The 141,759-nt window shown below is 37.0% G+C and overlaps 13 protein-coding genes, 2 long non-coding RNA genes and 1 pseudogene across 21 annotated transcripts; 8 read left to right on the forward strand and 8 right to left on the reverse strand.

The window, feature by feature from the left end:
• The first annotated feature begins 7,349 nt into the window (after nucleotides 1–7,349).
• Nucleotides 7,350–8,815, forward strand: LOC145233341 (uncharacterized). Its single transcript, XM_080098055.1, has one exon. It carries the CDS (start codon nucleotides 7,388–7,390, stop codon nucleotides 8,390–8,392), a length of 1,005 nt encoding a protein of 334 aa, XP_079954181.1. The 5' UTR covers nucleotides 7,350–7,387; the 3' UTR covers nucleotides 8,393–8,815.
• A 1,936-nt stretch (nucleotides 8,816–10,751) lies between these two features.
• On the reverse strand, nucleotides 10,752–14,789 carry LOC145233042 (epidermal retinol dehydrogenase 2-like; annotated as a pseudogene). Its single transcript, XR_013861002.1, has 7 exons — nucleotides 14,540–14,789; nucleotides 13,561–13,693; nucleotides 13,210–13,341; nucleotides 12,825–12,937; nucleotides 12,185–12,316; nucleotides 11,747–11,863; nucleotides 10,752–11,160 (listed from the first exon to the last, which is right to left on the reverse strand). The product of XR_013861002.1 is annotated as an epidermal retinol dehydrogenase 2-like (transcript).
• A 1,137-nt stretch (nucleotides 14,790–15,926) lies between these two features.
• Nucleotides 15,927–22,106, reverse strand: LOC145234082 (epidermal retinol dehydrogenase 2-like). The gene is made up of 7 exons (XM_080098861.1): nucleotides 19,739–22,106; nucleotides 19,177–19,355; nucleotides 18,651–18,782; nucleotides 18,197–18,309; nucleotides 17,073–17,204; nucleotides 16,547–16,663; nucleotides 15,927–16,487 (listed from the first exon to the last, which is right to left on the reverse strand). Exons 1-7 carry the CDS (start codon nucleotides 19,887–19,889, stop codon nucleotides 16,400–16,402), a joined length of 912 nt encoding a protein of 303 aa, XP_079954987.1. The 5' UTR covers nucleotides 19,890–22,106; the 3' UTR covers nucleotides 15,927–16,399.
• A 1,086-nt stretch (nucleotides 22,107–23,192) lies between these two features.
• On the reverse strand, nucleotides 23,193–27,436 carry LOC145233206 (uncharacterized). Its single transcript, XM_080097883.1, has one exon. It carries the CDS (start codon nucleotides 27,196–27,198, stop codon nucleotides 26,464–26,466), a length of 735 nt encoding a protein of 244 aa, XP_079954009.1. The 5' UTR covers nucleotides 27,199–27,436; the 3' UTR covers nucleotides 23,193–26,463.
• A 633-nt stretch (nucleotides 27,437–28,069) lies between these two features.
• LOC145231928 (mRNA-capping enzyme-like) lies at nucleotides 28,070–39,275 on the forward strand. The gene is made up of 15 exons (XM_080096390.1): nucleotides 28,070–28,286; nucleotides 28,937–29,020; nucleotides 29,095–29,157; nucleotides 29,933–30,097; nucleotides 30,543–30,700; nucleotides 31,747–31,802; nucleotides 32,289–32,404; nucleotides 32,754–32,922; nucleotides 33,364–33,504; nucleotides 34,163–34,341; nucleotides 34,829–34,898; nucleotides 36,157–36,324; nucleotides 36,575–36,698; nucleotides 37,265–37,357; nucleotides 37,758–39,275. The coding sequence occupies exons 1-15, from the start codon at nucleotides 28,165–28,167 to the stop codon at nucleotides 37,862–37,864; spliced, it is 1,815 nt and encodes a 604-aa protein (XP_079952516.1). The 5' UTR covers nucleotides 28,070–28,164; the 3' UTR covers nucleotides 37,865–39,275.
• Nucleotides 39,276–39,958: 683 nt separating this feature from the next.
• Nucleotides 39,959–42,004, forward strand: LOC145231931 (large ribosomal subunit protein eL24-like). The gene is made up of 4 exons (XM_080096394.1): nucleotides 39,959–40,061; nucleotides 40,173–40,359; nucleotides 41,325–41,461; nucleotides 41,846–42,004. Exons 1-4 carry the CDS (start codon nucleotides 40,057–40,059, stop codon nucleotides 41,979–41,981), a joined length of 465 nt encoding a protein of 154 aa, XP_079952520.1. The 5' UTR covers nucleotides 39,959–40,056; the 3' UTR covers nucleotides 41,982–42,004.
• A 982-nt stretch (nucleotides 42,005–42,986) lies between these two features.
• On the forward strand, nucleotides 42,987–45,907 carry LOC145231930 (small ribosomal subunit protein uS15m-like). The gene is made up of 6 exons (XM_080096393.1): nucleotides 42,987–43,218; nucleotides 43,287–43,362; nucleotides 43,979–44,103; nucleotides 44,273–44,334; nucleotides 44,397–44,515; nucleotides 45,507–45,907. The coding sequence occupies exons 1-6, from the start codon at nucleotides 43,176–43,178 to the stop codon at nucleotides 45,688–45,690; spliced, it is 609 nt and encodes a 202-aa protein (XP_079952519.1). The 5' UTR covers nucleotides 42,987–43,175; the 3' UTR covers nucleotides 45,691–45,907.
• LOC145231929 (large ribosomal subunit protein bL19m-like) lies at nucleotides 45,476–50,184 on the reverse strand. The gene is made up of 7 exons (XM_080096391.1): nucleotides 50,117–50,184; nucleotides 49,753–49,865; nucleotides 49,189–49,391; nucleotides 48,289–48,418; nucleotides 47,060–47,194; nucleotides 46,303–46,424; nucleotides 45,476–45,839 (listed from the first exon to the last, which is right to left on the reverse strand). The coding sequence occupies exons 1-7, from the start codon at nucleotides 50,172–50,174 to the stop codon at nucleotides 45,692–45,694; spliced, it is 909 nt and encodes a 302-aa protein (XP_079952517.1). The 5' UTR covers nucleotides 50,175–50,184; the 3' UTR covers nucleotides 45,476–45,691.
• Nucleotides 50,185–50,207: 23 nt separating this feature from the next.
• Nucleotides 50,208–53,609, reverse strand: LOC145231925 (acetyl-coenzyme A synthetase 2-like, mitochondrial). The gene has a single exon (XM_080096388.1). It carries the CDS (start codon nucleotides 53,599–53,601, stop codon nucleotides 51,553–51,555), a length of 2,049 nt encoding a protein of 682 aa, XP_079952514.1. The 5' UTR covers nucleotides 53,602–53,609; the 3' UTR covers nucleotides 50,208–51,552.
• A 30-nt stretch (nucleotides 53,610–53,639) lies between these two features.
• Nucleotides 53,640–55,761, reverse strand: LOC145231927 (protein ecdysoneless homolog). Its single transcript, XM_080096389.1, has one exon. The coding sequence runs from the start codon at nucleotides 55,704–55,706 to the stop codon at nucleotides 53,811–53,813; it is 1,896 nt and encodes a 631-aa protein (XP_079952515.1). The 5' UTR covers nucleotides 55,707–55,761; the 3' UTR covers nucleotides 53,640–53,810.
• A 4,358-nt stretch (nucleotides 55,762–60,119) lies between these two features.
• LOC145234731 (uncharacterized) lies at nucleotides 60,120–63,195 on the forward strand. Of its 3 annotated transcripts, none has more exons than XR_013861326.1 (6): nucleotides 60,120–60,283; nucleotides 60,347–60,950; nucleotides 61,122–61,176; nucleotides 61,464–61,539; nucleotides 61,928–62,065; nucleotides 62,265–63,195. It is a non-coding gene; the product is annotated as an uncharacterized LOC145234731 (long non-coding RNA). The 3 variants fall into 3 exon arrangements; XR_013861325.1 differs by having other exon boundaries at nucleotides 60,121–60,283; nucleotides 60,347–60,939; XR_013861324.1 differs by lacking the exons at nucleotides 60,120–60,283; nucleotides 60,347–60,950 and having other exon boundaries at nucleotides 61,048–61,176.
• Nucleotides 63,196–71,708: 8,513 nt separating this feature from the next.
• On the reverse strand, nucleotides 71,709–86,999 carry LOC145233207 (uncharacterized). Its single transcript, XR_013861040.1, has 5 exons — nucleotides 86,937–86,999; nucleotides 85,486–85,587; nucleotides 74,810–74,869; nucleotides 72,630–74,390; nucleotides 71,709–72,359 (listed from the first exon to the last, which is right to left on the reverse strand). It is a non-coding gene; the product is annotated as an uncharacterized LOC145233207 (long non-coding RNA).
• Nucleotides 87,000–88,148: 1,149 nt separating this feature from the next.
• On the reverse strand, nucleotides 88,149–103,994 carry LOC145232477 (frizzled-10-B-like). Of its 4 annotated transcripts, XM_080097105.1 has the most exons (11): nucleotides 103,768–103,994; nucleotides 103,591–103,698; nucleotides 100,170–100,383; nucleotides 99,301–99,464; nucleotides 98,450–98,846; nucleotides 98,059–98,194; nucleotides 97,560–97,727; nucleotides 96,908–97,153; nucleotides 91,771–91,937; nucleotides 89,261–89,918; nucleotides 88,149–88,797 (listed from the first exon to the last, which is right to left on the reverse strand). In XM_080097105.1, the coding sequence occupies exons 3-11, from the start codon at nucleotides 100,306–100,308 to the stop codon at nucleotides 88,362–88,364; spliced, it is 2,511 nt and encodes an 836-aa protein (XP_079953231.1). In that variant the 5' UTR covers nucleotides 100,309–100,383; nucleotides 103,591–103,698; nucleotides 103,768–103,994; the 3' UTR covers nucleotides 88,149–88,361. The 4 variants fall into 4 exon arrangements, with proteins under 4 accessions (XP_079953231.1, XP_079953233.1, XP_079953230.1 ...); XM_080097107.1 differs by lacking the exons at nucleotides 103,591–103,698; nucleotides 103,768–103,994 and adding an exon at nucleotides 101,526–101,844; XM_080097104.1 differs by lacking the exons at nucleotides 103,591–103,698; nucleotides 103,768–103,994 and adding an exon at nucleotides 101,142–101,404.
• Nucleotides 103,995–110,218: 6,224 nt separating this feature from the next.
• On the forward strand, nucleotides 110,219–114,776 carry LOC145232173 (galactosylceramide sulfotransferase-like). The gene is made up of 5 exons (XM_080096705.1): nucleotides 110,219–110,501; nucleotides 111,615–111,812; nucleotides 112,566–112,713; nucleotides 113,563–113,688; nucleotides 114,022–114,776. Exons 1-5 carry the CDS (start codon nucleotides 110,416–110,418, stop codon nucleotides 114,226–114,228), a joined length of 765 nt encoding a protein of 254 aa, XP_079952831.1. The 5' UTR covers nucleotides 110,219–110,415; the 3' UTR covers nucleotides 114,229–114,776.
• Nucleotides 114,777–117,864: 3,088 nt separating this feature from the next.
• Nucleotides 117,865–121,961, forward strand: LOC145232172 (galactosylceramide sulfotransferase-like). Its single transcript, XM_080096704.1, has 7 exons — nucleotides 117,865–118,516; nucleotides 118,835–118,993; nucleotides 119,796–119,950; nucleotides 120,147–120,341; nucleotides 120,752–120,899; nucleotides 121,244–121,369; nucleotides 121,610–121,961. The coding sequence occupies exons 1-7, from the start codon at nucleotides 118,394–118,396 to the stop codon at nucleotides 121,898–121,900; spliced, it is 1,197 nt and encodes a 398-aa protein (XP_079952830.1). The 5' UTR covers nucleotides 117,865–118,393; the 3' UTR covers nucleotides 121,901–121,961.
• A 1,846-nt stretch (nucleotides 121,962–123,807) lies between these two features.
• On the forward strand, nucleotides 123,808–133,488 carry LOC145232174 (dual adapter for phosphotyrosine and 3-phosphotyrosine and 3-phosphoinositide-like). The gene is made up of 7 exons (XM_080096708.1): nucleotides 123,808–123,971; nucleotides 124,443–124,562; nucleotides 125,576–125,709; nucleotides 126,042–126,178; nucleotides 129,350–129,460; nucleotides 130,925–131,098; nucleotides 131,714–133,488. The coding sequence occupies exons 1-7, from the start codon at nucleotides 123,949–123,951 to the stop codon at nucleotides 131,747–131,749; spliced, it is 735 nt and encodes a 244-aa protein (XP_079952834.1). The 5' UTR covers nucleotides 123,808–123,948; the 3' UTR covers nucleotides 131,750–133,488.
• Nucleotides 133,489–141,759: the final 8,271 nt, after the last annotated feature.

Genomic DNA, 141,759 nt, shown 5'->3' on the forward strand with positions numbered 1-141,759 from the left:
AACGTATAACGGAACATACAGAAACAAATGTTATTGATGAAATGATTTACTTTCACAAACAAATATCGCATTGTTGTATCTCCTATTTCGATGCATCGACGTTGGATGAGACGGTTGTGATCTTTACATCTTTCTCCCAAGCATTGATAATAACTCTGGGTCTTTCTGAATTTTCAACTTCCACAGCTTCATCGCCTTTGTAAGCTGATTCAAACAGAACTACCACATTTGTTGTTTGTCTGCTTGACAACAGTTTAAAGGGAAACAACCTTGTTTTGTAATCAGGGAAAGAACAAATTAAAGCGGCTAAGTTCAATACATAGTTTCCGAAAAAGACGTGACCAAACAAGACCTCAGATATGTAAGTTGTAAAAAAGTCCATTAATATAAGACCGACAGTCGTGATCAAATCTGACACAACGCACACGGCAGCGGTGCTGGCACAACGAACGTACACTGTGTTGACATCTGTTAAATGTGAGAAGTATTTGCAAAAAGGTAAAAGCAGAAGCAGCAACAAGATCAGTTGTGAAATTGAGAAACCGATTGTGCTAATCACAACAAGGGTCAATGCTGTGGGATTAATTACACATATGCCTATGTTTACTTGTTTTATTATGTTGATTACAAGAGCCAGGAGTTGCACAAAAGTAAAGATTGAAATTCCGAATAAAGCAACCAGACTCAATTTTTGAGCCATCCTCCTCCATATTCCTGTGGTGTGCACGGTGTTGTAAACTGAATGTTGTCGAACCCACAGAGACAAGTAGACAAAGAAACGGGAAAAAACAGCGAATGTACGAAATAGGTTTATGATCCATCTGCAAATTGCGATGGAATAAAAAATTCGACTTGATTCAACAATCCTTGTCGTCGTGTGCCCAACCAACATGATGCAAGACAATGTGCACAATCTGTTGTTCAGCTTCAATCCTGGTTGATTTGAAGTGAACTGGTAAACTGCCGATGCTACTGTCAGGTACAAAGTGGTCAGAATCAAAAATCCAAGTAAACTCCATTCTGCAGCTAGCATTGCTGGGCTTGGTGCAGTTGCGTTTTCCACAGTTAAAGAAGTGTTGTTTGTCATGTTTTTATGCATCAGGTAAAATTTACCTCCACCAAAACTTTGTAATCTAAGGTAAAGACAAAACCAATTTATGTTTTAATTAAATATTTACAAACTTACTCACACAGGTTTCCGAATGAACTACGATTAAGATGTAAGATATGAAGCTATTGATGTTGTGGAGTAAAACATTTTTACTAAACTTTTAAAAACATGCAAAATTTCAATCTACGTTTTCATCTTTGACACTTGTTTGAAATCTTAAGCAATGCTACATTCTATTTGCTCTTCGCATTATTGTCTAAAAATCACTTTTTGTTCACAATATTTAAACTCAGTCTTCACCTGAAGTTTCCAAACCTACTGCACACACCGTAAACCGTTCGTTGCCTTTAAAAACTGTGCAAAGAGAAATTGGTTTTACCACGTTATAATCAGTTGAAAAACCACATATGGCGCAAATTGATTTTGGTGGATCATGTATCAGTTCGTTTAGGTTTATTGAACAGTTTTATGTGTTCATGTTTGTTTTTAATGATTTAAAGAATGAAATATTTAACAGAATGCGACAAAACAAAGTATTGTTTGACACAGCCGTGGCTATCACGGTCATTTTGTAAGTTCAATCCAGTATAGTTACGTCATATAACAGGTGTGATCGTGTTGGTGAAGGTTTTCGATAGTCATAACTTGTTTTATTATTTAAATATCATCATTACTTATGAAAGTTTGCAATTTTGTTTGATGACGTTTATATCGAGGCAATGACGTATATGATGGTTTTTGAAATAAATTTTAGATTGACAAATCTGCAAAAATTTAACACAAACAAATCACACGAACTATTAAGTTGTAAAGTCATGTAGTTGCAACAATGCTCATCATCAAGATAACTGTCATTTTTCTTTGTCAGTTGAAGAAAAATGAATGACATACAATCTGACAAGTATAAACTGTATGTAGTAGGCGTACCAAAAAAGAGTTTACATTATTTACTAAAAATATTGCTCCGAATTTTTTACAATATTTAACAAATTTCCCCAATGATCAGATATTTTGTCGTTGGTTCAAGTCCCACCGGAACTCGATTTTTCTGGGTTTTACCATAACAAATGTGGGAATGCTTGCGTGACCGGCTGATTCGGTAATCGGTATATTATGATTCATACTATGTGAGTGTGCTGTGATCTCTAATCTGCATAAACGTTGCTAGGCTGATCCAAGTTGTCAGTGTATTGTCATCTTAGCGTAAATAAGTCAGGTTCATTAAAGTTGTCCAAACAATATGTCATATTTTTTCGCTAGGCGTTGAATAATTTACTAAATCATCTACATTACACAAACAACTATACATAGGATTGTCGAGAGAACTTGGTTGAACTGAAAGATGATCGGTAAACCCGATTTGCGCCATATGTGCTTTCTGTACGGTTGTTACGCAGTCAAATGTTTTTTTTTCTTTTTTAAAGATTTTGTAAGAGGCAAATGAATCGTTTACTGCCATATATGCTAGCATGGTTGTTTTGGTAAAAAGATTGTTTCAAAATATGCAAGAGCATAAATCAGACATATAGGAACCTCTTTATGTCTGATTTATGCAATTCTATATTTTGAAACAATCTGGGGCAAAACTATACCACCTGTGCTAGTAAAGTAGGCTGCGGTGCGACAGTATTGGTGAGTCATAGCTGAACGCGGTGCAGATGAACCCTAGATATTTTTCCAAATTACGCCAAACCTCTTATTTCACTTTCAAGAAAGTCGCAAAGACTCATACCAAATCAAGATAACTTATCACATTTTTCTCTGACTTGTTAGTCAGTTTGGTGGTATAAATCAGCTGCTGCCAGGCTTACTACCAAATTGTCCCTTTCATTAGTTTTATTAAAAACGGCCAACGTTTCGAGGTCCAATCCCTGACGTCTGCATCAAGGAAATGACACATTTACACAACGGTCTTATAAATTACATTGACATAGATAGCACATACACTTTTATATCTCCATATTGACAACAACGATAGAAAAAAACTTCAGTTCACTGGTGTAAAAGCCACGGTCACTTTATCGACATTATATTACGTTGTATAAAATACAACATTCTATCTTAAATAAAAGTCTTTCCTAAACACCACGGATTATTAAACTGTTTTTTTTTAGTTTTTAATGTATTATTTATCGTCACATGAATAAACAATACCCGACAAATCCCATCCATGATTGACAATCGTTGGGTATGAAGCCACACAGAATCAATATCCATGGGTAATAACAAAAGTAACACCAAGTAACGAATAAAGAAACATACAGATTACTTTCACAAACAAATATCGCATTGTTGTATCTCCTATTTCGATGCGTCGACATTGGATGAAACGGTGGTGATCTTTACATCTTTCTCCCAAGCATTGATAATAACTCTTGGTCTTTCTGAGTTTTCAACTTCCACGGCTTCATCGCCTTTGTAAGCTGATTCAAACAGAACCACCACCTTTGTTGTTTGTCTGCTAGACAACAGTTTAAAAGGAAACAGCCTTGTTTTGTAATCAGGGAAAGAACGAATTAAAGCGGCCAAGTTCAGGACATAGTTTAAATAGGCAAAATGACTAAGAAAACTTTCCGAGATGGATGTTGTTACATTTAGCAAAAATGCAGCACCGACAGCCAATAATAAATCTGACACAACGCACACGACAGCTGTGCTGGCACAACGAACGTACACTGCGTTGACATCTGTTAAATGTGCGAAGTATTTGCAAAAAGGTAAAAGCAGAAGCAGCAGCAAGATAAGTTGTGAAATTGAAAAACCTATTGTACTGATTACGAAGAATAACACTGATGTAGGATTATTTTCACATACAATGGTGCTTGCAGGTTTCAATGATTTGAATGTAATAGCCAAACCTAGCACAATAGAAAACGTTGAAATTCCGAATATGGCAACCAGACTCAACCTTCGCGCCAACCTTGTCCATATTTCTGTTGTGTGCACGGTGTTGTAAACTGAATGTTGTCGAACCCACAAAGACAAGTAGACAAAGAAACGAGAAAGTACAACACAAAGACGGAATGGGGTTATGATCCATCTGCAAACCGCTATGGAAAAGAAAATTCGACTTGATTCAACAATTCGTGGCATTGCGCAGAACAGCAGCATAATCGAAGCCAGCGTGCACAATCTGTTGTTCTGCTTCAACCCTGGTTGATTTGATGTAAACTGGTAAACTGCCGATGCTACTGTCAAATACAGAGTGGTCAGAATCAAAAATCCAAGTAAACTCCATTCTGCAGCTAACATTGCTGGACTTGGTGCAGTTGCATTTTGCAGAGAATAAAGAATTTTGTCATATTTGTAAGTAAAGACCGACAGTTCAACGAACTCCTCTCCAAGAAAACTTACTAAAATCTGAGGCAATAGAAGAAAAATAAACTAGTATTAAATTTTCTAAAAAGATAATGTACTCTGGTTACGATTTTTAGTGCAGTTGAAGCAATTTCAACCACTGACTTTTTTAAATCCTTTTAAATTGCACAGACGCGCAAAATCTGCACTTGTGTAAATCTGCATTTTTGTCTTGAACTTCAAACCTGTACAAAATCTGCGGTAACTACGTCTTTTATATTGAATCTTTAAGGTAAAGTGTCTACAAATGCTCATTTTCGTTCACTGTTATTAAAACGCAGTGTTTACCCAAAATTGCCAAACCTTCTGAATTTCAAGCCATCTGCTCACGCGGCATTTAAAACATAACTAAAGTCCGCTAAAAGAGAACAGACTTTACTATGTGTTAATCCAGGGGTGGGCAACATAAGGCCCGCGGGCCGGATCCGGCCCGCGACGGGATTTTGAGCGGCCCGCGGACAGTTTCCGGTCTTACATGATAATGTGACCCGCGGCCACAGTCTGCCGCAATCCCCCATTACTTGCTTACTACGTCAAATTACAGTTGTAACGGACAGTAACGCACCCAATAGCAAAAAAAATTTCCCGCCGTTGTTACCATTGCACCATACGTCCATTGTTACGACATAACTACCAACCTTGTGTGTGTCCTACTTTAACGGTTTCCTTTGTTTCCACACGTATAGCCTAGTTCAGGGGTGGGGAACCTGCGGCCTAAAGGCCACATGCGGCCTTTTAGGGCACTAAGTGCGGCCTTCGATGGCAAAATACATTTTTAAGATGTTGATATAACCGACTGCACCAGGCGCTGAAAAACATAGACAGAAACGTATTTTTGATTTTATTGCAGATTATTTTTTGATTAGTTCCAGGGCAGCGGTTTTCAAACAAGACCCATGGTCCCATAGTGGTACATAAAGCGATTTCCATAGGACTACCAAAAACTCCAGGTTCAGCAATTTCTAGGTTAAATAAATCCTGAATGTTGTAGTGAAGATGAAAATGTAGTGAGGAATTTTAATTAGCTTGGACCGTAAGTCCTACAAACTACGAGGAAATAGCAAAACGACTATTCTGTAAGTCAAAAAGTTTGAACATCACTGTCCTTGGCCTGGGAAATAGTCTATGCGGCCTACACGAGTGTCGATAAATCGTTTGGTAGCCTTTATAAACAAAAAGGTTCCCAACCCTGGTTAGGTGGTCAAAAATCCGTTTTAAATCACTGGATAAATACGCGATTAATGTATCGATTCAGGAATCCGGCCCGCCAAGTACTTCATTTTCCCATATCAGGCCCGCCGAATCGAGAAGTTGCCCGCCCCTGTGTTAATCAGTCGGAAAACCACATATGTCGCATTGGTTTTGTTGGATCTTGTTGCAGTTCATTCAAGTTTATTGAACAGTGTGATACACGCATGTTTGCGGTCAAAAAAATTAGAGAATGAAATATTTAACAGAAAGCGACGAAACCCAACATATTGTTTGACAGCGTGATGAGCATTATACCCTTTTTATGGTTGAATCCAGTATAACTGCCGACCAATGCTGTTTCTCTCCTAAGAGGTAAATTAATTCGGCCCAATGTAATAGTTTTTCAACAACTAACAATTTTATTGCCACTTATAGCTAAATCAGGTCACAATATTTAAACGCTGCATGTTTTTAACTGTATTTTTATAATTTGGTCGGTGAAATGATTTTGCAAGAACATTCAAAACCCATTAAAAGCGTCATACCGAATCAGCCAGTCACCAAGCACTCCCTCATTTGGTAAGGTTTAGGTCACAAAATTACCCTTGGATGGGATTCGAACCCACGACAAAATATCTGTCAATTAAGGAAATTCGTCTGATATTGTCAAGAAGTCGTAACAATAATCTCAGTAAATAATGTAAACGCTGTTTGGTACGCCTACTACATACAGTGTATACTTGTCAGATTGTATGTTATTCGTTTTTTCTTTGTTTGGCAACGTAAAATGGCAGTAATATTAATAAGTAATATTAAAAATAGTTTTGTTACAACTCTTTTGATTGTTGTGTCAAATTTGTCAAAACGACTTTATCACTCAATAGTTCGTAAGATTTGTTTGTGATAAATTTGTGCAGATTTGTCAACCCAGAACTTATTTCAGAAAAATATTATATACGTCATTGCCTGGATATAAACGTCATCAAACAATAGTGCAAACTTTATTACGTAATGATGGGATTTAAATAGTAAAACGAGTTACAGCTATTCAAAACCTTCACCAACAAAGTCACATCTGTTATATGGCGTAATTATACAGGATTGAACTTACTAAAATGGTCCTAATGGTGATGACTGTGTCAAACAATACGTTGTTTTGTCGTTTTCTGTTAAATATTTTATTCTTTAATTTAATGAAAACAAACATGAACGCATAAAACCGTTCAATAAACCTGGATGAACTAAAACATGACCCACCAAAATCAATTTGCGCCATATGTAGTTTTTCAACTGATTATTACGTGGTAAAACCAGTTTCTCTTTACACAGCTTTCAAATGTAACGAACGGTTTACGGTGTGTGCAGTAGATTTAAAACTTCAGGTGAAGACAGGTAACTGTGAACGAGAATAGACATTTGTAGACATAGACAATAAGCGCAAATAGAAAAGATCATTGCCAAAGATTTCAAACAAGTGTTAAACTTTAAGATAAAATCGCAGATGTTAACTTGTTGTAGTTTTTGTGAACAATATTTAGTGCAAAATATTTTACTTTGCAATATCAATCGTTTAAATTGCTTGCATTAAACGGAAAACGTAGTCCAATTGCAAATTTGCGTAAAATTATTTTTAAATATTTAATTAAAACACAAATTAGTTTTGCTTTTGTCTCAGATTTTTAAAGTTTTGTTGGAGGTAATTTGTAAAACTATTTGTTACCGAAAAACATGACAAACAACACTTCTTTAACTGTGGAAAACGCAACTGAACCAAGTCCAGCAATGTTAGCTGCAGAATGGAGTTTACTTGGATTTTTGATTCTGACCATTTTGTACTTGACAGTGGCATCGGCAGTTTACCAGTTTACATCAAATCAACAAGGATTAAAGCTAAACAACAGATTGTGCACATTGTCTTCTACTCTGCTGCTGTCTTGCATAGTGCCACGAATTATTGAATCAACTCGAATTCATATTTCCATCGCAGTTTGCAGATGGATTTTCAACCTATTTGCTTTGATTGCTGTTCTTTCTCGTTTCTTTGTCTACTTGTCTTTGTGGGTTCGACAACATTCAGTTTACAACTCTGTACATACAACAGCAGTATGGACAAGGTTGGCGCGAAGGTTGAGTCTGGTTGCCATGTTCGGAATTTCAATCTTTACTTTTTTGCAACTCCTGGCTGTTGTAATCAACATAATAGAACCAGTAAACGTAGTCGTTTGTGCAATAAATCCCACTACACTGATCCTTATTGTGATCAGCACAGTGGGTTTCTCAATTTCACAACTGATCTTGTTGCTGCTTTTGCTTTTGCCTTTTTGCAAATACTTCTCACATTTAACAGATGTCAACACAGTGTACGTTCGTTGTGCAAGCACTGCTGCCGTGTGCGTTGTGTCAGATTTGATCATAACTGTCGGTCTTCTATTCATGGACTTTTTTGCAGCTTACAAATTTGATATCTTTTTTGGTCACGTTGTTTTCGGAAACTTTGTACTGAACTTGGTCGCTTTAGTTTTTTCTTTCCCTGATTACAAAACAAGGTTGTTTCCTTTCAAACTGTTGTCAAGGAGACAAACAACAAAGGTGGTGGTTCTGTTTGAATCAGCTTACAAAGGCGATGAAGCTGTGGAAGTTGGAAATTCAGAAAGACCCAGAGTTATTATCAATGCTTGGGAGAAAGATGTAAAGATCACAACCGTCTCATCCAATGTCGATGCATCGAAATAGAAGATATAACAATGCGATACTTATTTGTGAAAGTAAATCATCTATTGCTAACCGTTTTCGGATGTTACATGGCTTGTTTTGCATCACATCTGTAAGGTTTTGTCTCAAAGCCGTAAAGTTAACAAGTTTTCTTGTTTTCTTGCTTTTTTAATGTATAGAAAAAATATTAACCTTTTTCTGCATTGTTTAGCTTACGTCTATCAATCCTATTAGTACCCTCCGTTTTGTTGACATGTCGTGTTAAAAATATATCAATGACGAAAAAACAAAACAAAAGTTTTTACACCAGTATAAAGGTGTCTGTGCTTTCGTTTGTGCCAGCATGTACATGTATAAGCGTGTTGTCTCGTTTTTGTAAGTTTCTGTATCATAAAGATGTGTCTGTTATTGTGTCATAAACATGATGGAAAAGTCTTGTATAGAAGGCCGTACATTTGATTGCTTTACAATAAAGCTGCAGGACTAGCAATGACTTGATTGTTACAATACGCGTGGCAGCAACAACTTATACATATACCACTAACATATTTAAACAACAGAAAATTTGTGTGTGATCTAATTAACCTTTATTTCCTCTAGGGCAGTAGTTCTTAAACGTTTCGTTTTTGCGGTCCACTTTCGAGATTTTTTAACACAACGCATGTCGCTATTTTGTTTCCCGACATAAAATCCTCTCACAGAAAAGTGAAATTATTATGGAGATTATAATGATATTTGTGTCAAACTTTAAACCAATGAATCTGTCCCTAATAATTTCACATCATGTATGATTTAGGCTCTTGCATATTTTGAAACAAAGCTTTTACCCAAACAACCATAGTAGCAAATATGGCACTAAACCATTTTGTTGCTTCATACAAAACCTTGGAACAGAAGAAAAGTATTTTACTTTACGCAACAACCGCACGGAAAGCACATATGGCGCAAAGTGATTCTACAGATCATATTTCAGTTCAACTAAGTTCTCTCGACAATTGGTTGTGTAGTTGTTTGTATTTACATTATACAAATGTGTAAATGACAGAATAGATTATTCAACACCAAGCGACAAAACATAACATATTGTTGGGAAAAGCTTTAATGAACCTAACTCCATTTACGCTAAGATGGTCATACATTGACAACTGGGATCAGCCCTGTAGCGTTCATGCAGTTTAGCGTACCAGCACACTCACATAATATAAATCATAATACGCCAGACCTATTAAAGGCGTCTTGCCGAATCAGCTTGCATTTATATTGCATTATAATAGCATGTCGATATTATTTCCACACCACTGCGTTTTGTTTTATTTTGCGTTTAAAATCAATTTTAAAATGTTAGGTGCAAGTAAGTTTCGTCGCAACACTACCTTTCACAACAAAGCAACTGTTTACTAGACAAAGAGCTATATTACGTCACATTCGGTATAGATACGCAACACGCACCTAGTGCGAATAAAAGACCATAGGTCAGGGTGAATTAAGTTCCATGCGCTGGTTTGACTTTTTCTTGTTACGTATAGCAACTTAGGAGATTTACCGAAAACTAGCGGGGATTTTTTGCTAAAATGTCCATTTGCTCTGAATCAGAGTGTTGTTGAAGGCCACACTAAACGGGTTGAAGGCCACACTAAATTTTTGGTACGGCTACTAAAGACAGTTTTTACTCGTTAGATTATCTGTTTTATTTATTTCACAAAGTAAATGAAAGTTATGTAGATAATGGGTTTTGTTACCACTCTTTTGATTGTTGTGTACAATTTGTCAAAACGACTTCATCACTTAACAGTTCCATACTGCTGTTGTGTGTACGGTGTTGTAATCTGAATGTTGTCGAACCCACAAAGACAAGTAGACAAACTTTTTATTTTAAATGAAAATACAAAACTGCATTATTTAAAGTCGCAATTGTGTCTTAAAGTTTAAACCTGATTTGTTTAAAATCTTCTTTAGTCATACACTCTGCATGCGCTTATTGTCAAAACACTTCTCGACAATCATTTAAAGTTGCCAAATCAACTGCACTCACCGTAAACCGTTTGTTGTATTTAAAAACTGTGAAAGAAGAAACAGACTTCACTACGTACTATCAGTTATAAAACCACATATGGTGCAAATTTGTTTTAACGGATCATGTTTCAGTTCATTCAGGTTTAACATTTTTATGTGTTTTGTTTGTTTATGTTGGATTAAACAATAATATATTTAACAGCAAGCGTTAAAACAACGTATTATTTGTCGCAGCCATTTTTTGTGAGTTCAATCCAGTCAAATTATGCAATATAGCAGATGTGAACATGTTGTTGGTTGCTAATTATGTTAGAACATTTTCCGACTGAAATGCAATTACTGCTTCATCAGTAAAGTTGCATGTTTTTGTACTTTATTATTAAGGTTGTCAAATTATTTCCCACAGAATATAACGTGGATATGTTTAAAATATTGAAACAAAACTGGTTGACTCATGACGCTGACGTCCTATGCGTACAAATAAATGATAATCACTCATTTATAACAGTTTACATGCATATAAACGGTAAAACTGTTGCTGCAGAAACAACACATCTTTATTTAAAATCTATATCATGAAAAACACTTTTGCCATTCCAACTTTATTTGATCTGTTTGTTAAGCTCCAAACTGGGCCAATGTTCTTCAATTAATCGCAACTCTCAGATTAGCCTTCGTTCCATAGAACTTAATCGTTTTTTCCTTGAAAGGAGTCCATACTATCAAGAATCCCAAAGGCTGATCCCGAGTACAATGTGGATATAGCCGGTACGAGCCTAAAACAAGAATCTTTATTAGTGTATTTAAACATTTCATAAAATCAATTCGTGAACAATGTAGCGTATTAATATAACTTTGCAACCTCTCATAATATCTCCTTAATAGATTCACGAAGCAAAGTTTCGGACTCGTTGAAGTTAAAGGTTTCTCGACTTTTTTAACCCACTGTCCAACGTTATACTACTTTTTTAGAGGTATTTATGCATAAAGTAGTTATCTGTATTGCACGAACTAGTTCCTATCTTCAACATACGAAACATCAAAAAAAAATTTAGGAGATGCCAGATTAAGAAATTGCAAAAAAGTTTTAATAGGATCCTATCTAAAAAATTGCAAACTTTCTATCCATGGATACTCTTACAAGTTTGGTAGCATTTATTTTCAGGCTAACTTCTGTTAGCTATCGTATATAGAGCAAATTTATTTTGCTGATGCAAACATCTTTAATGTCCGAAATACTGTATATTATTACTTTGTATTGCTGTTGCAGAGAAACATACGTGAACTGTGGATTATCAAATAAAGTGTGTAACTTTTAACAAATGCTTAAGAAACGTTTAAGAATTACTGCTCTTAACCTACCCTCTCATATAATGCAGAAAATATATAAAGCGAGGCATGTAGACAACATCTTGATTTCTTAACACTGCATCAACAATCTGTTCAACAGCCTCGTCAGTTTTCACCATTGGAACGAAACTGACAGAAAACACATTGCGTTAAAATATTCTTATTTTTGATATTTAAGCAATGCGACACATGAAACTGCTTCTTATGATATAGTAAATCTAAAACCCGTTGTTGTGTACTAAACAGCCGTTCAAAAGTCATACAGTTTTGTTTTCAAAGTGAATCATAATTATATGCGACGTACTTGCAAGTACAATGTACCGTTTACAAACTAAATTAGGTGTAACGGTTGCCTTAAACAACAACTGTATTATAAACTGTGACTTCATTAAGACCTTTGTGACGTCACTGTTGAGAGTTTTCAATTAAAAACAAGTTTATTCTACTTACGGGGTTCCTACGCCTTTGAACATTCCAGTGTCTATGTAATAGGGACAGACCAGGGTGGTTTTAATCCCTGTTTTGTTGCTGTGTTTTAGTTCCATGTACAGGGCATCAGTTAATCCAACGGCTGCAAATTTGCTGCGAAATATAATGTTTTTTTTGTGGCCTTCTTGGGTTATCATTTTCATGCTTTGTGAAGGTGATTTTTCGTGCACAAGCCTACATTGTAGTTAATTTGAATCGGTTGCATGTTTTCAATTTACACTTTAGTACCAAATCTTGACCTTACAATGTAAATTTGGCTTTTGTTTGGACATTTCCACCATGGACTGAAAATAAATGAATAAAGTTTGTATCCGAAATCTTTAAATGTTAAACAATCGTTTTTTGATCGTATACAACGTAACATGGTTTAACATCAGGCTTGTTTTTTTCAACCGGAAGACATTCATAAAAAAGGAGTTCGATTTTTTTATCAGGTGTTATATTTTACAGTTTGAAAAATTATCATAACTGTTACAAATATTTTACAAGCTTAGGCTATTTTATGGTTAAACGGTTTTTCATTATTATGCAGGTTTTAATAAACCCCATTGCTTAGTCATGGAATAGCAAGCTTTCTATCTCAATGACGAAAGTGACAAACCTTGCTGAGTAATCACATTGTCCAGGTAACCCGAAAATACCGGCCCCACTGGCTATTGTGACCACGTGTCCATAATTTCTTTCAATCATTCCCGGAAGAAACGCCTTTAAAGTCTGAAGCAAAGTTTTGTGGGTACATCTAATTAGCTTTTCGATAAATACGTTCAACTTAGACTTGAAACAGGCAATGGTAAGATACAACTTCCCAACTGCTACCAAATTGTGCAAGAATTCGATTCACTCTACTAATATAGGAACAAAGTTTACAGTAGGTAGCATTTCAAATGAAAATCATAAGGCAAAAGCATTAGATCAAAACAGGAAAGGGATAACTATTCACTTGCATAAATCGCAAATATATTAAGGTGTTGTTTGCATAATCTTACCCAAAAATGAGAGATCGCGTTTACTTCCATTGTTTTCAAAATGAGTTCGTCGCGACATTCGAGAAGTTTCTTTCCAGTAACAATTCCCGCGTTGTTAATAAGAATATCAACACGCCCAACCTCATCTTGTACCTTCAAACAAACTAATTTATTTTTACAAACCCAAAATTCCAATTAAATTAGTATTTTTATTATATTTGTTGCGGAGATAAGATCACTTAAATCGAAAAATACCATCACTAATTTTATCGTTAGCCTCATTTCGCACCCTGTAATGTAATTACCACCACATTTCGAACTTTGTGTAGGAGAAGTTATTGACAAAAAAGTTGTTTTTTCTCTTTTACAAACCTTTTCGGCTAGTTCGTAAACCCTGTGACGATCTGTGATGTCACACTTGTACGGGTGCCACTGCCGTCAGTCGAAACGTCCCAACCCACAACTGAACAACCAAGCTTGGCAAACTCGATACTTAGCTTTTGACCTGCGTTTGAAAAGGTAAATTTGAGGCTCGTGAAACAAAAACTGTTCGTTGTAAAGCAGTGGTTCTTAACCGTTTTTCCTTGCTGCACCCCTTTCAAATCACCAACCAATTTTCGCACCCCCTTTCAAATCACTAACTAATTTTCGCTCCCGCTTCTATAATTGCTTAAATAGAATAGACCTAACCAACCTTAAGGATTCAGCATCCCCGCACCCCCTAGGAACAGTTCTCGCACCCCTTGGGGGTGCGTGCACCCCAGGTTAAGAACCCCTGTTGTAAAGCAACCGGTTTGACAACGGAATAAACAATGGGCAAAGGCGAATTTTTCGGGCCAAAGAGCAATTTGAACAACGTTTATGATATTTTGAATTTCAGTTAAAACAAAACTGCCCGAGACCTTTTGTAAAGTGAATTTATTTTATTGCAGATTTTACAATAATCGCAGTTGTCATCCGAAGCCTAAAGTGTCCCACTTCTTTCTGCAAGCATGTCATAATAAAAGTAGATCCCCCACGCAAGTCATAAACTAACCAAGTTACGTTTTAAAAAATGTTAGTGTTCAATCTTTTTTATGTTTGATAGTGACAGTCTTTCCGGGACTCCTGTCGTGGGTTCGAATCCCACCGCAGGCTAGATTTTTCTAGCCTACGCCTTGCCATATGGTGGTGAATGCTTGGTGACCGGCTGATTCGGTATAGCGCCTTCAATGGGCCTGGCGTACTGTGATTTACATATGAGTGTGCCGTGATCGCTGGTCTGCATAGACGCTTCAGGGCTGATCCCAGTTATGAATTTATGTTCATCTTTATTGGTTGGTAAAACAATTTTTGGAAACACTGCTCTTACCCAATCCGCTTCCAGCCCCAGTAATAAGAACAATTTTCCCGCTAACATCTTTTTTTGGTGGTGGAACAAAAAAGCGAAAGATGGACACCATCCAGTAATACAAAGCCCAGAATAATCCCGAAAACAATCGCATCACTGTCCATTCTGCCATTATGTTTCGCCTTCAAGTCAAATCTGTCCGTTTTGTATTTTGAAACAAGTTTAAATATAGTCGTTATCAACCGATAGTACAAATTCTCTAATGGCAAAGGTCTACCCTAAAAAACAACAAAACCTGTCAATAGCGAAATAGGAAACGCCCAAAAGTAGGGCTTCACTCAAATAGCACCATTTGTATAGGTGCGGTACTGCATTTCTAACTCCAAAGGCCTTCTATGACTGCACTGTGTTTATGTACTCAATACGGCACTATAGCGTAAGGGCTTATCTTCGTTTTGACTAATTACTTCCTACCATACAAGTATTCATTCATGAGTGTTTGCTAAATGCGCTATAAAGTTACACTGTTTTCTGTTGCCCGTGGGTCTTATTATACTTAAATGGGCGGGTTTAGTGCGCACAGGGTCTGAATAAGTGCCGTTACCAGCTGGCTACTATAACTGGGTCCATAATGCTAGTTAAAGTTACACAATTTTCTGTAAAATACAAATAGTAACCTAGCCTCCAGCACGGCCGTCAACGTGTACTGTCCACTATTAGCCTATAAACAAGCGTCTGTAGCAGCTGTACAACTAAGTTTGCTAAGTCTGTAATTTGAAACCATTTTGAAACAAAACGTCTTTTCCGATCAGTTTCAGTACCGTTTACAACAGAGTAGGCATCGTTATACAACTGTCAGGATATAGAAGCAAAAGCTTGAATCCTCTGGCCTTACGACTGCATGTATAGGTTGTGCATCTTTACGCTAGGTAGATTATAGCACTTTTTCTGTCATATTCTGTGTGAAGGATTGTGTGTGATTGTGATAGTTAATGATTAAAACGCTGTATTGATTTTTGCTCAGTGTGTCCACTGTAAGTTATGCCAGCATACAAGGCCTTGCTAGGAACTTTACCGGTCTTTTGACTTTGTTCTTAAGTTCTTGAAAAGGTTTGCAGACACTTGTTTGTTCTACGCAATTTGACATTAGGATGCTGATTGAAACCATAAAATTATGTTTCTAAAGTTAAGCCTGTTTTCCTGTCACGATGTTCAATCTATTGGATACGAAATGGTTTCAAGGTCAAAACATCTTTCTCAAGGTCAAAATTCGACCATTTTTACATGTTGACAAAGGTATAACATTTGATCCATGACAAAGGATAGACGCTATTTTTTTTCAAAATTTTCTAATATCGAGTTATGATGCTGAAAATTGTATGCTGCTTTTCCATAAACTGTGCCTTGCTTTGCTTGACTGATTCGATTGTATTTGCATTTGTGGCCTCAGATTAGCAGAGTGCCAGACGAAATTCAATTTGTTTAAGTGAACAACTGTTGCTGTAATACAGGTCCTACCAAGGCCCCATAGAACATCACGATAAAAAGAAAAAAAGGAATCAAGAAAGTCACGTTTCTGGAAGTGTAAACATGATTGAAATAGTTTTACTCAGGCAAACATTACACCGCTTTAACTTAGTTGATCACATTAAAAAACAAAAAAGGCAAAGTACCTTAAAACGCCGAAACATGCATGCATAAAAATCTGGAACGAAGCATACACTTCACAACATCATGTACATAACATTGAAACAACAAAAAAAGAAAATGGAACAACTTTGCCAAAAACGATTTGCCACAATAGTCTTGCCTTCTGAAATTGGCCCTTTACAATTACGCTTTTATTTGTTAACAGTGACGCTGCAATGCGAAATAGAATGCTTAGTCGACTCTTCCGCGGAAAGTGTCCATACTTGCCATAGTACCACTGGCGTTCCCCGTTAGAAAGGCGGTTTTTGCAGGCATCAATCTGATAAAAGATTTTTAATTTAATAAAATGAGTTTTAGCCTTGGTTGTTTTGTACCCACCCTTTCAGGTAGTAAAGAAAGTATACGATTCTTGGCATCAATAACATTGTTTTGTTTCTTAACACGGCGTCGACAATCTGGTTAACTGCGTCATCAGATTTAATCATTGGAAGCAACCTAAAAACGTTTGTAAAAATACAATTTAGATGTAAAAGCGTCAAGCAGATAAATGATAAGCTGCAGACAGTGCACTGTTTCGACCTATAACGTCACATTTGAAAAACATGTGTTTTGCATTTGCAAAAAAAAGTTCAATTTATATTATATTTAGGTATTTTGAAACAGTTTTCGACAAAAGTAAATGAAACTGATAAACTAGGGCTGATGGCAAATATGACGTCACGGACATGTATGTGACGTCATCCTCTGACGTCAAACAGACCAAAGTTGTAAGGCACTTAACTATTGGTCCAAAAGTTTAGTAACGCACATGATTTCACTAAACACAACGTTGGTTACGTCACGGCTATGACGTCAATAAACATTAATTTTGTGACGCCACGCATATGACGTCACTAAAACTTACGGTGTTTCGACGCCCTTGAACATTCCAGTGTCGATGTAGTAGGGGCAAACTACAGTGGTCTTCACTCCTGTGCTTTTGCTGTATTCCAGTTCGCAATACAAAGCTTCAGTCAGACCCACTGCCGCGAATTTGCTGCAACATTTAATATAAACCTGAACAACTTGTTTAACAGGAAAGTGTAATGTATTACATTGCGAGGGTTTGTAAGTCTCATGTTTAGGAAAGGCATTTCAGAGAGTAATCTCGGTTACACGCTTCGTGTATTGTATTAAAAAAACATATGAACAGTTCCTAAAAACAACCTTTAAATTTGCTTTGTTGAATTTAAAAATTGCACAATTTTAGTCAAGTCAAAGTCAAAATTTTATTGGCATTTTCACTTTATCCTCACAGTTCTATTGTTGAACGGTTAAGTAAACAGCAAGGACGTCGAAAAAACGAAAGGTTATCGAGTCAAGTGTCCTTTTTTATTTCCTTTACCACACATCCTAGAATAAGGATTATTATTGGCAGGGCTCATAAATGCACAGAGCTATGGTCATTGGACAAACACGCCACCCCATCGCGAATGTTTGACCAGGAGAAGTCTATAAAGGTTAATGTTTAACCCTGAAAGATAACAACCTATTACTGCGCGGTTAGGGGAAATAGATACAGCATTCCAGGCAAAGATACACAATTCTTAGCATTGGCATGCATGTAACGTTTAATTTAATATTTTTAAAATATTGCAATATTTTACAAGCGATTACAGGAAATACCCTGTTTATACAATGTTTGGTTGTGATGTAGCCTCAGCTGTTTGGTCGTGGTTGTTAAAAAATATGACTTTTGTTGGATAAGACTGGCCTTTAAAACTCGATTTTTATGGGTAAAACAATATTTTTCGGAGGATTGGCAAACCGGGTGCTAGTAGAAGAACTTCTTTTAGACCACACAAAAATAAGTAGAAGCGTTGTTTTTAGCAAAACACCCTATGCCTCTCGTGAAAACAGCTTCAAGGTGACTTATAAGTTGTTGGCTGTTTAATGTTGGGCCCCCTAAAGCATGTTTGGCTAAACGCCAACGTGCGAATCAGCTAAGTCCTAAACATCAGCTAAGACCACGATTCACCAAACACATACCTTGCAGCATAGTCACATTGTCCTGGCATCCCGAACAATCCAGCACCACTGGCTACTGTAACGACGTGACCGCTATCCCTGTCAATCATCCCGGGAAGAAATGCTTTAAGGGTCTGCATTGTGAAGAAAACAATCGTGCATTAATGTATGGAGCACGATTTGGGTCATGCCTGGTGAATGTACAAAACCTAACTTATTATATTACTTTAAAAGGATGGAAATTATACGGTGTATCAGTGGAAGTGTGGAAGTCAAACCTATAATGTCACACTAACAAAATGGTACAACGGTATTGATTAGCATAAACAGTAGTTTCCAAAAAGAAATCAAAATATTCCTTCGTCTTATAAGAGCGTTGATGCATTTATTGAAAAGTATATGTTTAACAATCAAAAAAAATATGTGTTTAAAGCGACTTTCAAGAATTGTAAACAAATATTGCAAAATTTGTTACCCAGAAATGTGCTATCGTATTAACTTCCATCGTTTTAATTATCATCTCATCACGGCAATCCAAAAACTTTTTGCCAGTGACGATTCCTGCGTTGTTAATCAAAATATCCACACATCCAACGTCTTCTTGGACCTACACACATTTTTTCATTGTGAAAGTCAATCTCAAATCAACACTGTGTAAGGTTGGTAAAAGGCATTGTATCAAATCAAGTCAGTCAGTCAAGATATTTTCGTTTGGCAAGGTGTGAGATTAGAAGTCTTGCCCGCGATGGGACTCGAACCCACGGCAGGAAGCTACCCGTGACAAGCGATGCTCTTTCTTCAAATCAAACTGCGGTATACTTTGTCTACAATCGCGTCCATGGATACAAACTTTAATTTATTGCTTTTCAATGTTGTTTCTGTTTTTGCCGCTTGTCAAAGTAAAATTTAATCCGATTTGGACAATAAAATGTAAAATAAGTTTTAGAACCACTACCCTAAAAATTTACAGTAAGCTCAAAAACTATTGTTTTCAATCTTACCTTTTCGGCTACTTCGTACACCCGATGACGATCTGTGATGTCACACTTGTACGGGTGCCATTGTGAGGTCATTCTTTCGTCACTCATGAGTGAGCCCGTCTTTGATAGGCCATCTGTAGAAATGTCCCAACCCACCACTGAACAACCAAGCTTGGCGAATTCGATACTTAACTTCTGGCCTGTGAATAAAACAGCAAGCACTCTTCAAGGACTTCAGAAGCTATTGCATGAACAGGTCTTGTTATTTTGGTTTCAGGTATTTGTAAGGGTTTATGTATGTAACCAATCGACCAAACAGGACCAGTAGCCGATTGGGAAAGTTTGAAAAAAGTTGTTGACAGTTTTTGACATGAAACATTTTTAAACGTAATACTTATATATATATACTTGTAACTTTTGCGCAAAATTAAAATGAAATGTTTAAAAATAAATAATACGCGACCAAAAATATCCACAGCGAGGAATAACATAAAATCCTTCATAAGTTTTCAATCTAGTTTAAATGATTTAAGACAGGCTTTAAATAAAAGTCTATGTTAAAATGTTAAAAATCCAGTTTTACCTATGCCACTTCCAGCGCCGGTAATAAGCACAATCTTTCCGCTGACATCTTTTCTCGGCGGTGGTACAAAAAATTGAAAGATCGCAACAACCCAGTAAACCATTGCCCAAAACATTCCCGTGAAAAAACTGACAACAGTGAATTCACCCATTTTTACAGCTTAACCGGCAAAACACGAAAGCACTGTAAAATGAATTGCCAGATTATGAAGCAATATAACATGTAAGATATAGACGGTGTTGGACAAATACTTGTTGAAAACAAATTCACAATCCCTCTATTCTAAGTGGAAAATGGCCATTATGACAACAGCGATTGTTAAAGCCGTCTGCCATGAAAGTTATGCACAAAAAGACCATAGTTAAAGGCGGGGCCGAAATTAATACTCGAACCAGGCCCGAACCGGAATCGTTTTTGAGAAGCCCATTTAGACCCGAAAGTTGGATTGACACGTCTATAATCAGGGTTGCCATCGACATGAAACCAAAAATAAGGACAACCGAAAAATTAACTTTTCATACAAAACGAAACAAACGTTTTTGAACAAATATTTGCATGTATACGAGCCATGACATATCATATGCAATATTTGGACCAGAAACAATCTGTTCCAGCAACTACTTGTTTATAAAGAATACTTCGTGCATCTCATGACAGCTCAGGTCTAGGTTTACTTTTACTTATAGCAGGGATTTGACTGTCATTTCACTAAGTTTGTTCCTTGTAATTGTTGAAAATAAGACAAAATAAGGACGCAAGTCAAAAAGAAGGACATTTCTTAGAAATAAGGACAATAAACGTTTCTAAGACATAACCCTTCAAAATAAGGACAAATCTTAAAAATAAGGACGGTATGGCAACCCTGCCTATAATGAAGAAGATATAGGTCTGCGGCGTACATAATTGACAATAGCTTACACAAGACATTTAGGGTCTTGGCTATTAGGTTTAGTCTAGCAATTAGCTATTGTACAAGGAAAATTATGTTTAAAAACAAATACGAACACAAATTGTGAAGTCAGACCCGAATTACGCCCGTCTGTTACAGAAACCTAAGCCCGAACCCGGCCCGACTTGCAACTCTGCTACATACAAGCTCTAGTTTTTTACACACTAAACTGTTTCAGCTCGGTGCAACTATCTGGCAGAATTTCGACATCATTCAGATTTACTTATTCAGCGAAAACCAAGGAGCAAAGAGCACTTCGCAGAACGAGACTTCTAAAGTTTGCTTTTCCACGTGGCTTATTTGTTTAGGTCGGGTCCTGACGTCAGACGCCGGTAAAATTCTACAAAACAGCAATGTTTGTAATACAGGCTTCACATTTTCATCGTTAAATCGATTTTCGTGGCTTTTCCGAGAACGTTTTTGTTTTCGATGAAATAGTAAATCTACTTGTAAATAAAACCACTAAAAATGCAGTTAATTTGTGCCTGTGCCACATGCAACACAATTAAAACAGAAAAAAGGCCAAAAATGCTTTCTTTAGTTTTTAAGTGATGCACTAAAAATTGATAATATTTCACCAGTGTCCATAAACTGACATTACAACACGGCTTAGTTGCAAATCTTATTAAATTTCAGCTAACTTAGCACGTAGCAAGGTTACGACAGCAAGCAGTTGCGCAGGCTTACATCATATACGTAGCATGCCGCTTTCAACCATGACTCATCAAAAAACTTTTTTGCAATTCACGCATTCGTCAGAAACAAACCGACTACAGCACTTTTGCTGCACTAATATAAAATCACTGGCTATGCTCTGCTGTACTTTACTTTCACAAACTTAATAAAGCTTTTGCCTGTTGAAAGTAGCTATACGCGCCGCATTTCTGCATACTGAGGTGGTGATGTGAAACTGAACGATAGCCCACTGTTTCGTTTTGTCTGGCTACGTCAATGCATCGAAAACAAAGCGGAAATAAGTGACACGACATTAAGAAAAAAGTAATTCGCTACCAGCAGGCCTAAGAGCTGATTATAAAATGCGGCATTTGACTACTGCAACCGACAGACGCCAATTAATAGTTGCTTTCAATACAAAAGTTTTCACCACCAGGCTGTCAATACCACAAGAACCGAAAACAGCGTTCCCCTAAAGTTGTTTTCAACAGTAAACATCACAATACGACACTTAAAACCAAGCGGACTGAGCCAGGCGCAAGAGGTTACGTTGTGCCAGCTCTACGATGCTCGTACGATGGCCTGTGGCTGGGCAGCGAGCCGCAGTGTGTGTGTAAGCGTATGTGCGTGTATGTGTGAGCGGTGAAGACAAGAACGTCTCGATTGAAGCGAAACCGGCAGCAAAACACCGCAAAAATTTTCTTCGAAAGTGTTTAACGCTAAATATATCACCACGCATATATGATAATATCTTTATGATACAATCTGCAAATAACAGTTAAATCTAAATCTCTAACATTAAAATAGGCATTTTTGCCATTCAATCAATCAAAAATTCAACCTGTTATGTAGATCAGTGGTCGTCAACCTATGGGTCGCGACCCCAAGTGGGGTCGCCTAAACTTTTTCTGGGGTCGCAATAAGTCGCTTGATTTATTGCATTTCAAAATTGATTACAGAAAATAAAACTAATATTATGTTCCTTTAGATCGCAACTTTTGCTCTTGAATTGTGGTACAGCTTGCTACCTCATGTTGCAATTAAGTCGTGGTAGTGAAAAAACACAAAATGCCTTTATCGCGGAACAATGGGTTTGGACAACGTGTATTATGACTTAACACTTCAAGTTTGTATTATTTAAGGTGACACCAGAACGAGTGAATAGTTACTTATGTAACGTACCCAACTATGTCAAATTTTTCAAATCCCGTTTTCAACCACGTGGCTGTGTTATAAGCAGGATTTAGTGCAACGAGTGTATTATAAACGAAACATCGTAATCGATTGGAAGTGGAGCATGACATGCGGTTAAGCAAAACTTGTGGGCAGTATACAGGCGCAACCATCTCCCTAACAGTGCAAACTAAGTTAAATGTTGAACAATTTGGCAAGTTTGTGTTCCGAAAATTGGGTTTAAGTCTGAAATGAAACGCCCTAAAAACTTTTTTCATAACACTTTTGTATAGCCATTTTTTCGGAATACTTTTGTATCGCCAGATTTGTTTGTAATTATGTACAGTTAGTGTAGCCTACTTGTTCTTTCGGTTCAGCATTACTTAAAACATTTTTCTCGTTGTTGATAAAAATGGGGTCGCATGCAAATTCTGATTTCATTTTCCCTTAAATTGGGGTCGCCTATAAAAAAGGTTGAAGACCACTGATGTAGATTAACATCTTAAGACAAGCATTATATAATTTCACATGTTACCTTTTTCTTGTTTTTTTTTTATTATTATTATTTTACGACAATCAGACGACAGTCCGAAAACTGAAAACTGTCCTTTGTCGTGTCACCATACGAGAAATAAACGTATTTTCAGATAAAAGGTAGTCGATAATAATAGTAAACAAAAGAGGAAAAGCGAACGAAAGAGGTTAAAATGTCAATAAATCGGCAGCAGAAATCAAAATCTATTACACGCATGCAGATATTTGTGAACGGCATGGAATAATGACAGTGTGTGGGCGTCTGTTAAATCAGGATGACCAAATAGCATGAAACGAATAATTGCACCAGGAGAAAGATTGGAAAGAAATGAAGCGTTAAACTTAGCGTTTTCTGTCAGAATATTCGAAACAGTAGAAAACAAAATTGTGCGATGACGAATCAATAGTGGACAATTGAGAAACAAATGTTGCGTGGTTTCTACGGCCTGACATGCACAAGGGCGAAAGTGCCTGGGATTGATATTGAGTGGGTTATGGTTAAGTCGAAGCATGCAATGAAGGGCAGTTGTCTTAGGACAAGAGCCATGCAGATGTAAGGTTCTGACTGGATACGTAAAGAAAAGTTTTTTAACTTTATTTTTAAAAACTGAAACAGATTTTATCAATCGGATTTCTTTTGGAAGTTCATTCCATAAGCGGATAGTTTTGGGAAAAAATGAGTTATATTTGGTATTTCTGCGGCACGCAATGGGATGTATTTTGAGGGGGTTACGCAAGTCATATTTAATTAAGTTTTTAACGTATTCAGGAATGCAGCTTTGTGAATATGAAGGTCCTATGCGATTTAGAACTTTGTGAAATTGAACGAGAGAGTGAACGTTGCGACGAACACGGAGGGGTGTCAATCCAAGGTCCTGTAATATTTTATCATACGAAGTGGTCCTCATACACCCTAAAATTAGTTTAGCCGATTGGTGTTGCACATTTTCTAGTGCTTCACAGTCAGAGAGGTTACAGTTATCGAATAAAATGTCGCCATATTCAAGCGTAGGAAGAACGCAAGACCTATAAAGGGTAAGGATGATATGCCGAGAGACTGTGTTAGATATTTTGCGCAATCGGTTAACTTTGATTTGTGCTTTGTGGCAAATGTAACGAATGTGGTCATGCCAAGAAAGTGTTGGTGTAAATATGAGGCCGAGATATGTATGTGCACGGGTTTCAGGCAAAGCTACACCTTTGAAAAATATTTGAGGAAGATTGGAACTTTTACAGAGCGATAGTACTTTAGATTTGGAGGGATTAAAGTTAATTGCCCAAGTGGAAGCCCATTTGTCGAGGTGGTTGAGATCTCACTGTAAAATTTTTTGAAGTTGATTTGGAGATTTATCCGAATAATAAAGGGCAGTGTCGTCAGCAAAAAGTGAAATGTTAGAGGTTAAGTTATTGGAGATGTCATTAACATAAATCAAAAAAAGCAATGGTCCTAAAATTGAACCTTGTGGGACTCCGGCATTTGTAGGTAGTAAGGTTGAAAGGTTGTTGTTCAGGCGAACTTGTTGTACACGACCAGTTAAGTACGATTTTAGTAGAGGAAGCAAATTGCCATTTATCCCAATTTGTTGTAATTTATGAAATAAACCGTGGTGCAAAACACGATCAAAAGCTTTGGAAATATCAAGAAAAACGATTCGACAATCAATGCCTTCGTCACGATCGGCGTAAATATTGTGGGTTGTGTGAAGCAGATTGGTGATGGTTGAATGATTTTTTCGAAATCCGGAATTGTTGGGTTCAGAAGTTTATTTGATTCCAAATAAGTAATCATGTGTTTGTGGAGAATTTTTTCAAAAACTTTTGATAGGGAGGGTAGGAGCGAAATTGGTCGATAATTTTTTACATCATGTTTTGGCCCGGATTTATGCAGTGGGATTATTGTAGCTGTTTTCCACTCTGATGGGAAGATACCCACTGATATAATATAATTAAATAAATAGCTTAATGGCGTTGCTAGGGATTCTGCACATTGTTTTAGAATTTGATTAGGAAGATTTAGCGGATCAGAAGATTTGCTAGGGTCAAGTTTACGTAATACGTGGTACACATCAAACGGGGTAATGTCAATGGAAGGTATGGATAGGTTAAGTTGGCAGGAAGAAGGAGGAAAAGACAGTGAAAGCAGATTTGAAGGGAGTGTGGAAATGGAGGCGAAATGTTCATTTAGGAGATTTGCTTTCTCGATGTCATTAACATAAGTTACTCCGTTGGAAACAAAGCTTGGCGTACTTTTGCTGTTATAGGAAACTTCGTTGGTATTCAGGATTTTACGTGTGAGTGACCAAAACCTCTTAGAAGAAGGTTGAGAAAGGCAGGCTTCGTTAACAATATGCGCATGGTATTTAGCTTTTGCGGTCTTAATTTTGCGTTGAATTTCGTTTCTAAGTTTGTTGTATTGTAATTTGTGATGCAATTCACCAGAATTTCTCCATCTGGTAAACCAGCGATGTCGCTTTCGAAACAGGTGTTTAATTTCGTGATTCATCCATGGCTTACATTTCGCTGTTAGCTTATAAGATCGGAGTGGAATATACGTTTTGCACGTCTGGTTAACAACATCAGTAATGTTGTTTAGGGCCATGTCCACAGAGGATGAGCTTGCAACCAAATCATCCCATGGATACGCGATTAAAATATTGTTTAGAGATTCAAAATCACTATTGGCGAAAATCCATTTGTAAAACACGTGTTTGGGGAGAGCGCCACGAGATACGTTAAGTATAACATAAATGGCACAGTGATCCAAATTTGCAAGTGGTGGTAGTACCCCAGATGACAATACGCACTCGGGTGTGTTTACTAAAATCCAGTGTAGAATGTTACTAAATCTGGTTGGTTGGTCTATTAGTTGCGTAAAACCGCGTTGAGTGACAGAAAAATACAATGCAGAATTGAAGATAGTTGCGTGGGGCTCATTAAAATCGCCTACTATAATAACGCATTTGGATGTCTGCTGTAACAAATCAATTGTAGAACATAGTTTTGCGGAAAAAAGATCTTTAGAGGTTTTGTTATAACTGGGAGGTTGGTATCCAACGCAAATTATTATTGGTCGACAATCGGGAACCATGGTAATTTTCAGCCACATCAACTCGCAATCGTCAGACTCGTGAGCATACAAGCGTACGCAGTGAATATCATTGCGTACATACGCCAACACCCCGCCACCGTGCCTATTTCTGTCCTTTCTAAAAGGAAACTGAAAACCGTCAATGATGAGGCGTTCATTAGAAACACTTGAATCTAGCCATGTTTCAGTCACGCAGACAATGTCGAAACCACGATTTAATGCTGTTATGAGCGAAAATGCTCCGAGCATTGATATGAAAAAGCGCTAGACCATCACCACATCGATCCATTTAAACAACATAAAAGACTAAAAATCGGTAAACTTCTCACCATTAACGAACAGACAGTAATCTGCTTCAATAATTTTCCATTTGATAGTTTTTCCCTGATTGTAGAATTTGTTTGCATGTCGAATTAATTCCTTTCTTTGAGCCTGCATAGAAGCAGGTAGATGCCTTGTTATGTTTGCATCGAAGGACCGAGCGCGACCAGAAAGAGAAAACAATTTTCTTTTGTCCGACATCTTGACAAACTTGATAACTATTGGGGCTGGTTTAGACAAATCTTTGTTTCCACTGATTGCTGACGTACGCCGCGGCAGGCGGTGAATATTGCTAAACTGTATTTTATCAAGTTCAGAGGAAGAATACTGCAGTTTTTCCGTTATGAACGTTCTTAAGACATGTTCAGTTTGGTCAGGTGACTCGAGAGATAGCAGTTGGGGTATGCCATGAAACAGCAGGTTAAATTCTTTTGAACGCATTTCGTCCATAACGCGCTTTTGATTCAATTCAGTCTTAGTTTCCTTCAGGTGAGTTTCAAGCGAAGCTACTTTGTCCTCGAGCTCGTCAATTCGATGGTGTGCAACCTCGAGGCTTGTTTCTGCTTCACCGACGCGTTCCCTCAGGTCGTTTTCAATTGATGTCAAGCGCTTGTCCATTGACTGCATGAGGTTGAAAACGTCTCGTAATGTTGGCTCACCTACTTCACTTGCTTTAGTATTAGACATTCTATGGCTGCCCCTGATAGTAATATTTTCCATTTTTGAGAAAGATATATTGATATGACCGCTACAGGAGATCTGACTTGTTATAACAGCTATAAACTCATCGAAGTAGCCAGTTAAAACAGAAATTTAAAGCAACAACAGCAGCTCCAAAAAACACGTCCGTCCAGCACGGTGACAACTGCAGAGATTTTTCTTGTTCTTGTAAGCAATGCAGGCAAAATCACTCTAGGCCAGTGGTTCCCAACCAGGGCCCATGGCCCCCCAGGGGGGCCACGAGCTGTGTTCCGGGGGGCCACGGGCGTAGCTTCACAATAAACACCCGCAAAAAAACATTTTCACTTTAATTTTATTCCCGAGTTTAATCGACTATTTCACATACTATTTGTTGATAGTGAGGTTTATCACGCTCGTTTACTCTATTAGACCTGTTTAAGACCAAAATAATACCGCATTCCAACACGAGATGGCTATCACTACATTTTAAGGGGGCCACGGTTCCTACATGGTTACTTGAAGGGGGCCACGAGGCCAAAAAGTTACTTTAAGGGGGCCACGGTCCACGAAAGGTTGGGAACCACTGCTCTAGGCCCTAAAACGCATGTGCAATACCGATGAAAAAAGTATTTTATTGAAGCTCTCAATAGGTTCCTTTAAAGTACCAATAGCAGACGCACTTTAACGTACCGTTATAAAGTTTGCAAAATGCTCGACACTGGACAGTAAGTTTTGGAAATGTTGTGTAAAAACTTTTTACGTATTTTCTACTAAGTCTGAACTGCAGTCTAATAAATCAGTTTGTGTATGAAATGCTGTTGCTAGTTGCTGTATCTTTCAGAAAGAGAAGGGTTAAAACTGGAGATTAAACTATGTCAAGTTACTATATATTTAATGAATAAAACATATAACACGTATTTATCGAAATAGCTGCATAGTTTATTGCATACTTGCATTACAAAATAATGTCGTTTCCAAATTACACCTGATTTGTGTGTATGTGCAATGGCAGTCCCCCCAAGATGGCTTAACTGTCCTCGCAAAGGAACTCTTGTTGCAGAGAAGTTTCTCCCATTTAAAACACCATTGGATGCAAAATATGATGCAGATGTACCAGAAGAATGCAGGTTGGTTTTGAACAACTTTTTTGTTTGCATTTTCCATAAGCCAGTCTGCAGAACATGGCAGTTCCAGACAAGATCTCAGGCGTGCAGGACCTACATGTCCCACGGGCGCGCATGCAAGACCAATTTCAGCAGGCGCAAAGCAAATAAAACAGGTCAAGACAGGCCAACTAAATGCCTTTGGTGCAAAATTTCCGTATGCAAACCCAAAAAATTGGCAAGCTAAAAAAATTTGTTTAAAAAAATTGCGCTTGCACCTGCCACATTCTGCAGACTGGTCCATAAGTAAATCCCCATTTTATAACCATATATGTTTGTTATCATTGGTGATACAGTTGAATCTGGTTAATCTCAGAAACCAATTAATTGCATAAACATTATTAATCCCAATTGCAGCCTTTTGTTAAGAGATCCATTTAATTGCATAATCCATTTAACAAAATCTTGGCTAACAGATTATGCAATTAACTGAAATCATCTGTACAAAGATGCTAAGATTTGCTCTAAATGATTTGGAGGAAATATTTCATCAAGTAATATATACAAATAAGACACTGTGAGAGGCATTGATGCAACTAATCCAATAATCTTGGTATTAAGTGCCGAATTTACACTATAAAATAATATATTTACTTGTGTGTTTTGATCATTAGGTTCAATCCAGAAATGCTGTTTATGTATTTGGCTGGATTAAAAGTGCAATTGTCACTGGTGATTGACCTCACCAACACTACAAGGTAAAACTTCTAGACCCTTTCAAATATGTAATGTATGTAAGTCAAAGCATACAATTTGAAAACTCCTTTTTTAGGTTCTATGACAAAAGAAAGTTTACCGACAAAGGTATCCTGCATCAGAAAATTTCATGCAGAGGGTAAGCACAGCTCTGATACATAGCATTTCAGTAACATAGCATTTATCAACAAATTTGGTTATCAGTATACCTAATCTGTAAAGTTTTTATGCAATTAACTGGAATATGTAATTATCAGGAATCAGTGCACATTAGTGGTGGGACGATACCAGGTTTGAAGCGAGTACCGTTACCGATACCGAGTACCACATGTATATACCTTCGATACAGAGTACGATTACCGAGTACTCTAGTACTATAAGTGTAGTGTTGTACTTAGTTGTATATCACTGGCTAATTTATGTGCCATGGTCGGGGTACAGGCGTGCACACACACATGCCGAAAAATGTAATCTTCACGTGATAGCGAAAAACATATATGTAAACTGGCGGAACTTTTTTCCAATTTTGTGCTGTCCGAAACAAATATTGGCATAAAGTTGCCCGTATTCTTATGGTGCAAATCGGCCTTCGGTACTCGCACGTTGGTATCGAAAACTGAGACAAAATATTTTGATACCAAGTACGAGTATTGATACCACTGAAATCGTTCGATAACGAGTACCGGGTACTTGTCCCATCACTAGTGCACATACTTAATAAGTAACAACTATATACTTATCATTTATTGTCTTGATGCATTTTAAGTGTACATATTGTTTGAGATTTGTAAAGCCTTCATTGTTGAACACATTTTACGAATAAATGGGAATAAATGGGATCATTTATATTGAGTTAAGTGTAAAAAAACTAATTTCTTGTTTTATTGAAATCACCATAATCTTGTTGTACACAGACACGGAGAATGTCCAGATGAACACTCAACAAAATTGTTTGTTGATTTGTGTGATCGCATCATAAGAAAACATCCTTTGTCGATTATTGGCATTCACTGCACTCATGGTTATAACAGGACTGGTTTTCTTGTGTGTGCATATCTTGTTGAAAAGCTTGATTGGAGGTAAGTTTTTGAATGAAACAAACCTTGAATACAACCACATTATTTTATTAGATTGCTCCTAAAATAAAATAAAAATCAATTTAAAAGTGAGACCATTTTACTGTATACAGTAAATACGTGTGTGCATATACATTTGGTATATCTTGGCATAATGCACACAAAACAAAAAGGTGTGACAATAAGCATAAATAGCAGTGTTGTAATAAAATCACTTGACCAAGTGGCTCCAAATCTTTTTGCAAACAACCTAACTGTTTGTAAAATTGAACTTTTGAAAGTAAAAAATCAGAGGTTTCCACAAACATTAGGAATTTAGAAAAAAATTACAACAAAATTGAAACTGCAACACTTAAAGCAGCAATAAGTGATTTTAATTCGTATTATGAGTTCCATAGCATTTCTTTCATTCCTGGCTTGCTGATACTAATAGTACACATTTCCATAGTGTTGAAGCAGCTTTTTCTGCTTTTGCCCAAGCCCGCCCACCTGGAATTATCAAGGGACATTACATCGAGGAGTTATTTGCACGATATGGTGTGCGTGAAGATGCACCACCTGCTCCACCATTACCCACTTGGCACACAGAATCTGATGATTCAACAGGTAACTACTGATACTTACGTTTACTTTCAACTGCAAGTTTACAAATGTGATCTAAGTTTGGGTTGATACTTTCTACTTATTTGCACTACGGAATCTGAAAATAGTCACTTCATATGCATACTGATAATAATCTATCCTTGTGTGTTGGGACCCATTCTTTTTTGCTTGCAGAAACAATCAAGTTAGTAGGTCATATTATGGTTAATATGCTATAGCAGTGGTTCCCAACCGGGGACGAATTCCTCCCTAGGGAGGAATTTTATGAGTTCAGGGAAGGAATTTCAAAAAAACTGTAAAAAAAAATTTGCATTACAAATGTTTCAGAATGTTTTTGTATATACATTGATGTCCATTATAATTTGTATGCAGTTCACATTTGGAACCGGTTGTAAAGGATTCAGAAATAGACACCCCTAATTATAAGGCCTACTTGTATATACGGCCGCATGCTACGTTTCATGCGCTTAAATTATTCGATTATTGTAGTAACAAAGTCCATTGTTTTAGCATTTTGTTTCTTGACAGTCTGGCTGTTGCATAGTTCCTTAACAACTGAACAGTTTACAGTTAGTAAACAGTATATGTAATGAAACTAGATTCTTAGTTACGTATCATTGTCTTGTGTAGATTTTAGCTGTAGCCTAAGTGCACTGTCACAAACTGCTACTTTCAGAGCGCAAACAAGAGCAAATTTCGCATTGAGTTGTAATGTGAAATAAATTGCTGTAATTTTTTATGTTGTATTTTTTCGTCTTATGGGGAGGAATGAATAGTTCGAAAATGGGCGAAGGGAGGAATGTAACAAAAAAGGTTGGGAACCACTGTGCTATAGTAAATCAGTAAATAGGATAAAGAATATATAAATTGACAACATACAAGAAGGCTACCTTTCGAGTTAAAGAAAGACTGTCAATTGCATTTATGTGTAAATATTATGACTGTTTACTGTCTGGTCTATGTTACATCCTTTTGTTACATCGTTAAGTGAACATATCGTAATACTGTAACAATACTTGTAACACTAAACCATGTTGTCACCTTAACAGGTGTTGACGACGATGGAAACCAAATATCCCAACAACCTCATGAAGTCCAAGTTAATGTAAGTTTGAATAAGAAATGGTTTGTACTTCTGTGCATACTTGTATGACATGTTACAAGGTCAACAAATCAATTTTGAATATGGTATGCTAAGTGGTGGAATTCAAATTTTTTGTCAGCTGATACAATCACAAAAGTCATATTTTTCAGCTGGTTATGTTACAAAAAGTCCATTGCTAGTAACCAGTAATGCTATCCGGTTCGCTGATCTCATAAAATTTGTGAGGCAGTTGTTTAGAACCGGTGCGAACCAGCTAGATATACTATATTAACTAAAAACTGTCAAAACCTTGTAGGTAGAAAGTGTATACTTAAAGTCATCTTCCATACACTGCCAAGTAGTGATGTGTTGCCCAACTTAAATGAAACCCTCTTATATATACTTGGATTGTACAAAAAAGGGCATGAAACCATTTGCAGAATGTTGTGTAACCTGACATAGTTGTTTATAACCTCTGAAGCTTGGTTTTGAATAATTTTGCTATAGGTGAAAAGAAAGCAGTTTCTAGAGGGCCTCGATATCCCAGGAGTGGAACAGGTTTCTACTCAGCCCACACTCAGACAAGTGCAGCAACTTGTTCAGAACATGTGTGGATGGAGAAAGTATGTTGTTTTATTTCATATTTCAGTTACGATTTTCGACTAAAGATTGGCTACAGCAGTGGTTTCCCAACCTTTTTTATAAGAACTCCTCCCCTAACAATTAGAACATTTCCATTTCTCCATAATATACTACATGGTAGATGGTAAACCATACAAAGATCATTTAAATTTGTTGCTTTTAATAATTTTACAGACCTGTATATTTGAAAGCTAAAGTGTCTTATTTACAAACCACATGAAAAAAATAACGCAAATTCTTTCCCCCAATTTTTAAAATTACTCCCCAGTTTGGAACCACTGAGAATTTCAACAAAGACACAATATTTTTTAGTTTAACTTATCTTTGCAGGAAAGGGTTTCCTGGAGCACAACCTGTTTCCATGACGATGACCAATCTTCAATTTGTGGCAGAGAAATCATACATGGTGAGCTGGAAAGCAGATGGAGCAAGATATCTGATGCTGATCAATGGAAAGGATCAGGTGTACATGCTGGACAGAGACAATGCGGTCTTTAAAGTAAGTTGAATCTTTTTGCTAAGATTTGAGCCAGTGGAACCTTTCAAATCATGCTTCATATACGTATTTGTGGGTCCTAGACTGCAGGATTTTAATTTCACTGTGTTGGAGCTGGTGGAAATGCGGACTTAAAACATGTTCCACTAGAGATTTTATGATATTTAAGGTGTAACATACTGGATATGAAAAAACACACTATAATTGTGTCAGATAATTAACATTTACTCTGAACAGCAGCCTGTAGGGGATTTTCGCTCACTGTGCTGTAATAATATCCTTGTTTTGCAAAGTGCAGCTACAATTTCTTGCTGGTATGCATGACCACACTAATATTCCATTCAAAGCTTTTTTGTTACCCAAAGTAGAGTTGCAAATTTGCAAAAAAGCGTCTTAGCTAGCAAGTTTGCTATAAACAAAAATTCGTTCGTTTGTGTGCTGTAGATTTCAAATCTTGAATTTCCAAAACGCAAAAACCTGAACGACGCAGTTACAGAAACGCTGGTTGATGGTGAAATGATCATTGACCAAGTAAATGGAGAAAAAGTTCCAAGATATCTCATCTACGACATCATCAAGTTTGTGGTAAAATATTTAAACCTTCCACAATAATGCAGTTATGTTGTGACACTGTTTGCAAGAGGAATAATTCGTTCCTTTGTTGGACGAATTGTTTTTTTTGCTCTTTCTTGAACGATGCATTAATCTGATTGCACATATGTATGAAAAACATTGTCTTTGTGCAGTCCATCTATAATTATGATGATACCCGATAATTTTATAGTCTCGCGAAAATCTTCTACGCACTTATATGATTTCGACACGGGGGAAAAATATTTTTACGTTTCGTGAAGTGATACCGGACTCAGAAACCCTTTCACGGACTCATATGATTCCGTGGACCGTGGGTGAAAAAGTACATTTATGTGTCGTGAGGTGATAGCGGACTCACTAAAACCGTTCACGAACTTGTCCGTGGCTTCGATGTCACATTTTTTTCGTGAGGTACTAACGAACTCACGAAGCCCTTTCACGGACTCGTGTGATTCCGTGGAGTCGGGGTTAAGAACCATAGCTCTTAGTTTAATGTTCCACAAGTTTGGGAAATGTTTATTTCCAAGTTAAAATCAGTTGACAATCTTATAAGAACAAAATTCTTTGCGAAAAAAGCGTGTATGTCCATAAGGAGCAACAAAAGGGATTAAAATTAGAAAAAGCCAATAAACTGCTTCATTTTTCACAGGGCCAACCGGTCGGGGATTGCCACTTTCAGCGTCGACTTGAATGCATCGACAAGGAAATAATCGGACCTAGACACGAGAAAATGAAACAAGGCATGCTAGATAAGAGGAGGGAAGCGTTCAGTATCCGGAAGAAGGAATTCTGGGATATTTATACGTCACGGGAATTATTGGATGGCAAGTAGGTATGGTGTGAGATTATGGTAAGGTTAAATCTGCCTGTTAGTGTTTGGCCTGGACTTGGGTTTTCAAATCCTTTTTACTTCAACACTACTGTCAGATCGTATTTTTATTAAGTAGATTTCGCCTGCAAACCCAATCTGATGTGCTTTTATAAAGCCGTTCAGAAATTGTGGCCCAAACCCGAAAGTACAAGCCCAAAACCCCACCCGAACCAGTTTTAAAATATCAAAAAAGCCCGTATTAGGCCCGAAAGTTGGTAAAATGGCGGCACAAATGATGCCAAGTATAAAGTCAGGCAAGTCCGTTTTTTACTCAAAATCGAAATTAACCCGAAGAACCCTGTCCGACTTACAACTTTGCCCCGCAGATTAATTTTTCTGGTTCAATTTGCACTGTTACATTTTTGCTAAACTTACTTTTTGTGTCAAAATCGTTTTCTTTGAATAACTTCATTTTCTGAAGTTTCACTGTATTCTATGCAACAGATTTCAAAGCATGGTGTCACATGAAGTCGACGGTCTGATCTTTCAACCTGCGTCAGCCCATCCTATTGATGTTAGTACAATTTAACATTGGTTTATCTTATGTTAGCTTTTTCTAAGAACGAAACGTTGCATAAATACAATATCAACCTGTTGTTTAAGGTTTTGTTATGCTAATGCTTTTCGAACCGTTTTTGCAGCTACCCAAATATTAGGCGTAAATTAATAACAAAGCGATGGCAAACCATTTAAAAAAAACCTTTTTGGGGTTGTGTTAAATGAAATGGGGATACAGGGGTTAAGATGTAGTACCTCAAATAGATATTAGTTCCCTAAATGAACATATTTATACTGGGACCAGCCCGGAAGCGCCGATGCAGACCTGCAATGACGGCATACATATCGATAAATCAGAGTACGCCAGACCCATTTAAGGCGTTATACCGAATCAGCTGGGAATCCCACCTCACGCTAGATTTTTCTAGCCTGTTTGCCATATATAGGAATGCTTGGGAGACCAGCTGATTCGGTACAACGCCTGTAAAAGGCCTGGCGTACTATGATTTAGTTTTATAAATGGTATAAATAGCACTTTTGTACTATTTCAAAAGTTTCAGCAAATCTAGCTCTGTAGTTTGGTTACAGTCCTGTACACTTATGTACCTCGCTCATGAAAAACACAGGCAATTTGTCCCTACATTGCCAAAAATAGATATTTCGCCTTATCAACATGATCAGTATTATAGTAAGCAAGGAAAAGTTCTATCGATAATTGGAGTGATGTATATAAGACGAATGACCATTTTTTATGAATTCTAGGTTCATTACAGTTTTCATACACGAAGCACCAATTTGCGTTATTCTCCTTTTAAGTTAAAGGTACTAGGGATGTGCCAAAACTGCAAATGTTCTGTTTGGTCGAGCACTGAGCATCTCACTTTAATGCTCGGTACTCGGCCGAGCACGCTCGGTGCATTATGACGTCACAAAAAATCCCCTTTCTGCGTTTTTGCTCTACAAGGTCTCGTACGTCACCGGCGGTGTTTTATTGAGCTGTACATGCCCATAAAGAACGCGTTTTCCACCATCTAATACATTAGAAAAAGCATTCGTTTTTTTTCTTCTTGGATACCCTTTACAACAGTAGTTACGTATGTTATAGCAGGGCATGAATATGCAAATTTAACGCTCGGGTCAGTTTGTGCAACTGCTCGGCCGAGCACCGAGCTTCAAAAACAGCGATGCTCGGTACCGAGTACTCGGATTCAGGTTCGGCTCGGCCCATCCCTAAAAGGTACCAGTATTTTATAGTAATGTTGCATTATGTTTAGACATACAAACCGGGTAGAAATGATGAAATCTTGAAATGGAAACCGGCATCACATAACAGCGTCGATTTTCGTTTAAAACTTCAGTCAGAAAGGGGAGTTGGATTGGTGCCAACTACTGTGGGATATCTTTATGTGGGACAACTCGATACGCCTTTTGCACAAATGAAAGTAAGCCAAGAATTTTTATGGACATGCACCAATAATGTTACACTCTAATTTAAATGCATGTTAATTTTCGATATGTACTGCATTATAATTATGTACAGTAAACCTCGTTAAACCGGATTCAGTTAATCCGGATATTCGCCTAATTCGGACAAAACTTGAGGTACAAATGATTTGTAATGTTGTAAGACTTTAACTAATCGACATCAGTCAATTAACCTAAGGTTTTAATTTGTTGTTTATTTTTTTGTAGGTTACTAAGGAATTGAAGGAATACAACAATAAAATAATCGAGTGCACATTTGACAAAGGATCGTGGAAGTTTATGAGGGAACGAACGGATAAAAGCTTTCCAAATTCCTACACAACGGCAGTGGGTACGAAATATTGTTTCCATGTAATTGTGCTTATAAGGCCTACACAAGGAGTTCTTTAGTAACCTGTGGGCTATTCATTAAAGGCTGTGCGACCTGCGGAGGCTTTCGAATTTAAATAAAGTCTGACCCGCCTAACTATTTGGTGCAGCGCTAGCGAGCGAATCCAATTTGTTTTTTGATTCTGAACAGATCAGTGCGTCCGACTCATTTTGTAATACTTAACGTGCAGCTGGAATCACTTGTTAATTTTACTAGTAGCTGAGAACGCCATATATGCATGATTGATATACAACAAAATTTAGTTAATAGTGATATATAAGAATGCGTCTCATCGTCTATTGTACCAAGCCCTTTAGTGATAAAGGCCTAATTTTAAAAAGTTTTAAAAATAAACTGGTTATGAACAGTTTTTGAAAACACTCGTTAAAAATTGATTTTTTTGCTTTACAAGTGGACGTTGGTGGAACCAGTCAAGTGGGCATCTAATCTAACCAACCGTGTTAATTCAAATACCGACATTAAAAATTGTCAAAAAAGATTGAACTAACGTATGCAAACTTTTTCAGCTGTTTGTGAGAGCATTAAACACCCGGTTACCAAAGAAATACTTCTACGTGTGATTGACCAGAAAGCGCGTGCTTCAAAATCACAGCAATCAGGTAAAGCATAGTTTTGTTACGACCACATTCTTGAAAATGGCTATTTCCATAACTGCTCAAAATGTGTTTTAAATGTTGGGCCATTTGGGTGTGAACTACAGTTAACCTCGGTTTATCCAGACCCGTTTGGCTCACAAAATTTGTCCGAATTAAGTGAAGATCCGGATTACCCGATATCGATTAGTTAAAGTTTTACCACATTACAAATCATTTGTACCTCGAGTTTTGTCCGAATCAGGCGAAGATCCGGATTAACCGAATCCGGTTTAACCGGTTTTCAAAACACAAACATTCTTGTAAAAGACGATCAAATCTGTCGTTTTTAAACCTGGAATATAGGTCGTGCTCAAAATTGTAATTTGATGAAGGTTTGTACTTTTTAAAATGGTTTTCTGTTTAGGTCACCATTTCCCAGCCAATCCATCCTCCGCCCCGCCGCGAAAGCGACAAAGAAACGGGGAATTTCTGATGCCCCCTCCTGTTACGACCCCACCGAAAAAGCACTGACCCTTGGGGGAGTCCCCATACACCCTCTTTTTACCTGCCAGCTCGCCCCACAATAAACTCATCGCAAAGTGATCTTACATACTATACACCTTTCAAACAGCTGTGCTACACATCTCCAGCGCTGTCCTTGACATTTTTGTACAAACGTAGCATGGCGACACTGCAGGTCAATCCCAGAGTTTAGGGAATTAACTCCAAACAGTCAATTTGGAGCTTTGTGTCAAACAACGTACGTCCAAGGAGTAAAGAACAAGCTGTAAAAATAATAGAAATGTAAACAAGCATGATATTGCCACTAAGAAAATCAGTGGTTTTCGAAACTACCTTTTTCAGTTCAAAGTGTTTAAAAAGGCAACACTGACGGATTTGACTAAAGTCGACGTCAGGCGTCTGCAGACCTTTTCGTGCTTCGGACCGACAGATACCTGAAATTATTAGGGTACAGACGCCTAAAACTCTATAAAACGTATTAAGAAGTTTTGCTTTCTCGGATCTACCGGAATCCCACGTAGGTACACAAACCCTTTGGCCCTAAATCAGGGGTGGGCAAACTGCGGCCCTTCATTAAAGGTTGTGCGGCCCGCAGAGATGCTTGGATTTCAAAAGTAGCCTACTGGCAAACGAGTCCAATTATTACATATATTTGCGCTGATTAATGCGCCTGGTGCTAGTTTTCTGCAATCTGTCAAAATGTGGCTAGAATCAAATACGAATTATACTTGTAGTTAAGCATATTTGGTAAGAAACAAAGCAAAATCACTTTGTGTTATGCACATGTGCGGCCCGCGATGCAATTATGACATTTCTAATTGACCCTACAGTAACAAAGGTTGCCCACCTCTGCCCTAAATATTATATCTAATGTTATCTAAATTTACTACAACAACACGTCATTCATCATTGAGGTAGATTTTTGTGTGATACATTTGGACTCGTTCACTGCAAAGCGGTGCTTACAACTTGTGATGGTAGAAATTAACTCTAGCTATATGTGGTTTCCATTTCCAGTCAAAACGTGCTTTCTGTCTATTGTATGATCGTTGTTGTACAAATTTGTAATGTCGCACTGTACCCGGTTTTCATACGACAACATGGATTTATGGAGCAACACCCACCCACCTTCTTTCTACTCACTTATTGCTTTAATTGAGTTTTCAAGAACCTTGTAACTCCCCTTAAGTCAGTAGTACTCAGCTGGTGGTCCATGATGTCTTTCTCGGTGGTCCGCAGTACGTCCACTAAAATTTGGTGATAAACTGAAGATGATTGTATATTATACATTGAAGAAGAGTCAAAATTGTTAATAATTTTGGCATACTTCTTGAAAATCGGTTTTAAAGAAGTATGTTTCAAATCAAAATGCTGGTTTAAAATTGGAATGGTCCACAATATTATTTTTACAGCGATCGTGGTCCATGGCCTGAAACGAGTTGAGAACCACTGCCTTAAGGACTTATGATGAGCAAATGCGCATTCTATTCACCGAGTATAACAAACCAGAAATTGGTGTGAAGGTTACGGAAATTGATTTTGGTCTGGTAAAAACGGTTTGTGAACTGGGTTAAATTTCCATCTTCTACCTTCAGAATTCATAGCTCAAAGATTTACCAGTTTTGTTTTGTGGACCACATAAACAAGGTGTATCATATATTGGTTTGGCTGAAGCCTATGGGACATGTGTAGAAGGTTGTTTGATTAGTTTGCTTAGAACTGAATTGATCTCGTTTAAATCAGTTCTAACTCATTATGTGAAAAAAGCGGAAAGGACATATTCCCGCACCCAAAGGTAATGGTAGTTTTAAGTTATGTTTCTTTTAGTCAAAACGTTTTTTAATTTTAGCGCAATCTTACCAAATTTATGTTAATTAGCTGGCAAGAGTCTCTGCAGATACTTTGTTTTTAGAAAACAATATTTCATGCTATGTGTCGTTAGGAAAAAAAAAGAGTGCAATTTCCTAACTTCTATTGGACTTTAAAAAACGTCAAAAATAATTGTTGAAAGTTCTGTATTGTCGTCAAAAGCACTTTAAACTTGTGGACCAAGTTTCAGCAAGTATATAGCAAAATACAATGTATCTGTTGTTTTTAGCGGCACGTGGAAAACAGAGAAATCATATTTCGTACCGCTTGAAATACGGAAATTAGGGCTAGACCCTAATCAGCCTTTCTCTTTTCGGCATTGGACCTTCAAGATGAGGTAGATTTTACTAAATATCTGTTTTAATCTTCCGTTTTTGAGCAATATTTGTTTCTGAATGATAGTATATACGAGTGCAAACAAGTTTCTTAAATCTAAAATACTTTGTAGGACCGAATTGTGCCAGTTCAGTGGCCTAAAGATATACCCAGGTCACGGAAAACGTTATGCCAGGATAGACGGTAAAACCTTCTTTTTGCTGAACGGAAAATGCCAAGCTCTCTTTCTCGCTAAGAAAAACCCAAGAAAGATTGCATGGACCGTTTTGTACAGAAGAAAGCACAAAAAAGGAACACAGGTAAGCATTTTAAACTGAAATACTACGTTTGTTGCAGAAAAGTTTAATAATATGCTGTGTGCTTGCCTGTTATAAATATTAATAGTGAAAAACTACGCTTATTTAGGCTTTATGTCCAAACGTTTCTGTTTGTTCAGAAACAATAAATTTAAAATAGAATTTTCAAGAATTTTTTAATTTACCTGGCATACTATCTTCATGTAGGCAAAAATTTTAAAAATATTAAAGGTACTGAAGGTTAGAAATTAATGGTAGCAACACCATTGAGACTGGCAGTTTTGTAATGGGACTAGAGTTGTTCCTGGAAATGTTGCAATGGAATTTGGCAATTACTTGTTTCAGAATCAAAGTAATTTAAGGCTCTGTGTGCAGGTCACTTTATGCCTGTGTATAAAATACAACTCAAATATAGTGATTGGGCACTAATTTTTTTTCTCCTGGTGTGTTACAGGATTTCTCCTCAGTTTTACTTTTTTTTTCGAACATAAAAAAAATCATTTTTGGGCTCTGTTTTAGATATAGATAGTTGGACAATGTATTTTTGTTGTTCCTTTTGTTGATTTAGTTTGAAGTTGTCACCAGCCAGAACAGCATTCTTATGAATACAGTCAGAACAGCATTCTCATAAAATTAATACTTAATTGGTGTACTACTGTTAAGAACAGGATAGTTAAAATTGTGTGTTAGCAGATTTGCTCTCAGTTTAGGCTACCAGTACTTTTAACCCAATTATTTAGATGATTCATACATTGAACAGCCACTTGCATAAAGATAAATGTGACAAGGAAAATGTTACTGATTGTTACAGTCAGAATCTTTTGAAGAGTAACAGTGATCACTTGTAGTAGTAACAAGTATGTTTTTTTGCGTTTGGGATTTGCAAATTATATATGTGATATATTGCACACACAAAATATACCCAGTGAAATGTTAAGTTACAGTTTTTCTATTATATTACTTTACAGGAAGAAGTTGTGAAGAAGCGTTCACGTAAAACTGTTAAACACCAGCGTGCTGTGCAAGGAGCCTCATGGGGTGAAATTCTTGCTAAACGAAACCAGAAGCCTGAAGTACGAAAAGCCCAACGGGAACAGGCAATAAAGTATGTAAATTAAGACTTGGGTTTAAGTTGTTGATAAACACAGTGCAGAAAATATGTTCTGTACATATTATTGGTGATGCTGTTTGTCAAAATATTGTGTGTTCTTGACTGGTGGTTACCATTTGTTTATGGACACAATCTTTGGCATGTTTTTATTCCTTTGTCAAATGCAGCCCCAAAGGCATTTCATGCAGTTAGTATTGTCAAAGAAAAGGGAAACAAGCATAAATGAACAAAATATTAAGCTAGGATTGTGTATCCCAAAGCATTAATTCTACTCCATAAGTTGGATTTATTGAGCTTTCGTTTCTGAAACAAGAAAAGAAAAAAATATCATTGCACTACTACCTTTGTTTTAGGACATAACAAATCCCCTTTTTGCAGAGCTGCAAAGGAAAAGAAGAGAAGCGCTGAGCAGGCAAAGAAAGTACAAAAGGCAAGCTTGAAAACTGCACCAGCGAAGGGCAAAGCTGCAAAACATGTTCGCAGTCAGGCACCAAGGGTCGGCGGAAAGCGATGAATAAAATAATCCTACTCATAAAATGTTTGCTGTTTTGACTTCTTAACAGGCAGTTTCCGAAAATTGTGTTTCAGTTTTCATGTTGTATTTTGAGAAATGCTGCTAAAGTGTACTTCAGGGTCACGTACCAGCGGAGCTCTTATCGAAAATTTGCGAAATGTGCAGAGACCAAAATGTTCAGGCCAAATACCGATTTGAAACGGTTTATCTAAAAATGACAGATATGGAGTGGTGGGATTCAGCCGGTTCGCGCCTGTTCTATAGAACCGTCTCACGAAATTTAATGAGATCAGCGAACCGGTTAGCATTACTGGTTACTGTCCATGGACTTTTTGTAACAAAACCGGCTGAAATAATACTTTTGTGATAAAGCCGGCTGAAATAATACTTTTGTGATAAAGCCGGCTGACAAAAAATTCAAATCCCACCACTGCGGATCTGTAATCTGGGTCTGCCGTAGGGTTTGGTGTCGGTAGCTCTACTATTACATTTTTTAAGGGGATTTAGTTAAGAATAAAATTATACTCTTTACGGCTTACGCCCTAATCATACACATTTTGACATAAACATTAACGCTTGACCATTGTACAAAAAAGCTCGCATCCCTGTCCCCTACGTACGGCGAAAAGTATAATTCATCGTACGAATTTGTGCTTGATCGACCTCTGAGGAATTATGTGGCCGTGAGTAATAGATTTTGTTACAGTATATAGACGTAAATCGACTTTAAATCAAATGAATGTAGTTCCAGTTCAGAATTGCGTTCGGCCGCCAAAGCCGGATTTCTTGGGGATGAGCACACGCAACCATAGCTTGCTCATCTGTCAGCAACAATATTTTTGAAGATTATGGGATTGAAATGATATATAAATTACTACAAATGATTATTAATAGATGTAATACTCCAGAACATATAAATTAAAAATGTATGGTAACAAGTAGTTTCTGTGCTCCCCCTTTTCTTTTTTGCTTGGGAATGGGAACTGACTTGATTTCTATGAATTAAATTTCCCCTCATTCGAGACTGTTGAAAAAAATCGTGCTGCGAAAAGTTTATTTTACAAAACCATAAAAGAATAAATTGGCTTCTTTGGGAACTGTGGTTTTTGCAGATTTTGTGTGCACATTGCTTTTATGTTCCCATTAAATACTTCGATGTGTCGACGCAAATAAAACAACCACTTTATCTTTGAGATGATGTTGGGTCGTTTTTTTACACATCTTCGATTGCTCCCAGGTAAAGTTATAGTAGAGTTGTTTGTTGCTACATCGTACGAAGCAGGGATAAACAAATACACTTTACAGGTGGACCAAAGTACGTTCCTTGTGTGCAGAAGTTTTATACTACAGAGTCAACTTCGCCGGAACAAACAAATACCTCGTAAATTTTGTTTTACCTCGCTTGTTTTTTTGCGTTTTATTTTATCTTTGTTTGGAGGATCATTGACAGACTTCGTTCTGCTCACAATAAGCCCTGCCAACCTGCTGTTTACGGCATGTCTGTCCAATCAGTTTTAATTTGAAATTCAATCAAATTGGTGACCTCAAAACTAGGTTTCTCTGTGTTGGAGAAATGTGTTTTAAGCTTCTTGGCTGGGAAAGTGCAAGTGATTGAGACAGGATTATAACCAACAACCTTGTGAACACTAAAGCAGTGGTTCTCAACCTGTGGTACCCTTACCATGTCAGAGCTTAGAAATGATACATGGGTAGCTATGCTATATATACCTAATTAAAGTCAAATCATGAAATGCAATTTAACTGACCCAACTGAATAGTTCTGGTCTGTGGCCAAAACTTGTGTCTTGGACATTCGTTTAGAATTGCTAACCTGGCTATGTCCCAGTCAAGAAGAATAGACCTAGCTCTTGTTTTACCATTTATAACAAGGCTAAAGTGGATGCGGCGATAGGAAAAGTCCTCAGGTGGTACCTATCAGTATAAGGTTGAAAACCATGGCTAGTGTGTGACACTTATATCTATCCTATTTGTTGCAGAAAAGCTGAAGAGGTTTTGTCAACTAAGTATGGAAGGCACGGTGTTCATTTAGAAGAGGAAGCAAAGGATTTAATTAGGAGAGTCCAGCGCCATGAAAAAGATTTCGAATCGGAGGAAGTGCAAAGTAATAAACATTAATTATACATTTAAATAAAAAGCCAATCGGTTTGATAAATTCTTGTACAAATTGATGTTGTGGCAAAGGTTGTTGCACTTTTTGTTGCTCAGGGGATTTTGTTTATTTACGAGTATACAGACAGTTTTCAAACTTTCAATTACAATTTACATTTTAGTTGTGAAATTGACAGTAAAGCTTCGCTACTTTCAAAGAATGTCAAGAAAAAATGACAAAATGGTTGGTTATGCAAAGTGTGCACATGTGAACTCTGTTTGTAATTCCATCACTTTTTTCAACAGAAAAAAACTTTTCGCGGAAAACTTTTGCGTACTTTTGAACGACGGTGGCAACTTCTAAATGAACTTCGCAGATTTCGTTATGAATCTTATGAAAAAGTATTGAAGGAACTAAGCACTCAGTAAGTTTGCAGTGTGAAGTAACAAAATTTGAATGGAAATTAACTAAAGCACCTCTACCTAAGCTTTTCCATGCGATTGACAGAAATGGTAACTTATTGGACTCTAAATATTCAAAACAGTACCGAGGTGCCACTACTTAGCAATTTGTAACATCTGGCTCAAGCTTAAGTATATCAAAAACACAATGTATGATCATGCTACGGATTCCAATTATCCTAAATCACCTGTATACAGATGTAGGATCAGTTTTTGTATGACCATTTGCACAATAACAAAGCTAAAAGCAGATTTTGTGCTTTACTATATATATATTTAAAATAGTTGTTGTTGTGCCATTTAAGGCAAACTTTGTGGATTTCTCTTTATTGCTAAACAACTGTAAAGTAGGTCTGGCACTTTTGTTGCATTAAAAATTCGTTAAACTGTTTGTAACACTGTTCTACTCTTGACCTTGAATATATTAGTGGTCAGATATCCCAGCTAGACTTCCTGTGTGACCTTTTCCTGGTTTACTAGAAAAACAGTTAAATGTTAAGTGTATGGTAGTTTAAAATCAAAGTTATTGTGCCATTGTGCAATGCCATGAAAACTTCATTTTATGAAGTACAAACAGCACTTCATTTTATTGTAACTTTAACTGCCTTTGTTGATTGAATTTATAGTGATCGTTTTCACCAACGTCCCACCCCCAGCCGTGTTTACCCACAACGCACTCAACCTCACTTTATTGTGAGCCCCAGTTGCATAATGATGGTATAGCTGAAGCGCATTTAGCTCTCATCCACCGATTGTGCTATTTCTTTCAGTGCAATTGTGTAGCTATGTTTTCTTTCACCATGCTGTCAAAAATTGTTTTAATGCTTTCCGTCCGAACATTTTCAGTTTTTCATTTTCAGTTTTTTTTTTAAATATTTGGTAGTCATTTTCACTTTTTTAGACTTTAAAAAGAACTGTCACAATTAAAGCAATGTTTGTTTTATTTATTGACAGACATATTTTGGAACCGGAGCTTTGGGTAAGTAAAACAGACTTAGCAGCAGATGTTGAAGATATGAGAATTCGTGCCTTTGCTGAAAAGCAAAAACAAATGGCCGAAGATGCAAAAATCAATGAGGAGTTTGAGACAACGAAAAATCAAATAAAAAAAGAGTTGCTACAAAAATTAGAACAATGAACTAGGAGGTTTCTTGTTTTAATGTGGAATCTGCTTTTTCAATCCTTGATTTATTCGCTTTCATTTCGGCAACAATTTCTTCTTTCATCTCTGTGACATCATAGTGGCGGCAAATGTCATATTTTCTCCAAGATTCCATTGCAGAAAATCTGTTCAAAACAAGTTTATCATTTTACATGCTGCACCATCAATACCAATAAACTAACAATGGTTTACATATATAAGCTATTACTGCCTGGCAGATTATTAAGTTCATAGAGCCCTTCTAGCAAATGTATTTTTATTTCAACGTTTCGGCAGCCTATACAGGTTGCCTTTATTAGGGTAAATAACACTGAATGCAAGTAGCACAGGCATAATACACAAAGGAGAAAAGAATTAAACGCAAGCATGTCACGATGCAACAATAAATCTGCATGATAACGAATAATTGGGCCCCTAATCTTTGAGCAGGTGCCTGTAGCATGCTGAAAGCATTATGTCCGGTTTGATGTTCATTATGTTGTACTATGCGCATTCAGTGTTATTTACCCTGATAAAGGTGACCTGTATAGGACAGCGCAACTAAAATACATTTGGCGGAAGAGCTCTATGAACTTAATAATTGTTTACCTTTCACTTTCAATTAATTCGTCCTCCAAAAAGTGGGATTGGAAATCTGCATTATACGGTGGTGGCCAGTGCTTTTGGTATTGAAATTGCCATCTCGGAGATTTATTTAGTTTCACTCTTTCCTAAAACAAAAGTTGCAATCTCTCTCAGTAACTACCACCAAAGTAATTCATAGGTTAAATCTTTGGGGTTAAAGGTAACATTAGACAATTTAACTAGATTCGGCAAACATTTTGCCAGAAGGGTCTCTCCAACAGACCAAATAGTATAAATCAATTTTTTTAAACCAACAGAAAAGTAGTTTTATGCACAGATCTAAAAAAAGATCATTTCTGTTCACTGTAGAGCAGGCATTGGGAACAGTTTATAGCTAAGAAACAAAGACAATTTTTTAAACATAGTTGTGTAAGAGAAAAAAAACATTTTTTATATTATTTTGAGATCATGTCAATATTTATTCCAATGCAACACCTAAACCGCCTAACTGTGCTGAAAAATGTATGGATTTCATTTTTTAGACACGAATTGATATCAGCAGATATATTTACTATTTATTCTGTTATTTATTTCTTACCATGCGGTCATGAAAAGTGCCATAGGTCATGATCCTTACTTTCGAGGAACAATTTGCTAAATACCATAATTCATATTTAACAATATTGTAAGAAGGGCAGTCATTATTTGTTATGTTTGTACAAGAAATGTGCACATAGAGTCTTTAGTTGTCTTTTTTGATGAAATGATTATCCTGACCTACCCGAAATAGTTCTAATTCAACAGATGTGGGCGGAAGGGCTTTAGGTTGCATATCTGGATCTATTGTGCAATACGATGGGTCTGCATCTCGCAAATATCTTAAATCAGTGTCCACCCATTTTTCGAGATGCAACACCTGGACGAAAAAAGAGGTTGTTTATATCTGGATTAGCTGTTGTAATGCAACCATAAACGAAACAGCAAAAAATGCCATAGATTTCGTTTTTTGGAACACACAATTGCACAAAGAAAGTGTATTGATCCTCTTATGTTGTAGTATGCGAGAAGGTTTTTGTAGTGGGTTCAAGTCCCACCAGAGGTTAGATTTTTCTGGCCTATGCCTTGCCATTTGATGACTGAATGATTTGATATTATGCCTTCTTTAATAGGCCTGGCATACTATGACTATTATGTTGTAGTTATAAATGAACAGCTGATTTTGCTTAAGCAACTGTTGGTATGAAAATGATAATAATGTCCCCAAGTACCATAGTAACAACTATATTTGATTGTTTAAAGCAGTGTTTCTCAAACTTGTACGGATCGCGTACCACTTGACAATTTTTTTTATTGTTGCGTACCACCTAAACCTGGGTTCTTAACCTTTTCGTAGTCACGACCCCTTTTGTAAGTCTGCGGACCACCAACGTAATTTACCGTCTTTACATGTGACTCGCATTATACGTTATTGAAGCATTCAAATTCACTTCTAAGTCCTTTCTTTCAACGAAGTTTCTGTACAGTAGCGGTCAACACAACAAACAGATAAATTTTCTGGTATATATAACTTGACTCAAACCTTGTCCTATGAAGTCTATTGTCCATGTGTGTTATGATGTCACAATAGGGTAAATAATGATAAAAAAGTAATTGTTCTTGACCTAATTAAGGTTTGTTATACTGTATGCACTTGTATGTAGGATTGTAAACACTGCTGAGAAGCCTAAAATAAATTTCTGTTAGTTAAGATACTCAACATATTTGCCTCCATGGGATCTCACGGACCCCACGTTGGGAACCATTGACCAAAACCCTTTTTTCAAACCAGAGCTGATCAATTGGGTCATTTGTGTTCGAATTTTAGAACGGACTTGAAATAGGTACCACAGAAAGCTACTCGCGTACCACCTGAAAAGCTTCGGCGTATCACTAGTGGTACGCGTACCACAGTTTGAGAACCACTGGTTTAAAGCAACACATCAAAGAGACATCTATGAAAAGTGCTCGTACTTCCATCTTTTGAATGTAGGGTCCATAGAGATGATACACAACTTCAATACCCTCTCCGTCAATGACATTTCTCAGTGCAAACTTGCAACCCAAACCGAATCCATCTTTGTACAGCACACGTCCATTAAATCTGACATCAACATTTTTGGAAAGTCATGTTTTTGTTTTAAAATTGTTAAAAATCTTTTTTAAGAAAGAAATACAGTTTTAAGTACAGTTTTGCCATTAATACTAATGTAACGATTTGGAAGACTGATATTTTGCATTAGTGATGGGACAAGTACCTGGTATTGAACGATTTCAGTGGTAACGATACTCATTACTCAGCCTCGGTATTGAAATATTTTGCCTTAGTTTTGAAAGCCATATACTTCGCTACCAAAGGCCAGTTTACACTATAAGAATTTGGGCAACTTTTTGCCAATATTTGCTTCGCACTACACAAATCGGGAAAAACTTCTGCCAGGTTACGTATATTTTTTCGCTATCATGTGGAAATCACATTTTTGCTTCTGCATGTGTGTGTGCACGCACGTACCCCAACCATGGCAGGTAAACTAGCCAGTGATATACAACTGAGTACGACACTATATTTAAGTAATCGGTATCAAAGGTATATACAAGTGGTACTTGGTATCGGCACTTGCTTCAAAATCTGTTATCGTCCCATCACTATTTTGCATTGACAAATTCACTTTCATGATATCATTAAAAGTGTAGACATTTTCTACATTTTGTTATTTTAAGCCTGGTGCATTTGATTTACACCAGTTTTAGGTAAAATGTTTCACAAAGTGCGCAGCATTAACATGATTTTTTAACCTTGGTCAGTAAATACCACACAACCAAAAAAAACACCATTAATAATTTTGTACATTCTGCCATAACTTCTGTGGGTACCTTATTGATTTCCCTGGTGCATGTTTGTCAGCAACTGTAACAGCTACAATACTACCAGGATAAAATTCTGGGATGTTAAATGCTTTGCGACGGCGTAAACAATCCATTCTTTCAAGGCGATATTTTAGTTTGTTTCTATGCCAATCTGGCTGCACTTGTGGTGGTATATATTCCTCACAGAAAAGCATTGGGTTCTCTCTACCCTAAAATAAAAAAAAGTGTAGTCATGATATTTGGTTATATATTCAATAAAAAATCTTTGCAATCATAGATGTTTGATAGCATTATTGCAATATAACTGTTGGTAATATAATTTTTTTCTCACAAAGTTAACTTAAGAAAAATAGTGAAGTTTCGTTAAAAAAAGAAATTGTTTAGTTAAAAAACCACAAGATGGCCACTCTGGTTTAATTTGTGTTGCTAAAATATTTCTTTATGCATTTTTTAATATACTAGCCTAAAATTGATTAGGTCAGAAATACAAAACATAGCAAGAGAATCTCAATGACCACCCAAATTTTGGCTGTTATTTGGCATTCTTGGCCCAATTGTGGTAAACCTTACTTTAGCATAAGTTGTTTCAGATTCAGTTGTTTTAAGGTCAGGACGCGTTGGAGCCTTGAAAGTGCTTGACCTCTTTGACAAATGAAGAATAGGTGCTCTTGCACATTTTGCCTCTAAAGGTAAAAAAATATATTCTCATAAAGTTCGTAGTTTCCTTTCCAGAATGTTGCTTTTAATATACACTGCAACAAATCATTTTTACTCATAACTATTTTTATTTTCTGCCCCATTGTATGTTTTATGATCTACATTAAGTTAGGGTATTAAAACATAAAGGTGCCACATATAGCTAGATTTGACTCTATGTTGCTTTAGCTACAGGCAAATTGAATGTACAAGCAAAAGTATGATATTTACTAAATACCTTTGGAAAGTGACTGTGTCCATCTTGAAAGTGAGAACAGCCAAGATTTATTCATCATGCTTTCATTTAAATCTAGTTTTGTTTCACTGGACTAAGATGAAGTAAAATCATTAATGCATTATTTGTATGACAGTAGAATCAAAATAATTGGGGATGTGTAATACCAAACCGTAAACCAACATAATTTCACACAATGACACCAAAACCTTCCTGACGCAGCAAAACAATTCAATAGAGATAATACATACATGTAAAAAGCAGTTGTAAACTGACTGATGATATTGGCTTTTAAGACACATACACATGAATCCGAAAAATCACATAATCTGTTTATTGCATAGCAATTTGTTAACAAAACCATTTTGCTAATCTCCTAGTCCAGTTATTGTAGAAAAAAGCTCGGCAAATTGGTATTTGTCATGGACTAGGTACACTTGTATAATAAAAAGCATGAGAAATGACAATGGTAAAAGTACACTAACACTACATGGTTTTTTACAAGTGAATGAATATTGCAAAATGGAAATTAAACATATTTTTATGCCATGCACAACTTAACAATTTTGATCAATATAACTACACTATCAGACATTTTATTTTATAATGTAAGAGACATTTTGAGCAAGTTGTCATATTTAAAATACACTTCTTACATTGCACACATCAATTACTGCAATGCATAATTATAGATTCCATATTTCTGTGTCAATATTGGCAATAAATTAAAAAATACACTTTTTATTTGAGGTATTTCAATAAATTGTTGACAGGTTGCGTATGATTTTCTAATTTTAAATGATTTCAAAATTATAAGACTGTATCACTTATTTGAATTTTGGCAGCGAATTCCACACAGGAAAGAGTTATATTTACATATTGTAAAAATTGAAAGATCTAGAGCCACAAAAAGTTTGAGCAAAAAAGAAACTGCACAATTGCTTTGCTAAAAGTGATGGGACCTTAACAGCACACAGTCTAGTACTATCATTAGGAGGTTAAAATCTAGTAAAATGTGATTATTTTGTGTAATCTGTCTAACTGTTTAATTTTGTCCTGAAAGAGGTATAATAAGTTTCAAAGACAAAAAAAATTCATTATATTTTGCAACACCAGTTTGTGACAGAAAAAATACAGTAAAATACATTGATCAGCAATTCAAAAATCAAAACACTTCGCATGAAAATGTTGTATGTAGTTAAAGCGGTATATATTTTGTCCTTTAATTCAATTGAATATATAACCCTGAATAGTTTCAAGCATTTAAACCATTTGTTGGGCACAAAATAGCACAATTTCACCCCTGCAAAATCTACAAACCCACATAGATCTATATTTGTTCAAACAAACTGAAAAGCAAATATTCATAAATTTCTTTTCATCAATTTTGATTCTTTTATCTTTCCTTGCATAAGCAAAATACAGACCAGTTATTGTGTTCAGTTCTTTTTATCTTCAATTTTTTGTTTCATTAAAATTCGTCCCTGAATTAGTTTTTCCACTACAGCAGGTTCTGCCAAAGTACTTGTATCACCAAGTTCTTCAAACTCATCCACAGCAATTTTTCTTAAAATTCGGCGCATAATTTTTCCCGATCTTGTTTTCGGTAGAATGTCCTCATCGGCGAAAAACATTTGTCGTGGGACAGCAAATCCTGCAATTCTTTCCCTTACCTTATGCTGCAAGTCAGTTTTAAGTTGTTCTATATCCCCGGTAACACCTTGTTTTGTAATAACATATGCAAAAGGCTCTTCCCCTTTGATTTCATGAGGAATACCGACTACTGCGGACTCAGAAACATCAGGATGTTCATCAATAACATCCTCTACTTCAGCGGATCCCTGTCGAATCCCACTTATGCTCATAACATCATCCATTCGACCTGTCAGTTGATAATAGCCCTCTTGGTTCAGTCTCACTCCATCACCAGAAAAGTAATAACCAGGATATTTATTAAAATATGTCTCAAGAAACCGCTCATGGTCCCCATAGATAGTCCTAGCAATACTTGGCCATGGGTATTTGATGCAACAGGCACCATTAGCACCCAAACTAGTGTCTTCCTTGCCATCTCGACCAAGAATGGCAGGTTGAATGCCAAAAAATGGTCGCATGGCAATAGCTGGTACAATTTTGTCGCCCGCACCGGAGGGTCGTGGAGCGATGGCTATTCCACCAGTTTCTGTCTGCCACCATGAATCCACAACATCACATTTTCCACCCCCTACTACAGTGTGGTACCATTCCCAGGCCTCATGGTCAATCGGTTCTCCTACACTTGCAAGCACCCGCAATGAAGACAAATCATATTTCTGGACGAATGAATTGTCAGAACGGAGTAAGCTTCGAATACCAGTTGGTGCGCAGTAAAACTGATTGATTTTCAGCCTTTCAACCATATCCCAATATCGGCCTGGATCTGGGTATCTTGGTTTGCTTTCAAAGAGGACTGTAGTGGCCCCATTAGACAATGGCCCATAAACAACATAACTGTGACCTGTAATCCAACCAATGTCAGCGACACATCCGAAAATATCTCCCTCCTGATAATCAAACACAAATTTCTGTGTTAGATTTGTGTAAAGAAGATACCCAGCTTGAGAATGAACAATGCCCTTTGGTTTTCCAGTACTTCCAGATGTGTAGAGCATAAACAACATGTCCTCACTGTTCATAACCTCTGGTTCACACCACTTTGAGGCTTTCGCAACTGCCTCATCGAAGTCAATATCCAATGGTGTTTTGCCTACCTCAGCGCCAGTACGTTTACTAACCAGTACACGTTTAACAGTGGATGATTTTGCAACAGCTTCATCTACATTCTTTTTGAGCTCAATCACTTCACCACCCCTGACACATTGATCCGTGGTCAAAACCGTTTCAACACCAGCATCTTCTATTCTTTCAGCTAAGGAATCAGGCTTAAAACCTGCATAAACCACACTATGTATTGCCCCGATCCTTGCACAACCCAACATAGCTGCCACCGCCATCGGTGACACTGGCATATATATTGCCACTCTATCACCCTTCTTGACACCATTGTCACGCAGGCAGTTTGCCACTTGGCACACTAGATCCAGTAACTCCTTGTATGTGACCTTTTCTGTTTCATTTGGTTCATCTTTTTCCCAAATTAGAGCAACCTTGTCCGGTGTTTTTGCAGCATGCCGATCCACACAGTTTACAGATACATTGAGTTGACCACCTAAAAACCATTTGAAACTCCCTTTATGCATGTCACATTCAGAGACCTTGTCAAATGGCTTCATCCAATCAATTCTTGATCTTCCTAAGGTACCCCAAAATTCATCAGGATTTGTTATCGAGAATTTGTGCAGGTCTTTGTATGAGTTTACCCCTTTAAAGTTTTCTATCTCAGGGATGTCTGTAGACAGTGAAAATCCACTTGTCAAGCGGCTTCCAGTTGAAATCCATCTGCTTTTTATTTGACGAACAACTGGTAAAATACTCCGACACCAAATCATTGTCCTAAACAACCAAAATTTTTTAAGCCTATCCCAACCTACAACAAAATAAAATACAAACTGTCATCAGTTTGAAGACACATTTAAAAAAAAGGTTCGTGATCATGTTTTTTCAGAACAAATTAAATACAAAAAAAGTCCTAAATAACAAATAATGATTCAAACTGAAATTACAATTGAAAGGCACACGTACGAAAATACTAAACAGCCTAACTGACAAGGTCAAGATTTTCCAATTTCACACCCAAACTTCCTAAGACATTTGAGACAGGGCCAGATAAGGCAGCTTCATGTTTTATTCCTTGCAGGAAATTTTCAGCCAAGTTCAAATCAATATTTACAGGTGCATTTGTGGAGTTATCTTTCTGTTGATCTGCGTTTTTGCTTGATTCGGGAACATTTTGCTTGAAACTTTTTCCCATTTCAGTTTGGGCGAGTTCGCTGTCCATTTGTTGCATGTAGTGCCTCATATCTCGTGATGTTTGGTATCCAGAATCTTGAAGTGCTTCGTCATCATTGTCACTAAGTGATGACTCAGCACTGCATAAAAATTCATCAGAATCGGATTCAGCGTTGGCTGTTGTTGAGTTAAGGTCCATGCATAAGTCGAGCATTTTACTTAAAGAATCCATAAATGAGCTTGTTTCCAATTTAACAGAGTTGTCTTTTACTTCAACACCTTCCAGACCAGATTCACTTTCAACAAATTTTTCCACTTTTTTGACAGAATTTAGTAATTCAGTTTCGCCATCTAAATCCGTTTTACTATTGTTTTTGGACTTCTTTGATTTGCGCAGCTTTTCAAAGCCTTCATTCATATCTTTAACAAGTTTATTTACATCATTGTCATCTAAATACATCCAGTCATCAGCTTCCTGATTGGGAATATTATCAACTGCATGAATTTTAAGGTTAACAAGTTCAGGTTGTTTCAATTCTATTTGTTTTAGCATTTTTACAGTTTGACATGAAGAGCTATCTTGCACATTTGGATTTTCTTTTGCACTACTGATATACCTAGTAGCATCTGCCAACAGTTTTTGGTACAGTTTTGAGCCTTCTACCTCATTCTGAAAATATCCAATTCTTTTCAATGCTGCAATGTACCTTTCATGCTGTCGTTTGTCAACCATATTGGAATCAGAATCAACATCTAATTGACTCTTCACTTTGGAGCACAGAATCTCAAAACCATGGCAAATTTTCATTCCCAAATCATAGCCTTTTCTTTGTGTTGATGGCAATGTCCCAGATAATCTGTAACCACTGCGTTGATCTGGAATAAAATGTTGTTGCTCGAGTTGGGCATATTGACATCTTGTCATAGGAATTGTTGTCCAAACACGATCTTCAGGTGGAAAGTGATGAAACTGTCTGCAGACCCTAAGGTCAATTGGGTCTCTTAAGTAAAATGCCTGTACACAAGCTGCTATCAGTTCAGGATGTGCATCTAGGATGTAAAGCACTTTTTTGTTTACATACACATTGGCATGAAATATATTTTGTAATGCTTTTCCTGGAAAACCATCTATTCGGTTTTGAACAGCTGCAAGAATTTTTGAAGAAGCCTGAGTTATCCATGGTGAATTACTCACTGCAAACAAAGAGTGTTGTATGCTTGGTGGAGTAACAGGGATAACAGCAATTTCTGCAGGTGTCTGAGGCTTTAAAACAAGGTGCAACATTCCACGATTGATAAAGACACGATTGAAACTTGTGTCCGGAGAAATCCATTTTGGTAAATTTTCAGCTGCTTCTATTAAAAGAAATTGTCCATCATTGTCATGAACAGAAGCAACAAGTTCTGGAAATGTCTCCGTTAGTTTGAATATCAAATATACAACAAACCATTCGTCATCAATAAAATCACCAAAATTAGTGGATCCCCATAAGCATGGCACTGAATCTTTTGTGGTGTAGATAAGACAAAAAGGTTGATTCTGCCAAATGTAACCATGAGTTTCCTTAGCTACAAAAGCTTGACACTCAATGAGAAGTCGTTTAAGCTCATGTTTTGCAATATCTGGTTGGGAAATTGATTCTTTGTGATAAATACAATATTCCACAGTATCTTCATTTGCTTGTTTTTTACAGAACTCTTCCATTTCCACTTTTTATCTTATTAGTTATGTACTATTTCTTACTGCAAAGATACATATACCTAATACAAAAACAAAAGAAAAGTTTTGAATCTTGGTGTCTGAGACCTGAGCATTGGGTATTTGAGTTGAGTTTATTTTATTAGTAAAACATCACCAATTAGCAACAAAGCAAATGTATTATAAATTTACAAATGCATTAAAAATACTTTGAGATTTAAACATGATAGATTTAAAACTTTTCCCACATCGCTCATTACAAATCTGTTTTTAATGCATTATTTTTTGTACCAATATTTTTGCCCAAATAAGCCCATAAAATAGTTATAAATCCCGAAAAAGGTCCTTAGTTTGTTTTTGTTTTCTTTCTCTTATTTCCCTCACCAAATTTTGGAGACAAAATTAAGTACTGATTTCGGGGCCGTCAAGGCGTCAACGTCAACGTCAACGCTTTTGCGCATTGTTTTACTATGAGGCACCCTTTTGGCAAGTGCTTTCAAATTGAACCCATAATAAATCAGTCATTGAACCGATATTAAATCAGTAACCAGTCGGAATAGTTAACTCCCTAAATGCGATTAAACGTCAACTCTGTTTTGCAGCAATCAAAAACAACACAACACGTGACAGCTTCGCATGCATGACTGGCGCCTAGGACGATTTCAATCGAATTAAAACAACAAGAACAATCGTACTCTGCCACCACTGTTTGTATTCTGTTTTTCTGAGGTTAAAAAACAAACATTCCAAAATTCAAACCCAGACTTGATGTCAAAACGGCTATTGCGCATAATCTTTATCAAGTGATAAGTTTATTAGCACACCAGTTAAATAATAACCAAAGCATATATGCCTACCTAGAAACCGATCTAGATTCTAGCCTACTGTAGGACAAAGAGAGGGTTGTTTAGCTAACTTACTGTTTGCCAACCCCACCCTTGATGTTGAACTTAACAACCATAAATTTTACTACAAGATTGCCAAAGTGACAAGTCCTCGTATTTCTATTGAAGTCCGCTGAGCTGTAGCTTGAAAACAAATTTTGTATCCTAAATGAGTTCTGTTATGGCGAATTCACTATACGACCCTTTTCAGAAACGCTTTCTCTTTGAAAACAATAATCTACATAACATTCTTTATGCTCATATTGCTGCATTTATGACTTATAACAGACTTTCAAAACACGACCACGTTGAGGCAAAACACGTTTTCACTGATTATTGATTTAGTGAAGATATCACGTTTTGGTCGCCCCAAAGTTTTTAAGTAACTAATGTTCGGGAAATGGTGCACAAAGTTTTGGCATCTAGTTGTTTCCCGGTGAAAACGCACTAAAAATAATATTTTTCTTTATTTTGAATGGTTCCCAAAACTAAAATGCTCCTCTAAAATACGCAATCTACGCAATCTACGCAATCTGTACCAAATCTACTTATTAAAAATGTTGACGGTTAGGGCTTTTAGGGTCTGGGTGAGGGTTTATAATAAAAATACCACTATAATTTAGTTTTAGATGTCCAGTTTGGGCTTAATATGTGTTGATAGTGATACTAAACACTGTATGGTACCGCATGTTAACACTTGTGAGAAAATTAGACATGAATGGCATCTGAAATTAAATTATAAAGTTATTTGCATTACAAACCCTCACCCTGACCCTAATAGCCCTACCGTCAACATTTTTAGTTTTTGTTAGTAGATTGCGTATAGATTGCGTAGATTGCGTATTTTAGAGTAGCCCCTGCCGATAAGCTTGAATAAGATCGTTGACATCACGACCAATCAGAGTCAAGTTCCAATGCGCACCATAGTCGAACCCAGGGTTGCCAGATACTAAAAATCGGTCAAAAAACGATAAATTGGCCTAATTTTACATGGCGTGTCCAACGCGAAAAAATCATTAGGACATTTTGTTTTAAAACGTTAAAAACAAGCACTTCCAAACATTTGACCTGACGTTACCTTCTTGACCTAAAGTCAACCAGACTCCAGTGCCGCTCGTTTTTGGCGTCAAAACAATTATCATGTCACAATAACACTATTGTTTGCCTGGCAGCAAATTTTATTTGAACAGAGTGCTACACAAAAGTACTGGTTGTTTTAAATAAATTTGCCACCAAGAGGATAGGAAACGTATGTGAACATATCAAAAGCGTGTCTGATTCAGTTGATTACATCTATTCGATAAAACTTCTAATTAGTATGTTTCAGTCCTAACCTAATACATCGCAGATCTGAATGTCTTTAATACTTAAAGTTTTTTTTCTGCCTAAGCTTACATAAATAAGACGGTGCTTAAATTCTGGTGGTTTTTGGTTAATTGGTATCGTCTAGGACAGGACTTCAGACATGGCGAACTGCTGAAATATCAAGTTCTCCCTTGTCCTTATTGGCTATTGCCGTGTCCTGTGCTCACTGTTTTTATATGAACCATAAACACATTACCTCTAACGTGCTAAAAATGGCAATGTTTACAAAAATCTGTACATTTTTTTTTGCAAACAATGTGTTTTCGAATGTAACCATTTGCTAAACGCGCCACGTTTTCAGTTGATTGACACGCTTGACAAGGTTCAACAACGTCACGACCAATCAGAGTCGAGTTCCAATGCACTTCCAGGTCGTTCCGTCCATTGTAAGGTCATTTGGTTTGCAGGGATCATGGCTGAAATGTCTCTCTGTTACAAGGTAAGTTGCAATTATTTCCAAACTTTACGATGTTTTAATCTTATGTAAACCAAAGCTAGGTTCATCTTGTTGAGTTATAAACTAAACCGGACTGATGTTGTAAAGATGTAAACTAAAGCACCCAATGCCTAAACCATCTTTATACGCAAGGCGTGTTCGGGGTCCGCCTAAAGCAAAACACGGGGAATTTAATCATCGCCCGTGCAGAAGTAACGCTTCGCACAACCTTAGCATTTTGCCTGTAGAAATTTGTGCTTTAATGGCAGCATTCTAGCTTGCTGCACTGTTTCATTTTAACTTTTTTGCAGGTTCACCATTTCACATCTTATCGACGTCCATATCTTCGCCATTCAACCAACGTTTTTCAACTTCAAATATTTACTTGTATGTAAACATAGGAGTCTGTCGTGGGTCAACCGGGTTTGCGTAACTGATAGGTCTAACTTAGGTTAACTGGCGCTAGGGTGAGTGACCTATTCTTTGCCGAGGTTGACTCGTAAAGGACGTCTTCCTCGGTGGTCAAAGAATGGCCCAAGTCTATAGGAGTGCTACTATGTCAGCAAGTTGGCGCTAGGGCTATAACTAGAGTGGCACTCTTTAACTAAGGGTAGGCTAGATAACATAGGTGGGGTACGTTTGGGATTCGCGCGCCACGTAGGGACTTTAGCTTAGATCGTTTTTTTAGCTAGGTGTGGCGCGTTGTTAAATGGCTTTAGTTAAAATAAGGTGCGCTTAGAAGCACGGCCTGGGCATGGCCTCTACCGCATTGCGCCGGCCGCGGTACAGGCGGGACAGAGTACCGGACAACGCTATTTCCAATGAAGGTCCAGGCTCGTGGACCAGAGGAGACCGGCTTTGCATTTCGCCAGAAAAGTCCCGTGAGCCACCCTGATAGGGCGCAAACTGTTGTTAATTTTTTTCCCAGCCCTGCGTTTGCGTAAAACAAATGGGTCCTTGCGGGGGGACCCTGAGGGCAAGGGGCAGTGACACGCTGTTGTCGACTTATACGCTGTAAACGTCACTGTTCCCTTTTAAACAAACGGTTGCGCCTGTATTAACTGTAAAATTAGGGCTTGTGGTTTTCGGGTTTTGACCAGTTTGTTATGCATGCTTGAACATCCGGTTCAAAGTTTTCTTCAATAAGAAGAGACTGCGAATTGGGTATCAAGCATGTAATGTTAAAACTCCTGATAATCGTGATAAATCTGTAAAATAAATTATTATAAGCTATAGTTAACCAGATGCGCTGATGCCCCTAATTCCCATTTCACTGGTCAAGCTCTTTTTACTTTATTCGTGGATTTAGGCTAACTTATTAATTCAGTTTCGTATTCCTGCTTGACCCGGCCACTCTGTCATAACGGGGCAGTGACAATTTGGGTGGTTGTAAAACACGACAGACTCACTTTCTACTTTTCTAGGCTAATTTGCAACGGTTGTATGCAGAGCAGTTAGTTGAGGCAAGCTTGTGTACTTTTACGTCGGCCGCGCAGGGACGATGGCGGTTCCAACGTTTTTTCAGAAACTTTTCACGATTGCATGCCGAAGCATTCTAACACCGGTTACGTGCGAGAGATCCACGAAGATTTATCCACCGATTGCTTGCGCTTATATTTTTTCAGCTGTCGTTTTCCCTTTTTCATCAACCAAAATGTGTGCGAGTTCACTTTTTCTATCCTTTCGTTTCCCGTTAGTAAGACCAGTTCTTGGGGGGTGTTGTGCCTTTTTACATCAGCCGTCAGGTTCTTCTAATTGTTGTATGTTTGTTTATTTTTCGTCGCTCTAACCATGCGAACCGCCATCGTCTAGTTTTACAATGCGGAGAAATAACGGTTATGGAGCAGAAGTCAGGTTTTGCTGTTTTCAATTTCCATTTGACATGTCTTGACTTTTAGGTAAGCAAAATGTAATTTATCTCAAAAAGCATTTAAAATAACACCAAATGTTTTTTTTTTCAGGATTGGATTTCAAATATTGTTGACTATATGGTTTGAAATATAAAAAATATGGTTCCACAAAAAGCTTGAGGTATTTTAAAATACATAACAAGTTATTATTTTTTGCAGGCTTAATCAATTTGTTTCTATTTTACAGAAGTATTTTTGCAGGTTTAACAAATGTTTTTATCTTTTACAGAAGTGAAGTATTTTTTGCAGGTTTAAACAATGGTTTCTATTTTACAGAAGTATTTTTGCAGGTTTAACAGTGTATTTTCTGTTTTGCAGGCCTTTTAAACGGTTCTACTTGTTTTGTAAAACTGATTAAACTTTTGCTTTGTTTTGCAGGTTTTTAAGAAATATTAGGAAGTTTGTTTGTCTTTACAGGTTTTATAGGAATAATGTTATTTTGTGTTTTGCAGGTTTTTTAGGGAATAACAGAAATAATGTCATTTTGTGTTTTGCAGGTTTTATAGGGTCCATTAGGAAATTTAACGTTGTTGTTTTTTGACAGGATGACGTCTTTTTTCAGGTTTTAGGATCATACTGTTTTAGGGTCTGGTTATATTTTGTTAAACAGGGTAATTGCTCTATTTTAAATCTGTAATTTACAGGTTTGTGATAGGTAACCGTTATTATTAATATTAAATTAATGAGCGTTTTGTAACAACTTAAAATCTTTTACGTAGCAAAGTTAAACATGTTACTAACCTCTTCTTTTCAGGTTTAACAAAAGTATGTTTCTTTTTTAGGATTGTTCATCTTTTATCAGTAAAAAATAAACGTATTTTAACAGATTGAGTTAATTTTGGCCCAAGCTTTCTTTTACCATTGACAGAAAACAAACTTCGGTAAGTGACGTTACTATTGCCATTGTTTTAAAAAGGCATTGTTTGTTGACTTTTAAACACAGTCTATTTTAAACGCATTTACTAAGTATGTAAAAATACATTGAACATAGTTATCGCTGATTAAAACACCCATTTTATCCGGTCTTAATTGGTTCACACGCATGTTGTAACAACCTGAAATGCGAATAACACATCGTAATAAACGAGTGCCCATTCGCCATAATTAACTTCAACAGAACCCATCTCACATATTCCCTATAAGTTGTAAACAACCGTTTTTGTTTCAGATATCCTGGTCGACCTATTTGTCCATTCAGCAACAATCAACAGCATCGAAGACAATCTCCTACACGAAGTTTAAAGGTAAATTATATTTCAGTCATTATTAATTTTAAATATTGTGAAGGAACATAAATATAACTTGCACTTTTCACCGTAGTATAGTAACACTTGTGACGATAGGCGTGTTTGCCGATTTATTCATATCTTTTAGAGCTTATTATTCACTTAGCTGTTAACGTTTAGCCTGTTTTAAGAACATATTTTACTACAGGTTAATAACCTATGTGGTAGCGCCCCCTCTGGGCGTTTTGTGAAATTGAGTGAGCGTTAGTTGTTTTCGATGTGTTTTAAAACCTTTATCGGGACGCCCATTTTTTAACGAAAAGCTAAGTTGAAGTAACTGCCCACGCAGCGTATGGGATCTGTACCATAGAGAAGTAGAGAATTTAAAATTTAAACATATTTTCAGGCACACCCACACACAGTGTCCACGCCGAACCACTTTGCAACGCCAACGAGAACGTTCCATCCAACAACACTATCAACATGGAGACCTACGACCGTGTTTAACACCACTGTTGTATTTACAAGAGCCCAGATACAGCAGGTATAGTTGTATTCTGATTTAGGTGTCATACGTACATGTATTGGTACGCCCCCTTACGCCCCACAACTACTACTCTTGTGCGAAAACGTAAACAAATGTTAAAAGTTCAAAGCCAAGTTAAATTCCTACCCAGGCAGCGTATGAAGATCTGTAAAATACAGGATTAGTTATTCTAACATATATTTTAATTATTTTCTAGGCACCAACACACACAATGCATTCACCGAGCCACCGATCGTATGGTGACGTCATCTGTGACGTCATTCGGTGACCTCTCACTGTCGTCATAATCTTTCCATCCAACGTTGACGTCATCAAACTTTTGGAAACGCACAATCTACACAAGCATACCAACAGTAGTGTTATAACTGTTTGACGTTTACGTCACTGTGACGTAGGAAGCATCACATCTCATACCTATCTTCTTGCCCAAGCACGTAAACTGTTTTTTGACAATGACCAACGGTGCTACTCTTTTGCCGACGCGTTCGCTAAACGCAAAATTTGTGTAAAGTCGCGACAACTGAAGTTATTAAGTTATTCTTGATTTTTTTAACTGAGTTTCTGTATGCTGTCTTTGTTTATTGTTGTGACATTGTTTGCAAGATTAACTTTAAACAGTTTTGACGTAAGTAACCCGCTCATTTTGTTTTTCTAATGTTTTTATTGTTGTTGCCATTGCTGTTACCAACATCTCTCTCAACAATGTTTATGACATTGATTCTTAACGTTTTTGGTGTACTTTTTCACTCGGTTACCAAGTTCGAATTTCCATTGTGATGTTTTTGTGCCTTATTAATAACCAATACTAGTTATTTGTCCTGTCGTACAGTCAGATTTATCAACTGTCACGAACCACTTGGTTCAGAAAATACCTTTTGCTTTACCGTCTATTGTATATATTGGTTACGCAACAGCCTTTTTATTCTTTGTTTTCCTTGGCGTTTTACGGTTGGATTTAGGTAATTGTGGCAAATGTTATGTTAGTTTTCTTGCTTTGCCAAATGTGCAGCGTATAGTATTTGCTACCTTCGCCAGTATTTGTAATATAACGCATTTTTGTCTATTTGGTATCGGTGTTCACGAACTGTTTTATTCCTTTGAATTAAATAAATGTAAAAAGACAAGGACTCGACTTTGGTTTTTACTTTACGCTAAGCTGTAGTTTTATTCATCATTGATAAAAGTTTGAACCATTGGTTGAATGGTGGATCTACATGGAAATATGAATACATTGTTTATTGTTTAAAAAGATCACTTCTAGGACAAGTATAGTTCGGTGGAACTACAATAACATCTTAATTCACTTCGGACGTGATTTGAATTTAACGATAGTTACACAACGAGCTTGGTTATCAAATAAATTGGGGGTAAGGGGTCTGTTATAACTTTTATATTGGTAGTTTTAGAATAACCACTGGGTCAAACATGATTTAGTGCAGCAAATAACATAGTTACTTAGTTGTAAGACACGATTTAAACATAGCGGTAGGAGAGGTAACAAGCACAGTTATTAAATAAGCGCAGTGGTTCTTGAGCTGGGCTGGAAAAGGGTCCGTTGCTACCAAAAGGTTGGATATTCCACCCTTATACAGTGCTTTTCTCTATACAGCATAGGATTAGAAACCGGTTTAAACCGGTTTGGAGGTTCGATAGGAGGCAGAAACCGGTCATGACCGGTTTGAAACTGGAATATTCCCACGAAAACCCACCCAAAACCGGATTTTTCTTCGATTTTTTAACTCCCAAAAATCGAAAAAACGGAAAGGCTCTTAGGGTTTTATCAAAAATCGGGTCAAAATTTTCGAGATTAGAAACCGGTTTGGAGGTTCGGTAGGAGGCAGAAACCGGTCATGACCGGTTTGAAACTTGGATATTCCCACGAAAACCCACCCAAAACCAGATTTTTCTTCGATTTTTTGACCCCCAAAATCGAAAAAACGGAAAGGCTATATAGCCTTAGGGTTTTTTCAAAAATCGGGTCAAAATTTTCGATTTTAGAAACCGGTTTAAACCGGTTTGGAGGTTCGGTAGGAGGCAGAAACCGGTCATGACCGGTTTGAAACTGGAATATTCCCACGAAAACCCACCCAAAACCGGATTTTTCTTCGATTTTTTGACCCCGAAAAAACGGAAAGGCTATAGCCTTTGGGTTTTTTCAAAAATCGGGTCAAAATTTTCGAGATTAGAAACCGGTTTAAACCGGTTTGGAGGATCGGTAGGAGGCAGAAACCGGTCATGACCGGTTTGAAACTGGAATATTCCCACGAAAACCCACCTAAAACCGGATTTTTCTTCGATTTTTTAACTCCCAAAAATCGAAAAAACGGAAAGGCTATAGCCTTTGGGTTTTTTCAAAAATCGGGTCAAAATTTTCGATTTTAGAAACCGGTTTAAACCGGTTTGGAGGTTCGGTAGGAGGCAGAAACCGGTCATGACCGGTTTGAAACTGGAATATTCCCACGAAAACCCACCCAAAACCGGATTTTTCTTCGATTTTTTGACCCCCAAAGTCGAAAAAACGGAAAGGCTATATAGCCTTTGGGTTTTTTCAAAAATCGGATCAAAATTTTCGAGATTAAACACCGGTTTAAACCGGTTTGGAGGTTCGGTAGGAGGCAGAAACCGGTCATGACCGGTTTGAAACTGGAATATTCCCACGAAAACCCACCCAAAACCGGATTTTTCTTCGATTTTTTGACCCCCAAAAATCGAAAAAACGGAAAGGCTATAGCCTTTGGGTTTTTTCAAAAATCGGGTCAAAATTTTCGATTTTAGAAACCGGTTTAAACCGGTTTGGAGGTTCGGTAGGAGGCGGAAACCGGTCATGACCGGTTTGAAACTGGAATATTCCCACGAAAACCCACCCAAAACCGGATTTTTCTTCGATTTTTTGACCCCCAAAAATCGAAAAAACGGAAAGGCTATAGCCTTTGGGTTTTTTCAAAAATCGGATCAAAATTTTCGAGATTAAACACCGGTTTAAACCGGTTTGGAGGTTCGGTAGGAGGCAGAAACCGGTCATGACCGGTTTGAAACTGGAATATACCCACGAAAACCTACCCAAAACCAGATTTTTCTTCGATTTTTTGACCCCCAAAAATCGAAAAAACGGAAAGGCCTTTGGGTTTCGGGTCAAAATTTTCGAGATTAGAAACCGGTTTAAACCGGTTTGGAGGATCGGTAGGAGGCAGAAACCGGTCATGACCGGTTTGAAACTGGAATATTCCCACGAAAACCCACCCAAAACCGGATTTTTCTTCGATTTTTTAACTCCCAAAAATCGAAAAAACGGAAAGGCTATAGCATTAGGTTTTTTCAAAAATCGGGTCAAAATTTTCGAGATTAGAAACCGGTTTGGAGGTTCGGTAGGAGGCAGAAACCGGTCATGACCGGTTTGAAACTTGGATATTCCCACGAAAACCCACCCAAAACCAGATTTTTCTTCGATTTTTTGACCCCCAAAAATCGAAAAAACGGAAAGGCTATAGCCTTTGGGTTTTTTCCAAAATCGGGTCAAAATTTTCGAGATTAAACACCGGTTTAAACCGGTTTGGAGGTTCGGTAGGAGGCAGAAACCGGTCATGACCGGTTTGAAACTGGAATATTCCCACGAAAACCCACCCAAAACCGGATTTTTCTTCGATTTTTTGACCCCCAAAGTCGAAAAAACGGAAAGGCTATAGCCTTAGGGTTTTTTCAAAAATCGGGTCAAAATTTTCGAGATTAGAAACCGGTTTAAACCGGTTTGGAGGATCGGTAGGAGGCAGAAACCGGTCATGACCGGTTTGAAACTGGAATATTCCCACGAAAACCCACCCAAAACCGGATTTTTCTTCGATTTTTTAACCCCCAAAAATCGAAAAAACGGAAAGGCTATAGCCTTAGGGTTTTTTCAAAAATTGGGTCAAAATTTTCGAGATTAGAAACCGGTTTGGAGGTTCGGTAGGAGGCAGAAACCGGTCATGACCGGTTTGAAACTTGGATATTCCAACGAAAACCCACCCAAAACCAGATTTTTCTTCGATTTTTTGATCCCCAAAATCGAAAAAACGGAAAGGCTACAGCCTTTGGGTTTTTTCAAAAATCGGGTCAAAATTTTCGATTTTAGAAACCGGTTTAAACCGGTTTGGAGGTTCGGTAGGAGGCAGAAACCGGTCATGACCGGTTTGAAACTGGAATATTCCCACGAAAACCCACCCAAAACCGGATTTTTCTTCGATTTTTTGACCCCCAAAATCGAAAAAACGGAAAGACTATAGCCTTTGGGTTTTTTCAAAAATCGGGTCAAAATTTTCGAGATTAGAAACCGGTTTAAACCGGTTTGGAGGTTCGGTAGGAGGCAGAAACCGGTCATGACCGGTTTGAAACTTGGATATTCCCACGAAAACCCACCCAAAACCGGATTTTTCTTCGATTTTTTGACCCCCAAAATCGAAAAAACGGAAAGGCTATAGCCTTAGGGTTTTTTCAAAAATCGGGTCAAAATTTTCGATTTTAGAAACCGGTTTAAACCGGTTTCGAGGTTCGGTAGGAGGCAGAAACCGGTCATGACCGGTTTGAAACTGGAATATTCCCACGAAAACCCACCCAAAACCGGATTTTTCTTCGATTTTTTGACCCCCAAAAATCGAAAAAACGGAAAGGCTATAGCCTTAGGGTTTTTTCAAAAATCGGGTCAAAATTTTCGAGATTAGAAACCGGTTTAAACCGGTTTGGAGGATCGGTAGGAGGCAGAAACCGGTCATGACCGGTTTGAAACTGGAATATTCCCACGAAAACCCACCCAAAACCGGATTTTTCTTCGATTTTTTGACCCCCAAAGTCGAAAAAACGGAAAGGCTATAGCCTTAGGGTTTTTTCAAAAATCGGGTCAAAATTTTCGAGATTAGAAACCGGTTTAAACCGGTTTGGAGGATCGGTAGGAGGCAGAAACCGGTCATGACCGGTTTGAAACTGGAATATTCCCACGAAAACCCACCCAAAACCGGATTTTTCTTCGATTTTTTAACCCCCAAAAATCGAAAAAACGGAAAGGCTATAGCCTTAGGGTTTTTTCAAAAATCGGGTCAAAATTTTCGAGATTAGAAACCGGTTTGGAGGTTCGGTAGGAGGCAGAAACCGGTCATGACCGGTTTGAAACTTGGATATTCCAACGAAAACCCACCCAAAACCAGATTTTTCTTCGATTTTTTGATCCCCAAAATCGAAAAAACGGAAAGGCTACAGCCTTTGGGTTTTTTCAAAAATCGGGTCAAAATTTTCGATTTTAGAAACCGGTTTAAACCGGTTTGGAGGTTCGGTAGGAGGCAGAAACCGGTCATGACCGGTTTGAAACTGGAATATTCCCACGAAAACCCACCCAAAACCGGATTTTTCTTCGATTTTTTGACCCCCAAAATCGAAAAAACGGAAAGACTATAGCCTTTGGGTTTTTTCAAAAATCGGGTCAAAATTTTCGAGATTAGAAACCGGTTTAAACCGGTTTGGAGGTTCGGTAGGAGGCAGAAACCGGTCATGACCGGTTTGAAACTTGGATATTCCCACGAAAACCCACCCAAAACCGGATTTTTCTTCGATTTTTTGACCCCCAAAATCGAAAAAACGGAAAGGCTATAGCCTTAGGGTTTTTTCAAAAATCGGGTCAAAATTTTCGATTTTAGAAACCGGTTTAAACCGGTTTCGAGGTTCGGTAGGAGGCAGAAACCGGTCATGACCGGTTTGAAACTGGAATATTCCCACGAAAACCCACCCAAAACCGGATTTTTCTTCGATTTTTTGACCCCCAAAAATCGAAAAAACGGAAAGGCTATAGCCTTAGGGTTTTTTCAAAAATCGGGTCAAAATTTTCGAGATTAGAAACCGGTTTAAACCGGTTTGGAGGATCGGTAGGAGGCAGAAACCGGTCATGACCGGTTTGAAACTGGAATATTCCCACGAAAACCCACCCAAAACCGGATTTTTCTTCGATTTTTTGACCCCCAAAGTCGAAAAAACGGAAAGGCTATAGCCTTAGGGTTTTTTCAAAAATCGGGTCAAAATTTTCGAGATTAGAAACCGGTTTAAACCGGTTTGGAGGATCGGTAGGAGGCAGAAACCGGTCATGACCGGTTTGAAACTGGAATATTCCCACGAAAACCCACCCAAAACCGGATTTTTCTTCGATTTTTTAACCCCCAAAAATCGAAAAAACGGAAAGGCTATAGCCTTAGGGTTTTTTCAAAAATCGGGTCAAAATTTTCGAGATTAGAAACCGGTTTGGAGGTTCGGTAGGAGGCAGAAACCGGTCATGACCGGTTTGAAACTTGGATATTCCAACGAAAACCCACCCAAAACCAGATTTTTCTTCGATTTTTTGACCCCCAAAATCGAAAAAACGGAAAGGCTACAGCCTTTGGGTTTTTTCAAAAATCGGGTCAAAATTTTCGATTTTAGAAACCGGTTTAAACCGGTTTGGAGGTTCGGTAGGAGGCAGAAACCGGTCATGACCGGTTTGAAACTGGAATATTCCCACGAAAACCCACCCAAAACCGGATTTTTCTTCGATTTTTTGACCCCCAAAATCGAAAAAACGGAAAGACTATAGCCTTTGGGTTTTTTCAAAAATCGGGTCAAAATTTTCGAGATTAGAAACCGGTTTAAACCGGTTTGGAGGTTCGGTAGGAGGCAGAAACCGGTCATGACCGGTTTGAAACTTGGATATTCCCAAGAAAACCCACCCAAAACCGGATTTTTCTTCGATTTTTTGACCCCCAAAGTCGAAAAAACGGAAAGGGGTTTTTCAAAAATCGGGTCAAAATTTTCGATTTTAGAAACCGGTTTAAACCGGTTTGGAGGTTCGGTAGGAGGCAGAAACCGGTCATGACCGGTTTGAAACTGGAATATTCCCACGAAAACCCACCCAAAACCGGATTTTTCTTCGATTTTTTGACCCCCAAAAATCGAAAAAACGGAAAGGCTATAGCCTTAGGGTTTTTTCAAAAAGCGGGTCAAAATTTTCGATTTTAGAAACCGGTTTAAACCGGTTTGGAGGTTCGGTAGGAGGCAGAAACCGGTCATGACCGGTTTGAAACTTGGATATTCCCACGAAAACCCACCCAAAACCAGATTTTTCTTCGATTTTTTGACCCCCAAAAATCGAAAAAACGGAAAGGCTATAACCTTTGGGTTTTTTCAAAAATCGGGTCAAAATTTTCGAGATTAAACACCGGTTTAAACCGGTTTGGAGGTTCGGTAGGAGGCAGAAACCGGTCATGACCGGTTTAAAACTGGAATATTCCCACGAAAACCCACCCAAAACCGGATTTTTCTTCGATTTTTTGACCCCCAAAGTCGAAAAAACGGAAAGGCTATAGCCTTAGGGTTTTTTCAAAAATCGGGTCAAAATTTTCGATTTTAGAAACCGGTTTAAACCGGTTTGGAGGATCGGTAGGAGGCAGAAACCGGTCATGACCGGTTTGAAACTGGAATATTCCCACGAAAACCCACCCAAAACCAGATTTTTCTTCGATTTTTTGACCCCCAAAGTCGAAAAAACGGAAAGGCTATAGCCTTAGGGTTTTTTCAAAAATCGGGTCAAAATATTCGATTTTAGAAACCGGTTTAAACCGGTTTGGAGGTTCGGTAGGAGGCAGAAACCGGTCATGACCGGTTTGAAACTGGAATATTCCCACGAAAACCCACCCAAAACCGGATTTTTCTTCGATTTTTTGACCCCCAAAGTCGAAAAAACGGAAAGGCTATAGCCTTAGGGTTTTTTCAAAAATCGGGTCAAAATTTTCGATTTTAGAAACCGGTTTAAACCGGTTTCGAGGTTCGGTAGGAGGCAGAAACCGGTCATGACCGGTTTGAAACTGGAATATTCCCACGAAAACCCACCCAAAACCGGATTTTTCTTCGATTTTTTGACCCCAAAAATCGAAAAAACGGAAAGGCTATAGCCTTTGGGTTTTTTCAAAAATCGGGTCAAAATTTTCGATTTTAGAAACCGGTTTAAACCGGTTTGGAGGTTCGGTAGGAGGCAGAAACCGGTCATGACCGGTTTGAAACTTGGATATTCCCACGAAAACCCACCCAAAACCAGATTTTTCTTCGATTTTTTGACCCCCAAAAATCGAAAAAACGGAAAGGCTATAGCCTTTGGGTTTTTTCAAAAATCGGGTCAAAATTTTCGAGATTAAACACCGGTTTAAACCGGTTTGGAGGTTCGGTAGGAGGCAGAAACCGGTCATGACCGGTTTGAAACTGGAATATTCCCACGAAAACCCACCCAAAACCGGATTTTTCTTTGATTTTTTGACCCCCAAAAATCGAAAAAACGGAAAGGCTATAGCCTTAGGGTTTTTTCAAAAATCGGGTCAAAATTTTCGAGATTAGAAACCGGTTTGGAGGATCGGTAGGAGGCAGACACCGGTCATGACCGGTTTGAAACTGGAATATTCCCACGAAAACCCACCCAAAACCGGATTTTTCTTCGATTTTTTGACCCCCAAAGTCGAAAAAACGGAAAGGCTATAGCCTTTGGGTTTTTTCAAAAATCGGGTCAAAATTTTCGATTTTAGAAACCGGTTTAAACCGGTTTGGAGGTTCGGTAGGAGGCAGAAACCGGTCATGACCGGTTTGAAACTGGAATATTCCCACGAAAACCCACCCAAAACCGGATTTTTCTTCGATTTTTTGACCCCCAAAAATCGAAAAAACGGAAAGGCTATAGCCTTTGGGTTTTTTCAAAAATCGGGTCAAAATTTTCGATTTTAGAAACCGGTTTGGAGGTTCGGTAGGAGGCAGAAACCGGTCATGACCGGTTTGAAACTGGAATATTCCCACGAAAACCCACCCAAAACCGGATTTTTCTTCGATTTTTTGACCCCCAAAAATCGAAAAAACGGAAAGGCTATAGCCTTTGGGTTTTTTCAAAAATCGGGTCAAAATTTTCGAGATTAGAAACCGGTTTAAACCGGTTTGGAGGATCGGTAGGAGGCAGAAACCGGTCATGACCGGTTTGAAACTGGAATATTCCCACGAAAACCCACCCAAAACCGGATTTTTCTTCGATTTTTTGACCCCCAAAGTCGAAAAAACGGAAAGGCTATAGCATTAGGTTTTTTCAAAAATCGGGTCAAAATTTTCGATTTTAGAAACCGGTTTGGAGGTTCGGTCGGAGACAGAAACCGGTCAGAACCGATTTGATACTGGAATACCTAGTGTATATTTGCTTGGACGACCCCCTTAACTAGTGTAACAGGCCCTCTTTTGGCTACTCCCTTATACTTAACCAGTGTATTGTATTCTTTAATAAAACAAAATATACTCGCCAGACGTGTATTTGATAGCAGCCTGCACCTACAGGATTCCCACAATTTGCTGCAAAACAATGTCTTTCACCAAAAATTTGGGCGAGCCATCGCCTTACATGCGTTTTGGAGTGAATCGTTATGGATGCGAGAGGTTTTTATGGGGTGGACAGTGTAGAGAACACCCAGAAGCTGGGTAAGGAATACCCGGAAAGTTGGGTGAAACACTGCCTAGTCTAAGTTAAAGTAGGTATAGGATGCAGAGGACACCCAGAAAGGTGAGTGAAGCACTGCTTAATCTAAGTAACGTAGGTATAGGATGCAGAGGACACCCAGAAAGGTGAGTGAAAGACCGCTTAATCTAAGTAAAGTAGGTATAGGATGCAGAGGACACCCAGAAAGGTGAGTGAAGCACTGCTTAATCTAAGTAACGTAGGCATAGGACACCCAGAAAGGTGAGTGAAGCACTGCTTAATCTAAGTAACGTCGGTTTAGGATGCAGAGGACACCCAGAAAGGTGAGTGAAGCACTGCATAATCTAAGTAAAGTAGGTATAGGATGCAGAGGACACCCGGAAAGGTGAGTGAAGCACTGCCTAGTCTAAGTAAAGTAGGTATAGGATGCAGAGGACACCCGGAAAGTTGGATGAAGCACTGCCTAGTCTATGTTAAAGTAGGTATAGGATGCAGAGGACACCCGGAAAGGTGAGTGAAGCACTGCCTAGTCTAAGTAAAGTAGGTATAGGATGCAGAGGACACCCGGAAAGTTGGATGAAGCACTGCCTAGTCTATGTTAAAGTAGGTATAGGATGCAGAGGACACCGGACAATGTGGGTGAAACACTGCTTAATCTATATGGGGAGGGGGACTTCTGATTGCAAACCTGCCTGATTCTGAATTTAAGTCAGCTACCTAATGACACCAAGCATCACGAAACGAAAAACAATAAACACAACACAATAATAAAATTGGAAGGAGTAGGTTGTTCACCACGCAATGAGTCTGCAAAACAATAATTACAACTGATTAGTATTGTAGGTGTAGTTAATTTTATAAGTATTTGAAGCAAAAAATTATTGACTATTCATATCATGTATTTCAAAATATCTTTTGTAATTTAAATGCTTATGGAAAAATGATATATAGATGGAAAATGTTATTCCTAAAATAGAACAGAAAACATATAGGTTATGGGTTTGTTTACCAAACCTTTCAATGACACATACAGTCCAGTTGCAAGGAAAAAATATGTAACATATTTCTATAACTTACTTGTTACAGGTGATGCTTTGGCATGGAAGACTTCATTCAAACACCAGTCCCACCCAACAGTGTAATGTCTACAGCAGACAGCCCAGCTTCAGTTGGTTGCTTGATCCAGCCAACATCGGCCAAAGCACCAAGCACACAGACTCGATATTAACAACAATTCAATGCCTACTTTAAGCAAAGGCAACCTGGTCTCAGTCTGCTGAAATTGCATTCAAACAACATTGACCAAGATGTCCCAAGCTTGAATTAGACATATCAAATCCAATCTCAACAATACAACACAGGCTCTAGACAGGCATGCAGTCAGGTCTCAGGCGGCATACGACATGTCACTTAAATATTTGTTATAATGTAGCTTTAATATATAATGTAAACATATAAACCACATATAAACCAACACCACAGGCACATATACCAACGTAGTCATACAACACCACCATATCAACAAATTCACAAAACAAACTTTGGCAGAATAAACACACCTGAAATGCAACACCGTATCTAGATTAGAATTAAAGAAAGTTTTATCTTAATCTGCCTAAGCTGAATCCACATATACAGTTAGCCTAATAGAGGACAGCAAAGACACATGATATAGCCAGTTCAATGCCATCCAAGAACCAGATGACAGCCCCGCTTCAGTTGGCCGAACGTGGACCCACACCTTACGGTTGAACATGGATCCAGTCTTTCAGCTTCCACCAGGCTGCCCCTAGCCAATATCCGGCATACCTGACCGAAAATAACATGACATGCAACAGGCAGACAGTCCTTTGCAACCAGCATCAGCCATCTTAAAAAGTAACCGGGTTAGGGTCTCAGACAACATCTGCCAAGAAGCTCCAGACAAAAAAAGCCTAATTGATTCTTACAACAGTCAGCTAGCAAGGATATAACCCAGTTCCAGCTCCAACTGTGGCAAAGCCACATATTTGGGTAACCTTCCCTGAGCCGCTCCAGACTAGCACCATACCAACAGACTTGGCGAACCATGCAATCATCACTAAATGCTGCAGGGTCATCGCTCTAGCCTAAAATATTCAGCCAAGCTCTGCCCTACAACACTAATGACAGCAGGCAACACAGACCGCAACAAAACAAACATCCTCCAGTCAGCCAGTAAAGAAGTGCCACAGACCAGCGCCAGCCGAGAAAGAGAAGCCCGCAGACAAACATCTTTGACAAGGCCTTAACTGAGAAGCATCAATACTGACATCAAACCCGAATCACAACAATACTGTGCCGTCAATTAGAGGGGGAGATGTCTAGCGGCGGTGCACAGCCCACAGGCAGCTGCCCACCTATACCAGTAAACAGGGTCCGAACAGTAAATACATGTACTAGCGAGGTAAGCACTCCTACTAGCTAAGTACCCCTACCGATGAGCAGGAGCAAAGAACTGCAGTGTACATGCCGCGCGAGCAGCCCATACACACACCGGTTTAAAACGGGAACAGCCCAATCCCCGTTGCGAACCAGTTGCTATCCCACCACCCAGTCACCTATCTGGCATCGAAACACAAACTCCAACAATTCAGACAGCCATACTCGATGCATGATTGAGGCAAACCAGCCACAACCATCAACATCAGCCAAGCAAATCCCAACCACCATTACACAAACAGGCGGAAGAGCAGACATTCTCAGCCTCACTATACAATTATTGGAGACTACTACATAGAGATTACAAAAAAAACCGGAATCGCTCGACAAGACACTGTTGAAATGAAACTGAGTGTCAGAAGGTCTTCTCTGTGAGTTCTGTAAGAAAAGATGAAGCAAGTTAAAGCTTAAAACAAGTTGTAGATTTATAAATAAAGCTTAGGTACACAAGACACTGACTTAAATAGTAGCTTTAGTATAAAACAAATTGCCAGCGAAGTTGAACAAAACGTATTCATTTTATTAAACAGGCATTTCGACAAAAAACTTTTGTCAGCATCAGTGAAATTTCACTAAATAAATACGCTTTATTGAACTTCGCTGGCAATTTGTTTGATACTAAAGCAAAATAAAGCTTAATCTGACAAAGCATAAAAAAAATTTAACTAATTTTAGTTTTTTTAAACTCTGAAAAAAAAATCCTGTTTAATGTAGTTTTTACCCGAATCAAAAAACAACTTTTTTGTAATACGAATCTATTATGCTGTATATAAACACAGTAACAAAATCTTGCAAACCTTGCCATGTAGTCTGGTGGTCAAATTAGGAACAGAAGGTGAATCGTTATGTGATGAAATCTAAAAGTAACATTCGTAAACAGTTAAATCTTCAACATATATTTAATAGATCTACCACAAAATGATCAGAACACCGAAAAAATGTCACTTTCCTAGTCATTTAAGGTATGCACTGTTTTTAAATGAGCCTTTTCTGCTCCAAAATTATTATAATCATATTTAAAAACAAACAACAAATCAAGCAAGTTCATAAAATAGTACATTAGGAAAATAAACCAAATTATTGTCACTCAAAATGATTGGTGCAAAAAAAACAAATTTTTTTGTGTCTGTTGAGATTTAACTGGTTGGGGGAGGTTGATTATCAACATGAACAGGGTAATGTTTTCTCAAGTGACATTTTTTTTAATATTCTAAAGGTTTCATCAAATAAGCTGGTATTTTTTTGCCCAAACATTTATTGTCAATTAAGTATTTGCAACAATGATATACATATCAATCAGTATAGAAAATGTAGCCACATAGGCAAATACAATTAATGAGTTTCGTTAGGCAATAAATTAAACACAGGGTCTGCTAAGTTTAACTTAATTACTAACACAGCTTCACATATTTGGGTCATGTTACAGTTCCAAAGAACATTATTGTCTAAAGATCCACACTTTTCCAAACCAAAGTATGCACGTTGTGCAATGCTACAGCTAAAATATAGGCATCTTTAACATTAAACTAGAATGGTGGCTTTCTGATATACTTCCATTTTGTATATTCTATATGCTATTTACCAATTTACTATACATATCATTTGATCTACACATATGATTGTTTTTGTAAACAAAAACGAATGGGTCCCCACCTGCGTGTTTGTGCGGATTTACGGTAAACAAATGTTGCGGTGACTTTTAGATTTTTAAGGACAGATTTTTAGAAAGCATTAACCCAACAATAAAAAAAAATTTTCGTATTCTTTTTGCACTATTATTGTCATATAATTACACAAACATTAAAAAAGAACGAAAAAATAATTTCAATTGATTCTCTTGCTTTGACCCAGATATTGTCGTCCAAGGTCAGGTTTCAAACACACTCTTTTTCTAGAAAGCTGTAATAGTTGTGTTACAGACACTTTAAATTAAAAACAATTTGCTACAAGTGTATACATAACAAATTGTTTTTCATTTAACTTTGTTTCGCAAAATGAGTACCATTGACCTATAGTAACCTCTCAGGGTGCACACGCCAAATGACTGTTTGACCTATTGACACCATTTTCAATAGCATGCCGTCCTTAATGTTCAACAACACCGTTTAAACTAATTTATACATGCCTTAAATATTGATTCCTAAATTGATTGCAAAAAATGCTACGTTATGACGAAAGAAAGTTCAGAACTGTGTTAGTAATACCTACTAGTTGACCTTAAGTAACTCGTGGTCATGCGGCGGCCAACCTGACAATGAGCATTTAAAAAAAACATTTATCTTGCAAAAATGTCAAGTTTATTTTTTCATCTTTATTTTGATTAACAAAGTTTTCCTTGACATATACGAAACCGAAGCACGCTTATTAGGTTTAAATCACGTCATATGTGTGAAACCTTTGCCAAAATCGAAAAATGTGAGTGGCAACTTAATAAAACGAAATAGCATAGCTGCACAAAAAAACAGCTGAGTTCTAATCACCCAAACAACTGTCTCGTCTGTCCGGACATCAAGCTGAGCACTCCCGCTCCGCCGCCTTAATCGTAAAACAGTGAATTACTCCCTTGGGACTTATATCTGACTGATAGTGTACACATAATATGGGCTGTAAAGGTAACTGGCAAAATTTTAAAGAAGCACTCTTTCTTGACCAAAGGCGTTTAACAAACCAGGGTAAGACAGAAACGAATATTGTGGGGTTTAGGGGTGAAAATGGGTAAATCATTTATTAAGGTACAAAATTCTTTAAAATACCTTACATTGCACCATACAGCAAAGCATGAAACTCCTAGCTCATGCAGTTTAGTCATAACTAGGGCGATTATTTTTTGACTTGTCAAAAAGTCAAAATTTTGTCAAAATTTTTGGAATAGGTCAAAAATTGTCAAAATTTTTTACCAAGTTAAAATTGTTTACAAACTGCATTGCCGTGGTGTTGTAGAGGTTGCACTGCCAGCAAACTATTCGTTTTACACCTTGTAGCCTACTTTATGCTGTTGTAATTAGCCCATTGCCTACTTATTTTGAAACATAAACAACAAGTGAGTGAAATAATTAGGTTGAAATGGCGTGATGCTCAACACATCTCAAAACATGCAAAATTTTGGTACGTGCCAAGTCATTTTACAGCAGCTGCAGGTTAGGTGCAGCTCTTGCTTCGGTTTTGCTTTAGGTACTTCATGTATCTTTCGTTTAGACAAATGTATTGAATAATTTTCGTTGTGTCTTAGCTGCAGTTTTTTGGTAATGATTATGGGTCCCCTTCCCTGAAGGGGACACATATTGATTTTACTCAATTTGTTTTTGTTTTCTATTTTTTCTTCTGCCAAAAGTTTGTCCACCTCGTTTTGCCATGAAATGTTTCATGGATTTGCATGAAATTTTCACAGATAGTAGATATAGTTATGTAGATGTGCCATTTGTTTTGTTTGGGTCGATAGCCCCAGTATTTACCGCACTAGCCCCCTAAAATGGGTAAATTTTAAACAATGTCTGATTTGGATGAAATTTGGACAGTTTGTTCATTGTGCCATTTTAGGGCATCGATTGTTGTGTTTTACCCTGTAGCCCCAATATTTACCCCACTAGCCCCCAAAGTGTAAAACGTTTTTGTATGTTGCTGCCACCACAAACGAAAGATTTCTGTGGTGTAAGGTGTAATAAAGTCAACAGGACGTATGGTACCTGTGTTTGTGCATTACTTGGTGGGCATTTTTACACATGCCAGTCAGAGGGGTGGTAACAGCCTTATGACGTCAGAAGCGTTGACGAATATTGCTTACAGCACCTCCAGTGGTCAGAAATTTAAACAATGTCAGAATTGAATGAAATTTAGATAGCTTGTAGAGTGTGCCATTTATAGGTGTAGAATGTTGTGTTTTACCCTGTTGCCCCAACATTTACCCCACTAGTTTTTTCTTTGTTTTTTTCTTTTTTCTCCGGTGAAGTTTGTCCATGCACTTTTGGCACAAAATCTTTGATGAATTGGGATGAAACTTTTACAGATGGTAGATATAGTTATGCAGATGTGCACCCTGCTTTGTTTGACTTGTTAACCCCAGTATGTACCCCGCTAGACCCCAAAGTGTAAAACGTTTTTGTATGTTGCTGCGCACCACAAATGAAAGATTTCTGTGGTGTAATAGTGTAATAAAGGCACCAGTACATATGGTACTTGTGTTTGTGCGTTACTTGCTGGAGGTTTTTGCACATGCCAGTTAGAGGGGTGTTAACAGCTTTATGGCGTCAGAAGCGTTAAGGAATGTTGTTCATTACACCTCTAGTGGTCAGAATTTTAAACATTGTTTGATTTGGATGAAATTTTACATGACTGTCAATTGGGTCATTGTGGTTTCATATTTTATGCTGTTGGGTGTTGAACCCTATCAGTTACCCCACTAACCCCTGAAATGGGTGAGTTTTTTAAACAGTGTCGAAATTAGATGAAATTTTGACAGCTTGTATAATTTGTCATTTTTAGGTGTCAATTGTTGTGTTTAACCCTGTAGCTCCAATATTTACCCCTCTAGCCCCGTAAAAGGGTGAATTTAAACATTGTCCGAATTGGATGAAATTTGGACAGCTTATAGTGTGCTACTTATAGTTGTTGTTTGTTATGTTCAACTTTGTCGCCCCAACATTTACCTCACTAGCCCCCAAAAATGGGTCAATGGTTTAAACAATGTCAGAATTAAGTGAAATTTGGACAGCTTGTACAGTGCACCATTTATAGGTGTTGATTCTTGTGTTCAACCCTGTAGCTCTATCATTTACTCCACTAGCCCCCAACAGTCATGTGCAATTCGCGCTGATTTGTGTTATAGGAGCTGATTGTTGTGTTTTAGCTTCTTTTCTCACTTTTTAACACATTTTTCTCAGATAGACCATGAAATAGAAAAACCTTCAAAAATATACAAATTGACTCAATTTGAATAGTTTGTACTTCATACAGCATATTTATATATGCACAGTACTGAAACACCACTACACATAAGGTGGCTTTCAGTCTGCAAACTGTTTAGTGTGTGTGTGGTGCAATCAGCATTAAAAATATGCTTGCACATACATTTGCTACATAGTTTTTGTAGAGCATACCCTTTTCCCACCATTCTATCCTGACTTTTAATTTGATTTGTCCCTTTTTGTAGGCTATTTTTTTGAAAGCGTTACCTTGAGTTACATAGTAGGACATCTGACAAAGCAATGTTCCATGTTAAAACACAGTCTTCAACAACGGGCACAGTCTTCAACAACGTTTTATCACTCAACATTAAAAAAGCAGTGGATCGTGTGACTTTCACATAAAAGTCAATAGATGAAAATAACCATTTAAATTAGTCCTGTTTATCTGACATTTCTTTTCTTTTAAAAAACATTCTGATTAAGCAGCTTTGCTGATAAAATGCATTTAAACTTGCATTTAACTGACTTGGAGTGTGCAACAGGGCCACAACCTAACTCACCAAACTATATGGTGTGGCCCTCACCAACACTATGAATCAGAGCAAGAAAAAATAAAAATTCAGCACAAATTTCCCGCCAGTTTTCGGTAAGTGTTTTAAATAAGCTAAACCAGCACTTTGGAACCGGTGAGCCACTTTACTGAATGTTACATAATAATCCCCATTGCCCAGTAAACAATTATTTTGTTGTGAAAGCCAGTGTTGCGGCTAAACTCTGTACATGTTAGAAAATATATGGATTGCTGCTTTTGAAGAATTTTTAAATTTATTGTGTATTGAAAGGGGGGGGATTTGGGGATTTTGTAATTTGTAGGGGGAAACTTGTGTCACAATATTAATCTATTACTGGTTGTCTGTGCTATGTGTTGCTGCTGCATTTGCCATATATAAGCTGGGAAAAAGTAAAGTTCCTAATATTTTTCAGTAAAGTTCATAATATATAGTACAAATAGGTGCAAATTGAAATATTAGAGGCTATAGAGCTTATAATCGAAAGTTTACTAAGAATTACAATAAAATGTTAATGTAAACGGTATTTTAGCAATCTAAATTTGCAGGGGGAAATTAGATTTGAATATCAACTAAAAGGGTGCACAGGACAAAAAAGGTTGGGAACCACTGGGCTACAGGAAAGACAAAACATAGCAATCTACATCACAACAACATATTCAAAACTGTCTGGATTTTATCCAATGCATTTATTGTTTAATATTTTGGACCATTTTATGGGGCTGGTCTATGGAGTGAAAAACAACAATTAACAACCTAAGCGTAGTTTTTTTTCCTACAAACTGTCCAAATTCGAAAATTTTTGACACAATTTTAGGATTAGCAATAATGAGAGCAGAGAGTTCCACAGTTTAAATCAAGTACCAAACACAAATGACCTCACCTTTTGTACATAAATTAAGTCTATGTAATATTGTAATATTTTAATACATTTAAAACAAAAACTATAATCTTTGAAATCTTAAATACAGGTTATGTATAATAAGGAAAACAAGCACATAAATTGTGTCTGGCTGATGAGAAAAAAATACAGTTTTTAATGTAGTCATGGGCTGTAAATGATCCTGTAAATTTGGCATTAGGTATATATATGAAAGGTTGCTGCCCACTACTTTTAAGCAATTAGTCTTCTGCAACTTGGGAGACCCACTAAATAAGTTGGAAAATGTGCTTGGTATTCTGCAAATTCAATTCTGATTTTTCCCCCTTCACATGCATCACCACTGTATACTAGTGCTACGGAGCTATGCACAAGATACATTCACAATATTTTCCAGTTAACACAAATAACGCAAGGGGTCCGGACCCCCTCCTTTTCAAAAAGTTGTGCGTAAATTAAATAGGCCAAAATCGTTCTGTTTACCACTGTGTGATAACAGGGAGTCGTTATCTCAAAGATGCGAGCCTTCAATCTCTTGTATTCGCTTGTTATCTAATCGCCAATTGTGACGTAACAAGGGTTTAATGAGGAGGTTCATGCGCTAACAATCGGAAAGTTACGTTCCGGCTAGGACGCTGGTAGCAGTTTCTTGCTAAGTGGTAACTGCACTAAGTGCACCATATCAAACTGTTTTTGCATTTGAACAATGTAAAAGTGTTAAAAACGTGTAATGTTGTGTTGCTTTGATCCGCCAAACACGTAATAGTTTGGCAAAAACATTAGATCGATGTAAATCGAGTTATGTTATTAGGGTAATTTGTTACTTGCCAGGCACAATTTATGCCTTCTGCAGTTACCACCTTTAGTGCATGCGTGACTTTGCGCAACTTAACAGTAGGATTACCTCTTCAGCAAGAGGTTTAGTTCTTTAGAAATTGGACCCTGTTTTTTTAAGCAACGATTTTGATTACCTGACAGTCACGCTTATTTTGCAGCTGCAGTTTAGGTGAGTAAGCTAGATAGCAGCGGCGAAATCAGAAAACTACAAAGTTTTCGCTAAAATTACCTGTTCTTCCTGTCAATTAGATGGGTAAAGAAACTGCCAATTTTGGAAAAAGTGCTTTGCCGCATAACGCGTCGTTTTGAACGACGTGTGACATCACTAGCCCCCCAAAATTGTTGGACCCCCCCGCCCCTTTAAAAATTTCTGGATGCACACAGGATATTCAAATTACCAGCATAAACTAAAAAAATAGCTAACAATAGCAGACAAGCCAGAGTTGACATGCAAGTCAAATATTTATGGAACCAAGTGATTAAGAAGTTCAGATTTAAATATATACCTTTGAAAATAAATTGAACTGTTAAATATGCTTGTTCTGCATTTGTTTTGATGTGGAATTTCAGCCTACACATACAAATCTGCCTACTTTCTGACAACTTTTTAAATCAAACCACAGCTACAAACAAAATGTTGGCATGGAAAGCAATTACTACAGAAAATCGGCTCTTCCATTAAAAATTTGCTGCTATTATGAATCAATTTGTTTTTAGCAAAATTTTACAGAAACCCATTAATTGAGTTGGAAACTATGCACAGTGTTCTGCAAAATACTATCCAAAAATTTTCTCTTTAAATGCATCACACATGTAGAGCTACAAAGCTATGCACATGTTACATTCCTAATATTTCCGTTCTACACCAATATCACAAGTTTTAGGCTCATAAAAATTACACCCAAGCTAACAAATTTGAAAACAAACAATTTATCTACATCATTTCAAATTTTAGCATTAGAAGGATAAATTGAAAAAGTTAAAATTATCCAAAATACTTTGCAATGCACCAACAAAAAATCTATGAAACCAAGTCAAGTATATATATACTTGTTGTTTTTTAAAAATTTTACCCTTTAGCAGCAAGTGGGTAAACTAATTGGTCATCAGGGGCCAAACTTTCACTACATATTTATCATGTGGTAAATGTCAGTTTTTACTAACCATATGTGAAACAAACCCACTAAAAGACAAAAAAAATACAGACAGAATACTATAATATAAACCAGTGGCGCAACTAGCGGAAAATTGGGGGGGCAGGCAACGAACTACCAATACGACTTTCCCAAAAACGATTGTATTGCTAAGTGCATATCATAGATTGGTCGAATGGTCCGACGCGCTTTTCCACTAATAATAAAAAAAACTGGGATTCGTCCTTGGATTGTACGGCTTCAAATGCCGCGAAAAAGTAACACTTGTAAGTAACAAAGCCCATTGTGATAGTATATTAACGTTTTAAACTAAGGCATTGTTTCGTAACAAATAAATTCGTTCGACTGGGTGTTTACACGTTAATCTTTCAATCTGTCTACTAGTGTTGTGCCATAAGTTTCTCATGATCATTCCTTGTGCATATTTACGTCAGAGGCATCAAGTTGACCAAGTAGAGTGGAAACCAAGTAAATTTGTTAATAATGTCTTGTCCATCTAAGAAAATGAGGAAAATTACGTCGTTTTTTCAAAAATCTATTTCGGTTACCGGCTTAGGAACTGACACGTAACTTACAAACAAGTTGTTGAACGATTTTTGGCTGAAGCTCCGTGCCGATAAACATTTTATTTTTGTGTGTTTATGTCAGGGGTTCCCAGCCTTTTTTCGATCTCGTACCACTTGGACGCTTTGTATTGCAACGCGTACCACTTCTTGCAGAACAACTTATTTAATCGAATCATATTTTATTAAGAATAATAATATTGACCTACTAAAATAACACTAAAGCACGACCACTAAATTTAATGATATTTTTGTTTACTGTCCACCAATTGGCCGAGCAATCATTTGCCGTCATCAACGCCCACTGTCCCACATCCCACGTTGTACGGCTTTTCAAAGCAACTGTGCTTCTTGTTGACAATTGACATAACCTGTAGTTTGTAGATCGTAACGATACGAAACAACAGAAATAGTTACGTAACAATAAGAAGAGGCTCGGGGAATTTTTTTGTAAACAAAACCAGATTAACAAAATATAAAGTTGTGAATCCAAATTTTTGTGAAAAAAAAACGAAAGCTACTCGCGTACCACCTAAACAACCTTCGCGTACCAGCGTACCACAGGTTGGGAACCCCTGGTTTATGTAAATACGTTTTCAAGTTCCAAAAAGATCGTTGTTGTGGTTATTTAGGTTGTTGTATAAATTAGTGATGCACCGAACCCGCCTAAAAAGGTTCGGGCCGAAAGCGCATATTCGGCCACGAGGCCGAATAATTTCGGCCGAATCAGGCCGAAACTAAAATCCCCGTTTCTATTAATGTTTTCAACTGAACCTTGTGGCGTTGATGCAAGTGAAGTAAGTTATGATAACTTAAAATCACTTTCACAATGCAGAAGCTTTACTAAACTTGTAATATTTTGTAGACAACGTGGGTCATATTTTATAGATACAACAACTATTAAATTTATGACGTTTCGTATTGGTAAATACAATAGTTAAGGCATTAATTCCATGCAATCAATAAGTTGGGTTTCGGCCGAATTAAAAAAAAAAGTTCGGGACGAAACCGAAACTTCAAAAAACAGCGTATTCGGCCGAAATGTTTCAGCCAACCGAAACTTCGGTGCATCACTAGTATAAATACATCGCAGAAACTTCGTTTTTACCATCGCAATACATGCCGATGAAGCGATTTACTGCTGTACCGGCGCCTGGTCCTGTAATTTGAAAGTTATTTTTAGCTTTGATGCGAACGAACGTGTTTTCGGCGCTGTACGAGAGCCGTTATACGCAATAACGCCGGTAGAAAAGGGACCTGGCATGCCGACGAACCTGCTCCCCTAGTTGCGCCCATGATATAAACTATGTAAAATGTAAACTAGAAAGATGGGTTTCTGATATATGTCCATTTTGTATATTCTATGTACCATATTTACTAATTTACTATACACATCATTTGATCTATATCAGAGGTCACCAAACTACGGCCCGCGGGCCGGATCCGGCCCGCGAGGTCATTTCATCCGGCCCGCGATCACATTTTTTGGTTTGCCAAATCGTATTGACTTTGTAACATTCAAAAATTAATCTTCTCCTTAAGAAAGTTTTCCTGTCGGGATATATAGAATTGATATTACCTAGTTACATAGGATTACAACGCCCAGAATTGATCCAAAACCAGTTTGTTACGTCACAAAGTGTTAATTGTGCGCAAACAATTGCCTTCTTTGGTTACTTGTGACGTAATATACAAGCTTTGCTCTGAAGATAAGACTAACTATACAGTTTAACAGTCGCAATACCAGATTTTATGGGTTTGTAAAAATACCTTATCTTGGTGCCCCTGCCCTGTATAAATCGCCTCGCGGGTTATGTTTCGAAAGACGGCGCTAGGGCATGTAAACTATGCGGCCCGCGCGAATCATTATTAAACTTATCCGGCCCGCAGTGAAAAAAGTTTGGTGACCCCTGATCTATATGATTGTTTTCGCAAACAGAAACGAATGGGTCCCAATACGCGTGTTTGTGTGGATTTACGGAAAATAAATGTGGTTATTTTTAGATTATTGATGACAAATTATTAGAAAGCATTACCCCAACAAACCAGTCGTTTTTTAAAAATACGTTTTGGGGGCCTGTGGGTAAACCGCTGGGTCAGTTGGGGTCAAATTTAAGGAGGATCAACTTTGGATCAAATAGCTAACATCAATGTAAATTTGAATAAATTTATAGCACTCTTTCTTGACCAAACCAGCGTTTGAAAAATTACGTTTTAAGGGCTTGTGGGTGAACTTCAGGAGGATCAAATTCCGATTAATAACTAACATCTGTCCAAATTTTAAGCAATCTTTCTTCACCACACAAGCGTTACAAACCAGCATTAGACAGATAAAGGGAAAAAAATACAGACAAAAACAGTATGTGTCCCCTTCAGGGAAGGTGACCAATGTTTAAACAGTTAAAACACCAGCACAAATAACTAAACTAAAACATAACATAACTTTTCAACCACAATAAAAATCAGAGATATTAACTATTACATTTTTAGCATACAAACTAACAATGTGGTTTACATGCAGTATATACTCGAAAGTTAATTTTTTTAGTGGACAAACAATTAGACTCACCAGTGCAGTGATGAAGTCTCTTTATTCTTGACAGCTTAACATGGTGTCATGTTTGAGTTGATGTGGGGTGAGTGACTTGCTCCTTCTTTGCTCAACAACAAACTGAAACAAAAAAGCATTAATTAGGTTTAGAACAGAAAGCAGGTTTTTAGTAATGGGACAGATTAGGAAAAGAACAGTTTTGTAAAAAGCATATTATGACAGCTCCACAATTTTTTTTACAACCTGTGTTTGTGACCACCTTATAAATAACACACAAAACAATTTGTAACTGTTTTCATTACTCTAATGCCGGGGTCACCAAGCTTTTTTCACTGCGGGTCAGACATGTTTAATAATGATATTTATATGTCCCAGTGCTGTCTTTACAAAATTAGCCAGCAAGTCATGAGCAAAGGTTGCAAACTAGAATAAAAACGTATCTTTTTTAAGGAATTAATTGAAACGCCAATAAATTAAACTTACAGCGACCCCAGAAAAAGTTTAAGTGACCCAATTTAGGGTCGCGACCCACAGGTTGAAGACCACTGGTCTAGTCTGTGATGTAACGAACTGCCTGTGGATCAAATCCTGGGTGTTGTAATCCTATGAAACTAGGTAATATTTATTATACACATCGTAACAAGAAAACTTTTCATAAGGTTATCAATACGATTCAGCAAATCAAAAAATGTGGTCACAGGCCGGATCCTGCCTGCGGCCGTAGTTTAGTGACCCCTGCTCTAATGTTTCATCATGCAAATGTTTTTACTATTTAAGCAAATCGTATGAGGACTTATATGAGGTATAAAGTATTAGTAACACTGGCCTGGACAATTAAACTTAAATAAATATTATCCAACCAACCATGTTGAAATTAAAAAAGGTCATTTAAAAACACTAGAAGGGTGGCTTAGCACATTTTGCTGTTGCACATACACTACAACCTATTTTGGAATGTTAATATATTTAATACACTCAGAATAATCATGTTATTAAAAGTATAAACTAAACAATCTGATTCAATTTAAGATGATATTTGAGGTTTGTCCTATTTGATTTTATATTTTTGAAAAGTAGGGCTAAATAGTGGCAAAACACAGTAATACACAACAATTTACTCCTATAAATAGCAAATTCTGCAACTGCTAATTTTAATTTAATCTTATATCTACCATCTGTATAAGTTCATGGCAAAACTGCTAAAATATATAAACTAAAATATATAATGGATGTCAAAACTTTGGTGAGCTTGCAAACATAAATATAACAGGGAATATTTCAGTGTGTTTCCAGTCTTGTTGTGGGTTTAAATATTGTCAGACCTTGTGTTGTGATATTTCTCGAAGAGTCTATTTTTTTTCACCACGTTAAACGCGCATTTAAGTTGCAGTAATGTGTATAAATCATCTGGTGGATATTTTTGACGTTTTTCTTTGTTAATTTATAGAATATTAAGCAATAAAACCAACCTCAATTTATCTTCGACCTTTGTCTTCGCAGACTCAAACTAGAATGATCAAATTTGATCTTGCCAAAAAGTTGCTATTTTCACAGAGGTTCAAAACTTATTCTGTTTCATCGATTTTTGGTTTTAAAACTTTTTATCGCCAAACAGAGACACAGCATTGCTTAATATTTGTGACTTTAATCGGAAAATATAACCTATTTATATTTCATTTTTTAAATGTTTCCATTGAATGAAACACTTTTTCTTAACTTTTACACACGGATTACGATCTCCCCTGTGCCTTTTTGAAAAATATGTTCTCATCATTTCAAAAAATATTGCCATATTTTTTTGTCAATTTTGTTGCAATCAATCAATACTGGTTTGTTTTGTCTACAGCACCCATCATAAAAAAATTTCAGGGAAAACGAAATATAACAAGGAAAGTACTGCAAACAAACAATATTAGGCCCGAACCACGCTTGGCCATGGGCGCCGGCACGTAGGGGCAAGAGGGGTTTTCGCCATAATATTCCAGTTTCAAACTGGTTTTGACCGGTTTCTGTCTTCCGCTTTTCCCTTTTGTGTAAATATCCCGTTTCTACCTCCGATTTCCTATCCGAGACATAAAAATGGGCGTCATAGAATATTCGTAACGTTGTGTAACACTAGCAGTTCATTTGGGGAAGACCAAACATTTCTCCTAAATAAAGGTTTTCCTAATAAAGATGTGGTTGTGTGAAAACAAACTAGGCGTGTCTAATCATGCCGTCGCCGCTTTTGGGCAGTGCTGTTTTTCTGCTTCACTACAAACACCTAATTTTAAACATAAAATCTTGCGAGCTGTCACTAGCAGCACCAACCGTTGTCAATATATCATCATTTGCGTCTTTTACGAAAGATATTTACAACTCGAATTAGCCAAACTGCTGTACGCATTTCATTCTAGTGCACTTCCTTCCACATACAACTCCCTGTTGCTACCTATTACGCCAGTCTAGAATTACTTTGCAACTCTCACAGGCACTGCAATTAGCTCAAGGTTAATTAATTGCTATACAAATCTAAAACAATGGAAAGAAATACTACACATACCGCTTACCGCTGTCATATATTGAGGCATTTTACAATCCTTATACATTCTAAACAGCTCGAGATATGTGCCTTTCACACCAGATTACTTAAAGATCCATAAAACTCTGATCGGGGTTTTACATTTTGACGGAAACTGAACTTCAGTTGTTTTTGTTATTCGAATGTATTAAGGTGAAAAACACGTACAAAATATAACAGAAAACTAAACTTCGGAACATAAATTCCACATAAATAGAAAAGTACTGAAAAAATACATCTCCGGATTTTAAAGGCAAATAGTGCGTTGAAAAGTGGAAAAGGGTACGGTTGACTTCATCAAATATAAACAATAAAACACAAAAAGGTAAAAAAATTACACCGAGTTTTCCCTATGTGGGGATATCCTGTAGTTCGTGTCTATAGGTTTGTCTCTTATTACATGAAAACCGCATTCAATTTGCTGTGGTGCTTGATGTCCACAGCGCAACCTCTCACAGTTGTAACCACAACTTAGAGGTCGCGTTATGTAAACCGCATGGGGTTTGTGTACCCGGGGGGTCGTTGTGCACCCCCTGTAAAATTCCCGGTTTTCGGGGGCAGCTTTCCACCTTGTAGCTGCAAGATGTTGGTTGGTCGCATCCACTGGTAGGATGAGTTGGCGGTGTTCGGTATCTAGTGGTACGGAATAAGCCACGTCGTGCCGCGAGCTTTGCTGATGAGGAGAGTTCGTACAATTACTGTTTCGCTCCTCCGCTACACTGTATTTCAGCGTTTCGTTGGATGACTGGTTGGCGTTTCCCCGGCATTTGCTGAAACAATAAAAGCTGCATTTACTTAATGCAATACTGGCCCTATTTCAAAACATAATAGTTTTTATAGAAGTGCTTCATGTCAAAATCTACAAAATGGCCGACGAGGTAAAATATGCAAGTGAAACAAATCCAATCATTTAAACACAAAAATAATAAACTTAAAAATAGAATCACCCAGCTCGTTGCTTGGCTGATGAAGACTATAATGAACCTTAAGTCTATAGATTTAAGTTCATTAAAAACATTTAGTCGTTCGTCCTTCACGATTTTGAGATATAGTGCATGTATATTTCGCTTTAATAGAAAGTATCTTATTCAAATAAAATCTCTATAATAGTGAATTTTAATCAAAAGCAAACATATTTCTAAATTTTTAAGCTTGCTTATGTTAGTTGTAAATACTGTGTTGTTTTCCAAACGTTCACAACCTAAACCCAAAAATCTGTAAAAATTTCCTCACCAGCATGATGTAAATAGGTTTCTCCACGAATCCAGGGTCTTTGCATTCCACACCCACATTCCACTTGTAATACCGGCGACAAGGGACATAAAAATCTTGATAGCGAAGATCGGTAAGGACGGAATCGACTTTTCCAAGGTACAATACACCTCATGATTTCCATGAACCTTCTGTGGTCCGCCATCTTGAATTAAATCAACCCTTGGGTCCACTTCATAATCATTGTACGTTTCATAATGGTCTGTATCTTCTGTTTCATCATAATCCCATGCGGATGGTTGTGACAGTTCATTTTGACCGCCAGGTAGCGCATAAGAGTTATGTGGAGTATAGAGTTGATCGTAAACGCTTCGACAGTGTTCTCTTTCGGCACGTTTTACCCAGACCGAGAAGTTTTGGTATTGGTAAAAGTTGACAGCCACGACACATGCAACGGGGACAATGTACAAGACCGAAAAGACGCCGATTTTCACCATCAGCTTTTCAAGGTTTATAGCTGCTTTGTTGTTGCTTTGATGCTTGATGACTCGACGTATTTTAAACAGGTTTCCAAACCCGAATATCACAGCCGCTGTGCCCATCAGCAAGTAAAATGTGAGAGGTATTATGACGAAGTACATCAGCGAATCAGGTTCTAGATTCCCAACGTAGCACAAACCTAAAAAACAATTTGTTCAAGTACATCCTTTGTAGCATACAGCTCAATAATACGCACCTTTTACTTAATAACCCGTTAAAGCAATAGTTTTCAAATTGCAGTAGCAACCTTGCAATTTGTAATTTAACCAATTCTGCATTTGACCAGAATATTGTTTTTTTTGCGGAATAAACTAAATTATACTTTATTACTTTACGCAGATTTCTAAGTCATTTGAACTTCAATTTCGCCTTATTAAAGTAACTATTTCGGTTCGTGTTTTGTGTACCACAGTTTATAATCAAATTCGAAAGATGTATGCATTGTTTATGCAACACAACTACGACTTTTTCAAACGTTAGTAAACTGGATGAACTTTGAAAATGACACAACTTAATCTCTTCTTCACACCACAATTGATGCATTTCCGCACGGCTTGCAGAATTAACATGAGATTAACAACGTGTGATTCACATCTTGGTATTTCAATCAACAGGAATTACAACCTTACGCTGGGTTCAGTAATGTTAAGGCTTGTTTTGTACATGTTTGGTTCAAAGAATTTCTTTAATTTACAAGGTCATAGATGTTAGTAGTGCCCAAGGACATTTGGTGACGTCATCCAGGTCATCATTTACGTCACGAAAATACAAAGGTGAAGCTACGTCAGCTCCTTAGAATTTAGTGTATTGTTTTTGGCAAATGGCTTTGGCATGGATTATAATTATATAATCATATTTAAAATTATAAGAAGTAGTTAAGGACATTTACCACAATTTGTATGACTTAAAACTGTCTTTAGTGCCCTAGAGAGATGATTCATTAACCGATCCTCAGTTCAAATCGGTTTGGGCTCACAGCGCAAAATTGCTGAGCCAACAGAATTATCAGAAGTAGGAGAATTGGGTCAAGCCACTATTAAAACGGGAAACTATAAAAGTGGCAAAGTACCAGAATTTGTTAATTCAATAAAATCGCGTCGATTTTAAGTGGTTCGACCTACAAAGGAACGACGGATCGCTCTTGCGAATTCAAGCACTATAAAATGATGCCTTTGTTTTTTTACGGGCTTCGAGAGGAAATTACAATCACAGGTTTTGAGCGCTGATAGCGATTCGGTTGTTACTGTGCCTTGTGACCACAATTTAAAAAACATTTCATGATATCCTTCATGGAAAGTGGAAACATATTCTTATCTTTCATGAAAATATTCTTCATGAAAAATGGAAAGATATATTTCACAATTATGTGTATTCCTCATAATACGCCAGGCCCACCGTAGCCGTGATAGCTGATCTATATCAACGCTAAACGCTTAAAATGTATGTTCATCTTATGTTTTAGTTTTATTATTTCGTGTTGTAAGCCGAAATACACCGACATGGCATCAAAACTTGTTGGACTAAACGAGTAAAGCTGAGTGTGTAAAGAAAAATTAGCTTTGTGTCTACATCATTTTAGTACAAAATGCCCAACACATTTTTGCGAGTGCAAATTTTATACTTGGCCTACATTTATGGCAATTTTGTTGTTAGTTAAGTTACGCATTAAGTCAATGTCCCGTGAACCCACATTTTATCATTTTCGCAGCAGCATTTTTTGACTATTTCTATCGTGCTGTCCAAGAGTGTATGGTTAAGGTTTTGTGGAAGTTTCGAGGGTTTGACTTCGAACCAAGTGGTGGAACCCCGAAAAAAGATTTCAATGTATGTGGGTTACCCGATAGCTAACCTAGCACTTTATGCGTTGAACCTAACGTCAGGATAACCAGCCACAGATTTCAAAAGTAGCTCAAGAAAAAACAAAACAGTCACAGAGCTTGCATACAGTCAGTAATACAATACATCAAAGCACCCTATGAATCAAGTCTTACCTGTCAGTTCGTCGCCGTCCACCTTTGCCAGCACAAGCGCTACGATAGTTTGAGCTGCCGGGAGCGACCACGCCACCATGTGGAAGTAGAAACTGTAAGCTTCGATCGCTTCGTGACCCCATTTGAACCCGGCCGAGAGAAGCCACGTAAAGGTGAGAATCACCCACCTAAAACATAAACATCATAAACTTAATAATATGATTTCTATGCTCAAAGCTACTCTGTAAATTAACCTTAATTAAGAAATCTTTCTTGGTCGGTTTAAATATTGCTTATGTTTTATATAGACCTAGAAGCAATTAGGCCAAATTTTACGACCCAAAATTGTGTTTGTCAGTGTTTAAAATATACCTTGGCGTACACAAGAAAAAAAAAGTCTCACTAAAAATCGACTATAAACAAAGGGACAACTTTCAGACGCCTGCAGAATTGCAACTTAGCAAAATACCGCTTAAAACCATGCAAGGTGTTTAACTTTCATTTGACCTTGGGGTAGGGATCAATATGAAACCTTTTTAACATCTCCGATTTTTCAATGTCTCTGAACGATACAAAGTGAATTCTCTAGCGTTAAGTGCTCTGCGAATGAATAAGTTTGTATTGTAATGTTACGGCAGAATTAACGTTTGTTGTAAGTCGGGGGTTATGCGAGACTTACAGCGTGAAGTCAACATAGCGGAGACGCTAAAAAGTTTGATAAATAACCTGGGCTATTACAGGGACGACGAAAGATGCTCGTTTTTAGTGAACTCCAGTGTCAAATGTAACAGTGCAGCAAATGAGTAAAAATTTGTATGGAGAAAACGGCGGAGTATTATATTATGACCAAGCAAAAATCTCGACCAAGGCAAAAAAGTTTTTTGCTGTTTTTTTTTGGAGAATAGTCGTTACGAACAAACTGTTGTACATTTGTAAGCCTGAATCCATTTTATTCTTAAGTTAATTTTTTTTTTCTTAAACTTTTCGAGTAGAAATAGGCCGCTAAATTTTTGACCTAATTGAGTTTTCAAACGATCTTTGTTGTTGTTTTGTAAAGGCGCTGACTGCACTACTTTCACCAGAAAACACTTTGCTTCTCACACTTAACTGTGACAAAAAACACGAAAAAAAGTCACTTAAATCGCAACAACAAAACGTTTCCACTTGACCTTGAATTTCACCATTTCCCGAGCGCGTCATTACATCCGCAATGACGTAACAGCGCGTGACGTAAGATCAAACTAACAAAATCACGTGCCTCGTGTGGGACCGGCGATACGGCATGCAAATCAAAACCCCGTTTGGCGGACGGGGGCTCGTGGGGCAAAATCGCCCCAGTGTTGTCACGTCCCAATAGGTATCTTGTTTCCTAGTGATTGTCAACTGAGCGCGACGGCGTCTACACCGCTCTAAGCACCCGAAGTGCTAGAAACTGGGTCCATAGCTTAATTGATATGAAAGGGGAAGCTTTGAATGGGCTGAAACTAGACCAACCGCTTTCAACGAGTTTTACATGAAATCCTATTACCCGATGACCGCTTTGTTAGTTCCAAGCCGTTTTGACAGCGGGCGGCGCAAAGTTTCTGCGTCGGGGCTCGAGAAAAACAACACAAACGTGTCGATCTTTGTATCGGAACATTCGACTTCTATTGTTACTCGAGCGCGATATTTTTCAGTCTCCTGTATCGTTTCGTATGTTGTCGGCGGGTCTGTTTGATGTTTAACATTAGCGCGTGTCGGAAAGTTTTGCCGACTGACTCATTTACAACCTAAGAATGCGACTTGAGAAACGGTTTGTAGTATACAAGAATTGAAAATCAAACTGTTTGAGAAACAAGTAGACCTGGTACCAAAATGTCAACAAATTTTACAATGATGGGTTAAGTCAAATTTGCTCTGGTTCGAAGGAAAGAAACATGTTTGGAAATTTGAAAACAAACTGATTGAAATACAAATCAACCAACGCCGTTGCTGGCTGAAAAATTTCAACAAATTTGAAAACGAAGGGTAAAGCCACTTAGCACTAGTTCGAAAGAAAGAACCAGTTTTGGAAATTTGAAAACAAAGGGATTGAAATGTAAATAAAATTTTCTGCTTTAATTTTAAAAAAAAACTTTGTTATAATCGCTGTCTCTTCTTCATAATGTGCAAACAATATAGTGGCTTTATCGAGGATTTTTTACAGTTTTAAGAAAAACTTACAGCAAAAAATGTGCTTCTATTTACACTTTTAGCATCTCTATGTGAATAAAGTCATAAAAAATGTACAAACATATTCTGTGTCCACACGTATGTGCTTTAAAATCTGTTAAACTGAACCATCCCTATGTCAACAAAAGCCGCAAAGCGCTTTAACATCAAATGACTCAATCTATTTGCTCAACGCTTAAACCCTAGCTGTGCTACGTGAAAATGTTAAAACTCAACGGATGATACAAGACAACAGAGAAAAATTTCACATTTTTACTGTTAAAGCTTCTCGCTTCGACGCACGGACTTGAAATCGGCGTGGATCATATATTTATTAAAGAAACCAAAAAATCAGAGACCAAAGAAAACGTAGCCTAGTTTAAGTTTGAATTTCGAATGTAAGAACAAAAAACAAGTTTTGTTTTTGTAACTGATACCTAGGTCAATATCTGTCATAATTTTTTAGGCTTAAACATATCCGCACATTTTGTGATGAAAATTGTGTGAACGGAGGCATCCAATGCGCCTAACACGCCTATGGAGAGTTTTTCACACCAAAATCGAAGTTTTGTGTGACCACATTTTGTCATACTTCATGTGTCAAAATAAAACAAAATATGTGAAAACAAAATAAATAAAAACCAAAAAAAGATAAAAATCTTTTTATCTTACTGTACACTAAAAAACGAGTTTTGCAAAATTTGTGATCCTGCAATAAGACATACAAACTTTGTTGCAAATAATTTATTTGCAGCCCTTCTATGGTAAACAATGGAGTTTCACCGTTGTTCTCAGACTTAACACTTAAACTTGCAGGTGTGTTTAGATACTCGACAGAAGTTGTATTTAGTTTCACGTGGGCGCATAAGAGCGCACTTGTTTACACGACCTGCATCCGATAGTTAAGTGTCTATTCATAGCTCTCATCTTGTTTGGCGATTAGTGACGAAATGACCGGTTGTGTCTAGCAATTAGAAGTTAAGAGGGTGAGAAAGTTTTTGTTTGTTAACAAATTGACGAAATAATGATGAAATTAATTAGTCGCGTTTTCCATTCATGTAAGTTACAATAGAAAACCGTCTGTCGAATAATAGAAAACAGTCTTTTGTTCAAATCTGGTATTGTTTTGGTGTAAGAAAGTTATTTTGTTCCTTTTATTGATGTATGGCACGAGTCGTAAAGTTTAAAAACATATTTTAAACTAATAATATTGCTTTACCCCTCTTTGTTTGCGATATAATTTCATATATTTTTTGTAGGGAATTGTATGTCGCGTATACATGGATAATAACTTATAATTTTTTCGACAATATCTTCAACAAATATCCAAATTCAACTTCTCCAAACTACGATAAGATAAGAAATAATGCTTTTATGGTTTTCGCTAAAAACGTGACGAGACCAAAAATTGAAATTCTAATAAAAGTGACTGACAAAAAATCTTCAATTATCGGGTAGTCTCCTTTTTGTGGTGGACAATTGAAATATCAAGATCTCACCCGTAAGGGCTCGTCACAACAATTGCTGTCGCGGTGACCACAAATTGCAGCAGTTTATTGTGTTTTGATGCTCTCAGCCCCGGCGAAATCGATTTCGGGCGAATTGACTGCATTAGACGTTTGAAAGTTATTCTATAATATGACACTAGCAAGGCCCGCGGGGCGAATGAAGCCATTTGAGTTGAAGATAAAGTTACGGCAAGGCGGCTTACGTCATTTAACTCGCAAAATCGTCAGGTAGCTAAAAAATTGCTCGCTTAAAAGTGACCTTGTGGGTAGGAAAAAATGATGTGTTTTTTAAAGTATTTTTTGATAAAACATACTTGCAACTTTGCGTAATGGTTAAAAATCCGCATAGTATCCACGAAAATGATTCGTAAAGCGCTTATTTCAAATGATATGTCAACTTACTGATAAAGAGGCAAATACTGATCTAAAATATAACAACTAAAGTATATAGATGCATAAAACTAAATGCCTTTAAGATGTCAAAACAAATTGTTTCATTTTGAAAATCTTTACAACAACAAAAAACATAACCTTCCTCTAACCTTTGTCTTTTTATCCACACAATAAATCACAAGATAGTTCTTTGATATTTTATCACTTATCGCGTGGGCATTGTGACATCACGTGTGTTGAAATAGGGAGCGTAAACCGGACGACCTTCGATCCAAACATCAAAGCAACGAAGATATAAAATAGCCTCGTAACTTTAAGCGCCGCAGTATAACCAACGATTTCAATACGCAAGATTTAACATACCTTGTAACTTTGTAAAACGCTGTAATGGGTTTTCATATAAAAGTAGATTTCTTTGCCAAAACCTATAGACAGATCTTTAGCTAGGTATCACGTAGGCAATAACCTTTTATTTTTAAAATCACCTTTGAATTCCTGTTTAATTTGAAATCTTGTAAAGATGTTTGAGCAATAAAATTTGCGTTTTTGTACCTTAATAAGACATCTTTGATGATGAAAATAACGGCCCAAATAGATGTAAAAAGCGACATGCTTTTTTATTTAGACTTTGCGGCAAATACCACAGCCATCATCAGTGATAATGAATGGCCACATCAGTTACACCTGTCTGAGCCATAAAGCGTGTCGCTTTTTACGACGATTAGGGCCGTTATTTTCATCGTTAAACTCATGAATAGATCCGTATATGTGTCCCAAAGACATATTTGTACGCCTAGAAGATAGGTTTCTAGGTATTTATTAACACAGCCATTGCACTTTAACCGTACGAAAAAAATAGAACCTACCGGTTTTAAACCGTTGGTCGAAGGAACAGCCAACTCAAACACAAATAAAAATATCTGACAAGGTTTAGACAACAGAGAGTCATTGGTTCAAATCCCATAGAAAGTGAAAACATTTTGCTAAAACTTTCCACAACGCAAAACCGTTTTATAGTTTTAATCTTGCATTTAAACCAACCGACATCACTGGAGTACACAACCTACCATGCTGCTGCTGCCATTCCGAAGTAGTAAAGAAGAAAGAACACGGCTGTACAGGCTGATCCCTCAAGACCGGATTTCACAAGATGATAGACTTGCTCTTTAGCTGGTTCCGCATCCGTTTCTGCTTCCACTTGTGCCTGCATACATGCTAGGGAGGACTCAGGACCTCCCAATGCACGGGCCAAGTATGCGGACGAATAGACGAGGTAACAGAAGGATAGGAAAATGATTGGGCGTTCCGGGTACCTAAATACAACAAGCAAAGGAACCTTTAAGTAAAATCTTTGCTGGCCATTTGACTGTAAATGAAATTCATTACATGAACATTAGATAAATCAATTGAAGGTACCAGAAAGTATTGGGCACATCGCATATATTGTATGAGAAAAAAGGTTTCTGGTCTCATCCGATTCCAAATTATTACTGAGGGTTAACAATTTTATGACTTTTTCGTTCCGTTTAATTTTAATTGCAGAGGACACCATATAGTAGATGGGCCTTCAATGCAGGTTTTACATACAATATTTCATAAACAAAGCTTTAAATCAAATCGGACTTATTTTACAGTTTGGAAATAAAAAAATAAAAAGTTGGATGTGCTTTTAAAGGCAAAAACTCACGGGTACTGTCGAAAACAAGAACAAATACTCACTTAAAACGCTTGGAATCAATGGTAAAGGTGAAAACACTCCCGGCAGTGGAGATAAAGCAAAAAAAGGCGAAAACTGTCAGCAAGCAATATGCTAAAGCTTTGTCCTCCGAACTGAAGAAGACATCAGTGTTTTCATCACACCTTGGTAAACATTCGCCTCCGCTGACTCTGCTCATGAAACGAAACAATTTAAGAGGCCTAAAGAAATTGATAAGTTGGGGTGTTCCCACCAAAAAAAAACAAAGATTCTTCGATAATATATTTGTCAAAAGACCGAAATATTTCACGCAATTAGTTTAAAGCTTCTTATATTTGAGATCGAATTTAAGATGAAAATTGTTCAACTTCAGAAAAACTTATTTCGTTAAAAGGGATAGTTGGTATTTTTCTTTGATACTTTCCGTCACGGATACGGATAAATAACATTGCTTTTAGGTATTTGTCACAAACTACTTTAAAACGTAACAGGCCATCGTGCAAAATTCAATAGACTTCCTACGTTTTAGCAAAATGAAATTTCATCGGATTTTTGCATTTCGGTGGAGGTTTGGTCGGTTTGACGTCATGTCCGTCTGGTTCGAGACTATTTTCTGTTTCCACGTGATCCACCTCGTGCTCTGAGTCTTGGTTGTCAACTAGAAAGTAAAATTTAAAATGTTACTTCTATTTTTATTTCGCACCCTTTGCGCTTGAAAAGCAATTTACTAAAAAAGTTTGGCAACAAATTGTTTTTCGTTTGGTGTTGTTAAAAAAACGACGAATTCTTGTGCCTTAAATTGCAATTAACATCAACAAAAGACAGATTAATTTTTTTTCACAAAAAAATACGACAGATGAATAGATGATACCTTTGCCCGAAACTGGAAATGCAAATTCAATATTACACCCACCTCGATGATAATCATCAATTTCAACAGGATAGACAGTATCTGGATGATCAACTGAAATATCGGTGATCTCAACATTAATCGGATTCTCAGGATACAAGTCCACTCTAACTGGAGTACCAAGATTCGGACTTAAGATCCCATCATCACCTTCCTCATCACTTCCTGGATGTTTGGGATCCAGAGAGATCACAGGATCAATGACTTCTTCTTCTTCTTCTTCTTCTTCTCGATCTGCGGCCATTCCCGGAGGTTGCATGCAAAGCCGATCAGTGTCGCTCTTATAAGGAAGACGAGAACAATCGATGCTCCATTCTTTATCAACGGCCAACATCACGTGCGAACATTGGTCTCGGACTTCTTCACACATTGCCCGACAAGCTGGAATCCCAACGCTTACCTGCACAAAAGGCAAGAAAAAGTTTAAATCGGCTACTTCATTTTTATATTTTTTGCATGCAAATAAAGGTAAATCTTTTAACCATATTTCTGTTAAAAGTGTATTAGAATGTTTTTGTGTGTCAGATATGCTGATTTACGGAAAACTGGATTCTTTTATTACAAGCTAATTGGGGAACCTATTCCTAAAACAATTCAACCGGTATGCAGGTGGATGAAACTTTACTATTACATTTAAAAACTTTAGATCTTATTTTCACAACAAATCCACCCAAAAAGTTCATTTGTGAAAAAATGCTAAATTTTATTGCGTTTTCGACCAATATTTAGTCATTGTTTGCTGGGTGAAATAAGAGTAGGCTACCGAACTGTTCTTTTTCTTGTTGTTGGACAAATATTATCATTTAATTGGGTCAAATTTGCTGTTAAAACGCAGTTATCATGTTTGGTTTTACCTGTGCAGCGCAGAGCGGAAAATGAAGTGTACAGAGGAAAAAACGTAAATGAGGAGAGCACTTAGTTTGCAGAAGCAAATCGAATTCCATGAAGCGGGCAGATGCCTCTGTCTGACTTTCATGACCAAAAGTGTTTGGCATAATCGTGAGATTGTAGTTAAAACCTGAAAAACAAAGTTGTAATAGCATATTGAACAACAAAAAACAAGATACAGAAATTTAAACAACATTTTGCTTAATCCTTTTAAAAAAGTTTTTTTTCATGATGAATTATTTCTTTTGCTTGGGATAGGAGCAGTAGTTCTTGATTTTTGTACACTTCAATTCAAAGGTTTTACTCAAGCTTGCTTGAAACCATTTAATAATCTCAAGACATTACAAAATTTCCATCAAAGCCCTTAAAGCGGCTTACGAACCACTTGGTAAAGTCATTTTTCAGGTGTAATAAAGGGTGCGTTGCTATACAATTTAAAACGCTGGTCCTATAGGCAAGCACATGTAGCAAACATGTAACGTTTTGGACATAGCACATATAAAGGAATCTTGTTGTGTGGTTTTGATCAAGCGCAATAGCATGTCGAATACCGGACAACAAATTAACTCAAGTGCGCATTTGGCCTCGGGTTCACAAGGCGGTGAAATGCGCCTTGATCTTAGTTTTACCTGGACAGGCAGACCTTTTCAGTTGCACCACATAAAAGGTTGTTCATGTGGCCCGAATAAGTGACGTTGCACTTTACATATATTACGTCAGTTCAATATGACATCACGCATTTTATTCCTAGTTCTACCTGAATAGGCAGACCTTTTCAGTTGCACCTCATAAAACTTTTTCATCTATTACGTCATTTCAACATGACGTCACTCACCTTTACATGCGTCCTGTTGTATTGGTTCGCAAATGTGCCCCCGCCTTCGGTAGTAGCTCAGTTCGTAAGATCCCGACATAGTAGGGCTTGGACCATACAAAATCGCAAAACTCAAGGCAATCAACAGTTTTGCCAACATTTTTTGCAATCTTTCTTCCTCTAACGTTCAGGATTTAATACCAAGTTGTTTGCATATCAGTAGTTCTCGCTGAATCTGCGATAAAAACGAGACGATGAAAACTGCAAACCACAGACAAGTCGTGCTGTAACCAACCTAAGTTGACTCGAACCGTTACGTTTGAATTGAAATGCGGACAAGTTAAATGGCAGATGCGAAAACAAGTTCTACAAAGTCGCATTGCAAAATACTTGTGTGCAAGAATGTAAACTTTATTCTTTATATATAACTCAGAAATAAAATGAGGTGACCCAAAACTAACATTTAAGCCCCGTTACACGACATCTTTTAGGACAAGAAATATACAACTGAGGTTAAAAGTGCCTTACAACTTGTTCGTCTACACGTATAAACTGCTATCTCAATTTTACAACTTACTTTATATGAAAACCCAATCTAGGCAACAAATTTTATGATAAATTATCGCTGATCAAGAAATACATTCGGATTTTGAAACCGATTCTGTACAAACTTTTATGTTAAACTTAACTCAATCTGATACACTCAAATCATATTTGCTAACAAAACGTCCCCATTGAACACAAAAATGCATACACTGGACCAGTTGTCTTCATTCTATGAGCTTACACGGCCACTAGACCTGAATGCGGTCCTATCGCCTGCTACACACATAAGAACAAAGAGAAGCCGCCACCATGCACGTACTGCGCAATACCGGATTATCACAACTTGTAAAGGAACCGCTTTTAGATCTTGTGCTAATTGCTGCATTTTACCGTTTCATCTTAGAAATAATCGACTCTATTACACAAAATGCGTAAAATGCGATTTACCGGGGACTATAGGGATTGGAAAACCGACATCAAATCGAGCCGACGGGTCAGCTAATAACTAAATCGGCTTAGGATACAAATACCCCACTGCTGATTAGACAAAAGCAGACGGCCAAAGAATCAAGGCTGTTTGCGGGTGTCGGAATATAGCACTTCAAATTTGTAATACTAAATCAATTGTTTTGTTAAGCCAAAGTTACATTTTGCTAAAAATAACCACCGAAGTACAGATCTGTCAAGATACCAACAACATTAAACATAATAATCTGCTTTCAAAACAGGTTTATGAAAACAAAATTAAATGAACAATATCAACAAAATGCTTTATACTTCAAAAAATCTGATTTTTGCAGGCTAACATTAAATCAAACACAAACAAAATACCTAAATATATTTTTGATTGCATGCAGCTCGAAGTCGGTTTCTAATCAAAGGTGCTCGATACATGTTCATTCTGCGCTAAAACTCATTACACCTCGCTTTAATCTCCCGCAGCGGCATACAAAAGTTGCCAAGTTCTAATCCTGTGTGATTGACGCATTTGTATCTCTCCAGGCAAACTGCGACACACCGTCTAAGCATCAGTTTTCACGATGCAGAAACAACCGGTATAAATTAAATGCTCTAATATTAAGGTTTTTACAGCGTTTGTTTGTTTTCACTCAAGTAGATAGAAAAATTGAGATATTTTCTCTCCACTTATGCCACAGACTTGAAAAACTAAAAATATAATTTCAAGTTTCAAAATGCTATTTGTTGAAATGAAATAATTGTTTAACGATTAGACGAATAATTTGTCTTTCTGTAAAAAAACAGCGAAATGGGCCTGTTTAAAAGTATTCCGTTTTACTTAAATACAAAGAGACCAAAAATTTATCGTAAAAGCAAGATTTATGTTATTACCGATGCAAAATTTGCAAAACACGATATATTAAGTAGGAAAATCGAGCTAAAACGTGTTCTAAACTAAGAGACTGTCTGTTATATTTGATAAAAAAGTCTCCCTAAAAATACAATTAACAACACTTGTAAAATTCGCTGTTAGCATGTTGCTTTCAGGCCGCTGGCTTGCAACTGATTTCACGAAATTAGTGTGTCTGCGATTTTATAATCGGCATTAAACCCATTGCAAGTTGGCGAATGTTTGTACAAGAGTTCGAGACGCAAACCAAACTAATTGGTCGAGTCATTAGCTAATGTGAGAACAAAAGCCAGGTCGGTGCGCTTCGCAAACGAAAGACACAGGTGCGATAAGGTAAGTAGTCTCGCAAATGGTTTTAATTTGTAACGCTCGTGAATTAAGGAATCGAAATTTGGAGGGGTTTTAGTTTCAGATGTCGTTGGCTTTTATGTCGCAAAAATCGAACAGGGAAAAGCACGTAAAGTGTCCTCGACTTCTACGAAGGACAGGTGAGTCGAATTCCGTACCAACATGTCGGTAACATAAGTGTTTTCATAATCACATAAGATTGGATACTTCAAACCTGAAAACCCAAACCATGTCGTTATTTCGCTTCTTCAAAACGAGAGGTGTTGATATTACGTCGATTAAGAACGCAGTGCTCAATTTTGCTCAATAGTTTCTTCGGAGGCACTACGAGTTTTTAAAATTTTACAAGTTTGCGAGACCAAGTTGTCATAAAACTTCGTCACCTTTAAAACTATGGTAACAATGACGTCATCGCTTGCGTAGGCGTAGTTTATAGAGCAATGATCTGTTCGTTAAGTGTTCACCCTATTTGGCGTTTACCGATGTTTCTACTGTGTAACATTACATTACAACATACCAACTATTTCAATACTTGACACAGTTAGTACCCATGTTGATGGTTTACAAGTATAGCATAATAGAATGGAACTTTTCCATTTACGCAAATTCACATCAACAGTTAAAAAACACCGTGTACAGCCTCTGTAGTAAACTGACTTGACGTCTTCAAATAGGCGGTCATGCTATTGACTATAGTCAAACAACATAGTCAGCCAGTCACTTACTGCTCGAGTTACAGTTACCTGTCTTGTTCTACACTCTGTCCTTGAACACGTTAAACTGTCGCGTTTCTAACTTTGGTGTAAAATGCTTCACGTCTGGTACTGAATCTGACAGCTCATTCAAATGCGGCCACCTTTAACAGTTGTAGTAGCCTTTGCCTTGCCGCCAGCGAGACCATTGCTTCAGGGTAGGTATGTGTTTTTGTTGTACTTCAAAGCCCGATGCCTTTTCTGGCGGTGTTGCTTTTACCGCTTCATAGGCGCAATTTTTATCCCCCATTCGGCTGTCAATCAACGCACTAAAAGTGTTTTCTGGTTTATCAGGCGTTCCTAATCATTTTAAACCGGTTTAATAAGAAGAATTTGTATCTTGAATACATAAAACCTTATACTTTAGAACACATAGAACCGCATACAGCATTTTCAAAGAGCAATAAATTAAAAACGTTTAACTAACTGCTGTTATGTTTTCCAATAGAGCGTTGCTGAGATCATCGGTAAGTTTGACATTTCCATTATTGGTCAATACGTTGCCTAGCGACAATACCACGTGTTTGGTAACCACCTTGATTGATAAGATGGAAACATACATAGTTAAACATAGAATAGGAGAAGTGTAAAACATTCAAAATACCTTTTTGGGAGCTTAGTATTAACTACATAACGTTGCACTATAAATCATGCTTTTCTAGTCTGTCCACTATAAACTTCTACTTAGAGTGTTTTTAAATCACAAAGTACACTAAAGTGTTTTCAAATCACCAAATACGCTACCAAAACTAGCCTACCCGAACTCAATCTATTTGTCGTGTGCCCACATTCCCTAATAGAGTCTGATGCACATCATAACACCTCAATTAACAAGTTCCATTCCATGCGCGATTCAACAACCGAACGCGCCGCCACCTTTGAATGGAAGAAAACTTTTTCCCCCGCACAAATGAACGTTCTACCTGTGGACATACGACTTGCCGTATCGCTTACTGAAATAGAATCCAGTTGCCTAAACCGGACACCTCGTTTTCGTCGCAAACAAGCCCAGTCGGGCCTTTGATTTTGCGACAAGTTATAGAAGTACAAAATTGTTTTCAACCCTGAGGCAAGCGTTGTTTTGCCTCGTTTCAATACAACAGTCATTTTTTATACCAACTATAACGATTTATATTTTTCTTTGTACTTTGACTGTCCAAATTCTTTGTGTAATTGTATTGGCTTCAACTGAGATTTTTGTCTCCGTCGTATACTTTATTGTGGTCTTTTTGACGCGATTGTATAAATCTTGCATTTAAGCATCAATTCATATTTCATCTTAACAAAAGATGTGATGTAAATAAATGGTTAGAAATGTTAGGTTGAACGTGAAAGCAATATTTGTTTGGCATTACTTAGACATATACATATCTTCGTTTTGAAACAATTCGTCGCATTTTTACCAATTGGAAAAGCAAGAGATCGCCTAAAATTAGAATTATGTCATTCAACGGCTTACTGTTTTTGGGTAACTATAACGTTTTCAATTTATTTGCTGTTTGTGCGTTTAATGGAAAAGAACGTTTGATTTTTAGGTGCACAAAAGCTTGTTTAATTCGCACAAAAAACGCGCGAATTTGTGCAGAACCAAAGCAAAGGTATTATTGTCACACAAAATCCGATCTTCTATTTGCCATCTAACCATGCGGTAGGCCACAAAACTGAGTCAATCCGTTCAAGGGAAGTTATTCCGAATCGTGAAAGTCTTACAACCGTCGCAAAACCGTCCTTTACGCTCTGATGTCTGCTTTGACACAATGTTTTACGGTCTGTGTGCGCAAATTGTAAATCCCAGGCCGGCGTCAGACGTTTTTACTGTTCGGCAAGAACTGACCGCCAGCGCTGGGTTCGGTATGATTCCTAACTTGTTTTACCTTACCGTGGAATAACTGCAGATCCAAAACAACAGCAAATCGGTGTAAATCTCTCTTTGTGTGAACAAACCCTCCAAGCGCTCGCTATACCACAAAGAAACGTCCTTTGACACACAATTGGTGTTAAATCAACTCATCTCGCCCAGGCGGCGGTTTCGTATTGGCAATAACACAAATGTATTTTCAAGATAGATTTTCATAAAGGCCCACTCATAATCTATTTTCTGCAACTAAAACAATGTCTTACAAAACAAACAGGTCGTTTATGTCTTTGAATGTATAAGAAAAAAGATTCTGATCCCATCAAATTTTAAAATGTATAGGCTACGTACCCACAACGGTATACATAACTTCGACCTCTTTGATAGTTTTTTGTTGCAGGGAATATATTTGAGGTAGACCTTAATGCCCAGGTACACTACATCAGATATTTTTTTGTCTAAAAGTTTTGTTTTATTTTTTTAAGTATTTGTTTTTGTGTTTTAGGCAGTAAAGAAATTAAAAGTTAAATTAAAAATGCGTTTAGGTTATTCGCCATTCTTTCACGCCCATAAGCATCAACGCGCTTCCATAATGTTTCGTTGAAGTTAAGTACAAGATTCTAAAAAAAAACAATAATATTTATTACAAAAGGTTGGTTAATTCCCATTATGACTACCAAATCGGACAATCAGCGTTACTATTTGTAGGTGCTTAATGCTTTTTATGCCGTAGGTTCGAACCCCGTTTCTCCTTAGCGTTTTCCAGAGCCACGAATTTTGGCTCTCTTACGCCACCCAGTAACACCCGATGGGTTCAACCTAACTAAAATTATAGCGAAAAAAACTTAATGTCACTCAGGACATTCTTGACGTCATCAAGATATGTAGTCACAAATACGTCATGTAAGTAGACCAGTGGTTCTCAACCTTTTTTATTGTTGGGGCCAAAAGGTAGTTTTTCAAGTGTGTAAGGAGCCGCAAAAAAACGAATAAAAAAGGGTGCAGCAAACTAAAAGAATCTGCATAGCTGCTCCGTTGATAACACTTCTCTGCAGAAAGAATACTTATTCTGACTGATGAGACACAATAATATAACAAACACATAACTTTGTACGTTATGCTCGGTAATGAGTTGTTTGGGTTGAATAATGATAGTGTTTAAATATACTGCATTGCAAACTTCTCAAATAGCCCATTTCGAAACATCGATAGCTTTTATGGTAACAATAATTATTATTTTTGGTATTCACAAGATTAAAATCTTTGGTGACTCTCTGAGGTCTGATGAAGGCCACAAAATAAGTGGTTTGGAGCCACATGCGGCCCTGAGAGCCGCGGTTGAGAATCACTGATGTAGACTAATGAGAAGGGCGAACGTATAAAGCCAAATCTTTTTCGCATATATATTGACAAAATACACGCTTTGTAAGCACATAAAGATTTAAACCCGATTCACGCACGATTCAGTCACATCATTGGCTTCGTCACTGCCGTGTGAACATAGCATATTGTAATGATATGAAATATTAAAACCCGATTGAATAACAATTTAGTCATTGGGCACAATCGTGAAGCCATATGAATTAACAATAGAATAAACGGCTCCTCGCATACAGGAAACAACGGCGTTCGTTGTAATGAAGATATTTCATTATAATTGCTGTTGGGTATATACATTTGGCCTAGCGATCTACGTTTACAGAGGACAGCTATCAGTTTAAAAACAGCGCTTAGTATTTTAAGGTTGGAAGGTTTTGAATATTCGTCTTGTAATAGTTTGTTATATTTTTTGTTTTGCAAAGTGGTTCATTGAAGTACGACAGTTTTTTTTTTAAAAGAAGGCCACGTTACCGATTTTTCAAAATTCTGCGGACCACATTTTGGGGATTTGCGTCAAAGACCGTCGAGATTGGAGTCGACTTTTGATTATTCGTATTATACATTTTATTTAAGTTTGGCAATAAAGTGCAAAGGGAGTAACCAAGGCTACCACCGTCCTCTGCGGCTGATACAATTCTCAGTGTACTTAGTAGCCTTTGCCGTCAAGAGCTTAGCAAGTCTAAAGCTTCTGATGAACACGTGCATCGAGATACGCAACTCTGTTGTACTGGTGTTTAAGTTAAAGCAGTATATGGTTATTTTAAGCAAAGAAAAAAAACTATATTCTGTGCTACTCTGTGCGAGTTTTCACAGCAAAATTGTATTTTGGACTCATATTTATGAATTTAACCCGCAAATGTATCTAGTCGCTAAGCAGGCCGAAAAGTAAACGTACGCCACAGTGAACCTCGCTTAATCCGGATATTCGCCTAATTCAGGGGTCACCAAACTTTTTACACTGCGGGCCGGAAAGTTTAAAATTGATTCGCGCGGGCCGCATAGTTTACATGCCCCAGCGATTTTTATAGGGGCGCCAAGAGATGGTCTTTCCACAATCCCATTCAAAATCTGGTAATGCGACTGTTAAACTGTACAGCTGGTCTCATCATACGAGCAATGCTTGAAAATTACGTCACAACTAACAAAATAAGGCAATTGTTTGCACACAATTAACACTTGTAGTCCAATTTGTGACATAACAAACCGGCTTTGGATCAATCTTGAGCGTTGTAATCCTATGAAACTAGGTAATATCAATTCTACATATCGCGACAGGAAAACTTTCGTAAGGAGTAGATTATTTTTTGAATGTTACAAAGTTATCAATACGATTTGGCAAACCAAAAAATGTGGTCGGGGGCCGGATGAAATGATCTCGAGGGCCGGATCCGGCCCGCGGGCCGTAGTTTGGTGACCCCTGGCCTAATTCGAAACAAAACTTGAGATCTAAATGATTTGCAATGCTTTTCTTAACAAATAGCTTCGGTTGAATCGAAATGTTTAAACCGGATCTTCACTTAGTCCGCAGAAAATATGCTTCTAAACCGAATTTTGTACGTTTCATTACCAAATTTGTACATCAAATCATTTTGAGGTAGGCTAACCTTATGGTTTATACCAGTGGTTCTTAACCTTTTTGGTGTGGTTTCCCACTAAAGTCAATCACTAGCTTCGAACTAGCTCCCTCTGTTATTTTCATGATGTTTTGTGCCCTACGTTAACAAAAAAAATGTTCTGTAAATTAAATAATTTTGTGAAGCGATTTTGTCTGGAACCCCAAAGGTATATACTGCAATCTTATTCAGTTTAAATAGTGCTTCTGTGAGAGATTAAAGTTTTTGGAATATTGAAGAGTTTCCTCTGCTTGCAATAGTCATTTATTGTATGACAATCAACAAAGGAAAGGCCTTTATTCGCGCACAATAGCAAAGTCATTGATACTTTCAGACATGTCTGTGATGTAACAAACGGCCTTGGATTTTTATGCGTCTTGTAAAACTAGGTTAAAAATTATTCTAACATGTTGTTGAGGAAAATTTTTAGGAAAGCAACTTTCAACGATTAATTCAAAGCCGGGTTAGACCTTCGGGCCCGAGTTTGGTTACCTGACTTACATAATTTCCCCAAAAAAACATTAAATTTCCCACCGGTTGAGAACCACTGGTTTATACCAACAACTGCTCACGGTTAGCTACTTGTTTCACTCAAATGTTTTTCACCGTTTATAACATTATGTAGCCTCTGGTCTAGGATTAGTCAAAAACAAGGAAGGACATTCAAGGATAATGATTTTTTAAACGACATTGGCCTTCAAAATAAGGCCAAATCTTAGAAATAAGAACGGTATGGCAACCCTGGTTATAATGTAGCAATCAATTTATGTTCTCTTTAATCCTATTATTGGGGTAAGTTGTACCATCAACCACTGTCTAAATAACGCAGCGTTTCGATATCGGATAAACCGAATCTGCGCCTAAACCAAGCAATTTTGGGTCTAATTGGTTCCAGGTTAAATCGAGGTTTACTGTGCAAACAAAAAATAAGGTGTCTGGCCTCGTGTTGTCGAACATTAGGGAGCTGGTGTCGTGTGTACATATGTGACAATTTAAAATAGAAAACGAAGTTGTATCACACTTCTTTAACTTTTATTTGTTCCAATGAAAAAGCAATTGTGTGACCCAGGGCACTGGAGGGAAAAAAATGTGCTGGCGCAAGACATTTTTTGGAGCACTTTTGTACATTGGTTAAGTTTAGATTTAAATATTAAATCAATCATAAAGAAACAGAATGCTATACAGCCAACTGAAATATATTGTTTTAACATTATAATCGGTATTAATGGGACCCTTAAACGCTTGTTTGACACCACAGGTTCAGAAAAATGTGTGACTGTCTATTTAAATAATTCCCATATTTTCTTGTTGTTCAGAATTATTATGAAGTGCCACATTTCAACATGCTTTATATTGTTAATTTTGTGTGGCTCTGCAATGTTGATATTCTTTCATTTTAATCTTCAAAACGCCAGACAACACAAGTTGTATCCTACGCAGGCCCAAGGTACAAAGTTTGCAAATTTGTTACGTGAAAACGAAGTCGAAAGAAAGGTAATTATAAATACAAAAAATAGACAGTGTTACACACAGTTGTGACAAAATTCATTTCAAATTTGCCTGGAAACAATATGCTTATCGTTACTTAATTGTGACTTTGTATTAATCCCAAGAAGCGAATCTCCATGCAACCAGTGCACTGCTGTTTTTATAACTTATTTTGCCTTTTTATACAAACCCTCTTTCTTTTGCCTAATGCGCCTAAAGTTATTTTCCACCAAGGAGTTAATCTCAAAACCCGGAGTTGAGACATTGAGGAAAAGATGTACCGCACCAGTATCCAAATTTGTTTTCATAAAAACTCACAAAACGGGCGGATCAACGATAACAACCTTTTTGGAGAGTTTCATTGAAAGGCACAACTTCACTTTGGTAAAGTACAGCGGTTCTCAAACTGGGATTCGCGGTCCTTGAGGTAATTTTTGGGGACCGCGAAAAAGGAAGTACTTCTATAATCTTATTTGGGGTCAGTTTGTGCCACTGAATCAGTTTAAATCAAAGTAGAATTGACAATTGACTGTCTCCAAACACCAATTCGTGCACAAGCGTAATGCTTTCGTCGTGTTTGTGATGTCACAACCAGTCTTTGAAACATTGTTATGCGAATTTGTGCATAAATAGCTAAAATCCTGCAATCAACTTTCGTTTTTTCTGAAATACACATTCCTGCTTAAAGACCGCGAGCCCTCGAAATAATGGCAAGGGACCTTTTTGAAAAATAATAAGAACCACTGGTATAGTAGGTTATTTATATCACGTAAAAAGAACCTCTAACGAGCAATGTAGTAATATGGATTTAGTTTTTGAGTATTGAAGGAATTGTCTTATTTCTGTGCAGTTTGCAACACAAACCAATCCTTGGCCCCTTGTTGGCGGATATCCTGGACGTTTCAAATGCAAGTTCATGTTTCCCTTAAACGCATCAATTCTTATTCGACATTCACGTTTTGATGCAAATGAAATGAAACGCTGTTTTCATTCCGAGACAAGGTAATTGCTGCCGGGAAGGTAATACTAAAATGACATGGTTTAGAGTTTTAGACCATGGGGGTACTTTTTGGCATTGGTATCATTCCTTACCAATATACGACATAGTAAATGCTAAACCATAGAGGATATAACTTCACAGGATAAGTTCATGGAGCTAAAGTGTCCATTTACAAACCACGCATGTACAAATTGAAGAAAATTTCTTCCCTCAAGTTTTAAAATCCCCCCGGTTGGGAACCACTGTGTTAACACCTATAGGCTAGATGTGGCGTTTTTCCAGTGGTTGATTGTGTTGAATCTGTAGATGTATCATCCAAGTTTTGTTTTAATACTTGGAGAGTAAAGGTTGCGACAGGCAGTTAGGGCGGTGTGCCTATTTAAGTCAAAACAATACCTCGCATTAAATTTGCATAATGATGGGCTGATGATTTGTGAATAATTTGCCTTTGCTGAAAGTAAAATCAAAATTTTGTGAATTTAAAGGATTTCTGTTACATGATAGTTTGCTTTGTTTATTTTTAATTAAGTTGATAGTCTTACGTACAAAATGCACGGTTCTAAATATTCTGAGCAAAAAAGAAACAAGTCAGTATTTGGATGGAAAACATCACAAAGAAAACTGTAGAAATGAAACTTGTATATTTTTGCTCATTTATACCCAGGCTTGCCATCGACTTGAAACCAAAAATAAGGACACCCGACAAATTAAATTTTCATACGAAACAAACGTTTTTGAACAAATCTTTGCATTTATACGAGCCATGACAATATTTTGGCCAGAAACAATCTGTTCCAGCAATCCCTTGTTCGTAGAAAATGTTTCGTGCATCTCACAACAGCTCAGGTCTTGGTTTACTTTTACTTGTAGCAGAGATTTGACTCATAATTGTTGAAAACAAGACAAAATAAGGACTCATGTCAAAAATAAGGACATTTCTTAAAAACAAGGACAATGAACTTTTCTAAGACACTGCCCTTCAATATAAGGACAAATCTTAGAAATAAGGACGGTATGGCAACCCTGTTTATACCCCTTTTTTGATCCATTAATCAGAGTCTGCATAAACACTCTTCAGGGTTTACCCCAGTAATAAAAATACTTCATAACTTCAGGTATTTCTCAATTCTTCGCCGTCCGTGGGATTTATTTCAATCCGCTTACAATTTCTATGGAAAGGGACGATTAGAAAAAACTGCAACTTGTTTTCAAATGCCAATCTTCTTTGTTAACAAGGGTGAAAACCTAACTGTACATCAATTCTTGCTTAAAGCTGCACCCTTGCTCAATGACTCCGTACCCTGGTACTTTAGGTAAGTTTAACTTGTTTATAATTTAGTGCAATTGTATCGCTATATTATCTTTCACCAAGCGAAATAAACTCAACTCATAGCGGATTAAGCACAGTTTTTGAATGGCAATAATTTAAGAATATCTAATGCAAAAAAGTTGGCACATTGGAGTCAAAATCAACCAGGCTGTAGATTTAGCATTGTTCCTGTATTTTTTTGCTTTTTTTCAAACAATGTCAAGAGAAAAGTTCAAAATATGGAATACTTTTCTCAATGTAGAGTTGATGTGTCTGTGCTGCAATTCATAGTTTTATTTCTTTTGTTGCGTGGTAGATGATTACAATCATAATTATCAGTTAAGCCAGGGGTCGACAACCTTTTTTGTACTGCGGGCCGATTTTAAAACTGAAATTTTATCGCGGACGGGCCTTCAAAAAACTACAAATATTCAGCAAAGAAAATGCCTAAATTAGTTTATCATCCCCGGGATACATGGGCAAAATGTTATAAAGCATTTAACCTGAAAAGGTATACGGTCCGGTAACAAACTCCTCGCGGACCGGCGGTTGCCGACCACTGAGTTAAGCCACTTCACCACCAACTATAAATGTTATTTTTCAATAGCGTAGCTAGAACAAAGTCAAAAATTATTATTACACAACACAAGTTGGGTTAAAACATAGATTTATGGCACTAAAAAACGTATATTTTTTAAATTTTCTGTGTGCCCTGGTCTCTGGCAGTTGTTTTACGCCAATAAATAATTCTGTACAGGTTTCGGAATTTTCAAGCCCACGACTTAGGCATTGACCCGATGTTAACAAATCAGAAGGAAATAAATAAAGAAATAAGGAGGTTGGACGACAACATGGATTTGGTTATGATACTCGAACATTTAGAGGAATCGATGGTTCTTTTAAAGGTGGATGTGACCCACGTTAAACATTATTATCATTAATTAAAGTGAATATTGTAACAGATACAAATTGGTCATTTGCTAAAAATCAAGTCTCTCTAAAGAATCTCTTTATACACTGCAAATCATTTCAATTAGCACAAAAATAAAACCATTTGAATGTGAGACCTTTTCGCAGGTACAGTAGGTAGGCTGTTATAATAAAATGTAAATTCCAATGCTTCATCTCTTATACATTTCCTCATATCGTAGACGATTTTAATGGCCATTGAAAGCCAAATGACAAACCGAAACATTGTTAAATATAAATCATTCGCTTGGGGTAAATGGACCACGGACAATTATAGGCTATTTATTGTGCGGAGGTTTGTAAGTAAAATAATTCGAATTTAGAATCACATATTAAAGTTTGGCCAAAGTGTAAGTGCAACTTAAAGCCTAGACGAATCCAAATCTACGATTCTAATATTCAGATATGGATAGCGTTTGATATTCCTTTTTTCTTGTGGGTTGTTTGCAGTGATGGGATTCAGCCGGTTCTATATAAGCGTCTCACGAAATTTTAAGAGATCAGCGAACCGGTTAGCATTACTGGTTACTGTCAATGGAAATATGACTTTTTTTTAACAGAACCGGCTGAAAAATATGACTTTTGTCATAGACCTGGCTGAAAATTTGAGTCCCACCACTGGTTGTTAGTACAAAAACTTCACAGTTACTAAGCTGAAACAGAAATAGTTGCGAATCAGCCAAAATTCTCTTCAGCTGATGTTAACTAATTAGTGGCAAGTTAAAAAAAGTTTAAAATATATATTTTTTAATCTAAGTTTGTTAATCCGGTTTTCTTGCTTTCAGGATTTACTGTGTATGGATTGGGAAACTGTGACAGAAACACACCACCTCAAGAAAAGGGAATACAAGCGAACAATGCAATTTGAAACAACAAAACACAAAAAAGCTTTTGCTGGTCTGTACAACATTGTAAGTTTGGTGAAAACACTAAGGACTCTTAGCATAAGATTCAAGTTAATTATTTTTAATATATTTGTTGTAAAAAATGGTTCAATGTTCTATCAAAACGGGCTCGATTTTTTTGTTCTATCTGTACGCTATAAATTTGTAAAGTTTGTTTTACGTACTAAGTTGACCTTATCGGGTACTGATGGGTGAGAAACGGCACAAATCAATAGCAGTCAGAACAAGATTGTGCTCCCAACCTTGTGAAGTTAAAGCCATTTGTTTAAACTTCCATAACTTGGTCGGTCGATTCAGGCACGAATTGTTTTTAGGAATAATTTACATTTTGCTTTTTAGGATCTTGCACTTTACGATTACTTCAACAAAACTTTATGGAAACGCGTCGATGCTTATGGGCGTGAGAGAATGGCAAAGGAGATAAAAATTTTGCCAAAAAGTTCTTCGAAAAGTTTAAAAACAAAACAGATACACCCATCCGACAATTCATCAGAAGAAATAAAACAATACATGTTCGAAAATTCTGGACGCTGTGAATTGCCATAATAACTCTAAATAAGTGAAATTGAAGATTTACGGAAAAAAATACCACTTCTGACGGAAATCTTTACTTTAACATATAGATTATAGAGCATATCTAAGAACACCATACACGGATTTGTTTATAAGTCTAATGGCGAATATAACGGTCCAGACAGACGTAAAAAGCGACACGTTTTATGATTTAATCGTTTCGGAAAAAGAGCACCTTTTGTTTGTTTCTTAAATACTTGAAACATAACCTAATCCATTTTGAACAAATCCTCAGTATTTGACAAGACCATTAAACGCGTAGAACAAGTGGTAAAGCATTGTGACTTCCATTTGATTTACAAACTCAACCGATGTAAGCTATGTTGATCTTAGTTATGTCGTTTTACCAATCAATGTGAATTCAAATATGAAAGGCAAACGTAACAATTGCTCCGTAACGTAACAGCCGATCAGACAATTGGTGTTCTATTGGATGACGTAAATTGTATGTTGCATTCAGTTTCTAATAGAGATATACCGAATATTCGGTTTGCCGAATTTATTCGGCCGAATCGGGCACTTTTGCAAAGATTCGGTTTCGGCCGAATAATTTGTTGCGATTCGGCCGAAACCGAATCTTTTACGAACACACATTTAAAGCGTTAAACGTGTCTTTTCTGCTTATTACCAACGAAAATCGCGTCAATCATTATATTTTTAACACATTGACGCTTGTCCCACTGCAGACAAACAATCAGTAATTCATTGTCGGGTTGGCAATCATGCTTTAGGCAATGTTAAACCCCGCAGAACTAAAATAGGGACGAAACACAACCAATCTGCACTAATTGCCTGGTAGATAAACTTATGTTTTCCTGTCAAACGCGTAGGGTACGACTTCGCGTGACGTCATAAATGATTCGGTTGATTCGGCCGAATTTGTTTGGCAAAATCGCCGAATATTCGGTTTCGGCCGAATCGAAATTTAGCCGATTCGGTACATCACTAGTCTCTAACACACCTCGTGGTTCGTTGGGAGATAGTAAGTTACATTATAAATTGTTGTGATTTTGTAGCTGAGTTTTGAGATATACTTTAAAATGCACAAACCTCTGTGGCCCGGCAGTTGGTACGTTCGATTTCGTTTTGCTTTTGTTTCGTTTATCTCACACAGAAATAGCGGGATTGACCAGAAAATGTCAGAACCAATAAAATGACTTGTTCTTGAACTGGTACCCGCGTTTTTTTTTATTAGCAACCTTGTGTGACGTTTTGCATAAGGGGCACGCGAATAAAAGCGTTACGCCTCAACTCCAATTTGCCAATTAAATCTTTTTTGCAATTAGATGAAACATCTTTGGAACTATTGTAAATTTGTACCATTACAGTAATTAGTCCGGATCTGTTCAAGTCAGGCACTACTTTTAAAGTTTAATTCAAGCAAATCAGATATAAGTCATCCGCCATGTCGTGAATGATACCCTATACCCTAAATCAGGGGTGGGCAACATACGGCCCGCGGGCCGGATCCGGCCCGCGACGGGATTTTGAGCGGCCCGCAGACAGTTTCCGGGTTTTACATGGTAATGTGGCCCGCGGCCACAGTCTGCCGCAATACCCCACTACTTGCATACTACGTCAAATTATAGTTGTAACGGACAGTAACGCTCCCCAATAGCAAAAAAACTTCCCGCCGTTTTTACCATTGGACCATACGTCCATTGTTACGGCATAACTGCCAACCTTGTGTGTGGCTTACTTTCACGGTTTCGTCTGTTTCCACACGTGTAGCCTAGTTAGTGTTATAGCAGTATCTTAGTCTGTGGTGTATGCATTAAATTTGCTGTGGGGAATAATTTTATGTTACATGAGTTTGATTGTTTGAACTGTATTGTAATTGTGACGTTCTTGATTCTATTTGGTGTAGGTCAGGGTTATTCAACAGGGGCGATTTCGTCCACCCGGGGGGCGATAGTGACATTTTCGGGATTGGGGGGCGATTTTACTTCCAAGGGGGCGATTTCAAAATTACTGATTGTTTAAAAATATACAAGAATTGTGAGACTAGGCTGACTTACGAGCAAATTTTATTTGTCTTGCAAACAAACACCAGGCACATGGGGCGCATGAGCTTTTGCCTCCATTTGAATAAATTGCTTTTGGCGATTTGTTTGTACTTTTTGTGATCTCGAGAGCAAGGTTGGGCTGTTTATTTGGGAACAGGGGACGCTTTGTTAAGGCTATGTATGGTGACCGGCTATACCTTTTTAATATAACGGTAACGAGCTTTCCCTCAAACCTGTTTCACTTTTACACTTTCTATAGGTCTGCTAGCGCTTCAAAAACTGCGAAGTTTTTGTATCATCCTTAAATTTGATAAATCTAGTGTAAGTTATTAGTGTGGAAAGTATAAGTTTCTCTTCTTCCGAGTAATGCCCCATTACTTTTAATCAAAATAACAAAAAATGGCTATTGTTTGCGCATAATCGTATGATGTTATCTTGTCTATGACGTCACAAACTTTGCTTGGATGCGTTAGAATTTCGTGAAATTGACCCTCAGTGTTGTTGTGGCAATTAAATTGGGTTTTAACTGTTAACATAAGCATTCGTTGGTGCTGGGTAAATCTAATTGCACGCAAATGCTCAAGAGTCAAGAACTTTAAAAAATAACAATATAATGGGGGGCGATATTGAGCCAGTGCCCTAGCAAGGGGGCGATTTCGCCAAAATGGTTGAAGACCACTGGTTTCGGTGGTCAAAAATCCGTTTTAAATCACTGGATAAATACGCGAATAATGTATCGATTCGGGAATCCGGCCCGCCAAGTACTTCATTTTCCCATATCAGGCCCGCCGACTGGAGAAGTTGCCCGCCCCTGCCCTAAATGTAAGTTTAAATCTTAGTTCCTTCCAAGTTTTGAAACAATTTGGAGAAAGTGGGATGCAACATCCGCAGATTTTTCCAAATAACCGCCGCAAATAAAATCACACCTTCATGTTAAATCACTCCATAGGCATGGTCTAAACCAGATTATTTTGGCTGGCAGCCATAACATCGTGTCGGAACAAAATCAGCTTTTCATTTCATCGCGAATGTTAGAGAAGTAATAAGCTCAAATGATTAACTTCCACTACATGTTCAGAGTAAACAAATAACGGTGATTTCAAGTGTATCCCAATGTCACCATTAATTCTAAAACAATTAATTGATAATTTGCTCAATTTGGGTTTGAAAATTGTTTGTACCTAATGGCACCAAAGGTTAACTTATTCATACAGAAGAACTTCAAAACCATTTGAATGCCGCATTGCAGTTAGTCATATCAGCCAAATAACTTTAAACAATAGATTCAAAAAATGAAAACAGTTGGCACGCCAAGCCCCATATAACTTACTTAGTTGTTCTTTACGTTCAATAAGCAAGTGCAATAAATCATTTTTAATCAATCAAGTAAGGTTTCTTCCAGCATATGATTTACAAACTAAATGGTACAGGTGGATACTTTTTCAACAATTGCTGGCCATTGTTTAAGTTCTATAGAAACCTTTAAAAAGAAAACCACTGGCTGTTGTAAACCTTGCGACAGACCAACAATTACCTTTTTCGTAGCACACTTGAATAAAGGTGATGGATTTGCTAGTTTTATTCAATAGCATCATTAAGCATTGCGCTAATGGCTAGGAAATAAGTTTGTCAGATACTGCAATAATTCATTGAGTTAGCAGTCCGTTTATAAGAGAGGAAGTCATAACTAATGCCATTATTTGTTTTCCGGTGATACTCAGTTATGAATAGTAAAAAGGGAAATGCATTTTAACAGCCTGAATTTTGTGGCAATAGTTGCGCATACCGAAAAGCGCGTATGTTCACTAACTATATTTAGATGCAGGTAATTAGTTTCGCAGACACTAATGTCACAACAGGATAAAGTGCCTGTTGTCAGATAGTTTAAGGGACTTATTCAACATAATTTTGCCATAAGCCATTACGAGGTTTTCAGTTGTAGTTTACGTACCGCCCGCGGGCATAGCAGATCAGCTGTTTTAAGCAAGGAACTTCACACCAAGTCATAAATGTTGTAGCATAATTAGTTCAGTTTTAGCATAAACTTTCTGTGCAGAAATGAAATTTCAAAGGATTAGAGACATTTTGTGGCTTTTCTATCATTTTCCTAAAACTACGTTAGCCTATAAAAAATGTTAAAAGGGTATGCAATGAAACCTCTGAAATACAGCCTGGTTTTGCTCATATCACTGATGGCTGTTATTTACACTGCAAAATATCGTAGTGACCTTGTAGCTGTATCCCATCAAGTGCATGTAAGTACTTTGTTGTATCAAATGTGTTTTTTTTTTTTCAATTTACATTTGTTTTTATACACGAATGTCACAATCAAAGCTATATATTTTTTTCTTTTTTTAACAAACCTTATGTCAAACCATGCACTATATTTACCATCAAAGACTTGCTTTGACATGCTTTGAGGGTAAATATAAATAAGTAAATTTTCAGCTATGCTGGATGTGTTTTGTGGTTACCTATCAGTTAGCAACCAGTCAAAGAGTAAACGAGAGGAAAAAAGGCCTAAAACCCTTACAATAAAGATTTTAGTGACAGAAAGACAAACTTACTTACAGATAACATCTTTTCCACATCATCTTGACCCAAGGCGGGAGCTCAAGCGGAAATGCACGAGTCCCGTTTCCAACTTCGTGTTTATAAAAACCCACAAGACAGGAAGCTCTTCGGTGCTTGGGCTACTTAGAAATTACGTCAATACAAACGAACTCAACGTTGTAAGTTTTTGGGTTGCTTAGAAATTACATTCTTGGGCTGCTTAGAAATTACATCAAAACAAACAAACTCAACGTTGTAAGTTTTGGGGGTTGTCGCGTGAACCAGAGTTGTAAAGTTGGTTGGGGCTTAGGTTTCTCAAAAAACGGGCTTGATTCGACTTTACACTTTGTGTCAGTATTAATTTGAATAAATTGAACTTGCTAAGTAGCTAGTTGCTGGACCTAACCTAATATCAAACTGCCCAAAAACGTTGTGTTCAAGACCAATTGTATATTATTGTCTTTTGTGCTTGTTATCTTGGTCTTTCCGGACGCATCAATGTATATAGGCATGACAATCAAACTTTCGGGCCCAAACGGGCTTCTTAAAAACGATTCGGCTTCGGGACGAGTTACGGGCTTGTACTCTCGGGTTCGGGCTCCAATTTCAGGCCCGTTTATAACTCTGACGTGAACCAATGTTGTTGTTTTTTCAATCATTTTATGAGTACCGTCTTCTGAATTACTAAATGTTTTAATGACGCTCTTCTAAATGCAAAATTGTTATTCATCCCTGGGCCCCATAATGAAAACCTTAAGAAACGGCTAAGTTTAATAGATTTGACAGCCCTGAGAGATCATGCTATCGGGCTTTACAACATTAGAACAACATTACTCTACAACATAAGAATGATAAACGTAAAGGCAATAGATGCCACCTTATCGAGACTAAAGGCAATGCCTTATTTAGATCATACATAATGTCAGCAGTGGGTCGCCAATAACATATTCACATGTAAAGAAGTTAGATCTTTATTTTTAGACCAGAGCTTACCAATATCCACGTCCGTTCGTTGGTGGATACCCTGGCCGTTTTAAGTGCGATTTCATGCTTCCAAATAAGTCAACTACCACCAGCTTGGAACATCTACGTTTCGATGCAGAGGAATTGAAAAGATGTTTTGCCCCAAACACAAGGTAAAATCTGTAACAAAAAAGTTAATGAGTAAAATACTGGAAGGTATAAACAACGACCTAAGGGAAAAATCGAAGACGACTCAGCAGTGTAAGAAATACTTCGATACATATATTTGTGTTTTGCCACTAATGCCAAAGAGTGTACACAAAAAAGGCGCCCTATTCTCATAACGTTACATTTGTTTTGTTTACTCAGGTATTTTACAATCTTACGCCAACCGTGGAATTCTTTCCAGTCCGGGTTTCATTACTACAGGAAAGAGTTTGAACAAAAGGACCACTGCCCAGGAATGCCTATTTCGTATATCATGCAAGGTCAAGATCTAAATGTGATGGAGTTTTTGCTCCAAGCGTCGAAGATGCTTAACCCAACCATACCGTGGTATTTCAGGTTAGTGTAAAGCAATACTCGGTGACGGGATTGTAACAGTGAGATGCTATTAGGTGGGCCCAACTAATACCATACTTTTTTTGACATAAACAAACGTTTTACAATGACAAATTGAAACGTTGCAATAGTCTTCCAGCGACTGTGCTCACTTGAACAATAATTCCATTAAAAAAGCGCAAGTATTGTACTCGTGAGAACTACATTTAAAATTAAGATGTTCCACTGATGAAAAAAAAGACATGCTAGTATATTACCAAGTTTTGTAATGCTATTTGTTTACAAGTCTGTTAACACTTCTGTATGTAGGAATTTTGTTAGGTGCCCCTCGAATCGTGCTAGCTTGACAAGAGATTCTTTGCTTCTAAATGGTTGATAGGTTACAACCAGTCATTTTTTTCTGTTCCTTTTAGATTTAGAAACTATCAATCTCACGATTTAGGGATTGATCCAATGTTGAATGACAAAAACGAAATTGACAATAAAATACAGGAGTTGGACAAAAACTTGGATTTAGTGATGCTTATGGAATATTTTGACGAATCCTTGGTCCTTTTAAAGGTAAGTTTACTTGTTACATAGAAAATAAATAATTATAGTATATTGAGGACAAGCGCTTCTGGTCTGTACATTTTTGAAATAGTTTTAGGAAAACAGCAGTGAAAAAGTTTTTGACTCTATTTTGTGAAAAACTAGGAGTTTTTTTGAATAGGGGGAAATTTTGCGATGCCGTCTAATTGCTCGAAATTAACATTTCTGTTTCGAAAATAAATGATTACACTGACGCTGATCGTCCGCCGCTCTTATTAAGTTTATTTTAGATATTAAAATTATAAGGTTTATGAATGGTATAAAATTTGCTGATAAACTTAAGTTAACAAGACTTTGTAACAATTTGTATCCAGGATTTACTTTGCTTGGACTGGAAGAGCTTACAACATGTCTACCATTACAAAGAAGGACTTTATGACCGAAACTCTGATTTTCCTACACGAAAGCACAAGAAGGCTTTTGAACATTTACACAAAATTGTAAGTTTCTTCTTTGCAGCAAAAAAATAAAACTACGTTAAAGCAGCTTAAAACTACGTTAAACACAATTGGTGGTTGGGGACGAGGTCTGGGCCTAAACCGTAAATAAAATGGGTTGTGCGACAGGGGGCTGAATGGGTAACACTGCTTTAGTGCATTTTAGTCGCATTTTTTTCCCAAAATCAAATACATGAAACTGTGTGCCAAACATGACTCTTTGCTGTGTTTTGTGAATTCCAGGATATCGCTCTTTATGAACATTTCAACCAAACGTTATGGAAACGTGTAAATGCGTACGGACGTGATAGAATGACTAGAGATCTACAAACACTGCACAGGATGCGAAACGAAAATCAAGACACGGTTGAAAAGCGGGAACAGAGAGGCCCAGTTCCGGCTACAACGTCACAATGGAGAAAACAGTTAAAACAATACATGTCTGAAAACTCAGGCGCATGTTTCAAACCCGAAAAACGGACGTCAGGCAATGCACTTGAGAGTTCAACACAAACTTCAATCACGTTTCATTAGTTGATTTTGTTTGTTTACAAATTTTATTTATAATTTTTTAGCAATAAATATATTCTCTATTTCTAAGTGTATTATTTTGTTGTGGAACAGTTATGTATGACATGTGCATTTATGTACCTGCAGTTACCAGTATATTTGTCTTTAAACCGTAGGTTTGTTTTTCTCTAAAATCTAAAATCACAGACCTATAAAGTTTAAGATTTATGAACTGTTGCAAAAGATTATGACTGTGAATGAACACAAACTATTTTTTTCAATTTCTGTAAAGAAATGTTTAGTAAACGTTGATGGTGTGTCAAACTGTGATGGGTTAACAACAAACACAAAATCGAGCAATTACTTTTTTTCTAAAAGTATATGTTTTGGCAAAACACATGTTTGGATTTGCATTCATTGATCATCCACCCAAGGGATGAAAATGTACAATGTCAACTAATTTATCATGAAACCGATAAAGTAAAATGTCTTGCAGGTGTTTATGATAATCAAAGCCATATAAAAACAATCAACATGAAAAACATACCTGTTTGTTGGAATCCTACAGTACATAACTAATGCCTTGTCACATAAAAGTGAAATAAATGGGTCAAAAATATTGTCTTAAGATATCGACAATAGATAAAAACATGAAACATCAAACAAAGGTAAAACAACCTTTGTATTTTTACTGTAATCTGTAACTAACCTTAAACCAAAGTTGCTTGATTCCATTAGTTCAATGTCACTGTGTTAGAAACCTTTTAGAACTGGTAGATTTGTCAAAGACAATCCAAATATCCAAATCTATTAAAAACAGAGGTTGTGTGGATAAGATTAACTACTGACATTTTGCATTAACTACTGACCAGAAATATGTCATTTTATGGACCAGTGATTATATTATGACACATGCTATGTATACACAACCTTTATATTATATATGTGCAACCATGAATCTAAAAATGGCAAAGGTTGCAAATCTTGCAAAATGAGAATGACCCACAAATGGATTTGGAGCTCATTTTTATGGAACCAACATTTGCTGCAAAAACAAAACAATTATCCTGATTTTATTTGGTTTTACCATTACCCCAATGTTAATTACATAACAGTTTTGGAAAAGCAGAAGCAAATCTATTACCTACCATGTGATAACAAAGCAGTATCATTAATAATGCATGTTACATCATAAAAATTTTGATTTAATGTGGTACTTCTATCCATTTTGATTTTCTAACAAAAAAGGCAACAGTGATTTTGATTACAAAACAACTGAAATACTTTCTGTGAAAACAATATTTAAATGTAAAAATAAAATAATACATTATGTGTCAAAAGTGTATATTATACTGCTTTTGTTAGCAAACATAAATGCTTTATACCAGATAGGAATCTTTCCTGCTTGACAACAGCAGTAGCTTGCAACAAGACAGTGGGCTGGTGAACAAAGAAAGTTAGAAAGTTGAAACTATTTTTGTAACAATTTGCATTCATACTGAAGACAAAGCTGTATCAACTGAAAAAATGAAGTTCCGAACAAGCAAGAAAAGTGTTGTTTGGTGCCTCATTTCCTGTTGTTCTAAGCACATGCTTGTTTTACCCAAAACGGAAATACAAAACTCAGATGGGTTTATTAAAGTAGCATTCTTGTTCCGAAACACTCCATTTTCAAACTTTTGCAAGCGACAAGAAAGGATCAAGTTTGTGATATTTTTAACCATAGTAACTAAACACCTATACACTTAATGCTTTCCGTTCCTTATGACCAATATATGGTCAAATTAGTCTCAAGGGCTCTGTGTTTTTCGGCCCCGGACTAGCGATAACAGCCGAACAGCGTCTGATCTGAAATTCAAAAACCGCTCGACCGGGAAGAGATAAACTCCTGCGCGGTGAACCGTATCGTTTGTTCCTCTACCGCCACAGTTAAAGTCACTAAAAGAGAGCAGTCTTTGCTCAATTTGCGGAATTAATTTTCAGACTTTGTTGCATTTTAGGTTGTTGATTGTTCCGTGAGTTCTGTGTTGCGGATGAAGTAATTCAAAAACGTTGCAGTAAGGGCAGAAAGAATGTCTGGAATCACAGACTTAAGGTTGGGCATCGTTTATTTTTGTTGATAGATTATTTTGCTTGGGAAACTTTCGGTTCATTCTGAATCATTTAACGTATTCATTTATTTTTCCTGTTATAAAAGCAGGACGAAAATACACAACTGCATGTTATATTTTTTAACTCCATTTTTTGATAAATATTTAGTTTTTCAATTTTATGTGTTTTTTGTTGGACTTCCTTGACACTTAAAAACTTTTGTAGCAATACCATTTTTTTTAGACTGACAGAACCTTACTTTACTATGAGCAGGCAATATTTCCGTGTTCTTTGTGCTTTTTAAACGTATATTTCCTGACAAAAGTATCCGCAAACAAACTTTTCATTATTGCATTATAAAACACAAAGCATTGTAATATTGGGAAATAGTTACAAATAAAGTTGGTTTCTAATTACATCATATGTAGTTAAGTTTTTATCTGCAGTTTCCATTAATAGTTTTATTATTTTGCAGCTGGTATCATGGTAACATAACACGGCATGTTTCTGAAGCGTTACTTATGTCCAATGGTGTGGAAGGAAGTTATTTGCTGAGAGATGGATCAGAAAGTGACACATACTCTATCACTGTTAGGTAAATATCAAATGCTGACGTTTATGTTAACATAATACTTTTTTTTTACATAAAATTCTTATGTGTAGCATTTTGTTTTAAGTAAACTTCAACTAGTTTATTTTTATTTTCTATTGTATTCTTGTTTAGAAAAAATCTATTGTGTTTTAAAAGATTGTGATTGTTAAAAGAAGCCAGGTTGTAGATAACAAATGTATGTTTTTAGCAATGTTTTAGTAAAATAGGCAGTTCTGGCTAATTGCAACTTAATTTGCCATGCTTTTTCTTGCTTTTTTCTAAAAAAAAATCTATTCAAAAAAAGGTTACAGTATTAGACTCTAAAGTTAGCTAATTATCATGAAACGAAATTGACATCAACTGGATTCATCTGTATAGTGTAAAGCTTAGCTAATTTTTAACAGTTTAACATAATACTTTGTATGGAGAGTGGTTGATTTAGCAAACAATTCAAATGCCATATGTTTCCATTTTTGTTTGATCTGCCTATTGATATATATACAGTCATTTATTCCACATACAATGTTTACACATTCTTAATCAATAATGAAGAGGGCAGTGTGACACTATGGTACATCTAAAAGTACCATTTTGCTTTTTAGTCATTGACAATCTGATTCAGAATACTGTGCATCATGCCAGCACATTACGCAAAGAACCCAATCATTGATGTCTAGTTTCAGTTTTTGTGATACATTTTCAAATCCATATTAGAACATGCACACATTGTAAAGTTACTCCTAAGTTTAAGCATCTTGATGTGAAAATATAAGGCTGTATTTTGTTGACCTGCACTGCTGGACATTATATGTGGGTGTCAAGAATATGTAGTGTGACATCAGTAAACATAATAAAAATCACTACATGTATTAAACAATGCTTTTGTGCATTTTAACAACCTACTGCCTAGGTTTGATTTATGCCACCTTGTAATCCTCCATAAAACCACTTGTTATTATTTGTGGCTTAACAGTGGGACAGAGCTAATAGCTGCAATGAAATGATTTTTATTTAAGGGGCAAGGATTCTGTAAAGCATTTCAAAGTTGCAAAAGAAGGAAATGTGTTCAAATTTGGAATCACAGAATTTGAAAGCCTGGACAGTCTTATCAAACATTTCGCCAATCAACCACTTCTTGGCGGAAACTCAGGTCTCAAATCTTGCATTAAAACGTTGTATTAAAACCTAAGCTTGAATTTTTAAATATAAATCAGTTGTTTGTTGTTGACTAAATAATACATACACTATTGAATGCATTGAAACTACACATTTGCTAAGGTTTTGTTTTAAGTAAACTGCAACTTGCAAAATGTCATTTGAAACATCCATTGAGTGCCTAAAAGATATATTATACTGCAACAATTTTGTAATCCCTAGAGTTGTAAACTAATAATACAATTTTGGTGTGCTTTTTTTGTTGTTTTATGTTGGTTGTCATTTAGTCCACATGGCATTTCAACAAGATTTTGTTTGAACTTGTAGGAACCCTTGTGTTGCTGAAACACCCCTATCCAAAAGTTGTAGAAGAACCAGACAACTATGAAGAAATTGTTCTCCAATCTACTGTGAGAAGTGGAGCAACTGAACGTGATTTGGAATACCAAACTAGAGCCAACTCTGTAAGCTATTCCTATATTATGTTGTGTTACAGTTCAATGTACATTAAGAGTATGTAAGTTGTGCACACCACAGTGTAACTATTATGAAGTGTTTTTTTCTTTGATAGGGATTTTTTAACACTACGAATTTAAATGTAGCAACATGTGCCAAATTTTAGCTGCTATGATTATTAAAACGAATGCAAACATTTCACTAACATTTTGTGTAAAAAATCCGTAAGTCAGTGAGTGTTCAAACTGATCAGTATCATACCCTGTAGCAAGCAGCAATTTAGGAAATAGAACAATTTTCCATTCTCCAAAGTGCTGTTTTTGATATTGTAACATGCACATTATCTTTAAGTGTGCCGCCATGCTTTAAAAGTGTGATTGAAAAAAGGGTTGCAAGTAGTGATGTACCGAATCGGCTAAATTTCGATTCGGCCGAAACCGAATATTCGGCGGTTTTGCCGAATAAATTCGGCCGAATCAACCGAATCATTTCTGACGTCACGCGAAGTCGTACGCTACGCGTTTGACGGAAAAAAAATGTTTATCTACCAGGCAGCCAGTGCAAAATAGTTGTTTTTCGTCCTTATTTCACTTCTGTGGGGTTTAAAATTGCCTTAAGCATGATTGGCAATCTGCCAATGAATTACTAATTTTTTTTGACTACCGTGGGAAAAATGATAATGTGTTGAAAAAGATAAACATTGACACAATTTCGTTATGTTTGGGCTTTTAAAAGATTGCTTGGACCTTAATAAGCAGAAAAGACACGTTTAACGCTTTAAATTTGTGTTCGTAAAAGATTCGGTTTCGGCCGAATCGCAACAAATTATTCGGCCGAATCGCAACAAATTATTCGGCCGAAACCGAATCTTTGCAAAAATGATCGATTCGGCCGAATAAATTCGGCAAACCGAATATTCGGTACATCTCTAGTTGCAAGGCAATGTTGCAGATGATTAAGGGAACACATATTGTTTTTGTCCGTATTTTTTTTCTTCTTTTTTCTTTCTAACGCAGATTTGTTCCCACGTTTTGGTCAAGAAAGAATGGTTCAAACTTTTTCAAATTTACACACATTATAGATATTGGTCTAAAGATGGTCCATGTGAATTTTGACCCCGTTTGATCCCTCGGTTCACCCACAGCCCCCCAAAACGTGAAATTTTTAAAACGGCTATACTTGCTAAAGTACTTCATTTAGGAGTTATATGCTTTGTTGTTTGGTGCAATATAAGGTATTTCAAAGAATTTTGTACCTTAAAAAAGATTTACCCATTTTCACCCCTTAAACCCCAAAATATTCGTTTCTGTCTAACGTTGGTTTGTTAAATGCGTTTGGTCAAAAAAGAGTGCTTTAAATGTATTCAAATTTGCACAAATGTTAGTTATTGTTCCGAATTTGATCCTCCTGAAGTTTGACCCCAAACGACCCAGCGGTTCACCCACAGGCCCCCGAAACGAAAAAAATTAAAAACGGCTGTACTGACCCAAGTACATAATCTGAGGGGTTCATGCTTTGTTGGTTGGTGCAATGTAAGCTATTCTAAAGAATTTTGTAACTTTTTATTGGATTCACCCATGTTTACCCCTTAAACCCCATAATAATAAGTTTTAGGCCAGAAATACAAGCCCCAATGTGCTGAAATGTTAAACAATTGTTTGCAGTAGGTTATTCGTTTAGTATTTAAAAAATTGCCTTAATCGGCCAAATAGTTACTTTTACAGTCCATAACATGTGTACACTGTCAGATAGAAGTCTCAAATCTCATTCACTTGTTTACGATTAAGGCGGGTGAATACGGCAGGAGTGCTCAGAATTCACTCGTTTACGATTAAGACGGGTGAATGCAGTGGGAGTGGTCAGCTTGACGTCCGGACGGACGTTTTACAAGACAGTCATGTAGGTGATTACAAATCAGCTGTTTTTGCGCAGACATGCTATGTCGTTTTATTAAGTTATCAAGCTCATTTTCAGTTTTGGAAAATTGTGTTTAAAAACTGACCTTGAACAACAATATCAAGGTCAAAGCATGAGATTAAATTGAAAGTATTTTTCCTGTTCTTATTTACTGTTTTTTTGTAATTATATGACAATAAAGTTGCAAAAAGAATACGGACAAAACTTTTAAAGTTGGGTTAAGGCTAAAGTTGGTTAAGTTTTTCCTTAAGAATCTAAAAATAACCAGGATGTTTGTTTACCATAAATCCGCACAAACGTGCGTGTGGGGACCCATTCGTTTTTGCTTGCAAAAACAATCATATGTGTAGATCAAATGATGTGTATAGTAAATTGGTAAATATCTAACAATGATTGTGCCCTATTTTTACTGTTACCAAATCGCATATGCATATGTGTGGGGACCCATTAGATTATGCTTGCAGAAACAATTATGTTATAAAGTGCCAGGAAAAAGATAGGGACCCAATGCCAAATATATATCTATTATAAATATAGTAAATGGTATATGTGATACATCGTTAAATATGATGTAGTATATATAAACTGGCAATATATAGGAAAACCACTATTCTAGTTTATCCAACAAAATGTGCAGACTGTGCCAACTGTATAAAATAAATCGATACAAATATTTTGTTTCCCTTGTTGTTCTTCAGTTTGTTTATGTCTGGCCTTGCCTTTTGTATTTCTTACATGTTCCTTTGTTTACCTATACCCATAAACCGTTGTAAGGATGGGTTAGAAGGTTGTGTAAAGACTGTTGTCTTTTATGACCCGGTTTCTGTTGCCTATAACTTGGTTGCCAATGTCTGGTAAGATCTTCATCTGGCCTCTAAAATGCCTTTGTTACAATGTTGACATAGCACATACAGCTGCCTGGAAAGAACCTAACTAAGCAAGTCAAGTGCTTGCTCTATTCTGCAACTAAGGATGTATATTTGTTCACTGTGCAATTCTGCTAGTTTACTTGCATTGCTGAGAAAATGTACTTATAAGCAAAATGCTATCATTGCAAAAAAAACTGTTTCTCCTTATGATGTAAGTCAAGCAAAATTGCAATTCGATATTACCATTGTTATAATGTCGAATTGCAATTTTGCTTGACTTGGCAAGATCAATTGGTCTTAGCAATTAACTTTAAATCTTAATGATTTCGGTTTAAGTGCCAAATATTTTTACTAAATTTTTGCCTACTTATTAATATTGAACATATTTTGTAGCTTGCTTCCAAAGAAGGATTCCTCACCAAGCAGGGGTGGTATGTAAAGAATTGGAAAACTCGGTGGTTTGTCCTTGCAAAGAATGAACTCAGCTACTATGCTGATCGTAATGTAAGTAATGCCTTAAGATACGACAACATTGTATGGAAACTTAAATTCACATTTTTACAATTTCTTTAAAAGTTGAATTCCCATCAGGCTGTGCATTTGAGAAGAGAAGATTTCCTGATTTTTTATTGTCTTTTGAGACTTTATAAGCAGGATTTTGCAAGATGAAGATAATGTTAGAAAAAATGACATTGTAATGTCAGTTACTTTCAGATTCAACTAAGGTGAAGCAATACCCCAAAAGATTTTTAGAGCAGAGTTTTTTCAGAGTAGATTTATTTTGTTGCAAGGTACTGTTCACAGTTTCAAAGATGTACAAGTCAATTTGAATTTGGCATAATACATGTATAACATTTGGCAGAATATTTTCATTCCCACAATAAGAGAACATATTTAAAAAACCACACATTATGCTTAATCACTCTGTTGACAAATGAGCTTTTGTAAAACTACTTGTCGATTACTTTGAAAAAAGTACACCACTTTTGATGATTGTTGTGTAGTAGTGCTGTCGTATAACTATTATTTCCTTTACCACACAAACAAACAAACCCAACTCAACTCTAGCAGTTGGAGACAACCAGGCTATTTAACATAGTTGTTGCATTGAAGTATTTTTTTCTGCTGTGGACTAGAGTATTTCATAGACTGCATTTCATGAAACAATGAACGCTAACCCTTGCAAATTATTGCAACCCATTGACCACATTGAGTCATGGCATTGTAGAGTAAGGGGCTTCTGTTTTGCTCTAAAAAGGTGCTTCCATCCCGAGATAATAGTAGTCAATTGTTATATCATCAGCATGCCCTTGTTTACTATATCCAACACAATACATTGTTTCTGTGCAGTGTGGTAGCAATGATCTGAACCTCCTGGGAAATCAAAACTTAAATATGCAGAAAAGTTATACTACTTACAAGAGACCAAAGTAATCAGATTTCAAGGAGAAAATAAAATTTGCAGAAAAAAACAGATCATCAGTTTAGTCAAATGACCAATGTCAAGATGAAAGTGATAGAAAAATATAACACAGAGAAAAAGTATGTATTTAGCAGGAATTAGGTTGTAGTGTCAGTGATTTTTTGGGGGCATAATTTGACACAGATTCTACATGCAATACACAAATATGCTTTTGCATGCTTAGCTGTTTAACTGCCCACCACTTATTATACTGCCCTTGCTTATGTTTTAAAGTGTGTTTGGTTAAAGCCTTATATCATGGATCCTCAACATGTAGTCAGTGAATTTAAAACGTTTTTTGGAGTTTGTGACCATAACCAAGTAATCCAAATATATTTTTCTGCTTTTGTTATTTAACTGTTTATAAAGTCTGCAATTAGTTATGCCACAAAAAAAATAATGTGGGACCTAGAATGCTTAAAAATCTGATTTTAACAATATGACTGTGTAGTACAGGTTATAGTTTCAAACCCCTTCAATTTTGCAACATAACTTAAAAATTGCAGAGAGAAAAGCCTATTAAGACACTGATTCTTGAAGACTGTCAGGGTTGTTGGAAAGATGAGACAACTGGAAAAAACTTTGCATTTCGGCTCGAATTTCCAGATCGAACCTGGTATTTTTACGCAAACACTGAAGAGGAGCAGAAGGAATGGGTGGAAATGATTAAGTGGAAAATAGTATGTTTGTTTTTAAAAGTTTATTGAAATATTGCAAGATTTTATGATACCTAATTCTTACAAGATACCTACTATCAAAGTAGTCGTAAAAGATATATGGAGTTAACCTCTGTTAATCTGAGCCCATTTGGCCAAACAAATTTTCGAATTAGGAGTAGTTCCAAATTAACTGATGTCGATTAGTTTTCAAATCATTTGTACATTGTGTTTTGTCCGAATTAGGTTAAGATCGGGATTAAATCCTGTTTAACTAAGTTGTACTGTACCTTTACATAAAACTGCTCAAAAATATTTGATTGTAAAGCAAACAGCTTTTTACAGGTTAGGGCCAAACCAATTTTAAAACAACAAACACAAATACATCAAAGTCACATTTAGTGTTTACTGTATTTAAAATAATAATAAAACACTAATAATTAACTGTGTATATGTGGATATAGGGCGTGCGCGTATGAAGAAAGTGTCAGTCTATTTAAATGGTATTTTGTCTGACACTAGATGGTGCAAGAGAGCTGTATATTAATAAAATTCGCATTGCAAAGCCTTTTCATATGACATAATAAGCTGCTACTCGATTTACACTTATGTCATCCTAAAGTTTTTCCTTTTTTGCAGAAACAAATTCGCAAAGATTCAATTGGTGGAACATGAGCATTTCCGTTTATTTGGAAGATTTTTTCTGCTGGATATCATGTTGTTGTGCATGAAATAAAGTGCCTTTTATTTGTCTATAGCATAGCTATTTTTATTACCCAACTGTATAATAAGACTTTTCCATGCCACAAAAAAAATGTTGGGTATGAACGTTTATGTGCCTTTTGGTATTCAGTTTTTTTGTCTTTTTGGCTGTTTTTATGCATTTAAAATTGATTTTTATGCTATGGAGGGTTGTGACGAAGGGTACTATTTAACAATGGTCAATTAAAGAAACACATTCATTTGAAAGTAAAATATATTGATGTGGTATACAGTTTTTCAAAAACTGTTAAATAGCCGACTGCTGCCAAAAATTTCGGAAAAGTATCATTTTTGTACATTCTACTTTCCAATCCCCAAATAACTATTGAACATAAAAGCAGACCTGTATTGTTTACTAAAATTGGCAATGGTTTATTTTTTAACTAGTACCTGAAGAGATTATAGATTACTATTCACATGAATGGAAAATCTGTTTTTATGTGATCGTTTGAAGCATTTACTAAACATTGTGTAACAAAAATAGCTTTCAGAGTGCCAATTCACATTTAGTGATGTGACCTACAATGACATTGTGATTTCTATATTTCAAGTGATAACTATTGACATCAGCAATATTCAACATACAGCACTGAGTGTATATTTTCCATGCACGGATTTAAAGCTTAAAAATATGCCAAACAAATGAAAATATGAATTTCTGTAATGTTATTTCACTCATAATATGTACAGTAGTCAATACCCTTTTCTTGTTGTCAACTTTAAAAAAATACATAAAATCCACAGTACTAACAATTCACTTAAAGCAATGTTATTTAAAAACACAAGTCATTTAGCATCACACTTCATTTCTGTTCAATGATTTAATTGAAAAATTTGGCACATCGAAAATACAAACTTTTATAGTCAGTTTTGGGACTTAACTGAAACTGATTATTGTTGACATGGTTTTTGTCTCTTTTTTGCCCTGCTCTTTTTTAGGTACTGTTTAACTTTATCACCTCGCTGCAATATATTCATTTAAACCCAAAACTAAATTATCATATTGTACTTTTTTAAAGTTAATTTCAAAGGGTGTACATTGGGCGCCATGATTTTTTAATCACTATGTACATTCTTGATTTTTCTTTGTGCTTTTTTCCATTTATTGTGCATCAGTGACCAATTAGCTATGAACTTTCATTCAGATATATTTCAATTAACAACCAAGTGTTACTTTTCTGGCAAGGGTGCACAACATTTTTGCTATTGCCAGCCGCATTACAGGTCCTTATCTTTCTAAACCAGTGGTTTTCAACCTGGGGGTCATTTACCATTTTACTTGGATAAACAATAAAAAAGTAACTAACTTATAATTTACAAGGGATTATGGTTCAGTATTATACAATCTTTGTTTGCCTCAAGTCAATCTTTTAATATATTGTTGAAAAAAGATGGAATTTTAGTGAGGGTTCGTCAGTTACATTGGGTTGCTAAAATGGGTCCTCCAATAAAAAGGTTGAAAACCACCGTTCTGAACCTAAAAAATCGTCTTTAACCCGCTTTAAAAGCAAAGGATCTAATACAAAAGTATCATGGTCGAATTAATTGCCACGCTGTTACTACGGTAGCAACATCAAGCTTTTACTGCCTCGATCTCGTAAACATTGTGTGTGCTTATGTTCATGTACATAATAAAACTAGTTTGACCCGTTGTTGTTTGGTGCCGTTAAAAAGCACTACTGAGTTGGACCTTGATTGACCGAGTCTTATCCATCAAAGCATACCTTGACTATGAAGATTCTATGGAGACAGTTTCAAAGATGAAGTGATTTGATACAAATACGTAGTGGTCTGGCTTTTGTTCTTTCATGTGATTGCACATGTTTTGTTTGTTGTGTTTAAGATTTAGTGTGCACTGAATTTAATTGGGGTCAACTTTATCAGGTAAAGCAGTGGTTCTCAACCTTATATTGTTTGCGTACCACCGGACGACTTTTTGTATCACTGCGTACCACTTTAAACTTACTTGAATGGGTAGGCCAAGGCATATGCTTATCGTTCCTGGCAAGGTTTGATTCCTAAATAATGTCCAAGACACAAGTTTCGCCCAAATCCAGACCTGATCAGTTTTGATTTAAGGGCAGCAAAAAGCTACTAACATACCACCTGAAAGGCCCTGGCGTACCACAGGTTGAGAACAAATGGACTAAAAAATAAATGGTGGTTCTCACATATTTCTTTTGTGTGTGTGTGTGTAGAGGGTGGCAATTTGCATCAAAAAAAGATAAGAAGGAAATGTAAATTTCCAACTTTAACGTACAGTGGACCAGTGGTGGGATTCAATTTTTTTGTCAGCCGATTCTATCACAAAAGTCATTTTTTTCAGCCGGTTTTGTCACAAAAAGTCCATTGACAGTAACCAGTAATGCTAACCGTAAAAAATCTCATAAAATTTCGTGAGACGGTTCTATAGAACCGGCACGAACCGGCTGAATCCCACCACTGCAGTGGACCAACCCTGACTTAACCCACACACAAAGCGTCACATTCAGCATCAACCAAAGCGCTTAAAGGTATTCCAGCACTTCCGCCTTGCGTGTGCGACTTTATAACGGAGTAACGGTGAAATCGCACCATTCTGGCGGTCGTGCGCGATGTTTGCATACTTCCAAGGCCATTTGCATTGAGCCGATGAAGATTTCGCGTTTTTTGGCGTCAAATCGTGCTGCAGTGTGGCCAACAGTCGTGCCGGGATGTGCATCATGGAAATTTGCACGCTTATGACGTAACAATCAGCACGTGACGATTTTGAGCTAAGAGCCAGGTGCTGATCTGCGCAATGGAACTATAAGCACTACATAGGCCCTAAATTCCTGGTAATTTGAATCCAATACAAAAGGAAAATATTACTGTAATGTTGCATGTTTACATTCATTACCAAAGCAATATCCAGTTAAAATATCTTTAATTTATTTTAATGCCAAGACGCCACCACGAATTCGACTTGAAAAGGCATTTGAGGTGCTGGCTCTTTTTCAGCCGCTTCTGTTACAAAAAGTCATATTTCCATTGACAGTAACCAGTAATGCTAACCGGTTCGCTGATCTCATAAAATTTCTTGAGACGGTTCTACAGAACCGGTGCGAACCGACTGAATCCCACCACCTTGTCCTATATGTTGGATATTTTTCAAACGTGGTGTTCTACTCTATTGTCTTAAGCTTTGCAAAAAAACGAGTTTCAAAATATGCATTGGTATTATACAGTTTATTATACAGTACAGTACAATAATTGATGAATACAAGCCATTGCAACATTACACTGTAGTCAGAAAGTTTTGTGGGTTGTACCGACATTTTCGTTGCAATCTGTAGGTTTGTACCGCTTTTCGTAACTCCTTTCTGATAGTATCAAAATTATCTTTTGGAAACATGTAATGTTTTAACATAATCTATTGATTGGTAGCTTTACAATTCAAATTGTTTACATTATATTAACGGGTTTCATTAAGGATGAATCGAAAGTACGAAATTCGGCTGAATAAGACAAACCTAATATTTAACAGCACAGCATTCGGGCGGCGTATGTACTTTAGCATATTGGATGTAGTTTCCCTTTAAGGAACATATGAGTAACCGTTAGGGCTTTTCCGCAAAAGCAAAATCTCACTTTATAGGATGCAAAACTTCCACTATGCGCTGTGAACAGCTGCGTGGGGATTTTTGCGTGTGTGTCTTTCAAAATTTAAATGCAGCATCGTTTTTAACTTTACAAAAGTCAGCGGTGAAATGTTAAATCGTGCGAAAGTCGAGAGGCCACAGGTTCAAATCCAGGCCACGAACCCGTGAACATGTTTAAATCCTGTAGCGGATGTCGACGCCTGAATGAAATGATTCCTGGTATGATGGTAAACTTATAAAATTATTAATCACGATTATTGGCAATTGCTGGAGTTTTTGCAGTGGTGGGATTCAGCCGGTTCGCACCGTTTCTATAGAACCGTCTCCAGAAATTTTGATACCAGCGAACCGGTTATCATTACTGGTTACTGTAAACTTTTTGTAACAGAACCGGCTGAAAAATATGAATTTTGTGATAGAACCATCTGACAAAAAATGTGAATCCCATCATTGAGTTTTTGGTATCGTATATTCCAGGGGAGGGCGCTATATGTTCTTTTTCAATGTTCCTTTCAGTTTAGTTCACAATTATGTACCACAAGGTTTCGCTAAACCATGTTAGCTTTATTTAATTTTCTTGATTTTTGACAACATTGTAGTTACCACTAGTTAAGGAGTTCAATATGATGCTATAGCTTATTCTATGACAAATATAAACAAATTTTTCCTTATTTTAAACATTATAAAGCGAAAAAAGGGCCAATGACGTCACACGACGGTTTTCCACTTGCTCATGTATATGACGTCAGTACTTTATACCGACTTTTTAAATCACGTTTTCGACATTGCTGGATGTAAAATTAATTACAGTTTGTGTTGGGATAAGTCCGAAATATAAATAAAACACATAATTTGAGGTACAGCATCACAAGCCAAAAAGACAGGCAGATTTATGTATACGTGATTAAACGTATTTAATAATGATTTTACATATCGCTTTTTCCAGGGTCGTGAGAGCCCGTGTGATTACGAGTCACGGTGGGCATACACGACGGCCTTTATCCGTACTTTTCCCGTATAAGATTCGGCCATTTGCTCATTCCATTCATGAGCGCAATTCACGTTCTGGGCACACCCACTTTCCCTGTATGAACGTGTCGTTATATCATGCGCCACCTTTCAGCGAAAACACGATAAGAAATCTCTACGAAACTGATTGGTACAGAACTGGGCTTTTACACAGTGAATACATTTTCCTGCAAACGCTCCAACTGATATACAGCTCAAGCTAATTCAATTGTGTAACTCAAGCTATTTTTTGTATGGCACAGGCTATTTTATTGATGTGTAGCTCAAGCTATTTTTTGTATGGCACAAGCTATTTTATTGATGTGTAGCTCAGGCTATTTTTTGTATGGCACAGGCTATTTAATTGTGTAGCTCAAGCTATTTTTTGTATGGCACAGGCTATTTTATTGATGTGTAGCTCAAGCTATTAGTGTTTAGAGTTCCTCACTCTATGGAAAGATTGGTTACCAAGCAAAGATTATTTACCCTAAAAGTGTATTCACCGAAAACCATACTCCCTGATTTGCTGTGAATTTCCATGTTAAAACAATATTTCAACTGCACAAAAATGGTAAAATTTTAGGTGTCGTATATTTTGTTCATATAAATGCTATGAATCTTTTCCAAAAAATAACTAACGATTGAATTGGTGGTCAACGCATTGTACTTCCTTTAGACTAAACAAGGGCATGTTGAAATTTTTGCAAACGCAGTTTTTTAACAGCAACCAAATGTGGCTGATCATGTCAGCGAGTCTATTTAGGCCTCATCACGTAGACAGATTTGACACAAACCAGTATATAACGCATTCCATGAGTTAATGAAACAAAGCAGCAAGCATCAAAGCGCACTGCAATGCATTGTGTACATCCCATATTGAACCGCACGAAACAACCGGGAGTTGGAATCGAAATTGCATGCAAATTTGCAATGACATATGCGGTTGCCTTGTGGCAAATAATGACGTACAGTAGCACGTACTGTGCCCCACTGTCGAATTCCAAGCTTAAAGCTGTGGTTTAAGTGGTAGGGGTCAACACGGATTTGACCCATTCCATCGTACAGGCCAATGAATGTCAATTTACGGAGTTCAAACGTGCATGAAAACTCACAAACGGTAAAGCTTCTGTCTTGTCGCCCTACAAAAGAGATTTATGTAAAGTGTATAACCAAACAAAGGCGTAGATCATGCTCTTTGTTTTGATTTTTCCTGTGGACCTCTCGACCGGTCGACCCAACTGTGGCCCATTCTAAATTATATCGACCGGTCGACCCAACTGTGGCCCCAGGTATTACATTAGACCAAAATTACTCTGGAAAAAAAATACGTAGCGTTTTAACGTTTTAACGTTGCGCAGCTATTTCCGGCTTGGTGATTATTTTAGTGCTATTGTACCGCTGTGTGTTCTTTTACCAAGTCAAATAAACTCAACTAAACTCAATTGGAATAAAGGCTTAACTTTCACGCCCCTTTCATTAGAACAAGTAACAGTATCAGAGACAAGCAACGTTGGGTTTCTGTCACCAAAGTCACTTTCGTGTGATCCCCTATCACATAAAGCATAATAATAACAGTAGCTGCTGCCTTCACCCAATATGGTGCGCTTTTTGCTTTACAAAATCGCGCATCTTGCTAATTTGTTACAAGGCAATTGTTTCACTTTGATTTCTTCCGCACACCAAAACAGAACTTAAATGGAAGGAAGTAATAGATAGCATGTAAGTGTCAGAGAGTTGTAAGTGTCAGAGAGTTGTAAGTCGTACGGGCTTTACCGGTCGGGTTTAAGTCCAGCCCAAGATTGAATAAAATATCCTACGCTTGACTTCATACTCGGCATTATTTGTGTTGCAATTTACCCATATTCAGTGCTAGTTTAGGCTTTTTAAAATTTGAATTCGGGTCGGGTTTTGGGTTTGTTTTTTTGTGTTCGGGCCTTTATTCACTTCTCAAAGGGCGAACTACCGTTTTTAATCCAACGTAGTCTAAAACCAGAAACTGACCCAATTCCCATAGGGCATAGGATCACCATTGAGCTAATTCTGGGGTCCGACGGAGGCGTGGTCCTAAAGTTGTTGTTTTTTTTTAATTGTTCGAACAATAGATCTATTGTCATAATAGTTTTTTTCTTCGTGTGTTTGTCCAGAAAATGTAATCAATTTTCGTAACAATTAACTAACGTTTAATCCAGAAAGTTAACTTTTTTGTTGAGCCCAAGGTTATATACATGGGTTTAGTGAATGTTAAACTAGGGTTTCTTAAAAGTTTTTGGTTTATCTACATTAACGAACTACACCCTGACGTTGATTGTTGCACAATGTAAAAACCCAGTTTAAAAATCGCGTCGCACTATTTAAAAAAAAAAACCTTCACCTCATATCCTGGATTAACCCTCTTTAAATTTTCAACATTTTGAGGTACTTTGGTTACTTCACTCTTTATTTTGTGGGTTTTGTTGAATAAGCAATAGGTATCATTAACATTCCCAGCACCTGACCATAAGTGACAAAGAATGCGTAAAAGGTTTCCTGTCTGTCAGAAGAAGACCAAAACTCGCCACCGAAATGGATTATATTCGAAACCATACTCGACACTTTAGCTAAACGTGACAGCTTGGTTAAGCGTTTGGCTTTGTAGTTTTCATAAATTTCAGCCCCCGATGCCTTCGGCCTGCTCCGAAATAGACGCTTGCCGGATTTTTCATCACGTTTTAGGAATCGGAGTGTAAATTGGCTTTTCTAAACACCTTTTAGTCTGTCACCTGAATTCCGCGATACGCTACACCAACAACAAGACTTCGGTTTGAATCCAATACCTACTGCTATTTCATATCAACGGAGGAATTTGCAACTTTTTTCTCTCATTTATTCTTGTACAGATACAATTTATATCTTTTGTTTTATGGCATACCCAATTTTCTTTTTGCTTACTTGACATAGGTTTTTAGAGCAAATGTTACGTTATGTTTGATTTGTTACCGCGGAAAATAAACTTAACTTTAACGAAGACAGACGCGGGCCTCTATAAACGTATAATAGCCGAGATTGCATCCTCCATGACCGTTTAGCATAGAGCCAACAATTTTGCTCGATTTAATATTATCAAGAGATTGTTAATCTAGTAATTTGCTGGACCATTTGCTTTTCCACAGTAGAAACCCAAGACCAGTTTAGGAATTTTGTATGAGCAAACCTATTTTTTTGTAATTTGCCCATATGTCGCGTGAAAAAGGCTGATAAGATGCTCATCAGGAAGACTCGTATGTTTTAACTTGCGACCCCTTAATCTTGCGCAGATGCCAAAATTGAAAATCTGGTTTAAATCAAACGATAGAAAATGCATGCACAATTTGGACTGCAGAAAAAACACGTTAGAATTGCATCTGCATTTGGTATAGTGTTCTTTCGATTTTTGCGTATTTAAAATCTAGAACGCTGCTAAATTCAAGCACCGATCAGGATTTTAGACTTTTTTCATGGGCTTTTAATCCATGACCCTTGCAAACCCTGGTGTGTTTTTATGTCTACATATGGGCCAGGCGCTTCGTTCCATTTGGCCAAGTTCATTACCAGTTTTTATGCCATCTGTCAATTGCCTCATATGAAACGTACATAACCAAGTATTGCTCATCCAGCAGTTTTATTGTAAACAATCGACGTTTCGACACCTTCATCAATCAAGATGATGACATATCTTGCAGGCAATACTTGGTTATACATTATGCCTGGCAGCAAAAGCCTATTTCATGAAACTTACACTTTACATCTCTTGTGCTCGTTACAATAAAAGTAGTTTAGTGAGAGGCAGGAACCTTGCATGCAATCAATTCTTCTTGTGACCACAAACCTTACATAACTCGCAAATTTTCGCGAGTTCATGCACGCCGTGTGATAGCTGCGGGCTTCTTCTACCCACAGGTTGCGAATTCCCCGATGTAATCTTCTGATTACTTGCAACGAGCAAGGTTTTGCAAATTGCCTTCGAATTGATGTAAATTGCCCTTGAAATATTCCTGTACATTATGTATGAAGTAACCAGCATACATAGTGGACTTTTCAGTTTTACAATTTGTGACAGTCTGTTTCGCTTTTCATTTTTGTATACTATTTTTTGCAAATTTAAGAAAATAAATTGGTTTTACTTAAACTATCCTATATGAGTATAACGTGTTAGGTTAGGTATTTAAAATGGATTTACTTTAAAAGCAGCTATAAGGCAGAATATTATAGCGTTTACACTATGGGGTCTCGAACTCGACATTATAATTTTGCTGTTAATGGCAAAAGTTTACGAAGCGTTTTGCTTAATAACAATTCCAATGGCAACTTTGTTCTTAAGAAAGCCACGTACGTGCATGGAAAATCATTTCCTATTACTGCCAAGATACATTTTACGAATCTTAAAAACGCAAAACAACTGTCATTTTACATTTTTGTCGGCATTACTATATTAAGTGCAGGATTTGAATGCAAGATAATGCGCTGTTTTGTGGCTCATCCCATGACCGAAACTACACATTTTTGCCCTTATTTGTTGCAAAGCGAAAAGGTTTTGCAATTAATTTATGTCTTACCGGTATATAAAGCTCTTTCTGAACAACTTCTAAGTGTCGTGGGCATCTATAAGCTACATGTTTGTCTATAGATCTAAACTTAGCAAAAAAGGTCAGGCGCCTTTAACTCCGATTTGTTCAAAATGTGATCAGGTGCGGTAAAGGAAAAAACGTGACTCCAAATCCACTGGAACACAACAAGATTTTCACTCGTCACGTCTTGTATTCCGAGTTGAACGCACCGGCGCCTTTTGACTGACAGAGCAAGGTTAAAACGAAAAAACGTGACTTGTTAACTCTTCACGAGATATCGTGTTTAAACTCGTTTTTTACTTACACCTGTAATTGTTCAAAGCCAACCATGTCCTGTTGCTCTCGTTTCGGTAAAATCCCATTTTCTTAACGTGCTTCGTTTGCTCTCTTTCGTAAGTGCATTCGCCAGTATAGAACTGCATGGTTTTTCGAAGGGAGGCGTTATTTAAAGCAGACTGGCGGCAACGCGACGGGAGATCAACGTATTTCCAGGTTTGTGATGAAAATATGTAAATTGTCAATTTAGTTTAACAGTTATGCATAAAAATACATTTTTGTGTGCTTTTTAGGCTTTGGCGTAACAATAAGTGCGAAAATAAAAGCGGCAAAATTTGCAAAGAATTTTTAATTATGACGTCATACTTTTCGTTATGACGTCATACACTGTACAAATCCAAGTTATTAGATTTTTTCGATATTAGCAAAGCAAAAT

Source organism: Phallusia mammillata, chromosome 6 (assembly GCF_965637545.1).
Source record: "Phallusia mammillata chromosome 6, kaPhaMamm4.hap1.1, whole genome shotgun sequence".
NCBI lineage: Eukaryota > Metazoa > Chordata > Ascidiacea > Phlebobranchia > Ascidiidae > Phallusia > Phallusia mammillata.

Excerpts from the sequence above, each read along its gene's own strand:
- LOC145233341 (XM_080098055.1), top strand. The coding sequence starts at position 7,388 with ATGACAAACAACACTTCTTTAACTGTGGAAAACGCAACTGAACCAAGT.
- LOC145234082 (XM_080098861.1), bottom strand. The coding sequence starts at position 19,889 with ATGGGTGAATTCACTGTTGTCAGTTTTTTCACGGGAATGTTTTGGGCA. Across the intron at positions 18,783-19,176 it reads TGTACGAAGTAGCCGAAAAG|GTCCAAGAAGACGTTGGATG; the intron begins GTAAGATTGAAA and ends AAATGTGTGTAG. Across the intron at positions 17,205-18,196 it reads CAATGTGACTATGCTGCAAG|CAAATTCGCGGCAGTGGGTC; the intron begins GTATGTGTTTGG and ends TAAATGTTGCAG.
- LOC145233206 (XM_080097883.1), bottom strand. The coding sequence starts at position 27,198 with ATGGAAAATATTACTATCAGGGGCAGCCATAGAATGTCTAATACTAAA.
- LOC145231928 (XM_080096390.1), top strand. The coding sequence starts at position 28,165 with ATGGCAGTCCCCCCAAGATGGCTTAACTGTCCTCGCAAAGGAACTCTT. Across the intron at positions 30,701-31,746 it reads AGAATCTGATGATTCAACAG|GTGTTGACGACGATGGAAAC; the intron begins GTAACTACTGAT and ends TCACCTTAACAG. Across the intron at positions 34,342-34,828 it reads CGGGAATTATTGGATGGCAA|ATTTCAAAGCATGGTGTCAC; the intron begins GTAGGTATGGTG and ends TCTATGCAACAG.
- LOC145231931 (XM_080096394.1), top strand. Across the intron at positions 40,360-41,324 it reads AGCACAAAAAAGGAACACAG|GAAGAAGTTGTGAAGAAGCG; the intron begins GTAAGCATTTTA and ends ATTACTTTACAG. Across the intron at positions 41,462-41,845 it reads CAACGGGAACAGGCAATAAA|AGCTGCAAAGGAAAAGAAGA; the intron begins GTATGTAAATTA and ends CCCTTTTTGCAG.
- LOC145231930 (XM_080096393.1), top strand. The coding sequence starts at position 43,176 with ATGATGTTGGGTCGTTTTTTTACACATCTTCGATTGCTCCCAG. Across the intron at positions 43,363-43,978 it reads CCGGAACAAACAAATACCTC|AAAAGCTGAAGAGGTTTTGT; the intron begins GTAAATTTTGTT and ends TATTTGTTGCAG. Across the intron at positions 44,516-45,506 it reads TTGAAGGAACTAAGCACTCA|ACATATTTTGGAACCGGAGC; the intron begins GTAAGTTTGCAG and ends ATTTATTGACAG.
- LOC145231929 (XM_080096391.1), bottom strand. The coding sequence starts at position 50,174 with ATGATGAATAAATCTTGGCTGTTCTCACTTTCAAGATGGACACAGTCA. Across the intron at positions 47,195-48,288 it reads CCTACATTCAAAAGATGGAA|GTGTTGCATCTCGAAAAATG; the intron begins GTACGAGCACTT and ends TTTTTCGTCCAG. Across the intron at positions 45,840-46,302 it reads GAATTAATTGAAAGTGAAAG|ATTTTCTGCAATGGAATCTT; the intron begins GTAAACAATTAT and ends TGTTTTGAACAG.
- LOC145231925 (XM_080096388.1), bottom strand. The coding sequence starts at position 53,601 with ATGATTTGGTGTCGGAGTATTTTACCAGTTGTTCGTCAAATAAAAAGC.
- LOC145231927 (XM_080096389.1), bottom strand. The coding sequence starts at position 55,706 with ATGGAAGAGTTCTGTAAAAAACAAGCAAATGAAGATACTGTGGAATAT.
- LOC145232477 (XM_080097105.1), bottom strand. The coding sequence starts at position 100,308 with ATGTTGGCAAAACTGTTGATTGCCTTGAGTTTTGCGATTTTGTATGGT. Across the intron at positions 98,847-99,300 it reads TTCCGCTCTGCGCTGCACAG|GTAAGCGTTGGGATTCCAGC; the intron begins GTAAAACCAAAC and ends CCTTTTGTGCAG. Across the intron at positions 98,195-98,449 it reads AATTGATGATTATCATCGAG|TTGACAACCAAGACTCAGAG; the intron begins GTGGGTGTAATA and ends TTTACTTTCTAG.
- LOC145232173 (XM_080096705.1), top strand. The coding sequence starts at position 110,416 with ATGTTTCCCTTAAACGCATCAATTCTTATTCGACATTCACGTTTTGAT. Across the intron at positions 111,813-112,565 it reads TCCGTACCCTGGTACTTTAG|GTTTCGGAATTTTCAAGCCC; the intron begins GTAAGTTTAACT and ends AATTCTGTACAG. Across the intron at positions 113,689-114,021 it reads TTGCTGGTCTGTACAACATT|GATCTTGCACTTTACGATTA; the intron begins GTAAGTTTGGTG and ends TTTGCTTTTTAG.
- LOC145232172 (XM_080096704.1), top strand. The coding sequence starts at position 118,394 with ATGTTAAAAGGGTATGCAATGAAACCTCTGAAATACAGCCTGGTTTTG. Across the intron at positions 118,994-119,795 it reads ATACAAACGAACTCAACGTT|ACCAGAGCTTACCAATATCC; the intron begins GTAAGTTTTTGG and ends CTTTATTTTTAG. Across the intron at positions 119,951-120,146 it reads TGTTTTGCCCCAAACACAAG|GTATTTTACAATCTTACGCC; the intron begins GTAAAATCTGTA and ends TTGTTTACTCAG.
- LOC145232174 (XM_080096708.1), top strand. The coding sequence starts at position 123,949 with ATGTCTGGAATCACAGACTTAAG. Across the intron at positions 129,461-130,924 it reads GCTACTATGCTGATCGTAAT|AGAGAAAAGCCTATTAAGAC; the intron begins GTAAGTAATGCC and ends TAAAAATTGCAG. Across the intron at positions 131,099-131,713 it reads AAATGATTAAGTGGAAAATA|AAACAAATTCGCAAAGATTC; the intron begins GTATGTTTGTTT and ends CCTTTTTTGCAG.